The sequence below is a fragment of the Cryptomeria japonica genome, chromosome 5, assembly GCF_030272615.1.
Source record: "Cryptomeria japonica chromosome 5, Sugi_1.0, whole genome shotgun sequence".
NCBI lineage: Eukaryota > Viridiplantae > Streptophyta > Pinopsida > Cupressales > Cupressaceae > Cryptomeria > Cryptomeria japonica.
The window spans coordinates 118,812,209-118,956,387 of NC_081409.1; positions in this window are offsets into that span (position 1 = coordinate 118,812,209).

Here is a 144,179-nt window from a genome sequence, read left to right on the forward strand (position 1 = left end):
TCGGTATAGACATAGTCACATCCATAGGGATGGGTTGGGAATCTTCTTGAGGAAAGACATTAGTTTTATCTTTCAAAGGAAGAACTTCCTTCTCAAGAACGATAGGAATATCAAGTTTGGGTGTTCTAGGTTCACTTAAAGATAGGATCATATCTGTTTTCCACTTTTGATAAGATTTGAAAAGATGATCACTTCACGGAGGAAGAGATTGGAATTGTTTAGGCCAAAAATAATCAATAGGAACACTAGAAGTTCTTTCAGCTGGTTTAAAGAGACTATGATTAACAGTAACAACTTCACCATTATGGGGAAATTTTAAACACTTATGAATAGGAGAAGCAATGGCTTTCATGGAAGATAGCCAAGGATAGCCAAGCTTCACACGAAATTGTTCGGACGAAGGAATAATAGCAAAGTTCACATCAAGGGATTTGTTATGGACCTCAATAGGTAATGTAATAGAACCAATTGCAGGAGAAGAAAATGCATCAAATAATTTCACAATCACATCTGTTTTGTCATATATCACTTGATTCAATTGCAAAGTAAAAAGAAATTCTTCAGTAATAACATTAACCATGCACGGAGGATCAATAAGCACTCCACGGCACGGTGTATTCTTGACTTTTGCAACTATGTATAAAGGACCATCAGGTGCCCTGATAGTTTCACTAGAATCAAATGTGATGGAAGGTTCTTTAGGGTTTTCTTGCTGCTCTAAAAAGTTAATCACATTCAGAGTCATAGACACAAGACCATCAGATGAGAGAGAGGAATCATTAGTCTCAATCACATTAGAGGTATGAGAAGTATGAGAAGGTAATGGATCAGTAAAAATCTGAAGATTTTGGTTAGGAGGAGCTACAGATGTGTTGCCTTTATCAGTCACTCTGGAAACAGAGATAGTATTATTATCAATCAAATCTTGAATTTTACCCTTTAAAGAAAAACATTTTTTAGTATCATGCCCAGGCTGACGATGAAAGTGACAAAAAGATTTGTTATCAAAATAAGGTGAAGTAATCTTTGCAGGATCTATTTGCCTTATAGGAGGAAGAGTAAGCACATTTTGTTCCAATAACTTATTCATAATACTATGCAATGATTCATTCAAATGAGTATACTTTCTTTCTTTCTTGAAAAAATTAGAAATAGGAGGCACACCTGATGCTGCATTCACATTATTGTTGATGATGTTTTCAATGAACTTAATGGAATCTCTGTTCGGTTTAAACTTCCCAAATGGTTGTTGACTGCTATCACCCTTATCACTCGGAGCCATAGGATGTGATTGTTCCATTTGACTCACAGTCAGTTGATAATTGTGAAGAGTTGCACACAACTAGTGGAAAGAAGTAAACTCAGAAAATAGAAGTTTGTCTCGAATATCTTTTTATAAATTAGAAATAAAGATTCTTTGAATATCATTGTCAGGCACTGGAAAAGAAATTTGAGCATACAAATGCTTATATCTACCAATGCAATCAGTCACTTTTTCTTTAACACCTTGTTTACAATGCATTAAATCAATCAAAGTAACTTTAGGACTTATATTGTTTTGAAATTGTTGAATGAAAGCATTTGCAAGTTGTTCAAAAGAAGTAATAGAATGAGAAGGAAACGAGCAATACCATTGTAGGGCTTTGTCTCTTAATGTTCTAGTAAATAGTTTTGCAAGCAACCTTTGGTCATAAGCAAAATCAGTACATATGGTTTGAAAAGTCTTAACATGTGTTAGAGGATCTCCTTTACCATTATAAAGCTCCAAATGCGGGATTTCAACATGCTTAGGAGGGATAGCTCGAACAATGTCAAGAGAAAGCGGGCTCGCAACATCAAATGTGGGCACACTAAACTTAGATTGATTCATAGAGGCAATTTGTTGTTGTAAAGAAGAGACAGTTTGTGCAAGATTGTTAATGGTTGCTTCAGTCGAAGAATTCATATTAGATGTGTTAGATTGAGATGGAGGTTTTATGTTATTGAAAGAAGGTAAAGAATAAGGTGGTGGGACTCTATGATAATTAGTCATAGGAGATGATTGGACAGGAGGAACACTACAAGGAGGAATGGAATGGTTAAACGAATTGCCCCCTTGCGTGATGTTCATTTGTGGAGATGTAATAGGAACACTCATTGAAGGAATGAATGAAGAAGTTGGATTAAATGAAGGAAGAGGGTTAATTGAAGAGGAAGGATTTCCCCCATGACTGGTAATCATAGGGGGAATGTCTTGTATAGAAGTAACCATTATGTTTGATGTAAAAGTAGGTATGCTAGCAATAGAAGTTGTCAAAGGAATAGAATGATTAACTTGTGTAGGAGGTTGTGTATAACCTAAAGTTTCAGCACAACTCTTCATAGGCATCACATTCGAATCCACAATGTGTGCAATACCATGCAAAATATCAATTCCATTCTTATCACTTTGAAGCATATGTTTTAGACCCTCAATTAAAGGAAGAGCTTGACTATCGGGGTATTCTTGAGACATCCATTGTCGAAAATCATCAAATTGATTATCCAATTTCGCAAGTTGTTCTACAGAAACCTCATGGAGAGATTCTTCATCATTAGGAGGATTAGAGGAATTACCCATGTCCTCGTTAAAAAGGCTATTCAAATTAGGTTCCATCTCCTCGGTAATTAAACCTCAGAAAGACTTAATTCTACGGCTTCGTCTAACGGGAATAGTGTAAGTAGGGCTTATTGTTGTAAAACTCATGCACTAGAGAGGGAGAGAAAATTTTGAATTTAGAGGTAGCAAATTTCAGTAAAATCAGCCAATCTTCTAGATTTAAGCTGTTAAATACAATCAAGACAATCTCCCGAAATTTCAAAAAAAATGTCAGGGACCGTGGCGCTCGGAGTGCACACGGTCCTGGCAACTTTTTTCAAAATTTGCAGGGATGAAAGTTATGATGATTTTAAAGCTAACCTGAAAAAATTGAGTGATTTTACGATCTATAGATAGGCCAAATTAAAGTTGCAATCTCGAAATTGAACCCTACTAAGATTTGTCGAAAAATGCAAAATTTGAATTTTGAAAAAGAGAGGGAAACTGAAATTTTGAATTTTATGACTTTAGAGGGAATACCAAAAGCAATGCAAGTTTCGAAATTTAAAAATTGACTCAATTTCACGCAAAATTCAATTTTGAAAGCGGAAATCAAAGTTGTTGTAATTAAGCACTTAATTTCAAAAGTCACAAATTGCAAGAATTTGAATAAAGCACTGAAATTTCGAATGAATGCAAACACACTTTTCAGATTTAGGATAGTAAGAACACAATTTTGACAAAAATTTCAATTTCAACAATTTTTGAATGATTAGGAGCCTTAAACCAAGCAATCACAAGACCAACTTTGACTGTAATTTTGAAAGTGTTAGATTTGATAAAATCAGCAAAAATTCTGGATTTTAGTAGGAAAATAGAGTAAGATCTAGCTCCTGAAATTTCAGAAAAAATGTCAGGGACGATGGCGCTCGGAGTGCACACGGTCCTCGCAACTTTTTTCCAAATTTTCAAGGATGAAAGATATTGTAATTTTATTGCGGAATCCAAAGTTATAGCTGATTTGGAGATGTTTTGATCAGTGAAATTGTCGGACAAAGGTTGAATCAAGAGGGTTTCAAAAATTAGGGTTTTGACACTTAACCACTTAATTTTCAAATTTAAAGCACAAATATGAATTGATAATTTGTAATAGAAAGGCAGATCTGAAATAACCATTAACAATTAAATATTTCACAAGTTCAATTACTAAAAAGAAATTTTAGGGTTTTTATGCAATCAACCTCTAAAATTTGCAAAAGATCAAACATGGAAATGTAATCAAGGAATCCAATTTTCAAATCTAACCATGAATAATCAGAAAGGATGTTCACGTCGGGTTCACCAAAATGTAAAGCGGAAAATCGATCGAACCCTAGTTGCTCTCCCCTCTTCCAACTCCGAGGAGAGAGAAGGGAGGTTGCTAGGGTTGATGGTTTTCACTTAGGGAGACTTTACATTCAAAAGAGGGGTTGAAACCCACAAGATCCAATCCCACACAATGCAAGATTGGATGCTAAATGAGTTTCAAGGGTTAAGATAGCAAGGCAACCCTCTTTTGTAAAGAATGTTGATAAGAGAATTAAGCTAGGAATGCATAGAAAGTGAGAAAGATTCGCTTATAAACTGAGATAGGGATATAGGATGAAGCTGCGGACCTAGAATTAGCAGTAAAATGTCAATACGGCGCTGTCATGCAATTTTGAGTAAAAGTTGACAGGACGATGGCGCCCGGCGTGCACATGGTCCTCCGAAAAATCCACGAAACGAAGGGGGATCTGTTCGTCTCTGCACAAGGATTCCAAATCTTCAATTTCAGCTGCGTACCTACAACCTACACACAGAAAAGCGAAGACAATTGGGGGGTTAGGGATTAGGGGTTTGCCTTTAGGTCAAACCCCGGTTTTGGAATTAACCAAGAAATGAGAAATTGCTGTAAATGTAAATGATTGTAATGTAAAACAAGTACTAATACCTTGTTGTAAGGATGTTTGTATCCTTATGTGCGAAGGTATAGATGTTGTTGTTTGTTGTATGTTGTATGTTGTAGTATGTGATCTCCTTTTCAATGGTTGAATCCTTGTCTTGAATGCAACACTTAGCCTTGAATGGAGACTTAGAATGATCAATTACTTGAAAGAATGCTTGAATGCTTGAATGCCTGATGCTTGAATATCGTTTTCCCATATGTTCATCCTCTACCCAAAATGAGAGAGAAAATGTAGTTTATATACTTGTCAATTAGGGCTGATAGACTGATTTTCCCAACCTTAGGCCGAGCAGGAAAGATAATTTCCAATTTGCAAACAAAAAGACCCGTAGTCCCATAGGAGACTGGGCCCAAAATAGGGCCAGGGACCAGGGCACTGGGCGCCATGGTCCTGGGGGACCAGGGCGCTGGGCGCCATGGTCCTAGGGGACCAGGGCGCTGGGCGCTCTAGTCCCACCTCTCGGGACAGCAGGGTGCAAAGGAGGTTTAGGCCAGGGTGCTTGAAAAATGTAGTTTTTGGTGTCGTGGACAAGTTTCGGGGTCTCCATTCAGGTTCCGTGTTGCATCGCCATCGTGAAGACTCAAATGCAGTCGAAATTGCAAGTGTCACAATTTTAGGATGCTACATTTAGCCCCCACTTTAGCGGGAGTATGTATGCTCATACTTTCGGTAAAGTACAAGGAAACGTCATTGAAAGACTTTCACCACATCAAGGAGGCAAGACACACCAAGCCCCCAGTGGACTAAGGATCTTACAACTTCGATTGACAAAGTAAAAGGGAAGATCACGAGGGAGAACCATGACTGTCAGTAGTAAGGTTCCCTCACTATGAGTCATGCAAAAGAAATACCAAAAATTTTCAAGCCAAAGCTAAGTTCGCCAAGAAATTTTCAAGTATCTTGAAAGGATAGACAGGGTGTATGCCCCCCTACGTTAAAGTGATCGCACACGCTTCAACGGGGGTGATTGTTTTAACATAGTGATACACATAAGAAATGAGAAAGGAAAGGAGCACGTTATCACAAAGATTTAGCCCCCAAGTGTGAGATAAACCCAAGGATAATAGACACAAAACACAAAGCATGAGGTGACTTCGCTTTCCTCGGGGTTAGTATGCTGTATGATAAGTCATGTATATATATCATATGTATGTATGCATAATTGTTCTTCATTCCCCAATCAAGGAAGGTCACCTAGAAGAAGGGAACACATGTGTCTTTTGAGTCAACATGAGAGAGACCAAAAGAGATCTCAATGCTTTGCATCATCCTCAAGTAGACAACACTAAGGACAACAAATAGAAGAATGAGGATAAAATATAGAAGGAGTAACACAAGAGAGGAGGAGAGAATCTGCTATGCTAATGTAACTAGTCTAGCATGTCATCTACCCCCCGATCTTGCTGATCAATGTTTCGGGAAGGCAGGGAACACGCTAGAGGAGGAACATCCAACACAGCAGATGGAGCTATCACAAGATCCAAACAAGGGCTATGTTCATGTTCCGAGCCACGTTGTTCTTGTCTAGGAGCTAGGATAAGTGCTTTCGAAAATTCATTAGATAAATGGTTATCAATATCAACAAGTTCATATTCACTATCAGAAGCAAGAGGAGTAACATGTTCATCATGAATAACATCTTCATCTATAGCATCATCAAGATTTATAAAAATAGGAGCTTTAACTCGGACAGTATGAAGACCATCATGCATCTTATGTTTAGGAGATTTTGGCTCAATTTCTGGCTGAGGAGAAAATGGAATAATGCTTGTTGAAGGTGTTTTTGGAGATTGTAAAGTTTGAGAAGCAGCTGCTTGAGCTCTAAGACGATGCTTTCGTCGGTGTTCACGTGCAGAATGATTTCGTCTAGTCTTAGTAGGAAGTGGAAAAGATTGAGGAGGAGGAATGTTCTCATCCTTATCACTTGGGTGTTTAGGTTGTGGTCTCTTAGGCTGAATAATAGGAGAAGAGGAAGGTCTCTTCTCTCTATAAAAAGAAGCAGGAGGAACTGCTCCATATAGAGGACGAATTTTTGGTTTAGGAAGAAGACCAAGTCCATCATGACGAGGAGGTATAGGTCTGCTTTTAGAAGGTTTATTCGGTATAGACATAGTCACATCCATAGGGATGGGTTGGGAATCTTCTTGAGGAAAGACATTAGTTTTATCTTTCAAAGGAAGAACTTCCTTCTCAAGAACGATAGGAATATCAAGTTTGGGTGTTCTAGGTTCACTTAAAGATAGGATCATATCTATTTTCCACTTTTGATAAGATTTGAAAAGATGATCACTTCACGGAGGAAGAGATTGGAATTGTTTAGGCCAAAAATAATCAATAGGAACACTAGAAGTTCTTTCAGCTGGTTTAAAGAGACTATGATTGACAGTAACAACTTCACCATTATGGGGAAATTTTAAACACTTATGAATAGGAGAAGCAATGTCTTTCATGGAAGATAGCCAAGGATAGCCAAGCTTCACACGAAATTGTTCGGACGAAGGAATAATAGAAAAGTTCACATCAAGGGATTTGTTATGGACCTCAATAGGTAATGTAATAGAACCAATTGTAGGAGAAGAAAATGCATCAAATAATTTCACAATCACATCTATTTTGTCATATATCACTTGATTCAATTGCAAAGTAAAAATAAATTCTTCAATAATAACATTAACCATGCACGAAGGATCAATAAGCACTCCACGGCACAGTGTATTCTTGACTTTTGCAACTATGTATAAAGGACCATCAGGTGCCCTGATAGTTTCACTAGAATCAAATGTGATGGAAGGTTCTTTAGGGTTTTCTTGCTGCTCTACAAAGTTAATCACATTTGGAGTCATAGACACAAGACCATCAGATGAGAGAGAGGAATCATTAGTCTCAATCACATTAGAGGTATGAGAAGTATGAGAAGGTAATGGATCAGTAAAAATCTGAAGATTTTGGTTAGGAGGAGCTATAGATGTGTTGCCTTTATCATTCACTCCGGAAATAGAGATAGTATTATTATCAATCAAATCTTGAATTTTACCCTTTAAAGAAAATCATTTTTCAGTATCATGCCTAGGCTGACGATGAAAGTGACAAAAAGATTTGTTATCAAAATAAGGTGAAGTAATCTTTGCAGGATCTATTTGCCTTATAGGAGGAAGAGTAAGCACATTTTGTTCCAATAACTTATTCATAATACTATGCAATGATTCATTCAAAGGAGTATACTTTCTTTCTTTCTTGAAAAAATTAGAAATAGGAGGCACACCTGATGCTGCATTCACATTGTTGTTGATGATGTTTTCATTGAACTTAATGGAATCTCTATTCGGTTTAAACTTCCCAAATAGTTGTTGACTGCTATCACCCTTATCACTCGGAGCCATAGGATGTGATTGTTCCATTTGACTCACAGTCAGTTGAAAATTGTGAAGAGTTGCACACAACTGGTGGAAAGAAGTAAACTCAGAAAACATAAGTTTGTCTCAAATATCTTTTTGTAAATTAGAAATAAAGATTCTTTGAATATCATTGTCAGGCATTGGAAAAGAAATTTGAGCATACAAATGCTTATATCTACCAATGAAATCAGTCACTTTTTCTTTAACACCTTGTTTACAATGCATTAAATCAATCAAAGTAACTTTAGGACTTATATTGTTTTGAAATTGTTGAATGAAAGCATTTGCAGGTTGTTCGAAAGAAGTAATAGAATAAGAAGGCAACGAGCAATACCATTGTACGGCTTTGTCTCTTAATGTTCTAGTAAACAGTTTTGCAAGCAACCTTTGGTGATAAGCAAAATCAGTACATATGGTTTGAAAAGTCTTAACATGTGTTAGAGGATCTCCTTTACCATTATAAAGCTCCAAATGCGGGATTTCAACATGCTTAGGAGGGATAGCTCAAACAATGTCAAGAGAAAGTGGGCTCGCAACATCAAATGTGGGCACACTAAACTTAGATTGATTCATAGAGGCAATTTGTTGCTGTAAAGAAGAGACAGTTTGTGCAAGATTGTTAATGGTCGCTTCAGTCGAAGAATTCATATTAGATGTGTTAGATTGAGATGGAGGTGTTATGTTATTGAAAGAAGGTAAAGAGTAAGGTGGTGGGACTCTATGATAATTAGTCATAGGAGATGATTGGACAGGAGGAACACTACAAGGAGGAATGGAATGGTTAAACGAATTGCCCCCTTGCGTGATGTTCATTTGTGGAGATGTAATAGGAACACTCATTGAAGGAATGAATGAAGAAGTTGTATTAAATGAAGGAAGAGGGTTAATTGAAGAGGAAGGATTGCCCCCATGACTGGTAATCATAGGGGGAATGTCTTGTATAGAAGTAACCATTATGTTTGATGTAAAAGTAGGTATGCTAGCAATAGAAGTTGTCAAAGGAATAGAATGATTAACTTGTGTAGGAGGTTGTGTATAACCTAAAGTTTCAGCACAACTCTTCATAGGCATCACATTCGAATCCACAATGTGTGCAATACCACGCAAAATATCAATTCCATTCTTATCACTTTGAAGCATATGTTTTAGACCCTCAATTAAAGGAAGAGCTTGACTATCGGGGTATTCTTGAGACATCCATTGTCGAAAATCATCAAATTGATTATCCAATTTCGCAAGTTGTTCTACAGAAACCTCATGGAGAGCTTCTTCATCATTAGGAGGATTAGAGGAATTACCCATGTCCTCGTTAAAAAGGCTATTCAAATTAGGTTCCATCTCTTCGGTAATTAAACCTCGGAAATACTTAATTCTATGGCTTCGTCTAACGGGAATAGTGTTAGTAGGGCTTATTGTTGTAAAACTCATGCACTAGAGAGGGAGAGAAAATTTTGAATTTAGAGGTAGCAAATTTCAGTAAAATCAGCCAATCTTCTAGATTTAAGCTGTTAAATACAATCAAGACAATCTCCCGAAATTTCAAAAAAAATGTCAGGGACCGTGGCGCTCGGAGTGCACACGGTCCCGACAACTTTTTTCAAAATTTGTAGGGATGAAAGTTATGATGATTTTAAAGCTAACCTGAAAAAATTGAGTGATTTTACGATCTGTAGATAGGCCAAATTAAAGTTGCAATCTTGAAATTGAACCCTACCAAGATTTGTCGAAAAATGCAAAATTTGAATTTTGAAAAAGAGAGGGAAACTGAAATTTTGAATTTTATGATTTTAGAGGGAATACCAAAAGCAATGCAAGTTTCGAAATTTAAAAATTGACTCAATTTCACGCAAAATTCAATTTTGAAAGCGGAAATCAAAGTTGTTGTAATTAAGCACTTAATTTCAAAAGTCACAAATTGCAAGAATTTGAATAAAGCACTGAAATTTCGAATGAATGCAAACACACTTTTCAGATTTAGGACAGTAAGAACACAATTTTGACAAAAATTTCAATTTCAACAATTTTTGAATGATTAGGAGCCTTAAACGAAGCAATCACAAGACCAACTTTGACTGTAATTTTGAAAGTGTTAGATTTGATAAAATCAGCAAAAATTCTGGATTTTAGCAGGAAAATACAGTAAGATCTAGCTCCTGAAATTTTGGAAAAAATGTCGGGGACGATGGCGCTCGGAGTGCACACGGTCCTCGCAACTTTTTTCCAAATTTTCAGGGATGAAAGATATTGTAATTTTATTGCAGAATCCAAAGTTACAGCTGATTTGGAGATGTTTTGATCAGTGAAATTGTCGGACAAAGGTTGAATCAAGAGGGTTTCAAAAATTAGGGTTTTGACACTTAACCACTTAATTTTCAAATTTAAAGCACACATATGAATTGATAATTTGTAATAGAAAGGCAGATCTGAAATAAGCATTAACAATTAAATATTTCATAAGTTCAATTACTAAAAAGAAATTTTAGGGTTTTTATGTAATCAACCTCTAAAATTTGCAAAAGATCAAACATGGAAATGTAATCAAGGAATCCAATTTTCAAATCTAACCATGAATAATCAGAAAGGATGTTCATGTCGGGTTCACCAAAATGTAAAGCGGAAAATCGATCGAACCCTAGTTGCTCTCCCCTCTTCCAACTCCGAGGAGAGAGAAGGGAGGTTGCTAGGGTTGATGGTTTTCACTTAGGGAGACTTTACATTCAAAAGAGGGGTTGAAACCCACAAGATCCAATCCCACACAATGCAAGATTGGATGCTAAATGAGTTTCAATGGTTAAGATAGCAAGGCAACCCTCTTTTGTAAAGAATGTTGATAAGAGAATTAAGCTAGGAATGCATAGAAAGTGAGAAAGATTCGCTTATAAACTGAGATAGGGATATAGGATGAAGCTGCGGACCTGGAATTAGCAGTAAAATGTCGATACGGCACTATCCTGCAATTTTGAGTAAAAGTTGACAGGACAATGGCGCCCGGCGTGCACACGGTCCTCCGAAAAATCCACGAAACGAAGGGGGATCTGTTCGTCTCTGCACAAGGATTCCAGATCTTCAATTTCAGCCGCGTACCTGCAACCTACACATAGAAAAGCGAAGACGATTGGGGGGTTAGGGATTAGGGGTTTGCCTTTAGGTCAAACCCCGATTTTGGAATTAACCAAGAAATGAGAAATTGCTGTAAATGTAAATGATTGTAATGTAAAAAAAGTACTAATACCTTGTTGTAAGGATGTTTGTATCCTTATGTGCGAAGGTATAGATGTTGTTGTTTGTTGTATGTTGTATGTTGTAGTATGTGATCTCCTCTTCAATGGTTGAATCCTTGTCTTGAATGCAACACTTAGCCTTGAATGGAGACTTAGAATGATCAATTACTTGAAAGAATGCTTGAATGCTTGAATGCCTGAATGCTTGAATATCATTTTCCCATATGTTCATCCTCTACCCAAAATGAGAGAGAAAATGTAGTTTATATACTTGTCAATTAGGGCTGATAGACTGATTTTCCCGACCTTAGGCCGACCAGGAAAGATAATTTCCAATTTGCAAACAAAAAGACCCGAAGTCCCATAGGAGACTGGGCCCAAAATAGGGCCAGGGACCAGGGCACTGGGCGCCATGGTCTTGGGGGACCAGGGCGCTGGGTGCCCTGGTCCTGAAGGACCAGCTCACTGGGCGCTCTGGTCCCACCTCCCGAGACAGCAGGGTGCAAAGGAGGTTCAGGCCAGGGTGCTTGAAAAATGCAGTTTTTGGTGTCGTGGACAAGTTTCGGGGTCTCCATTCAGGTTCCGTGTTGCATCGCCATCGCGAAGACCCAAATGCAGTCGAAATTGCAAGTGTCGCAATTTTAGGATGCTACAAGACCCACAGACAGGGTTGTCTGGGTTAGGCTTATTCAAGGTTGAATTCGGTATGAGACACTCCCCAACCCCATTGAACGGTATTTGGGAATTGGATGTAGGTAAATTGGTTGTTCGAGGAGTGTTCATGGATGTGGATCTCCTAACTGAAATTGCACACAACTATGACCCCATTAAAAAGAGTGTTAGGGACATAAATGGAAAAAACCTCATTGAAATAAATGATGAGGAGTTTAGAAATGCATTTGGGCTTAGTGTATTTTACAATTATTTGGAACCTATCAATTTTAAATCATTGGCTCAGGTTTACAATGCACAGAGGAATCACCTTAGGAATGGGCCTCTTAAATAATTCTTTGTTATGATAGGTGGATTAACTGTTGTATGACCCAATACTATGGAACCTTTCTCCTTAAATCTTTTCACTCTTAGAGCCAAGGGATTATACTGGTCACTTTGCCAAATTTTTGGAGAGGATGCTAAAGCAAACATGCCAACTCATTACATGTTAATGATTGCTCAAGTTTTGAATCCTTCTCTAGCAGTGATATTTGATTATGCTCCCTATATTACTGATGCCATCCATGAGGGCTTGATAGGGATAAGGAATGGAAAAGTGGATAGGCCTTTTGGATGGTACTCCCTCCTCATGCACCTATTTCTATTCAAGGGTGGTGATTACTTTGCAAATGGAACGAATCTTGTGAAAGAAAAGGATGGAGAGAAGATGCCAATTCAGTTATGAAGTATAATGCTCTCATGGGACAAAGAATATGCTAGCTACTTGAGGTTTGATAAGTGCTTTGCATCGAAGATTAGGACTCTTTTATGTTCAAAGAATCCAAGAATCCCTAAGGTTCTTTTGGAGTTTCTTAGGCCAAAGGAATTTGTTGAAGGTATCAAAATTGTCCACAATTGGGGTGATATGTACTTATACCCTGTTTCCATAGTCTTCAGAGTGTATGGTTTCAGGGGCACTCCTTTTTTGTTGCCATATTAGGTCCCACTTAAAATGGGAATTGTAGAAGTCCTCAGGCAGATTGGTAGTGTGCAAGAGGCAGAGTTAACAAGTAGAGGTAAAGGGACCATTTTTCGTACCATAACTATAGCACACTAGTTTGTAATAACCAAAGGGGGTTGGAAGTGCTTTGAAGATTTCCTTCAACCCAACCATTTATCAACTACAGTATCAAGGTGTGCCAACCTTGAAGATTTCTTCAATAACATGTTCAGAAAAAGGGCAGTATGTAGAGGTAGACCTCACCAATTCCAATTTCCTGAAGACCTCATCAGGAATGAGTTTGATTTGGATGAGCAAGAGTTAAGAAAATAAAAGTGGGTGGCTTACAAGAAGGCCCTAGACTTTGTGCACTAATTTGATACCAGCTTTGACCCTTTTTCTAGTTTCCACCCTTTTGAAGAACAGGCAAAATTATCGATTCTTTGTTTCGAAGATGTAATGTAGACATTGAAAGAGAAGAGGGAGGATGTGATTAAGAATAACCTTGAGAAGGCAAGACTAGTTTTAACTAGGTATACATCTGCCAAAGCAATCCCTCCAGGTGATTATATGCTACATAAAAAGACCAACTATAGTGTGTTAGTGCCAACAACAGGGGAGCCTTCTACCTCATGAGGGAAGAGGAAGATACAGGATGTCATTGACATTCAGGAGAGCCCAAAGAGGAAAAGAATGGGAAAGGAAGTGCAATTTGATGAACCATTGTATTCCCCATCTCAATCCCCTATTCACATAGGAGATGAATAGGCAACAGCTGAGCAACTATTACAATTAGGCAGTCTTGGGGAGATAGCTTACACCTATGATGAAGTAGAAGAGGGAATACCAGAAGAGCCCCTTAGTGCTGAGATGAACATAACCACTAATGAGTTCAAGGGCCGGGAGTTAGATCCTGATATTAAACAAGCCAGTGAGGATTTCTTGGTTGATAGTAACTTTGTCACATTAGGAGCTTTCATGCAATTTGTGTGGAAGTATAATATTGATCAGTTTAATACTAGACATGAGAAGAGGAAGAGTGAGAAACCCCATAAGGATCCAGCTGTGGTGGAGGAAGAAGTAAAACAAGAAATGGTCAATGAGTTCAAGACCATCACTCTTAAGCAAGGAAGAGACATGGTAGCAAAGGCTGGCATACTCATTCTCCCTGAATGGGATATAGTGGATGCCTTGGTTGTAGAGGCAGTAAGGAAGGAGACTAAGCCTATGGAAGGAGTCAATTTCAACAAGGGTAATGCTGCCTTGGTTATGTGGTCTCTAAAAAGAGATGAAAATAAGAAGAAAAAGGACACCTCAGGGTCAAGCTACCTTGGAGGATTGATAGTGAAAAGAGTGCAGAGCACTAGGGTAGTGGAGGCTACTAGCATAGTCCTAGAGAATGCAAAGTTTAGTGTTGCAGTGACAGAGAAAGAAGCCAAGGAAAAGGCAGATCTCCAAGCTAAGTTGGAGACAGTTTTAAAAGCTTACAACAATGCCAAGGAAGAGGTAAGGGGTAAAGATAGCATCATTGCCAAGTTGACAAGTCAGTTGGCAGGACAATATCATCAAGGTGAGTCTTCAACATTGATGATCTCTTCTTCTCCTCCAAGGACTCCACCTACTAGCCCCATCATTAAATTCCCACCATCTCCAGCACCTTCTAGTTCCCAACCAGTTGAGATCACTCCCCATGAATTGGAGAAGCTAAAATAGGCCCAAGCTCTATTTGCAAAGAAATATGAAGAGAGAGTGAGGGCTACAATTTTGAGTTTTGCTGACACCAGAGGGTCTTCATTAATGTACAATAACATGAGAAAATTTTTGGACATGTGGAATGAGCTAAATGGAGACAAGGTTTTTCTAATGCCTATTTTTGACAAGTGGAAGCCTAGAGAGCAAGATTTGGAACTTATTTGTGTATCTTATGATGAGGCAGGGGATGACCCCATTATTAAATCCACTTGTGATATGATGAAGGATCTAGCAAAGTTAGCAGAAGTAGTAGATAATGCAGATATAAAGATCGACTTGTACAAGAAAGAGTACACTGATCAAGTATTTGAATTACACCCAGGGGTTTTTGCCAGTCCAACTCAATTGAAGGACAAACAAATATGGCTTAATGAATTAGAAGCCAATTTATCATTAAGAATAAAAGGAATCATCAATACAGATGATACTTCCTTATTTGTCAAAACAATTGAGGAGATAGAGAAAATCAAATCACACTATGGTTTTCTAAATTCAGAGGTCAACCAAATGAGGAACTCTTGGAAAAGATTAGCCAAGATGAAGGGAAGAGTGATTAGCTTCTCGTGGCAAGCTGACAATGTATATCAGGAATGGACAAGAAAATATGGGGTGCTGGATGTAGAGCAGTTGGAAGAAGTTGCAACAGAACAACAAGCATAGGAAGCCACATATGTTGAAAAGGATTTGTAACTACTTTTTGGAAAAGACTGTTGTTTGTAAAAAACTTTCTTTGGAAAGTCTAGAGCTTGTATGCATCCATGTTATTATAAATTGATACCAAGACTAGTAAAAAGGGATCACAAGTAATTCTAAGGAAACAATGCAGAAATTTATCTGAGCTTTTTTTGAGTCTTATGGAGAACATTCAAGTGTTTTGTAATATTTTCTTAAATAATATCAATACACAGACCATCGATTTTGAGCCTGGAATTTGTATTGTCTTCAAGTGTGCTTGCAAATATTTATTTGTGTGGGGGAAAAAGTGACACTAAGCAAACATGCCCTAATCTCACTTTCAATCACACACTTGTGGAATACAAAAGAGCCTAGAGGTATCACACAATTGGCTACTTATTTTTGTGAAAGAGAGAGCCACGGGCTACCTATTAGGATTTCTATTCCTTTGTTGCAAATGATAGATAGAATGATGCAAGTTCAACTATTAACCCTAAAGTGTAAGTATGAACTAGTAACTTTGAGCACAAGATTGTAGAATTCTGATTTAACAATGGAAAGCTGTAAACACAAGGACAAGACAAGAATGCAAATGCGTACCCGGAGTTAAAATCTAAGTGAAAATGTTCAAGATGGGGGCATGGGTGCCACTATCCTGATTCTACCCCTGAAATTGTTGTTTTACAACCTGAAAAGCCGTCAGAAAATGCTAAAATTTGCTGTCTGACAGAAGGACCAAGGCACCTAGCGCCCCTATCCTGGGAGGACCAGGGTGCCCCATGCCCCTGTCCTAGCTTTCTAGGCTAGAATTTGGTGTGAAGTTCAGTCTCCGTCTGCTTTCGTTGGATCTGCAACTTGCAGCATTGTCTGAATCCCGAAACCTGCACTTATATCTGAAAAGGTATGGTGGGTGGCTATATAGGGTTTTGCCTTAGTCAAACCCCCACTTTGGTGATTTCCACCTCCACGAATAGCCAAGTGGTATTGTAACAGTAATGTGTGTGCAGACCTTGTGTGTGTGCAAGATCCTAAAATGCAAGTAAGCAAACTAGAGCAACCTAGAAAGTAAACCCTAATTGCTTGTAAATGATAATGTAAATGCTCCAAATCAAGATGCAAAGTGATCTAAAGCATGAATACAAATGATATAATGAGGCTTATGCAAAGACATGAAAACAACATGAAATCATACCCAACCCCAAGGGAGGGGTACAAGCCAATCTTCAGTCGGTGATCCCTTAATGCTCTTCAATGTCTTCAAAGCCCTAAATGGATGAATGAAATTGATGAATGCTTGATGGATGGATGTTGAATGTTGTTGAAGTCTTCAAAGATCTGCTCTTTCGCTGCATATAAGGTCCTTTGAAACCAAAATTCGGATCCTTTCCAATGAAGAAAGAGAGCTCTTATATATGAAACCCTGGGTCTTAATTTCAACTTTAGGCCGACCTAGAGATTGAATCTCCCGCCAATTTCTTGGGGTTAAGCTTTATTTTATGATTGGATCGCGCTCCTAAAATGTTAGGAAAAATGTCCGGGACCATGTTCACTCCAGGCACCATGGTCCCGACAACTTTTCACCAAATTTTCAGGGCCGTCGGATATGATGATTTTAGAGAGAATCCCGAAGTTACAGGTGATTTCAAGATGTTTTGACCCCAGAAATCAAGCCCCCAAGTTCAAAATAGGACCTAATTAGGGTTTTTGATTAAATGATGTATTGGAGGAATAAAATGAAAGGGGCACACTTTAATGAAAAGGGCCCAACTTTATGATATGGGAGATGATAAAATAGAACCTTAGACCTAATTAATTTAATTAATTAAGTGCTAAAGGGGAAATGCAATGCAAAATGCAAAATGCGCCAAGGCGGGTGCTAAACTAGGTGTGAAATTGTACCACCCTAGCAAGTACGTACAATTTATGACGCTACATTATTGTTTTCAACTTGAGTAATCTAGGGTTATTCGTTTGAATATGGGTTGTAAGGAAATCTTAAATAGATGTGTTTCTTAGCTTTTCTCTTCAGGAGGGGAATTAAATATGCAGGAATCACTTCTACCATTAAATTATTTGTGGCATATGTAGGGTTTTATAGAAGCCGAGGTGATGGGATGTGTGGAGAGGTTTGATTGTGGGAGTATTGTTTAAACTTAGAGGACTCTGTGGCTTGGATAAGGCACTGGTATCTATTGTGGTTATCTTTTACATATTCTTGTAGGTCAATATTGAACATGAATATAAGCTTTATTTCTTTGTTTCAGTCAGTTTCAAGGTGATAAGATCCACTAGTTTTTGGGACAATGGTTACTGTGGATTTTGTTTAAAAGTGTGAAAGAATTCACCTAGGGTATACCTGCCTGAAATTTGGATAAGTTCAAAGTGTAGAAGGTTATAAAACCTTGTCATATGTTGCTCTAAAGTTTTCCTTGTCTTTGATTTCACTTTTGTAGATAGAGTTTATTATTTTATTATAAGGGATTTTAGGGGGAATTAGAATTTGAGAACAACAGGTGCTTTCTTTCAAATACCAAAAGGAGTTGTTTATGCTAAAGACCCCAGAATTTACATTCACTATAACATAGAGGAATTGGGAGATGAAGAGATCAAAACAATGTATAAATCTATCATATGTGATAATTTCAGAAATGTGAAACCGGAACATAAAATCATTGAAACCCTAGGATTTACTGAAATCCTCTACATTCCCAAATTTCCCAAGGATGTGATTAGGATAGTCTTAGGTAGGGTACATGGTGAATTTTTCTAGTTAGATGCAATTCACAAAATTACCAAGGAAGCTGTAAAATCTGTCATAGGGTTACCATCCACTAGTAAAAGACCAGACAAGACTAAAAAGGTCTCCAATGACCTAGTAACTAAACTAACTGGTGCAACATCCGACAGAAGGTCCTTAAGGGTAAATGATGTAACAGATATAAATGTGAGATTTGTTAGCATGATTTTAGGGTATAAAGCTACTCATGCAAATAGACTCAACTTAGTTTCGAGTTAATGCATTAAGCGTGCTTATGACATGATTACAGACAATGTGAAAATTGACATATGTGAATGGTTAAAAGATGAATTAATTGACAACTTAGGAAAGATAAAGAAAGATAAGAAAGGCACTTTTAGATTTGGTAATCTGCTTGTATGCTTGATGCTACACATAACCAAATAGGTTCCCAGTATAGGCTATAAAGTACTTGGATTTGATATACTAGTAGGAAAACAGTTAACAAAACTATTCAACAACATGGGTGAAGACAAGGAAAAGAATATCCATGAATACTTTCAAGCACTTAAGGACAAAATGAAGAAGATAATCAGATTATCACAAAATATTGTTGACAAGTACAAGGATGATATATGTTTTGTAATAAAAAAGGATGAGATTTGGATGGAAGCAATCATCCCAAGAACAATCTGGGTAACAAAGATGGGTTATGAGACAGATGATCATATAATTGAGACTTATGCTATAGCACTTCTGGAAGCACCAAACAAACCAAAGGAAGAAGTATTTGGTAGTGCTAAGAAAATAGAAAGTCAAATACAATATAAGAAGAGAGTGAAAAAGGTTGAGGCAGTTGTGGGAAGAGGTTCTAGATAGGAAAAGGCTATTAAAGAAGATGTATTAAAGCAAACCGGTATCACTGAGGATGAGTTAGGAACTCTATAGCCTGAGACTCATCTATCACTGGTAGGCACTTCTTCAAAGAGTGACATGCTTGCAACTTTCAAAAGAGTTGTAAGGAAAAGAGATCCTTCACTGGCAACCACGCCCTCACCTAGGAGAACTAGACAGAAACAACAAGCAGTAAGATCTCCGGTTAAAAAGACTACACCAAAGAAGAAACTGACACCCAAGAAGAAGAAGAGAACAAAACAAAACTTGGCCCCTATTGACATATTGCTAAATGAAATTATAGAGGAAGGGAAACTCAAAAACATAGGAAAGATCTATGACACTTTGACAACAGATGAAAAAGAACAAGTGGAAAACAGTGTTATTTTGCACATGGACATGTATAATAAATTTTTTATGGAAGTTGTAGATGAAGTACCAGATGAACTATTCAAAAGACTGGAAGCAAGAAGACAAGCTGTTATTGATCTTGATAAGAAAATCAAAATTGAAAATTTACTAGTTGTTTATCCAGTAAACTCACCTAAGGAGATAGATGACTTAATTGTTGAAGCCAAACGGTCAGTATTCTCTACTGCACACCAACATATTGCTTTAATGGTTGGAAGAGTTAATGAGGTAACTGAAGAAACATAAAATGCATGGGACATATTTTTTGTTGAGAAAGAAAAATAGGAAGAATATAGGAACCCCAAACCAATAAAGGTATATCAGAAGGAGAGAGACAAAGGAAAAGGAAAGGTTGGTGGACCTCCGAGTATCAAAGTTAAAGATAACTTATCCCCACCACCTCAAATTACATCACTGATAAAAACTACTGAAGATCAACTGGCAGATGAGAGTATGAACATAAAGGATACTAATCCTAATCCTGAGGTACTGCACATAGTAGATGTTTATACACAAAAGATCAACATTATGATAGATAAAGATACAATTGGTAAGATAAACATGGCTAGTGAGCCACCAGTAACTAAGCAAACTGATCAAACACAAGAGAAACTGACAGATGTTAACACAGGAGAATAGACAGAGAAACAAGAAGAGAAAAAGGTTCAGGAACAGGAATAGGTATAGGAACAGAGTCATGAGGAAATAGTACAATCAACAACAAGAGAAGTACACAAACCATTGCTTAAGGAAATGCAAACACAAATAGACCTACTAGAGGTCACAACAAGCTTGGTTACTTCCTCCACCAATGGAATTTAGAATGTTGGTTCCTCCTCAGTAGGCCACAAATCAACAAATGTAACTAAAGTACTCTTAGATTCAATCAAAAGGATAACAGATTGTAATTCACGGGCTTATAAAGCTATAGATGACACAATCCCAATTTTGAAGGTAATTGCTCCTAACTGTAACATAGACAATAAATATTCTTTAAAACAACTTGATACTTTGTGTAAATACATCACTGAGAACACAGTGACTGTTGAGCAAATAAAGGAAAAGACTTTGAAGAATAAGGTAGAAATTGAAAAGCAAAAATTCTTTGAAGATTAGATAAAGAAGTGTACTAGGGAATTTGACATACTTCTACCAGAACTATGTAACTTATTGAAAGAATACAAAACTCTGTACAAAGACACCCACAAGACAAACTTTTTTCCAGTAGACATAGAAAAGAAAATGAGCAAGGTACATGATGAAATCAATAAACTTGCTGATAATTTTGTTAACTCACCTGATACATTATCAGTTTTTGAGCAAAGGATAACAAATTTTGAGGAGGAATTACTTAAGTTAGAAAGAGAAAAGGAGAGAATAGTAAATAAGGCAAAGAATTTGAGATTAAAACTGAGTCCAAGATTGGACTATCTAGCGTCATTACGGAAGGAAATATCTAAGGCACTTGCACAGGGACATAAAACACTGACAAAGCATATGCAACACCTCACTGGTATAGTTAAAAGAACAGAGACAACAATCAGAGATAGTAAGAAGTGTATGGAGAGTATAAACTTGATTTTGATGGATCTATTTCAAATTGTAACTACCCAGTTACAAGGTTGAGACTACAACTCTACTGACATCTTGACAACCTTTGTCATTGATGCCAAAGGGGGAGTAGTGGTATGAGAATATAACTAGCAAAATACTTATCTACTCAAGGGGAGTTCTTATATTTTTGGAAACATTTTTGGATTAAAGTTTTGGATACACTTTTGAATTTTCTCATGAGTGTTGCCATCAATGCCAAAGGGGGAGATTGTTGGAATATGCACACTCCAATGAGACATTGTAGGTGATTGAAGGTTTTGTCATTGATGGCAACCTTACAATCCTATGGCACCGACAAGGCATTACACTGGCAAGATAGTTCACTAGCATCAACAGATCACACTCTACACCAACACTCAGACCACCGACACCACAGAGAAAGGAAGCATACCAGCATAGAGGCCGACAGGATTTTTGATATATTATATTTTGTTTATTATTGTAAAAACTTTGTAAGCCGACTTGGAAAGTTATAAAATGACTCTTATATATAAGAGAGATCATTGTAGACATTTGAAAAGCGACAAGAAAAAGATATTAGGTAGACCTATTATGTGAAATATAGGTTAAAGGTTTAATGTAAAGAATAGAGCAGAAAACAGTACTAGATCTGGCATTATAGATGCTATTATAAAGCAGTACAAGATATTGGATTTGTATAATCCACATTGTAAGTCAGTGAGACTTCCCATTGAGTAGTGAGCTTTAGGCAGTTGGCCTTCCTGCATGTGCAGGCCCCTCTTATAAGTAATATTCTGTTATTGGCTAGTAAGTGAATATTGTGAGTCACAAATCACACCGAGGTTTTTCCCACACCAGGTTTCATCATTAAATCCTTGTGTCATGGTGTGCTTTTCATGTGGATGATTTTAATTCTATTTATTGCATTATTTCTTGCATACCAGTATTTTGTTATAATATGTTCTACATATTTTAAGTTAAGAAATTCAATTCATCGGTTAGATACTGATTCACCCCCCCCTCTCAGTATCTATGGGAATCCTAACACAGACACCCCAGCAAAATGGAGTTGTGGAAAGGAAGAACATAACTATTTTAGATGCAGCTAGAAGCATGATATCAGAAGAAAACCTACCTCATGTGTATTGGACAGAAGCAGTCAATACAATTGTTTATACATTCAACAAAGTTCACATAAAAGGTGAAACCGGTAAGACCCCTCATGAACTATGGTTTGGTAATACGCCTACTCTTAAATATTTCAAAATATTTGGAAGCAAATGTTATATTAGGAGAGATGATTCTATTGGCAAATTTGATCCTAGAAGTGATGAAGGAATATTTCTTGGTTATTCATCTAAGAGCAAGGCATATAGATGTTTTAATAAGAGATTGTAGAAAATCATTGAAAGAGCAAATGTGAAGATTGATGAACAATTTATAAGGTCTATAGACTCTAAACCGGCAATTGAGATAATCACAAAGGAACCTACTATGAGTACACCGGTACAAAATGTTGATCCAGTCACACCGACATCATCTAAAAATTCCATAGTGACTAAAGAAAAGTAGCAAGTGAACACACCCAGGTGTGTAAGATTGAATCACTCTGAAAGTCAGATAATTGGGAATAAGTATCAAGGAGTTATGACTATAGGAAGACTAGCAAATGAAGAGGTATGTCTAATTTATCAATATGAACCAGCAACTATTAATGAGGCATGTGAAGATAAACATTTGATTAAGGCTATAGAAGATGAATTGGAACAAATTGAAATGAATAACACATGGACATTAGTTCCCTGACCTAAAAACAAAAATGTAATTGGAACTAAATGGGTGTTTAGAAATAAACTTAATGAAGATGGTAAGGTAATCAGAAAAAAAGCAAGATTAGTGTGTAAGGGATATTCATAGAAAGAAGGAATTGATTATAATGAAACCTTTGCACCGGTAGCTAGAATTGAGGCAGTCAAATTATTCTTAGCTTTTGCAGCACACAACAACTATAAAATACATCAAATGGATGCTAAATGTGCATTTTTGAATGGTCATCTAGAAGAGGAAGTTTACATTGAACAACCTGATGGATTTTCTTTGACAGATGACAAAGATATGGTTTGTAGGTTAAGGAAAGCTTTATATGGATTGAAGCAAGCTCCTAGAGCTTGGTATGCTAGATTGGACAAATATCTTTTGAAGCTTGGTTACACTAAACGTAATGCTGACAACAACTTATATTACAAAGTGACTAATGATGACATCTTGGCTATTGAAGTTTTTGTTGATGATATAAGTTTTGGAGGAGAAGATGGATTGTGTAAAGACTTTTCTAATAAGATGCAGGAAGAATTTGAAATGTCTATGATTGGAGAGATAAATTTCTTTTTAGGATTGCAGATTTCACAGATTGATAAAGGTATATTCATAAATCAATCAAAGTACTTGAAGGAATTACTAAAGAAATTTGGCATGGAAAATTCTAAACTAGTAAGCACACCTATGACTACAATTGATAAACTATCTTTGAAGGATGAATCAACACCTGTTAATCCAACAAGATACAAGTATATGATAGGAGGTTTACTATATTTGACACAAACAAGACTTGATATAATGAATGCAATATGTATTGTTTCAAGATTTTAGAGTAATCCTAGGGAAAATAAAAAATCAGTAGTAAAAAGGATTTTCTGGTATCTACAAGGCACAACAGATCTTGGTTTATGGTATCCTAAAGATGAAAATCTTGATTTATGTGCATACACAGATGCAAATTGGGAAGGAGATGTAGATGACAGAAAAAGCACCACCGATGGGGCTTTTTTTCTTGGCAGTAGACTAATTTTATGGTTGAGAAAGAAAAAAATTGTACATCACTATCAATAGCAGGACCAGAATATGTTGCAACAACAACTAATTGTACACAGGTATTATGGATTAAGAAAATGTTGAAGGATATAAAGGTAAAATGCAAGGAACCTATAACAATTTATTGTGATAATATGGGAGCAATTGATATATCAAAGAATCTGGTATTTTACTCAAAAACTAAACATGTTTCTATCAAATTCAATTTTTTGAAAGAGAATGTTGAAGCAAAAGAAGTGAGATTGGTTTATGTGAATACTAAAGAGTAGATTGCAAATATCTTTACTAAACCTTTGCCTAAGGAAACTTTTGAATATCTAAGAGAGTATCTTGGAGTTATACCCTCACCAGTAGAAACTTAGATAGTTGGAGCATGGCATCAGACCGACAAAATTAACAAAGAAAACTTTTTTTGCCACTTTGATGAAGGAGAGTTGCTTCTCTAGGGGAGTAGATTGAATAAATGTGGTTATAACAATTGGTTTTGTAACAAATTCTTTGCACTAATTGTATTTGGTTTTGTATTGCTTTGGCATTTGATGTCAAAGGGGGAGAGATATCTATGGAAAAACACATTATCTTTTGGGGAGAGATTATTCATTGGGGGAGAGATTGTTACTCTCTGTATCTGTATTTTGATGATCTCTTTGGGAGATTGTTGGTTTTTGGTTTTTGGCATTTCTGCTTTGGCACTTGGATGGTTTTTCCATCTTGTGTTGCCATCAATGCCAAAGGGGGTGATTGTTGGTATTATGGATGTGTTAAATTGGTTTTGTCATTGATGTCAACACTTGTCAACACTTAGAACACTTGGAGATCTTTGGTTATGTTCACCAGCATGTTCAGTGACTTATGCATAGTCACCAGTATCTGGTTCACCAGAAGGTTATATTGTTCACCGCCACTAAGGATGATCTGTTATCATCTGGAGATTACTTGGTTATGTCAAAGACATTTTTTGATCACTTGGTTTTGGTGATTTGGTAATCGATCCAATCGGGTTTGCATATTTGCTATTACTGACAAATAGGTCTAGGTTATGGACTGGCAAGCATTATCTATTCTAGATCAACATGAAATGTTATGGAGATAATTTGTTATTGTTGTAAATTCATTGAGCCGACATCATGCATCACATATTGATTCATTTGTAATTGATTTAATTGTAATATCTCAGTAAGCTGACCTACATATTTGGTCTTAGGCCTTGGTATATATGTAAGATCTCATTTGTGAGATTAAGGAGAAGTAGAGGAGTGTGAAAAAGGATTGTAATAAGGTATATGCAAATATAAGCAGAGCTATACACGTAGACATCATTTGAAGATTCAAGGAGGCTTTTGGAGAAGGCAAATCAGAGCTTAACCAGTACTGAATCCAACATATGAAGATGCTATTTTGAGCAGTAAATTATCATTGGATTTAACCATCCAATTGTAGTCAGTGTGACTCCCATTTTGTCATTGAGCAGTAAGCTCTAGGCAGTTGGCCTTTCTGCACGTGTAGACCCCATTTGTACACACATACTATCTGCAGTAGTATCATCTGATTATGGGTAAGGTTTCCCACTGTTGTTTTTCCCCTTACAAGGTTTCCACATGCAAATAACTATGTTATGTGTTGTGTATGTTATTTGTCTTTCTATTTCATGCATTAACATTTACCAGTATTGAAATTAACTGTTAAACTATCTACCGACATTAAATTGTGGTTTACCGGTATTATGCACTAAGTTTGGTTAAGTTAGTTTTGGTTTGAAATTCATAGACAACTGATTCACCCCCCCCTCTCAGTTGTCTCCGGGACCTAACAAAGAGACTATGGGTTATAGTACCAAAAGATGATGATTTCAGACTATGTGCATATACAAACTCCAATTGGGAAGGAGATGTGGATGATTGGAAGAGAAATACAAGCGGTGCATTATTTCTTGGAAAGAAGTTAGTTTCATGGCCTAGCAAGAAACCATCATGTGTACTTGATTATCTATTGCTGAAGAAGAATATATAGTTGCTGCAACTAACCATACTCAGATAATATGGATGAAACAAATGTTGAAATATATAAGGGTAAGTTATGACGAGCCTAGTGTTATTCACTATGATAATACTATTGCTATTGATATGTAAAAAAATTTGATATTTCATTCCAAATAAGAACACATTTCTATAAGGTATAATTTATTGAAAGAAAAGGTTGAAGCAAAGGAACTCAGATTGGTTTATGTGCCTACTAAGGAACAAATTGTAGATATTATAACATAACCATTGCCTAAAGATAATTTTGAATATCTCAGAGATTAGTTGGGGGTTACCACCCCTCTGGAATAGACTTAGAGATGGAGGAATGCATCAATCCGGTGAGCCTAAACAAACATACTTTCTAATTCAGGGTGATGAGATGATGTTGTTACTCAGGGGGAGTAGTTAGCCATTTGGTTCAGTTTTTCTTTTTGGTTTGGTATCCATCCTTTGTCATTGATGTCAAAGGGGGAGATGGTGCTAATGTTAAAAAAAGGTAATCTGTGGAAGAGATGGTATTCATATTTATCTTAGGGGGAGATATACTTCTTTGGGAGATTGTTGGCATTCCTTAGCACTTGGATGTTTTTCATATTCTGTGTTGCCATCAATCCCAAAGGGGGAGATTGTTGGCAATATGTTGGATTTGGCTAATTGTTGTCATTGATGTCAATATTATATCCCGATTGGATATCATTCTACTATCTCGGTTAGTCTTGGTGTTTATCTTGGTTTTGGCTGCAATACTGATCCGGTATGATCAGATCCCTAGTTTTGGTTTTTAGATGCTTATTCAAGATGGTTATATGCTTGCCATATTCTATTGGTTCATGATTTGGTGGTCTAGTAGCTATCGCTTATGTTCCCAGTTGGTATTTCCCAGTACCAGTTAGCTTTACTAGTTAGCAATATTTGATGATTTGGTTAGATGATTTTGGTTCAGCTTATGGAAATGGTTTCAAGCATGCTAAAGATGCTTCTTGATCATTTAGTAATTGTTTGGTGACTTTGCATTGGTTAGCGTGTTGTTATGGTGGTCCTATTTGGATCCGGTTAGACTTTATGTGTTATTGCATTGAGGGTTTCCACCAGTTGGTGAAACGTTTTAGTGATTGGTCTTAGCATGATTTCCGATAAATATAATTATTTGGGAATTTGTTTTAGGTCCACGCTATGTAATGTAAATCATAATATTGGCCCGGTGATATCGTGTGATAAATTTTTTGTAATTATGGATTTTTGGGTTTAGGTTTTAGCTGACCTTATCAATAAGGTTGATGATCTGTATTTATAAGTGACTTATTCATGTAATTGGATATGCTTTTTAGGATCGATGGTTATGTCTACATTATCAGAGGAAGGTTTATGTGCAAACATTGTTATATCATTCAGCAAAAGGTTTTGGTGTTGCAGGGCAGACATTTGTGCTTAACCAGAACTATATCGAGCATTAGGAGATGCTACTTTCATAGTTCATTCTTTCTGGATTATAGTCCGGTGCTTTTGTAAATCAGTGAGACTTCTCTTTTGTGATGAGTAGTGAGCTCTAGGTTGTTGCCCTGATTGCAAGTGCAATCCCCATTGTAATTATTTCACATACTGCTAGAGAAGTATTATGTGATTATTGGTAGGGTTTCCCACCATAGTTTTTCCCTTAATCGGGTTTTCCACGTCAAAATATTGGTGTTGTGTGTACTGTGCTTTCATATTTTATATTTCATTGTATTGGTTTCTTTGTGCTCCGATATAAAGGTTATAATCTCCAATAGTTACGATCATTGATAGAAAAATTGATTCACCCCCCCCACCTTAGTTTTCTCCTAGTATGAGATATGTCTAACAATTCTTACTCATTATTATGGGACTATATCAGTTTAATCTTCAGCAAGTCATTCTCATGATTCAATCTGCAACATTTATCATTCTATCCTTCAAAGACTAAGTTAGACTTTCTTCATTCTTCTTTGTGTCTTCAATCTCCTTTGTCAGCTTCCTGACAATGGATTGCATCTCACTCTTCAGGACTGCATTATCTCTAGCAATTTTCTCAAATTCATCTATCTTATCTTTCAGAACTTGATCATCAATGCATTGCTATTCTTTCTCCTTAAGTTTGTCCATCAACTACTTTCTCTTATGTTTGGATGTCTTCACTTGTTCTTTCAATGTTTAGGAGATGCTCATAGATTTGGGAGTCATAAGATCAGAAAAAATAATAGAGGAAGAGGAAAGGAGAAGAAATGAAGAAGAGGAAAGAGGAAAATGAGAGAGAAAGAAAAGTAGAGTTTGAACAAAAAATTAGAGAAATGAAGCATTAATTGGAACAAATAAGACTAGAGATGCAAAAATGACACTTACCAATTAAGAAAAAGATCAAGTGCCCCATCAGGAGGATCATTCAAAAGAGGAAAAGGAAAACAAGGATAACAACAATAAAAGAGGAAAAAAAGAGGAGATTAGCACACCTATGATTTTTTTGGTATCATCAAGTATTGAATAATTTCAAAATGAAAATATAGATCCAGATCTAGATGAATCCCCATGTCATTTTATCCCCATGTCATTTTCAGTTGTTTGAGTCTAATAATCAAATTCAAAAACTTGAAGGTTATACTACTATTGAGGTTAATGATAAGGATATTGATATTTACGATAATGTTAATATTAGTGACGAAATAGTAGAGGGGAATGATAGTGTTGAACTAGATTATAAGGTTGAGAATAAAGGTGTTGTTGTAAATGAGTGGAAAGAGTCTCCAAGGAAATTCGAGAGACAAGACCAAGATTTCATGAACAATATTGATACTAATCAATTTGTTTTGTCAAGGAATTTGTTATTATGTTTATTCTGGGGTAGGAATCAAGAAAATCATATTGGAAGAGGCAACACATTTCCTTTGACAGGTCCAAGTATCCAAGTAGGAGGATAGGAAGGCCAAGGGTGAAAATGAAGCATAGTGATGGTGCAAGCTCAAGAGATGTTGCATGTTTCCAGTACCTAGTGCATTGGAAAGGCATACCAAATGAGAGGAGAATTTTAAAATCAAATAAGAAGGAGATCAGTCAGATTTTTGTTGTAGGTTCTCATTGAAGGGACTTGAGTTTCATTTCCATGGGGAGTCTGGTGCAGGAGCACCCTAGTGCAAGAGCACCCTCAGGACCTAATATGCCTCCAAGAGGAAAAGTTTATATTTTTTCTTTGTTTTGTGTTTTTTAATATTTTTAAGGTCATTTGTGATCATTCATGATCATTTTGGATGATTATGTCAAGTTTTAAGTAATTTGGATAAAAATTTTAAAAGTTGTCAAAATTGTCATGACAACTTTTGCAACTTGATGACAACTTTTTAAAAGTCTATTAAAAGTTGTTTATGGGTAGTTGTAGGTTAGTTGAGTAGTTGAATGTGATGCAAGTTGTATAAATTTTGATCACAAACTCTAATTTTGTAGCATCCATAGATTGCTTTTTGAAGATTTTAGAATTTGCAGTCTGAAACATACCATTTTACGACTCTTTGATGGCCTCATATGGATGAATCTAATATATTTATGGAAATATATTTGTTTCTAGTTTCCAAATATTTTTTTCTCATTAAATTTGATTGAGTTGTGTATAAGATATGGCAATTTTGATGAAGATTGTCTAGTTTGATAGTTTTTTGTGAAGATAACAGTCTGCAAAAATATGTGGCATGGAAATTGATGGTACATTAAAGCCCTAAAACCAATTGGAAAATTTTAATAAATGAATCTAGTTTTAATCTAAAAGTGGTTTGGTACAATTTAATTGAGTCTTTCAAAAGTTATAAGCAATTTGGTGCTGGTTGTTTTCAATGACTGATTTTTCCTATAATAGTCTGAAAGAAACGCATGGTACATATTGGTATGAAACATTAATAGTGTGAAGCCAGTGGTAAAAGGTGGATAAATGATTCTAGTTTCATTTCCTTTTTATTTGATCCAATTTCATTAAGTTTTGAATTGGTTATGACATTTTTTGGTGAGAGTCTTCTTTACATTGCTTCACAAGGCTCCTAAAAAGTAATTTGGGTTATTTGATCATTTGGGAAATATATGGATGTGTTTGTGTGTCTTTTCATAGTAAATTTTGTCATGCGGGTTCAACAAAATAATACATTGTTGAGTTGTTTGATGTAATGATGACTTGTAAGCCATGAAAATCCATATTGAGAGGCCATGATCAAACCAATATTGTATTTCCTTGCTGAATTTTAGATGACATGCATGAGATGGACCAAAGAAGCAATGTATCCAAGAGGTGTAATTGGAATGCACCTTGAATTTATTTAAGTATATCTTGTATGTTGATTGATGTTACTCCCACCTCTACATCAAAGTGGTATCAGAGGTTAGAAGGTCTGGGCAAGAAAGTTTGGTATTTGTGTGTTTGTGTTTGTGTAGGTTGAAGAGAGAACCTAGTTGCCAAAAGACCAGGTAGAGTAAAAGGGAAGAGACCTAGGTGAGGAAAAGGAAAAGTGGAAGCAAAGTTAAAGGGACTTGTTTGAAGAGATGCATATGATTAGGAGATGCTTGTAGGTTTGGGAGTCACAAGAGCAAAAGAAACAAGAAGAGAGGAAGAGGAAAGAAGTAATGAAGAAGAGGAAAGAGGAAAAAGAGACAACAAGAAAAATAGAGTTTGAACAAAATATTAGAGAAATGAAGTAAGAATTTGAACAAATAAGACTAGAGATGCAAAAATGGCACTTACCAATCAAGAAGAAGATCAAGTGGCCCATCAAGAGGAACATTCAAAAGAGGTAAAAAATGAGTAGGTAAGCACACCTATTATTGTTTTGATATCATCAAGTATTGAAGAAGTTAAAAAGGAAAATATAGATGTAGATGTGGATGAATCCCCATGTCATTTTTCAGTTGTTTGAGTCTAATAATCAAATTGAAAAACTTCAAGGGTATACTACTAGTGAGGTTGATGATAAGGATGTTGATATTTCTGATAAGGTTAACATTAATGATGAACTAGTAGAGGGGAATGATATTATTGAACTAGATGATAAGGTTGAGAATCAAGGTGTTGTTGTAAATGAGTGCAAAGAGTCTCCAAGGCAATTTGAGAGATAGGACCAAGATTTCATGAACAATATTGATACTAATCAGTTTTGTTTTGTTAAGGAATTTGTTATTATGTTTATTCTAGGGCAGGAATCAAGAAAATGAGAATGGAAGAGGTACCACATTCCCTTTGACAGGTCCAAGTATCCAACCAGGAGGATAGGAAGGCCAATGGTGAAAATGAAGCATAGTGATGGTGGAAGTTCAAGAGATGATGCATGTTTTCAATACCTAGTGCATTGGAAAGGCATACCAAATGAGAGGAGAATTTCAAAATAAAGTAACAAGGAGATAAATCATAATTTTGTTACAAGTCCTCATTCAAGGGACTTGAGTTTCATTTCCATGGGGAGTATGGTACAGGAGCACCCTCAAGACCTAATATGCCTTGCCTACAAGAGAAGTTTACATTTTTTCTTTGTTTTGTGTTTTTTAATGTTTGTAAGGTCATTGGTGACCATTCATGATCATTTTGGATCATTATGTGAAGTTTTGAGTCATTTGGATAAAAAATTTAAAAGCTGCTCAAAAGCTGTTAAAATTATCAGGACAACTTTTGCAACTTGATGATAAGTTTTTAAAAGTTTATTAAAAATTGTTTATGGGTAGTTCTAGGTTAGTTGTTTAGTTTAATATGATGCAAATTGTATAAATTTTATTCACAAACTCAAATTTGGAGGTTGGAGAGGGTTGGAGAAGGATGGAATAAAGAAGGAACTTATTTTTCTATGACCTTTTGATGGTCTCATATTGAGTAATGTAATATATTTATGGAAATAATTTTGTTTCTATTTTCCAAATATTTTTTTCTCATTAAATTTTATTGAGCTTTGTGTAAGATATGACCATTTTGTTGAAGGCTGTCTAGTTTGACATTTTTTGTGAAGATAATTGTTTGCAAAAATATGTGGCATGGAGATTGATGGTACGTTACAGCCTTAAAACCATTTGGAAAAGTGTAATAAATTATTATAATTTAATTCAAAAGTGGTTTGGTACAATTTTATTGAGTCTTTCAAAAGTTCTAAGTAATTTGGTGCAGATTATCTTGAATGACTAATTTTTTTTGTAACAGTCAGAAATAAATGTATGGTACATATTGGTACAATACAATAAACATGTGAAACCAATGGAAAAAGGTGGATAAATGATTCTAGTTTCATTTCCTTTTGATATGATCCAATTTCATTAAATTTTGAGTGAGTTATGACATTTTTGGTGAGAGAAGGTCTATGATAAAACTAGGGTTTCCAACAAGCATTACAAAAACTATATCTTTTTATTGCACCATCCCAAAGGGATAAAACTTGGTGAGAGACTTCTTTAAATTTCTTCACAAGTCTCCTACAAGGTAATTTGGGTTATTTGATCATTTGGGAAATATATGGATGTTTTTGTGTGTCTTTTCATAGTAAATGTTGTCATGAGGGTTCAACAAAATAATACATTGTTGAGTTGTTTGATGTAATGATGACTTGTAAGCCATCAAAATCCATATTGGCAGGCCATGATTAGGCCAATATTGTATTTCCTTGCTGAATTTTAGATGACATGTGTGAGATAGACCAAATAAGAAATGTATGGAAGTGGTGTAATTGGAATGCACCTTGAATTTATTTAAGTATATCTTTTATGCTGTTTGGTGTTACTCCCACCTTTGCATCACTTCTCAAATCACTTTCTTCTTTCCTTGCTGCATCTATGTCTTCAAGTGCCACAATAAGTTGTCTCTACAAACTAGAGTCCATTGATTCAATCTCTTGGATCTTCCTCGAGCTGTTAGGCTTCCTCAAAGGAACTATGCTCTGATCCCAATTGTTGGAATCAATGAAAATTGAGAAGGGGGTGGTGAATCAGTGTTATGGAATTAACAAATTACTTAACTTGATTCTTTAACCATCAAATACAAATGAATGAAAGTAAAGTGTGGAAGCTAAAAGAAAATAAGCTCAAAACCATAACACTGGAATTTTTACGTGGAAACCTGGCAAGGGAAAAACCATAGTGGGATTGGAATCCACATTATTATAATACTGTGATCAAGAATAATAATATTACAAGAGGGGAATGCACATGTATTCAAGCATAGTGCTCAATTACAAAGAGGGCTACAACCCAGAGGAAGGCTCTCTACCTTACAGAGATTAAAAATAAGAACAAGAATGTCTGGACTGAATAGTAGCATCTACATATGCCAAAATGTAGTTTAGGTTAATCTCAATAAGTCATCTGCCATTGTTATGTCTCTGTGATCTCTTATGCTACTCTATCATATACTAGAGTACTAAAACCTTCAATCACACTCACAAAACTTCGCACAATCACTCATACAATATTTGCACACTCATACCATCTTTGAAAATGCTCAAATGAATCAGTCCTATATATCTACATCAACAAAATAAATTGATTTCCATGTCAGCTTCCAAAAACTGCATAACACACAACATGAAACGTGTAACCATAAGTCAGCTCAATCAGATTATCAATCCATATAAAGACCCAAATAAATTGATAACAAGATTCACACATGTTATCTCAATCACCTGGAACTTGAAAACAATCACTGAAATCATCCCAAAGATTCTACATAACACGTTACACCAAAATAACCTTGCTCTTCTTGAATTACCAGTTACCAGAACTTCTATCTTGCACGAGAATCAATAGTGGAGGCTAGGATTGTGAATTAAGTTGTCTCAAACATCTGATAAACTAATCCTCTCACTATAACCAAAACTATGCAACCAAAATGAAGGTTTGCAGAATGTATCCATACTCTGTATTCCACCTTCCAGACTTAAGCATAAATGAATATCAAGCTTCTCAAATTTTTGGTAGATCCATTCTACATATACCAGATATGATATTTGATATGTGTTGCCATGAATGACAACCTCAAAACAATATTCAATCATAAACCTTCACTAGTACAGTGTCTTCTTTCCAACACGACATTCATGATGTGGTACCATGTTGTAGATGATCAAGGCATATTCTTTGATGTGTTTCATATTTGCAGTGGTTGTTTAGATATAGAACATGTCTTAGCAAATATTATTTTGGTTCGTGTGTATTGGTGAAGCGTGTGAGGTTATTATTATTTTATTTGTGTTGAGGGTTGAGCCGACCTATATTTCATGGGTTGATGACTTGTATAAATAAATGTAATGATCATTGAGAGATATCATGCTATGTGCAAATATTGTATCAAGTATTCAGTAGCAGGGAAGTTGTGCAAAGTTATGTGAAGAAGTGTGAAGATCTGATAGTGAGCTTAACTGGAACTATACCCAAGAATACGGAGATGCTATTTTAATAGTTAATGTAATCTTGATTATTGTTCGAATGGTTTTTTATGTCAATGAGACTTCCTATAAGGCAGTGAGCCTTCCCTAAGGCTTGTATCCCTTCTATGTTTCTTGCTTGAGCAATGAGCTCTAGGGACTGTGCCTGAATGCATGTGTATTCCCCATTGTAATATTGATTTACTTCTAACAGGGTATTATCTCATTTTGTGTAGGTTCCCCGCATGGGTTTTCCCTTAATCGAGTTTTCCACCTTAAAAATCTTCATGCTATGTGTGTTATTGATGTGGTGTTGATTCATGGTTTAAATCATTAAATATTAGATTTGATTTGTGGTTTAAGTTGTAGTAATTTTTGAGAAAGCTGATTCACTCCCCCTCTCAGTTTTCTTCGTTATTGCCAACAAGATGATCCAGTTATAGGTCTGCAACATGTCATTGTTAAGCATTCTTTATTTTCAGATCTGGTGGAGATTGGTTATTATGCCTACAATGTATATTTTCTTTCAACGGGATTATGTGTTCCAAAAGGGTCAACAAAATGATAGAAGATGTTGCAGATGCGTAGGCACAAAAGATGAGTGTGACATGTGTTTCCAACTGAATCAAGAAGGTCAAAGGAGGAGAAAATGAGAGGTTGGTAGTCGGTTTCCCCGCCCTTTGCCATTTTTATCAAAGGGGAAGTAATTGAGTGATGTTGTCATGAATGCCAAATGGAGAGATTGTTTGCATTAGATTGTCATTGATGTCAATAGTTGAGAAAATGCATTGGAGATAGATGCAAAGTCATCCATTGGACATAGATATAGAGATGCAACATGACAAATACTCTAGATGAGGATCAAGTTTGGTTGGGATGTTGTGGTCTCAAGTAAGCAACATTATGAAATGATGAGTGCTCCAAAGTGGAGATAGATTAGAAAAAGATGTTTGGATGATGCATGTCCCAAAGGTAGTTCAGATTGGCTAAAGTGGTGTTATTGTGGTGTTGATGAAGAGCGGATTAGTTTAGGTTGGTAGAGTTGATCTAGTTGTGTATACAAGGGGAAATAAGTTCATTCGGGTTTAATATCAATGTTGGGAGCCGTTTCATGTGAACTTTACAGTGTATTTGTTGCCACTCCTTGTGTGCCTAAGTTTATCACTAAGAGATGACACTTTGACAGGATGTCTTGACTGCCTTGGAATTCATCCGAGCCTTGTCGACCAAGCATCAAAGCATTGTAGAAAATCCATAGTAATAAAGCATTTTGGTGTGAGATCCTTGAAGTATCATTGACTCCCTTTCATTTTGGAATGATTCTGTCTTTTGGTGAGACTTCTATCGACCTTTACAGTCACCCAATATTATGTTGACATCCCTATTATGTCTTGTTTGGTGTGACTTTGCTTGTCAGTGAGACTCCTTTGTCACTAACTCATTTGACTACAAAATCCAACAAAAAATCCTGATGAAAGATGGATAATTAGATGTTTCATCGGATAATTAAAATTTATTTCCAACTTTCATCAAAATTTCGATGAAAATTTCCAATGAAAGTTCCTTTGAATTTGTATGAATGTTTTTTTAATAGATAAAAGTGAGCTTGATGATTATAAATGACTAATTTGATCATCAGATAAAATACACATCTAAACATTAGTTTTATGCTTGGACAACAGTTATATGTATGTATGTATGTACACATATATATGTATATGTATATGTATACGTATATAGGTGTATATATAAATATATACACATTGTGTATATATAAATATATAAATATATATCTTATATATATGTGTGTGTATATAAATATATAAATATATATTTTTATATATATTTATATTTTTTAATATAAATAAATATATATTATATTTATATATTTATTTATATGTGTATATATATGTATATGTGTGTATATATAAATATATATCTTTAATATAATATATATTTAAGTTACACCAAGTTATGGGTACCTAACATCATAGTCCCACACCATGATGCTAGTCATAATTAATTATTTTAATTTCCATAAGAAACTTCCAGCTACAATCCTAATGGGTTGTGCAAAGAATCTCATCCATTAGATTGTTTTAATCTCTACCATTGGATCTTAGGGCTTGAACGGAAAACCCTAACATCTATTATGATGGAAAGTAACCCTATTCTCTCATTTGAATATTTTCTCAAGCTTTATAACCCTATCCTCATCCATGGAAGACATTGTTGAAGGTTTCTCAAAAGTGCTTTGTCTTCATCAAATAAGCTATGGAAATCAAATATTTCACCCAATCAATTTGTATAGTATTTTTAGAACCCTAGATTTGATGGAATGTTTCTCTTATATTGTTTGCATATTTCCAAGTTGGGAAGGAGTTGTGGCCATAGGCATTTGTGGGAGATCAAAATCTCCATTTTTTTTGTTTCGGGTTCGCACCAATTTTATTTTGAGATTTTTTTTTTTCTTTCCCTTTTGTTTTCTTAGTGAAATCCTAGATCTAATTTTTTGCATCTTTTGTTTGTTTTTGCAGATATCTCATAGGTGTGGACTGGAAAGAGTGGTGGCCATGAAAACATTATAGGTTTTTTGTTTCCTTTCAATTTGTAGGATTTATATTTTTTTTATTATTTTTTTTACGGGAAGGGGTTTGAAATTCCCCTCCCTTTAAACCTTGCCATTGAGACATTTAAAGAGACATTGTACAATGTTTTGTGATTATTTTGGACAATTTTTTTGTCGATTTACCCATGAAAATCAGTTCAATGACCGTGCCATTTTTTGATGATAATCGTTGGAATTTTAATGTATATAAATTTCATTGAAAAAGCGACAAAAATTGTATGGGTGTTGCGTCGGTAATCCAACAAAAGTTTCTCGATATATTGATAAACATTTGTCAAAATTTGGAGTCAAATATAGTAGTGTGTCGATGTGACCTTGCATTTTGGTAACACCTAGTTCGGTCATTGTAGATTCCCTTTGTCTTGCCAAGTTTGATGTGACCTTTGATGTGTCTTATTGATATATTTCTCTTTCGATGAGACTTTTCCTTTTGGAAAATCTTTTTTCTTTTTGCCGACCCTTTTGAGCTATGCTAACATGGTCCCTTTGGTTGTGATGTATTAGGTTTCTTGTTGATGATAGTTTTTTTTTCATATGACCTTTCTTTATCAGTAAATCCCTCTTTGATGGAAATGTAGCCAGTAGTTTTTGTAAGCTATCGAGTCTTGTTCCACTCGATCACCAATCTCCAATAGTGGACTTGACCCTTGGAGCTATAGAAATATGAATCTTTTCAAAGTGACATTGAATGTGTCTTGCTAATAATGTTGCATTTTTTATATGACTTGGTGTTTCAGCAAAACAATTTATGTCTCTTGTCGGCCTCTTCGTGCTATAGCGATATGATCTTTTTTGTTGTGACCTTGAGGAGTCCTAGTGATAAGGTTTCTTTTTCTGTGTAACTTAGATTTTTGGTAGAACTCTAATTTCTTTTTTTTATCTCTTTGGGACTCTAAAGACATGGTCTTATTTCACTATGATGCATGCAGTGTCTTGGCGAAATACCTCTAACGATAGGGAGAGATCAAATGTCATGTTCTCCACCTCAACAGAGTATGTTGATATATAAGTGGTCCACATGGACTATTGACTGAGTTTGACCCGATGGCACAAAGGGAGAGGTTGAGGACATGGAGTATATGGGATGAATCAATTTCCATTTGGATGAAGGGAGAGGTACTAGTGACAAAGATTGGTTATTTCGACACACCAAATATGGTAGTTTGCAGTCCAAACTGAATTGATCGCAAGTAGAGATGAAAGAAGGTTGCATTTAATGGAGGACAAGTTGCAGACTATTATGTGGCTACAAAAGATTTGAAGATATTGAGTTAGTAAGATATAATCAACAATGAGAATATTAGAAAATCTCCAGTCCACAAGACATCAAGACATAGGGCAGGTGAAGATTATTAAATGTAGTAATCAAAACTCAAAGATCAATCTAAAAATAGAAGAAGACATAATGAATGATGGTATCTAAGTAGGTTGTAGGACAGATTTCTCAAGGGCTTGAGAAAATCATTTTTGAATTCCCTATTGTAGGGAATATCCTAAGGTTACGATGATGACCATTAAGTGGAATTACTTTGTTAAAAAAAAAAGATAGGTTGATGATCTTAGTTGATGTGTGGGGGATAGAAGGGTTAGTGTGTGTGAATCAGGGTGGAGTATATAGAAGAAGAGTAGAGGAGAAGGTGTTGAACTCGAGTATAGGACAAAAATAGAAGAGAATACCTGAAGACACAAAGGAGTGATAGCTACTCGGAGAGTGCGATAAATAGAGTAGGTAATTTGTGCCAAGTGAAGGAGAGATAGAGGAGAGAATATGCAGGTTTTAGAGTAGTGAGCTAATAGCAAAGAGAAAAATATGAAGAGCACAGAGGTGAGAGTAGAGATAAAATACCAGAAAGTAGACAACAGTGGTAGAAAAAATAAAACTTTATCTAGATAGAGTGGGGGTAGAAAAAGAAGTTTGATCAGAGCAGAGATCAGATAGCTGGTAAAGAAGTAAGAAGAGACTAGAAGACAAAGAGAAGGGATTTCCAACTGATATAAGAGAGCAAAGTATAGAAATAGTGACAAGAGTCAAGTCAATCTCAAGTGTGGAATACAAATGTGAGTTACAAAATTTTATTTGTAACAAGGTGTCTAACTGTAATAAAATTTTATTTTATTGTAATAATCTAAGTGGGTGTTTAGATTAGGGGTTGGTGATCCTTTATATTGGTGCCCATAAATGTGTAATTAACTTTTCATTGTGAGGCTAGATTAGAGCAATAGACTCTAGCAACATTTCTCACCAAGGTTTTTACCCACCATGGGATTTCCTCATATATATAGTGTTATGGGTTTTCTTTTTGTGTGTATGTGCATACTAGTTTAATGTCATTTCTCATGGTTTCTTGTCCTCAGTTATTTGTATTGAACACAAGCTGCCACTAAGAGGGGGCATGAATCAGTGATTTCTAAATTCTTAACCCTTTTAACTCCAAGAGAGATTACCAGTTACCAACGTAAGGATAAAGAAAGCCTACCAATAAGATAAATCTAGACAACACAAATCAACCACATGAAGGGCACATCACATCACACCAGTATATACGAGGAAAACCCAAGATGGGAAAAACCTCGGTGAGAAGTGTTGTTGGAGTCTACTGCTCCAATCCAGCCTCACCATGAAAACCTTTGGTTATAACATTTAGGGCACCAACCCAAGGAGTACCACTCCTGCTTTAGGGAACCAACCCAAGGAACACCAACCCCTAATTTAGGGAACCAACCCAAGGAGCACCAACCCTTGCACCGAGCTTCAACTCAGTGATTACAATATCATATTTCAAAGACAAAAGTTAATACTTGATTACAAATGTGTTCTGAAACCTCTACAATCTTTCTTCTAGTTCTACTCTTCTCAATTGGTCTTCCTTTGCTCTACTCTCTTCCAGTTCTCTTCTCACTCAGATCCTCCTCTCCTTCTCTCTTTGTTGCAACCTTACTGGTTCAACCTCCACCTCTTCTCCACCTGTTCTATGTTTTGTCAGATGCATCATTTCTTGACACTATCAATACTCTTTACCTTGATCTCTGTCGGTTTCCTCCTTATTGGTCAAGCTCTACTCGGATCTTGCCTTGTTGGATCTTCACTAACACTCCCACTACACTGCAACACCTTCTCTGCTTTTCTACAAGTTCTAGCACCACTAGTTTACACCAGTGCAACTCAATTTACAGTTTGCCAATCACTTTGACCTGGTCAGTTAATCCTCTGCTAAAACCTCTCACTGGTTGCACCTTCAAGACTTAGTCTCTATGATCTTCACTTAAGTCTCTGACTGGTTGGCTCTCTACTAATTTTTCATACTACAGTCTTCAACATACGATCCTTAATCTTTTGGAAGCACTAATCAAATCTGGTCTTCTACCTCTATTCTTATAGCTGCGCATTCCTGCCAAAATGCAGCTTTAAACTCTTGGCACGCTAGGGTTTCTTCCACTGATCATGAGGACTATCATATCCAATCAAATCTTTCTTTGCACGATGATAAATAATCCTACAATAAATCAGGTACCACCTACCATATATTCCTTTTTTCAAGGCACGTTTGTGAAAATTAGCAAACACGGACAGTCAATCTTCAAGGCACAAGATCAATCACTATAACTGGTTCTGCATATTGCAACACCAACTTCATTATGCACCTGGTCACTCTGCATCAATCGATGCATCCCATCGATCACCTTTGTTCAACCTTCCTCAAGCCACACACCTTTGCAATGCCTCTGCAACACCTCCCATGATTTATGGGGTCTACAATTAATATCGACAAACTCTGTAACAACCTCATCGGTGAACATTGCATCTACCGTTGCAGGCATGTCTACCATGTTGACTCCACATGGCATCTTTGTCAGCATCCAACTTAGGTCACCAAGTTGGTCCGACTTTCTCATTGACAAATTACACACAATCGGTGTGTGCATCATACCACTAGTCCCTCTTTGCCTACAAGTTAACCTTCTTTCCTTCTCCTTCCTTGTGCTGGTGGATCTTGTCAGCATGGTCATCAACCATGTTGGTCCTCAGCAACAATCTAGGATGACTCACTATGTGCATCTTTAGCAGATTGAGAGCACTTCACTTTTGTCTCTCTATTCACTCAGTTGTATGCTGATATCCACCTTTTTTACTGATGACATGTTTATATTTTCATACGGGTAATGTGCATTATATCTTCATTCCACCCATCTCCAACTGTTGTGCATCTATGGCAACACCGCTTTCCATCTGCATAACAATAAATCCATGTGTGCAATGGGAGAGCCTTATCTTAATTTGACTGGTTCTCTTCTCAACCAGTTTTCCAAGGAGGCAAACTCACCATCTTAACTCTTCCTTCTATGCCTTGGTAGCACATCATGTCTTCTCATGTTGATCTAGTGCACATCTCTGATCTCAAACTCTAAAGGCTTCCTCATCTTCCACTTTGGTCATTCAGTCTATGCATCCAATCACCTGCCTTTGCCTAGTCTAACTAACTTATCCCAGAGAGTCATGATGAATGTAATGTATGTTGTGGGATAGGAAAAGTATTACCATTTACTGGAGAGGAGGAATAGACAAGTACACTTTAACTACTAAACACTGGTGGAGGAAGATCTATGTCACCTACTGGTAATGATGCGACTTCACTAATGAGAGGATACATCTCCAACTTGACATATGTCCCAGTACCTTTTCCATATGTCACCTTTCCTCACAGAAGAATCACACACTGTCAACCTTCTCTTTCTTGGTGAGAATCTTTCTAGTTGACACCATACTAGAATACTAGTTGCACTGCTAACCCTTCATTAGATCATACTATAGTGAGCTCTACCAGTCACCCTCTTTCCGGTTCTCATCACTCACTAGTCACTTCATTATCATGCTTGTTCAATATCAACATGCATACTCACAAACCAGTTCCTTCTTCCTAGTATTGATATGTAGACTAGTTACTACAAAATTCTTACCTAGTGGCTTCACTGTCCACACTATCTGTTGATAAAACTAACAACATATCAACTATTCACCCATATTGGATGTCCTACTTTATGCTATACTGGTTGACATCAATGACAACACAATTCCAACAATCTGCCCCTTTGGCATTGATGTCAACACATGTAGTATCTGGTATACTATAGATCCTTTCTCCCCCTTTGACAACAATGGCAAAGGGTCTTGACAGCGAGTATACTGCAAGGTCTCTCTTCCCTTTTTGTACTGGTTCCTTGTTCCGTCTTTACCACTATTCTCTACAACATCTCAACTAGCAGTACTTGAACCAGAGAATAGACACCAATTAGTTTGACTTATTCTCCCCCTATGCAGGTAACACACATCTCTCTGTATACTGGTCCATGGTGTGGTAGTAATGACACTTGTTTTCCTCCCGTGTCAAGTGTATTAGGCACCAACCATAAAATATGACTGTGAACTCCCCCTGAATCACAACCCCTTGGTCTTCATTTTCTATCATGTCCTAAATTGGTACCTTAAACTGCACTTTGTACTGGTGGAAGTGAGCATCTATACATGTTGATTGTCTTTCACTTCCATGACATCCATCCCATCTTTGTGACATAAATATACCTGACCACAATGCCAAGTGACATTGACTCCATGTCAACTCTCACACTTGTTGACATCATGATGTCTCATACACATGGGATCGGCTACTAGTCCAACACACTATCATTTAGGACAACTTTTGATATCATCAAAGACACAAATTCATCTGTCCAGGCCACCAAAGCCACTACAACACAACTAGAACATATTTCCCCACATATACTTCAATCCCAATAACTATCCCTACCAATAACATACTCCACCTGTCAGTTTACTGTACCAATTCAATATCTCTACTAGTATACTTTGTCCACTAGCTCTCCTTCTAGTGTCACATCCCACTTTGACACTTGTAGTAGTGACCCATCTTGCCCATGTGAATGTGAAGCCAAGATATCAATTCAACACATTCTTTCATCTCATCTTCTTCATCATGCCAGTGATTGCCAGTCCTTTCCTTTGTCCTTCTTAACATTTGGGGGTGAATGATCTCATCTATTGGCATATGATGAACTGATATGTTGATATGATGATAATGTATGTTGTCATTGATGTCAAACCAATGCTAAAGGGGGAGATTGTTGGCATATGGACACTCCAATGAGACATTGTGTGTGATTGGAGGTTTTGTCATTGATGGCAACCTTGCAATCCTATGGCACCGGCAAGACATCATACCGGCAAAGCATTATTCAAGCAAGATAGTGCACCGACATCAACAAGATCACTCAACACTGGCACCGACATCGGCACAAAAGAAAAGATGTATACTGGCATAGAGGCCAACAGGATTTTTGATATGTAATATTTTGATTATTATTGCAAGCCGACTTGGCAAATTGTAAAATGACACTTGTATATAAAAGAGATCATTGTAGACATTTGTAGGGTAAGAAAGTGAACAAAAAGGAAAATTATTAGACAAACCTAATGTGCGAATTATAGGTCAAGGGTATATGTAAAGAGCAAAATTAGAACCGGTATTAAATCTAGCATTGGAGATGCTATTATAAAGTAGTACAAATCATTGGATTAGTATAATCCTCATTTTAAGTCAGTGTGACTTCTCATTAAGTAGTGAGCTCTAGGCAATTGGCCTTCCTGCATGTGCAGGCCCCTATTGTAAGTAATATTCTCTTATTGGCCAGTAAGAGAATATTGTGGGTCACAAATCCCACTGAGGTTTTTCCCACACTGGGTTTCCTCATTAAACATCTTGTGTTATGGTGTTCTTTTCTTCATTTTTGTCTTTAGTGCTTGGAAAAAGTCATGAATGTTGTTTTCATTATTCTCACCCATGGTATTGAATAGTTTTGTCAGTTGCTTTCCTACAGGTATGTCATAACCAAATTCTTTATATCCTATACTGGGAAGTTGTTTTGTTATATGAAGCATTAGACACACTAACAGATTTCCAAATCCGAAGGTTCCTTTCTTATCCTTCTTTATCTTTCCAAGGTTGTCTATCAGTTCATCCTTTAACCATTCACAGTTGTCAATTTTTGCATTGTATGTTATCATGTCATAAGCACTCTTAATGCATAAACTTGAAACTGAGTTAAGTCTATTGGCATGAGTGGCTTTGTAACCTAATATCATGCTTATGAATCTTACATTTGTATCCTTTACGTCATTAACCCTTAAAGATCTTTTATCAAATATTGCACCTGTAAGGTTTATGACTAAATCATTTGAAAGTTTCTTGTTTTTGTTTGGTCTTTTATCGGTGGCCGGTAACCCTGTGACAACCTTTACCGCTTGCTTGGTGATCTTATGAATTGCATCTAACCAAAAAAATTCTCTATGAACTCTACTTAACACTATCCTAATCACATCCTTAGGAAATTCAGGAATGCTAAGGATTTCTGTGAATCCTAGGGTTTCAATGATTTTGTGTTCAGCTTTGACATTGCCGGTATCATCACATATCTCGGTTTTGTACATGGTTTTGATTTCCTTGTCTCCTAACTCTTCAATATTGCGGTGAATATACATTCTAGGGTCTTCAACATATACAAAACCTTTAGGGATTTGAGAGAATTCACCTAAGGTATCATCCTTCTTTGCTATTTCGGGGACCAACTGAAATACGGGCCTAGGTCTTTTAATTACTTCCACAATAGTAGGGTTCGCTATGTATTCAATTGTAGAGGTGGATGCCATGATAAAATACCTTTTTCTATCTTGGATGGATGATTTCTTGGAGTGTGCTTGCTTCTTGCTCGAAATGCCTTAGCTCGGAAATCTTCACGGTCTCTAAAAGTTTGAAATCACGGTGAAATAAAATGGAGCCAAAACCTTATTTTATAAAGTCTTTTTTGCTACCTACCACATTAATTGCATGTTGATTATGTATTCACTTAACTTAATTTGCCAGTAATAAGTGATTTTCAACTTCTTTTCTCTAACTGAGGGAATAATAGCACATGTGTCATTAGATTGCCAAACCCTTAAGACAATTTTCTTCAATTAGATGAAGAACTTCTTGCCGGTGGAGCATTGCTCTATCTTGCTGGTGGAGCATCACTTTGTCCTGCCAGTGGAGCATTTGTTGGTTCTACTGATGGAGGAGTATTCCCAATATTTAGATCAGCTTTTCTAATCCATTGCTTTGAGAATTCTTTCTTAACCTCTTCAACTTTTTCTTTACCTTTCAAGCTAGCACTTTTGTTGTCTACCGGTGTACCTTTACTTCTACAAAATTTAGCAATATGCCCAATCTTGTTAGATGCATAACAAGTTACATTATTTTTCTGAATACCTTTCCCATAACCTATGCCAGTTTGTGTTCTACATTGATTTGATAGATGTCCAAATCTTCCACAAACATAACATCTTACATTCATTCTGTAGTTTTTAGAGTTATGACCAACTTTGTTGCATTTGGAGCATTGACCGGTGGGTGGATTGATATTCTGATAATTCCTAGATCTACATTCATTTGCCCTATGACCATATTTATTATAGTTAAAGCATTTTCCATTGAATTTATAAGTATTAGGTGGTCTTACCTGTTTGCTGTGATCTTGAGTATTTGCAGTACCAGAGCTTTCTCCAACTTCAAATCCAATTCCAGAAGTGTCACCTTTGGGTTTTTGATTCTTCAATAAGGTACCAAGTTCTTCTGAGCTTTTCTTGAATTTTTCTTTATGTTGATTTGTAGTTTCCAATTCCCTTTCCAAGATTTCTTTTTGTCTCATTAGTTCATTTGAGTCATTCTAAGTATATATCAGATCTATCTTCAACATGTCATTTTCATAGCTAAGTCTTGTGTTCTCATTTGCTGCATCACTTAGTCTTCTGGTCAATTCTTCTTCATTCTTCTTTCTGTCCTCAATCTCTTTGCAAAATCTCATAGTCATATCCTGTATTTTATTTTTTGTTATCATGATCTCTTGTTTCAACTTGCTTATCATATCATTAAGTGATTCCTTTTCATCATTCTCATTTTGCAATTTTTCACAAAGTTCTCTTCTCTTATTTCTTGTAACAGTAAGATTTTCTTGAAGTGACTGAATGATATCTTGAGCTGCTCTTAAATAATCTTCTAATTTGATATTTTTCAACTTCTCTACATCATAGTCAGTAAGAGCTCCTTCAAGTTGCTTCATTAGATTTTCCATCTTTACTGGTGTCAAGATCTTCCTCAAGCTGTTAAGCTTCTGATTAACACCGAGAAGCAAAACACCAGCAGAACAATTGCAGCATCTCACCGGTACTGTGAAGAGGACTGAAACAACAATAAAAGATAGAAAAAAGTTTATGGATAGTATAAACTTAATTTTGGGCGATCTTTTTCAGATAATAACTACCCAACTACAAGGTTGAGGATATGGACCGGTATAACCACAAACTCTACTAACATCTTGACAACCTTTGTCATTGATGCCAAAGGGGGAGTAGTAGGATGAGAAAGTTCAAAGGTAGGAATCATATGCTCAAGGGGAGCCCTTCATACTTTTGGTAAATTTTTTGCTCTACACATTTTGGACACCTTTTTGAAATTTCTCATGAGTGTTGCCATCAATGCCAAAGGGGGAGATTGTTGGCATATGGACACTCGAATGAGACATTGTGTGTGATTTAAGGTTTTTTCATTGATGGCAACCTTGCAATCCTATGGCACTGGCAAGACATCATACCAGCAAAGCATTATTCAAGAAAGACAGTGCACCGACATCAACAAGATCACTCTACACTGGCACTGAAGAAAAGATGTATACCAGCACAGAGGCCGACAGGATTTTTGATATGTAATATTTTGATTATTATTGCAAGCCAACTTGGAAAATTGTAAAATGACTCTTGTATATAAAAGAGATCATTGTAGACATTTGTAGGGTAAGAAAGTTAACAAAAAGGAAAATTATTAGACAGACCTAATGTGCGAATTATAGGTCAAGGGTATATGTAAAGAGCAAAATTAGAACCGGTATTAAATCTAGCATTGGAGATGCTATTATAAAGTAGTACAAATCATTGGATTAGTATAATCCTCATTTTAAGTCAGTGTGACTTCTCATTAAGTAGTGAGCTCTAGGCAATTGGCCTTCCTGCATGTGTAGGCCCCTATTGTAAGTAATATTCTCTTATTGGCCAGTAAGAGAATATTGTGGGTCACAAATCCCACTAAGGTTTTTCCCACACTGGGTTTCCTCATTAAACATCTTGTGTTATGGTGTTCTTTTCATGTGGATGTTTTTGATTCTGTTTATTACATTAATTCTTGCATACAAGTACACTCCTACTTTATGTTTTGCATGTTTTAACTTTTGAAAATTTGAATACCAGTTAGATACTGATTCACCCCCCCCTCTCAGTATCTGTGGGAACCCTAACATATGCAGATTGGAAGAAGTTGGTGAATTGGTATGAAGAGGTATGAAGAGATGTAGTGAACTGGTGTCGGGATTTCACTGAGTCTGACTATCGGTTGGTAGTCTTAGCTCTAGGGTTTCCATTTTGGAAATCCATCTTATGTGATGCAACTGATGACATTTTGTGATGAGTTAGCTAATAGATGAGGATGAGATCGAGGTGCCACATTAGCTTTGTGCATGTGATGGATTTCCTTGAGGATCTTGCATGAGAAGATCCTCTGCATTAAAAGTCTACCCCAGGAATGAACATTCTTCTTGGCAGTATGAGAAGAAAGCATGATGAGTTACTGATTCCCATGTGCGGTGAAGAATGGATTATGTAGATTGTCTTGTGATCTGTTTGAGATTATATTTCTCTATGTAAAGTGTCTGGATGGTGAGGATTGGACTGCTTGTATTGTAAACCTAAGATGCTTAGGGTTTAGGGTTTATGCTACCGACCTAATTGTTGTCTATAAGGTCAATGATGTTTGTTATTGTAAGTTGTTGGGAAATGTTGTGTGTGTATCCGAGTGATGAGATACTTGCCAGACCAGTAAGAGAAAACTACAGAGTGTGATTGCAGAAGTAGAGGAACTGAAAAGGATTTGCCTTGGCATGTAGTTTTGTTATCAGATCAGAGTTTTTACATGTTGTCTTCTAACCATTTCAATAGTTGGAAAATCCCTTTACTGGGTAGCTTTAACAAGCTTACTGTAAATCCTCTAGCCAAGTGACTCAAGATCATTAAGTTCTTCAAATCCTCTAGCGGGGTAACCTTTAATAGGGTATATAGCCATCCCTTAACTGGGTGATCTTTAACAGGATCGGTTCCTATCATAACCTTTTTGTAAAGTCTTTAGCTGGACTAGGCTCCGAACAAAGTGAGCTTTAAAAGAGTTCAAAAACAAGCTTGTGGGTATTCATCCCCACCGTGGTTTTTCCCATTTGGGTTTCCATGTGAAAAATCTATGTGTCATGTGTTGTGCATTTTACATGTGATGATTAAGGGTTCTTTGTTTGAGTGATTATGCATGCAAAGCTAATAGGTTATGGTATTACTGGTGTACCACATACATATGTTTATGGGTGAACTTGCTATCAAGTATTGAATGTATTTAAGTGTTCATAGTTATCATTTTATGTTGTCTAAAGTCTTACTATGTTTAATCGGTATTGCCATGGTTAAGTTCATTGATGAAGACAACCAGTTGGTATTCCTTTAACTTGATAAGATTGTGAGAAAGTTTTTGTCTGTACTGATTCACCTCCCCTCTTAGTAACAGTTAGGGTGTCTTTTTTTCATCATTAATCATCATGATCAACATATAGCTCCGCCTAAGGATCTGCATCTCCTTTAAACTTTAGGAGATATCACCTTTGCATTAGGTGCACAGTGTCAGTCCATGGTCATGTCATCTTCCTTCTTCCGACATACCTACTTGGAGTCCCTCTTCTTCTCATTTATGCCCTTTGCAGAAGGTCTCATCTTCTTCTGCTGATAGGTCTTTTATTTACCAAGTTCTACTGTATGACTAGATATATTACCATAGATGCATACTGCATTCAGCCCAACTAGATGATTGAAGGATCTTCTATCAGACTGGTTTGATCTTCTTCTCAGGATCATGCCATTGTATTTTGCTATCAGTTTCAATAGATATCTTGATCTTGCACTCATTACTTCTATGGCCAAATCCTTTGTAGTTATAACATATATAACTTACATTTCTTGGGGAAATGAATGGACTCTGGTTAGCATAACCATGAGTGGGCTTATGCATGTTTCTACATTCTGATGTTTTATGCCCAAATGCATTACATTTTTTACAAACTGAATTGCTATTCTTAGGAAAAACACTTTTTCTATTCCTAGAAATAATTTTGCATTCCTCTTCCTTATGGCCATATCCCTTAAAAGAAAAATAGTAACTGGATAATGGAGTCTTATTACTTACAAATTCATTCTTCCAAACATGAGGTGATCTAACCGGTTTGGCTTCTCCACTTCTACTTCTCTGGAGTGCTGCATCTCTTTGTTTTTCATCGGTGGGGAGTCTCTTAGGCTGCCTTCTTGCATTCTTTTTTATGATTAACCTATATTCTCTCAGTTTTGTTTTTCCTTTTGGATCTACATTATTTCTTCTTGCTGCATCAGTCTTCATTTTTAGCCTCAATTCCTCACCGGATGTAGCTAGGTGAACCTTCTTTCTTGGTGTACTTTAGACTATGAAGATTTGACCCTTGTTATCTCCATTAGAGGAGACAAACTAAATGCCCTTGTGAGAGACATCCTCATTTGTAGAGAATTCATTGACAACATATCCTAATCCTCCCATATCCCTGGTGTGTTTTTGTTTACTCAACATTTTGTCCAAGGCCTCAGTGCTGCCATCATACCGAATCTTTACCTTGAGCTCATTTTAACACTTCTCAAGGTCTTTGCCGATGTTCTCCATTTCTCCTTTTAGGTCCTGACATTATTTGTCCTTTGTCTCCACATCTAGGTAGAGTTCCTCACATCTTCTCTCCTTAGCATCAAAGATTGATTTTAATTCACCAGTCAGTCCTTTTTCCTCTTCTAGTTGATATGTCAATATTCAGATATTATTATTTGATTCTTCAAGGCATATTCTCAACCAACTGCATTCTTGATGAACTGAATCTTGGTACCTCTTAAATTTCTTTCTAACATTTTGCAACTCTTCTAGTGCACTTGTGAAATCACATTCAAGATTAACTTCGACTTCATCTTCATCATCACTCCCAAACACATATTGCCGATAAGAATGATCAACATGATTACTATCTGATGTGTGCCTCTTATCTTCTAATTCTTGAGCCATAAAGAGGTGAGTTTCCTCTTCATCATTTCTACTACTGCTAACAGATCTACCTTCATCATTTCCAAACACATGTGCTTCATTTCTTTTTTGGTTTCCACAAACCGGTTCTGCAGTACAAGGTTCATTACCATTAAGTTTGTTCAATCTTTCCCATAGGCTTTTAGCAGATTTGCATCTGTCAACCTATGAGGAGACATCACTAGATAGCCCACTAAGTATGATCTCCATAGCTTCATCATTACATTTGTTTCTCCTTTCTTCTTTAGGATTGGTGGGAGGAATTACTTTACTAGGGCATCCATTTACTACTAACATCCATACATCAAACCCAAGGGAGGATAGGTAGACTTCCATCCTATGACTCCGAATAGAAAAGTTTAAACCATCAAACACTGAAGTAGGGGGTGACACTAAACAAACCATTGTGTTCAAATACCAAAATCTACCCAAGCTGGAGAAATATTATCAACTGGGATCCTATGATCTGATACCAATTGTTGAACACAAGCTACCACTGAGAGGGGGGGTGAATCAGTGATTTTTAAATTCCTAACACTTTTAACTCTAAGAGAGATTACCAGCTACCAACCTAAGGACCAAGCAAACCTATCGATAAGATAAAGCTAGACAACACAAATCAACCATACAAATGACACGTTACATAACACTAGTATATACGAGGAAAACCCAACATGCGAAAAACCTTGGTGAGAAGTGTTGCTGGAGTCTACTGCTCCAATCTAGTCTCACAGTGAAAACCTTCGGTTACAAAATTTAGGGAACCAACCCAAGGAGTACCACTCCTACTTTAGGGTGCCAACGTAAGGAGAACCAACCCTTGATTTAGGGCATCAACCCAAGGAGAACCAACCCTTGCACTGAGATCCAACTCAGTAATTATCATATCATATTTAAAACACAAATGTTAATACCCAGTTACAAATGTGTTATGTAACCTCGGAAATATTTATTCTGGTTCTACTCTTCCCAACCAATCTTCCTCTGCTCTTTTCTCTGCCAGTTCTCTTCTCACTTGGGTCCTCCTCTCCTTCACTCTCTATTACAACATTACCAGTTTAACCCCTACCTCTTCTATGTCAGTGCTCTTTTCTATCAGATGCACATCTTCTTGCCACCACCGGTACTCTTCACTCTGATCTCTACTAGTTTTCTCCTTACTGGTCAAGCTCTGCTTGGATCTTTCCTTGCTCAATCTTCACCAATACTCCCACTACACTACAACACATTCTCTACTTTTTTTCACGTTCTAGCACCATCGATTTACACCAGTGTAACTCACTTTGTATTTTGTCAATCACTTTGACCTTGTTAGTTAAGCCTTTGCTAAACCCTCTCACCTATTTCACTTGCAACACTCAGTCTCTATGATCTTCATGTTAGGTCTTGGAGACAACTGAGAGGGGGGGGTGAATCAATTGTCAAATAAATTCAAACCAAAAACAACTTAACCAACTTAATGCTTAATATCGATAAACCAGTTAAGTATGTCGGTAGACAGTTTTAACAATTAATTGCTATACTGGTAAAGATTAATGCATGAAACATAAACAAAAAGTCATCCACAACACATAACACCAATATTTGTATGTGGAAACCCTGTAAGGGGAAAAACCATGGTGGGAAACCCTACCCACAATCAGATGATACTACTGCAGATAGTAAGTGTACATTAATGGGGTCTGCACATCCAAAAAGGCCAACAGCCTAGAGCTCAGTGCTCAATCACAAAATGGGAGTCACACTGACTACAATTGGATGGTTAAATCCAATAAGAATGTACTGCACAAAATAGCATCTTCATATGCTGGATTCAGTACCGGTGTAATCCTGATATGCTTTCATAAAAACCTAGCTTCACCTTCAAATGATGTCTGCATGTATTGCACTACTTAATCTCGCATATACCTACACACAATTCCATTTCGCATTCCACACTTGATCTTATAAATAAGATCTTACATTTATACCATAATCTAAGACCAATTATAGTAGGTCAGGTCTACAAGATATTACATAAAAAACATTTTACAAACAATATAATATCCGATGCAATAAATGATTGAACATGTTGGCTTAATGCATTTACAACAATAATTAATCATCTCCATAGCGTGCCATGCTGATCTGGAAAAGATAAACCTATCGGTGTAACCCTAGATAACCCTGGACCTATTTGCCAATAAAAGCAAATATGCAAATATGAATATACCAATGATTAATTCATTAAGATAAGGAGTCCACATGATGTCTTCGATATTACCAAGTGTCTTCCATGTCATTCTAAGTGTCGGTGATCATTATATCCTACCGGTGAACCATATGCCAGTAACTGTGCAATAGTTACTCTCTTACTAGTGAATGTTGCTGTATCTCCAAAGTGCTAGTGTTTTAGTAGGCATTGACATCAATGACAAAACCATACCAAAATACCAACAATATCCCCCTTTGGCATTGATGGTAAGACAAGATGGAAAAACCATCAAAGTGCCAAAACAGAAATGCGAAATACCAAAAACCAACAATCTCCAAAAAGATCATAACTAGAAATCAAAATACATACAGAGAGTAATAGTCTCTCCCAAACAACAATTTCTCCCCCTAGGAGCAACATGTGTTATCCAAAGTTTTTTAATGCCAATCTCTCTTCAAAAGATAATGAGTTTTTCCATAGATATCTCTCCCCCTTTGACATCAAATGCCAAAGTTACAACAATACCAAGTTCATATACAAAATACCAATCAATTCAATATACCAACTACTCCCCCTGAGAAGTATCTTCCTCATCAAAGACCGGAGTAAAAGATTTTTCTATTAATTCTACTGATTGATGACAATTATCAACTGTCTAAGTCTCTACCGGTGGTGGTATGACTCGAAGCCGATCTCTGAGATATTCAAAAGTCTCCTTGGGAAAAGGTTTTGTAAAGATATCTGCAAGCTATTTTTTAGTATTCACATAAACAAGTTTTATCTCATTTTCTTCAACTTTTTCCCTTAGAAAATTTAGTTTCATAGAATCATGTTTTGTTTTAGAATTTAGTACTGGATTCTTAGATATATCAATTGCTGCAGTGTTATCACAATATATAGTAATAGGTTCCTTGCATTTTACCTATATGTCTTTCAACATTTTCTTAAGCCATAGTACCTATGTACAGTTAGTTGCTGCTGCAACATATTCTGATTCTGCTGTTGATAAAGATGTACAACTCTATTTCTTACTCAACTAAGAAACTAGTATGTTTCCAAGAAAGAATGCTCTGCTGGTGGTGCTTTTTCTATCATCCACATCTCCTGCGCAATTTGCATCTTTGTATGCACATAATTCAAAGTTTTCATCTCTAGGATACCATAATCCAAGATTAATAGTGCCTTGTAAATAAAGAAAAATCCTTTTTACTGTCGATTCATGATTTTCTTTAGGATTACTTTGAAATCTTGAAACAATACATACTGCATTCATAATATCAGGTCTGGTTTGCATTAAGTACAGTAAACCTCCTATCATAGATTTGTATCTAGTTGGATTAACAGGTGTAGATTCATCCCTTTGAGATAATTTGTCATTTGTAGTAATAGGTATACTTACCAGTTTAGAGTTCTCCATCCCAAATTTCTTTAGTAACTCGTTCAAGTATTTGGATTGATTCAAGAATATACCTTTGTCAGTCTATGAAATCTACAATCCTAAAAAGAATTTTATTTCTCCAATCATAGACATTTCAAATTCTTGCTGCATTTTAATAGAAAATTCTTTACATAATCCATCTTCTCCTCCAAAGATTATATCATCAACAAATACTTCTATAATCAAGATGTCATCATTAGTTATTTTGTAATATAAATTGTTGTCTGCATTTCCTTTAGTAAAACCAATCTTTAAAAGATACTTATCCAATTTTGCATACCAAGCTCTTGGAGCTTGTTTTAATCCATACAGAGCTTTTCTTAACCTGTAAACCATATCATTGTCATCTGTCAAAGAAAATCCATCAGGTTGTTCAATATATACCTCCTCTCAAAGATCTCCATTCAAAAATGCACATTTAATATCTATTTTATAAACTTTGTAGTTCTTGTGTGCTGCAAAAGCCAAGAATAATCTGACTGCCTCAATTCTAGCTACCAGTGCAAAGGTTTCATTGTAATCGACTACTTCTTTATGAGAATATCCCTTACACACTAGTCTTGCTTAATTTTGAAAACCTTACCATCTTCACTAACTTTATTTCTGAATACCCATTTGGTTCCAATTATATTTTTATCTTTAGGCCGGGGAACTAATGTCCAAGTGTTATTTTTCTCAATTTGTTCTAATTCTTCTTCCATAGCTTTAATCCAAAATTTATCTTCACATGCCTCATTAACAGATGATGGTTCAATTTGAGAAATAAGACATACCTCTTCATTTGCCAATCTACCTCTTGTCATAACTCCTTTAAATTTGTTTCCAATTATCTGATCTTCTTAATGATTCAATCTTACATACCAGGGTGTCTTTGTTTGTTGTTGTTCTTCAATTACTGTGGAATCCTTAAATGGTACCGGGGTAACTGGATCTTCATTTTGTACCGGTGGATTTAGAGTAGGTTCATTTGTCAAAATTTTTGTTACCGGTTCAGAGTCTATATACCTTGAAGTTCCTCTGAATTGTTCATTAATATTTACATTTGTACTCTCAACAATTTTCTGCAATCTCTTGTTAAAACATCTATATGCCTTTCTCTTAGATGAATAACCAAGAAATATTCATTCATCACTTCTAGGATCAAATTTGCTAATATACTCATCTCTTCTGATATAACAATTACTTCAAAAAATTATGAAATACTTAAGAGTAGGAGTATTACCAAACCATAGTTCATGAGAGGTCTTATTGGTTTCACCTTTGATGTGAACTTTGTTGAATGTATAGACCACTGTATTGACTACTTCTCTCCAATACACATGTGGTAAATTTGCTTCTCATAACATACTTATTGTTGCATCCAAGATAGTTATGTTTTCCCTTTCAACAACTCCATTTTGCTGTGGTGTCCGAGGTGCTGATAGCTGTCTTATGATTCCATTCACTTCACAGAATGTATTAAAGTCCTTAGATGTGAATTCTCCTCCTTGATCCGATCTTAAGCATTTGATTTTCTTACTAGTTTCTTTTTTAACCATTGCTTTGAACAGTTTGAACTTTCCAAGTGCTTCTGATTTTTCTCTGAGAAAAGTAACCCAACACATTCTAGAATAGTCATCAATGATTAGCATGAAATATCTATCACCTTGTAAGCTTTTAGTTCTAGCTAGACCACATAAATTAGTGTGAATCAAATCAAGAGCATTATTGGATTTTTCTAGAATACTGCTAAAACTAGCTCTAACTTGTTTTCCAAATTGACATTCCTTACACATTGTATTCTAAGGTTTGACAATTTTAGGTAAGTCTCTAACTACCTTAGTAGTACTGATCTTTACCATGCAATCAAAGTTTACATGACAGAGTCTCTTATGCCATAACCAACTTTCATCTATATGTGCAATTAAGCATGTCTTTTCACTGTTATTCAAATGAAAGATATTACCTCTAGTCTGATTACTAGTTGCAATTTCCAAACCAGTTCTATTCATGATTTTGCATTTTCCATTTTTAAATTATAACTTAAATCATTTCTCAACTAATTGATGAACACTTAAAAGATTATTCTTTAATCCTTCAACATAGTAAACATTATCAGTGTTATGCTTACCATCAAGAGATATTGTACCCTTACCTTTGATTGAACAAGCTTTGTCATCTCCAAATCTTACTAAACCTCCATTGTATTCTTGAAAGTTCAAAAATTTACCTTTGTCTCTTGTCATATGATGTGAGCATCCTGAGTCAATGATCCATTCATCCTTTACTTCAACTTTAGCTATTAGGGCTTGTTCTACAGGTTGAGCTGTAGGTGCCGGTTGATCTTCTGTTATAGAAACAAAAACCCATCCATTGTCTGTTGGATCCTCATCAGAATCATCAGTCACACCTTCATCAGCAATGTAACAAGATTTGTCTTTATTCTTCTTAAATCTATATCTCTGATATTGAGGAATAGGCTTGTATGTTCTTCTAGCTTCTTCTCTTAGTCTAGCATGTCTATCAGGGCATCTCGAAGCCATATGACCAATCTTATTGTAGTTAAAACATTTAAAGGGTGCTTTACCTTCATACTTACTTCCAACTAGACCTTTAGGCATTTTCCTTGCAAACAATGCTTCAAGTTCTTCAAGTTTTTCATTTTCTTTCCTTATTTCTTTAAAGGCTTTCCAATCAGATTTTTTAAATGATGGAGCAGATGATGTTGATGCTTTAAAGGCTAAATATGTCTTTATAGTAGCAACAGGACCAAATTCTTCAATTTGAAAAGCTGAAAGTTTCCCAATCAATGTATTCCTAGTAACTGATGTGTTAGGCATTGTTCTCAACACATTTATAGCAGTAAACTTCATTTTATATGCTGGTGGCAATCATCTTAAAACTTTTGAAATAATTTCATCCTCAGTTAAGGTTCCTCCATAACATTTAATACCCAAAACAATTTCATTTACTCTTTCCATAAAAGAAGAAATCCTTTCATCTTCTTCCATTTTCAGATGTTCATGCCTGACCCGGAAGCTTTCAAGTTTTGCAATTTTGACTATGGAATCTCCTTCATTCAGTGTTTCCAAATGATCCCAAATAGCTTTAGCAGTAGACCTATCTGATAGTCCCATGATTTGTTGATCTGATAATGTGCTCAAAAGTGCTTCTCTTGCTTTGCAATCATTTTCTTCATATTTTGTCAAGTTAGCTGGACTGGGCTGACCTGGTACAGCAACAATATAACCATTCTTTGTAACTTCCCAGATGTCTTTTCCAATGCAATTCAGATGTGTCTCCATTTTGGTCTTCCATATGCCATAGTTGGTTCCATCAAGTTTAGGACTGTCCTTCCATAAATAGTTAGTAGACATTGGATCTCCTCAAGCTATTAAACTTCTGCAAAAGAGGACTAAGTTCTGATACCAATTGTTAGATCTCAGAGACAACTAAGAGGGGGGGTGAATTAGTTGTCAAATAAATTCAAACCAAAAACAACTTAACCAACTTAATGCTTAATACTGGTAAACCAGTTAAGTATGTCGGTAGACAGTTTTAACAATTAATTGCTATATCAGTAAAGATTAATGCATGAAACATAAACACAAAGTCATCCACAACACATAACACCAATATTTGTATGTGGAAACCCTGTAAGGGGAAAAACCACATTGGCAAACCTTACCCACAATCAGATGATACTACTGCAGATAGTAAGTATACATAAATGGGGTCTGCACATGCAGAAAGGCCACATCCTAGAGCTCACTACTCAATCACAAAATGGGAGTCACACTTACTACAATTGGATGGTTAAATCCCATAAGAATGTACTACACAAAATAACATCTTCATATGCTGGATTCAATACTGGTGTAATGCTGATATGCTTTCATAAAAACCTAGCTTCACCTTCAAATCATGTCTGCGTGTATTGCACTGCTTAATCTCGAATATACCTTCACACAATTTCTTTTCATATTCCACACTTGATCTTATAAATAAGATCTTACATTTATACCATAACCTAAGACCAATTTTAGTAGGTCGGCTCTACAAGATATTACAAAATTTTTTTTTACAAACAATATAATATCCGATGCAATTACTGATTGAACATGTCAGCTTAATGCATTTACAACAATAATTAATCATCTCCATAGCGTGCCATGCTGATCTGGAAAAGATAAACCTGTCTGTGTAACCCTAGATAACCCTAGACCTATTTACTGCTAAAATCAAATATGCAAATACGAATATACCAATGATTAGTTAATTAAGATAAGATGTCCACACGATGTCTTCGATATTACCAAGTGTCTTCCATTCCATTCCAAGTGTCAGTGATCATTATATCCTACTGGTGAACCATATACCAGTAACTATGCAATAGTTACTTGCTTGCCGGTGAATGCTGCTGGATCTCCAAAGTGCTAGTGTTTTAGTAGGTGTTGACATCAATGACAAAACCATACCAAAATACCAACACTTCACTGAATTCTTTGACTGGTTGGCTCTTTGTTGCTTTTTTACATTGTACTCTTCAATATCTAGCCCCTAATCTTCTCGCAGCATCAATCAAATCCGGTCTTTTACCTCTATTCTTATACCTGAGCATTCCCACAAAAATCCAGCTTCAAGCACTTGGCATGCTAAGGTTTCTTCCACTGATCATGTGGACTATTAGACATAATCAGATCTTGTTCTGCATGAAGATAATTGTTAGGTCTAGCAATGAAAGCTAATGTACTGCGAGGGGAGGGGTGAATTAGTACTTCAAAACTTTTCTTTAAAAACAATCTTATTGATAAACATAAACTGTATATAGTTCATCTCATAATATATAAAGCCAAAAGACAATTATAGAAATTACATCCATAAACATTTCACTCCATAACACAAAGATTTTGGTTACGTAGAAACTCTTGGTTAAAGAGAAAAATTGTGGTGGAGATGACACCCACAACTTCACTACTACAATAATAAAGGTTGCTCGGTTAGAGCTACATGTTTAGCTATTTCTGATAGCTTACCCTGTTAGGAGTATCAAGATCTTTAGATATACCTTGCTAAAGGATTTTTACAAACACTTTTACAAAATGCTATACTTGGTTAGAGGGTTTACAATTTATAGACCTTGTTAGAGTCTTTTACCCTGTTAAAGGTTTCTAACACAACTCAAAATAATTCAATCAAAATCTTTTACAAAATATTTGAAACTTTACATCTGAAATGTTATAGCAGACTCTATGTGCTCAATATGAAATTACCATGCTCATAGCATACCTCGGTAATTGATAGATCAACTCCGTGACCTCTTCTGTATTCTCTGTCCCTTAAACTATTTTTTGAAAATGTTCTTGGTGACCTTTGAATACCTCTGTTCAGTCATCACATCTTATCTTTTCACAAGATTTTATCTTCAACTCCCCATCTTTTTCTCTTCATACTCTTCGATACTCAAATCACTCTTTATATAGATCTCTAAGGTAGTGATCTTGTTCATACATTGATTATACAAACATGTTTTATTGAATGAATAAACATAGAAATTATTTCATTGGATAAACTTCCTCAAAATCATACAAAATCTTTAAGTGCAATTCCTTATGAAATAACGGTTCCCTGTTCTCAAATCTTGTAACACGTTTCCACATATGTGTCTAGGTTCATTGAATCTAGTAACACATTTCCACTCAGTTCATATTAACTTGGTGTACCTTCTTTGCTACTCGGTGGACATAGGAAATTTACTCGGTAGACAGCTCGGTATATATCATCTCAGTGACTAGCTTTTCTTCTGTAACAAACACCCTTAGTGCTTACTGACTGAATCTTTTTGTAGTACTAACCGACTAGGGTATATAGGATGACTTTGAACATAAAACTAATGACAACCTAGTAAATAGTAACAATCTCCCCTTTTGACATTAGTTTGGTATGTTTGACAAAACTCCTTTCAAAGTCATAACACAAAATCTATATACTTACAAAATGTAACTGAAATGACAGTATATACATTCGTTCAAATACATACTTCGAATACATACTCCCCTTATCAATATGCTAAACAAAATTTCATTTGCATGCCCCTGATGTTCCATGCTCCCCTAGATAATTTCATCTATACACTCAGATACTCTGTATCTATATATACTCGGTACACTCCCCCTTTTTGACAAACATCAAAACTAGTTACCATTCGGTGGGGACAACTAATCAAAAAAACATTTATACTTATTATGAGCATCATTGAGAGCATTGGTAAGTGCACCCTTAACACTTTCCATTAAATAATTCAGAGCATTAATATCAGCTAACAATGAAGTCGAACCATCTAAAGTGCTTCCCTTTGCTTGTGTGGATAGTTGGGTAGCTTGGTTGATCTGCTCTTGTACTGATGACAGATGGGGAATAAATAATGTCTAAAGAGTCATAATATCCATCCTGATTTTGTGCTCTTCATTCCTAAGTTCTAACTATTGAGCCATAAAAGTTTGTAGCTTGGTATAAAAATTCTGAGTAGAATTTGGCTCGGTAGTCAGTTTATTTGAGAGATCGGTAAACTCTTTTTCAATGGCTTCAATCTTTTGCTTGATATCTTTAATAAAGAATGAAAATATACATAATTTCTGGAATAAATAAATAATGTGCTTGAGTTGAGGGGACAACTCAGCAATGAATCCAACAAGCTTGATTTTACCTATAGCAATGGCTTTCTGCACTTTTTCAATCATTTTGGCAGTTAGCTCTTTGTCTTTTAATTTGCTAAGGTATTCTGATGCCTCTACTCTTGATTTTTCCAATTGAGTGAGTAGTTCATCCAATTGCATATGGATGGCTACATCTTTACTTATGGTAGCTTCAGGTAGCATGTCTGTCAATAATGCTTTTACCTTCTGAAGTACTCGGTTCTTCTTTTGAATGGCTATCTATTTTTCTTGTTCATCTTTGGCTTTGCACAGCTCACCAAATTCAATAAGTGCTTGCCCTTTGAGTTTGGAAATGTCAACGTTCGGCAACACAATAGGCTTTGACAGATCTATCTTGAAACTATGCTTCTTTTCTTTCTTCTCCTTTGATAATGATGCCTTCACCGGTTGAATGAGTACAATGGCTTTGGAGGCTTGATCTTCCTTGGTATGTTGCTCGGTGGGAGAAACACTTTTGTCAGTTTCTATAGCCTCTGTTGTAGCCTTCGGTGATTCCTTTCTTGGGGTCTTAGTGGCAGTAGTTTCAGTGCTTGCAGGAGCTTGAGAAGTTTGCTCGCCTGTGGCCTAAGGGGTAGATTCACCTTGTGTAGCCTTATGATCCTCCGTGCCTTGTTCTGTGTCTTGAGGTATCTTGGTTGTCACTTGTTGAGTTACTGGAGGATAGGACTTAACCTGTTCCAAGACTGACTCACTGGTTGCCAGTTTGGCATAGGAATTTCCTTCTATCATTTCTTCTTTCTGTGCCTTAGTGTCCATGACATCCTCATCTTGTTGAATAGTTGAAGCAGGATCTTGCTCAATAATGTCAACTATTTCTACTTCACCTTGGTGTTCTTTAGTCTGAATTCTAAAGATTTCTTGCCATTTTGCTTTGGTTTCCTTTTTGACTTTAAGATAAAGTCCATTCATCATTTTCAAGGATCTATGCTTCACTTGAAAATTTGTCTGGTAGTTTTTCAAATGATTTCTAATATCATCTACCGACATGTCTGGAAAGAGATGTATTAAAACTCTTTCTCTTATCTGCTTCTCCGAGTCCATAGCATATTTCTGTCTATTGTCAATGTGAGAGTATAATGCATTTGGAAGAAAGTTACTTCCAATGGAACCACTCAAAATTTGAGAAGTGTACATACAACAGACTCTTCTATTTGTCTCTTTTCTTCTTCTGTCCGAGAGTCATATTTAACATACCTGAATGACCTGAATCCTCCATATTGTTTCAATTTGGCACAGAAGTTGTCAACACTGTGTACATCTTCCTTTGTACTTTTAACAATCTAAAATTTATTTTTGTCTTCAGATTATGTGTCACTTGACTCCTTATTCAAAATGAGTCTCCCGGCCAACTTTCTATAAGTCTTTGTAACTTTAGGCAATACAACATTTTTTGGCCTTTTACTGGGTGACACTGCAGATGATCTAGTGTTAGGTCGTTTCACTGGTGGAGTCGGTGATACCTTAGGTGTATCTTGTTTCTTCCTTTTCAATATTTTTCCCTTTGGCAACTTGGTGCTCAGAGTGATGGCTACTTCCTGAGCTTCAGAATCTTCCTCAACTAAAAGTTGATCATCTTTCCTACTTGTTGGCTTAGTAGGTGTGGAGGTAGAACCTTCTCCAAATTTCTCAGTTAAGTCTTTTATCATTTTAGTGGCTTATTTGGTAGCCTTTGGTACAACTATGCTCATTTTTACCTTCTCTTTTACCTCTTCATAGGTACCATATTTGATCTTGGTCGAGTGCCTTGGAAATGTCAAAAAGGCATCTATTTGTTGTTGAGTGATCTCAATATCAATCTCATAACCCATAGGCAATAAAGATTGAACTCTGGGTTCTACTGCATTGACATAACAGTAGTCGGTGTCCACTTCAAAACATATAGTATCCTTATATTTCTCCACTAGCTAAGGTGGGATCCTGTACCTGTTATGCATCTTTTCCTGAAATTTATTAAATTAGTCATCCATTATCTCATTGAAGTTATCACCTAGCTAATTGATAAAATCATTTATCTGATGGGTGATCGGTCGGTGTAGTTCCCAAACAATGTTACCCACTGAGGGAAAGAACTTCTAAAAATAGAAGAACATGCACACTAAGAGTGACCCAAACTTTAGTGTGTTAGCAGAGTTATTCTTCTTAAGTTTCCTTATTGTGTTGAGACTCTCAAAAAGATTCTTCAACAATACTTCACATAGATCAATTTTCATACCCTTTTTCACAATTTTATAGGCCAAATCCACAGGTGCACATGGTACACTGTTCTCTCTCACCGATTGAAAGAAATAATAATCGAGGACTCTAATTGAAAACTTTAGTTCTGCATCTATTACATTATTCAACTTAAGACCTCTGCAATCAGACTCAACTCCAGTTAAGGTTATCAGTTCCTTCTATGAAATCATCCTTTGTGCTCGGGCATGGTCGTATATAGGGTATCTGGTGATTATGTGAATAATCTCCTTGGTTATCTTGAATGGTTGGTCTTCTAATCACATAAAGTCATCATGCACTCTACTCAAAACAAATTTTACCCATTGGGGTTTGAAAACTCGAGGATAGGTTTGGGCTTCTCAATAGTCTCAACTACAACTAGTTTCTGCATCTTGGGAGCCATTTCAAACTTTGGATTTCTACTAATAAAATAGCTTAGGGTTTCAACTAATCAAAAAACTCTTTCGACGTAGTAAATATAAAGCAAATATTCACAATTGATATTGATCGGTTAACTTGCTTGAAAATGCGTTTAAGATTGTGTGAAAATACCTTGAATTCGCTCTAAAATGTTTGATCACCTTTGATTCGCTTAGCTCTGCTCTTTTGAAAATTGGTAAGTGTAAAATGACCGCACAAAGAACTTTAAATACACCGTTTACCTTATCGGGCTTCATGCAGTTAGGTAAGATAAGCATTAAATGCACTTGTTTACACTTTACCGACTAACTTCCTTAAATGCTTTTACCGACTAGACAGGTTTACTGTATTTATCGACTTCACTGGTAAATCGTAAGACTAGATACAATTTCAGAAATGTTAATACATCTTAGCTATGCAGATTTTGGAGTTATTTGCATGATTAAAATAGGAATTGTTAAGATCTAACCTTGTGAAGATGCAGTCCCTTCATACCTTTATTGGTTAATTAGAAGTAGATGCACCTAACTCGGTAGGTAAGGTGCTTTCTTCATTATTTGATCCATTTTCCTTCTTTTTCCAGATTTTCTATAATTTGATTCTTATCTCTTCAGTATCTCCTTTGGGTTGATCTCTATAATCTTTAGCCAAGTGTCCAACTTTATGACAATGAAAGCATGCCATTCTAGAATTTCTCCATGATCTCTGATTGTTCATTCCAAACCTTATCATACAGTTCACACTTATATGTCCATACCTTCCACAGCATTCACACCATATTCTTGTATTGTAATCCCATGGTACTGCAGTGTATTGTCAATTGAGATTTGTGTGAGTTTGGTATCTTCTATCATTTGCTCGGTGTGGAGACCACATGTAGTTTTTCTTCTTAAACCAACACTTCTTGGTATTGTGTCCATATTTATTGTGGCTTTTGCAAAATCCCTTGAATTTTGCCTTTTGATAATTGCTAACAGACTTTGTCCTACATTGATTAGATGTGTGACCATACTTATTGCAATTGTAGTAATAACTATCAGACCTAGTGACATTCGGTAGCTTACCTCTTCTGATTCAGCACATGTTGGCAGTATGTCCTTGTTTTCCATAATAGTTGCAAATAGGCTTGTTATTTTTCAACTTATCTTTGTTTCCAGCCTTCCTTGATGATTCTCCTTTCTCGATCGTGTTGATTCCTTTGTTGGAGTTGTTTCTTTTGTAACTAAGTCTGATAGATTTGTTGGGTGATCTTGTGTTTAGTTGCTCATCAAACATTCTTGATGCTTCATAACTTTTCTTCAGCATTTCTTTTGACTTCTTTTTTGTTTCAAGTTCATCAGTCAATCTTAATAATTCAAGTTTCAATGGTTGGTTGTCATTTTCTTTTAGAGTTGCTTCATGATGTGCATGACCCAATTGATCAGATATATTGTGTTGAATTCCAGTCATACTTGTGATTTCATCATTCTTTTCAGATACCAATGCTTCCAGCTGTTGTTGTTCTCTTTCTATACTTTTTATGTTATCTTCAGTTGTTCTCAATGCATCAAGATTTTCAGTCATCTGTGTGCTGACATACTCATGTTCCCTTCTCATTGCTTTAAGTTGATCATTTAGTGCTTTGTTCTTTTCTTTCAATTCTATAATCATTTCTTCAAACTCTTCTGATATGCTGTTCTCTGATGATGTCTCAATTTGTTCCACCAACTCTTGTCAGTCCTGTAAATCATTAGACATTCTTCTTCTTACTTTTAGTGATTTTTGCATTTGTCTCTACATGTCTGCAATCACTTGATTAGCATGATCCAATTCTTCTTGGAGATTCACAATTCTGTGTGATTGTTTATAGCTTTCCATTGATGGGATCTTTCTCTTTAGGCCGTAAAACCCTTTTCCAAGAGGATAGCTCTGATATCAATTGTTAGGTCCAATAATGAAAGCTAATGTACTAAGAGGGGAGGGGTGAATCAATACTTCAAAACTTTTCTTTAAAAATAATCTTACTGATAAACATAAACTGTATATAGTTGATCTCATAATATATAAAGCCAAAACACAATTATAGAAATTACATCCATACACATTTCACTCCATAACACAAAGATTTTGGTTACGCAGAAACTCTTGGTTAGAGAGAAAAATTATGGTGGGGATGGCACCCACAACTTCACTACTGCAATAATAAAGGTTGCTCGGTTAGAGCTACATGTTTAGCTATTTCTGATAGCTTACCCTATTAGGAGTATCAAGAACTTTAGATCTACCTTGCTAAAGGATTTTTACAAACACTTTTACAAAATGCTGTACTTGGTTAGAGGCTTTACAATTTATAGACCTTGTTAGAGTTTTTTACCCTTTTAAAGGTTTCTAACACAACTCAATATAATTCAATCAAAATCTTTTACAAAATATCTACAACTTTACATCTGAAATGTTATAGCAAACTCTATGTGCTCAATATGAAATTACCATGCTCATAGCATACCTCAGTAATTGATGGATCAACTCGGTGACCTCTTCTGTATTCTTTGTCGCTTAAACTATTATCTGAAAATCTTCTCGGTGACCTCTGAATACCTCTGTTCAATCATCACATCTTATCTTTTCACAAGATTTTATCTTCAACTCACCATCTTTTCTCTTCATACTCTTAGATACTCAAATCACTCTTTATATAGATCTCTAAGGCGGTGATCTTGTTCATACATCGATTATACAAACATGTTTTATCAAATGAATAAACATAGAAATTTTTTCATTGGATAAACTTCCTCAAAATCATATAAAATCTTTAAGTGCAATTCCCTATGAAATAACGGTTCCCTATTCTTGAATCTTGTAACACGTTTCCACATATGTGTCTAGGTTCATTGAATCTGGTAACACATTTCCGCTCGGTTCAGATTAACTCGGTATACCTTCTTTTCTACTTGGTGGACATAGGAAATTTACTCGATAGACAGCTCGGTATATATCATCTCGGTGACTAGCCTTTCTTCTATAACTAAGACCCTTAGTGCTTACCGTCTGATCTTTCTATAGTATTAACCGACTAGGGTATATAGGATGACATTGAACATAAAACTAATGAAAACTTAGTAAATAGTAACAAAACAATCCTACAAGCAATTAGGTATCACTTACCATATCTTCTTTCTTTCAAGGCACGTTTGCTAAACTTAGTGAACATAGACAGTTAGTCGGCAAGGCACAAGATCAATCAACATAAATGGTTCTATAGATTGCATCACCAATGTCATTCTACACCTAGTCACTCTGCATCGATCGGTGCATCCCATTGATCACCTCTATTCGACCTTCCTCAAGCCACAAACCTCTTCAATGCCTCTACAACACCTCCCATTCCTTACGGGGTCTACAATTAATGTCAACCAACTCTATAACAACCTCATCGGTGAACACTCTATCTACTGCTGCAAGCATGTCTACCACCTTGACTCCACATGTCATCTTTGTCGACATCCACCTTAGCTCACCAAGTAGGTACAACTTTGTCACTGACAAATTACACACAACTATTGTGTGCATCATACCACTAGTCCCTCGTTGCCTACCGGTTAACCTTCTTTCCTTCTCCTTCCTTGTGCCGGTGGATCTTGTGAGCCTGGTCATCAACCATGCCCGTCCTCAATAGCAATCTAGGACGACTCACTATGTGCATCTTCAACAGATTGATAACACTTCAATTTTGTCTCTCTGTTTGCTCGGTTGTATGTTGGTATCCACCTTGTTTACCGATGACTTTTTCTTGTCTTCATACCGATAATATGCATGATACCTTCATGCCATCCATCTCCAACTATTATGTATTTGTGGCAACACCACTTTCCATCTATATACCAATAACTCCATATGTTCAACAACAGAGCCTTATCTTCATTTGACCAGTTCTCTTCTCAACCATTTTGCCAAGGAGGCAAACTCACCATCTTAACTCTTTCTTCTCTGCATTGGTAGCACATCATGTCTTCTCATATTGATCCGGTGCACATCTCTGATCTCAAACTCTCAAGGCTTCCTCCTCTTGCACTTTGGTCATTTGGTCTATGCATCCAATCATGTGCCTTTTCTTACTCTGACTAACTTATCTCAGAGAGTCATGATGAATTTCATGTATGTTGTAGGATATGCAAGGTATTACCATTTACCGGAGAGGAGGAATAGACAAATGTAACTCAACTGCTAAACACTAGTGGAGGAAGATCTATGTCACCTGTTGGTAATGATATGACTTCACTAAAGAGAGGATACATCTCCAACTTGACATATGTACTAGTACCTTTTCCATATGTCACCTTTTCTCACTGAAGCAACACACACTATCAACCTTCTCTTTCTTGGTGGGAGTCTTGCTAGTTGACACCATACTAGCATACTAGTTACACTGCTAACCCTTCATTAGATCATATTGTAGTGAGCTCTATCAGTCACACTCTTTCCGATTTTCATCACTCATTGGTCACTTCTCTATCATGCTTTTTCAACATCAACATGCATACTCACAAACCATTTCCTTCTTCCTTATACTGATATGTAGACCTATTACTCCAACATGCTTACCTAGTGGCTTCACTATCCACAATATTGATTGATATAGCTAATAGCATATCAACTATTCTCCCATACCAGTTGTCCTTCTTTATGCTATACCGGTTGACATCAATGACAATACAATGCCAACAATTAGAGCTTTAATCTTGTAGAAAGTTTAAGTCTTTTCTTACCAGTGATCTTACATTCCATCCACCTTCCCAAAATAGTGATGAGAAAGATGGGGATGCAAATGATTTGCATGATTAGCTTCATTCATGTCATAGATTCTCTCTCTTTCCTCTTTGGCTTGTTTGTGATCTTCATCTATTTATCTCTCAATTATGGTATTTTTTGTCCCTAATTTTGTCTACTTGAGGACAATGCAAAGAATTGAGATCTCTTTTGGTCTCTCCCATGTTGACTCAAAAGGCACATGTGCCCTTCTTCAATATTGGTTTTGCTATATATCTCTCTCTATATATATATCAGGACAAATTCCTATACTAACCTTGAGAGGAGGGTAATGCAAATTTTTTGCAGATCATTATAACAATTACAAAAACTTAACATAAATAAACATAATAACATGAATGCCACAACATAGTGATTTACATGGGGAAAACCCTTTCGGGAGAAAAACCCCATAGTCCAAAAGAAGCTCAATATATTATTTAGAAATCAATAAAAAAATACAATATACTTGCAGAGCAATCTTTTCACAGGAGTACCACTAATTAGAGATTCAAAGGTAACACAATAGCCATAAGGCTCTTACACACAACCTCTACCTCACACACCTCATATATAGGAGATATAATACAAGAAACCATCAGTTGGCATTACAAAACCATGGGCTAAAACCACCCAATAAAGTGAAGTTGAACTTATCCCTATTCTAGATGCCCTATGGTGTGTCAGAACACACATCGACATGTGTTCCTCTCTTTCACAACTCATTTATGTGTCCGATGCATTTTATATTTCTTATTTTAGGAGTCCAAACTTCTAGAGGCCATAACTTGTGAACTGTGTCTAATTGATGAACCGTTTGAAGCACCAAAAAGTGCATGAAGTACTCTATCACCGTGTAATTGGCTATGGAAATTACACCATCTTTCAAGGAATTTGAAAGGGTCTAAATTTATCCAAATTAAATTTAAACTTTTCATCGCGCACTCCAAAACAAGCTATGATCTTGTGACAAAAAATTAGAGGCATGCTTATCTAGCCAACCAGAAGCTTTGTGGAGAATTTCACCCCATTTCGTGCTAAGACAAAAACTTACTACAAATACAAACTTCATGTAAACGCAAGGTTGAGACACCATTTTCCCAACAATCTCCTACTTGTCAAGCACCTTGCAAGAGAAAAGGGAGTATCTTGATAGAATCAATTAATTTCTAGGGGCTATGAAGCCCACAGACTTCAAACACCATCTACACTTACCTGTGCTCACAACCTTAATTAAATAATCTATAACATTCATCATAGTTTCTACCTTAACCGTCTTCACCCTGCCATCTTCGACCATATCTTTGACAAAATGATACTAAACATCAATATATGTTTTCTCTATGCATGAAGTGTCAGGTTCTTAGCTAGGTAGATCATACTTTGACTATTACAGTTAATTGTCAATGCACCTTGTTTTATTCTAGTATTCGAACACAGTCTCTTAATATAAATGGCTTCTTTACAAGCATGAGTAGCCACCATATACTCTGCTTCCATAGTGGACAAAGAAATTACAACCTATTGCTTACTCATCCAACTAATTGCACCACCAAATTAAATTAACACATAAGCACTAGTAGATCTTCTGCTATCAATATCACCTACCCAGTCTAAATCCACATAACCATGAATATAAAGGTAAATCACATCTCCAAACAAATTACCATGTGTAACGTCCTAAAATTGTGACACTTGCAATTTCGACTGCATTTGGGTCTTCACGATGGCAACACAACACTGAACTTGAATGGAGACCCCGAAACTTGTTCATGACATCAAAAACTGCATTTTTCAGCACCCTGGCCTGATCCTCCTTGCACCCTGCTATCCCTAGAGGTGGGACCATGGCGCCCAGTGCCCTGGTCCCTGGCCCTATTTTGGGCCCGGTCTCTTATGGGGCTTCGAGTCTTTAAGTTTGCAAATTGGAAAATAAGGTTGCTATGTCGGCCCAAGGTCGGAAAAATCAGTCTTTCAACCCTAATTGACAAGTATATAAACTACATTTCCCCTCCCATTTGAGGAGGTAAGAAAAAAGGAAGGACATATGTGTACAAGACGCGGAAACGATATTCAAACATTCAAGCATTCAAGCATTCAAGCATTCCTTCAAGCAATTGAGCATTCTAAGTCTCCATTCAAGGCTAAGTGTTGCATTGAAGACAAGGATTCAACCATTGAAGATGAGATCACATAGAACATACAACATACAACAACATTTACACCTTTGCATGTAAGAATACAAACATTCTTACAACAAGGTATTGGTACTTTATTACATTACAATCATTTACATTTACAGCATTTCTCATTTCTTGGTTAATTCCAAAACTGGGGTTTGACCTAAGGGCAAATCCCTAATCCCTAACCCCCCAATCATCCTCTCTTTTCTATGTGTAGGTTGCAGGTACGCGGTTGTAATTGAAGATCTGGAATCCTTGTGCAGAGACGAACAGATCCCCCTTCATTTCGCGGATTTTTCGGAGGACTGTGTGCACGCCGGGCACCATCGTCCCGTCAAATTTCGCTCAAATTTGTAGGACAGTGCCGTCTCGACATTTTACTGCTAATTCTAGGTCCGCAGCTTCATCCCATATTCCTATCTCTATTTATAAGTGAATCTTTCTCACTTTTCATGCATTCCTAGCTCAATCCTTCTATCTACATTCTTTACAAAAGAGGGTAGCCTTGCTATCTTAACCCTTGAAACTCATTTGGAATCTAGTCTTGCATTATGTGGGATTGGATCTCTTGCGTTTCAACCCCTCTTTTGAATGTACAGTCCCTCCTAAGTGAAAACCGTCAACCCTAGTGACCTCCTTTCTTTCTCCTTGGAGTGGTGGGGGGAACACTTAGGGTTCGATCACGATTTTCCGCTTTACATTTTGGTGAACCCGACGTGAACATCCTTTCTGATTATTCATGGTTAGATCTAAAAATTGGATGCCTTGATTACATTTCCATGTTTGATCTTTTGCAAATTTTAGAGGTTAATTGCATAAAAACCCTAAAATTTTCTTTTTAGTAATTGAGCTTGTGAAGTGTTTAATTATTAATGCTTGTTTCAGATCTACCCTTCTATTGCAAATTGTCAATTCATATTTATGCTTTAATTCTAAAAATTAAGTGGTTAAGTGTCAAAACCCTAATTTTTAAAACCTTCTTGATTCAACCTTTGACTGATAATTTCACTGATCAAAACATCTCCAAATCAGCTGTAACTTTGGATTCCGCAAAAAAATCATAAAATCTTTCATCCCTGAAAATTTGGAAAAAAGTTGCGAGGACCGTGTGCACCCCGAGCACCATCGTCCCCAACATTTTTTTCCAAAATTTCAGGATCTAGATCTTACTGTATTTTTCTGCTAAAATCCAGAATTCTGGCTGATTTCATCAATTCTAACACTTTCAAAATTAAAGTCAAAGTTGGTCTAGTGATTGCTTGGATTAAGGCTTCTAATCATTCAAAAATTATTGAAATTGAAATTTTGTGTCAAAATTGTGTTCTTACTGTCCTAAATCTGAAAAGTGTGTTAGCGTTCATTCGAAATTTCAGTGCTTTATTCAAATTCTTGCAATTTGTGACTTTTGAAATTAAGGGTTTAATTGCAACAACTTTGATTTCTGCTTTCAAAATTGAATTTTGCGTGAAATTGAGTCAACTTTTAAAATTTCAAAGCTTGCATTGCTCTTAGTATTCCCTCTAAAATCATAAAATTCAAAATTTTAGTTTCCCTCTCTTTTTCAAAATTCAAATTTCGCATTTTTCAACAATCTTGGTAGGGTTCAATTTTGAGATTGCAACTTTAATTTGGCCTATCTACAGATCATAAAATCACTCAATTTTTTCAGATTAGCTTTAAAATCATCATAACTTTCATCTCTGAAAATTTCGAAAAAAGTTGCGAGGACCGTGTGCACTCCGTTCGCCACAATCCCGGACATTTTTTTCGAAATTTCGGGAGATTGTCCTGATTGTATTTAACAGCTTAAATCTAGGAGATTGGCTGATTTTACTGAAATTTGCTACCTCTAAATTCAAAATCTTCTCTCCCTCTCTAGTGCATGAGTTTTACAACAATAAGCCCTACTTACACTATTCCCGTTAGACGAAGCCTTAGAATTAAGTCTTTCCAAGGTTTAATTACTAAGGAGATGGAACCTAATTTGAATGGCCTTTTTAACGAGGACACGGGTAATTCTTCTAATCCTCCTAATGATGAAGAAGCTCTCCATGAGGTTTCTGTAGAACAACTTTCAAAATTGGATAACCAATTTGATGATTTTCAGCAATGGATGTCTCAAGAGTATCCCGATAGTCAAGCTCTTTCATTAATTGAGGGTCTAAAACGTATGGTTCAAAGTGATAAGAATGGAATTGATATTTTGCGTGGTATTGCACACATTGTGGATTTGAATGTGATGCCTATGAAGAGTTGTGCCGAAACTTTAGGTTATACACAACCTCCCACTCAAGTCAATCATTCTATTCCGTTGACAACTTCTATTGCTAGTATACCTACTTTTACATCAAACATAATGACTACTTCTATACAAGACATTCCGCCTATGATCACCAGTCATGGGGGCAATCCTTCCTCTTCAATTAATCCTCTTCCTTCATTTAATCCAACTTCTTCATTCATTCCTTCAATAAGTGTTCCTATTATATCTCCACAAATGAACATGACGCAAGGGGGAAATTCATTCAACCATTCCATTCCTCCTTGTAGTGTTCCTCCTTTCCAATCATCTCCTATGACTAACTATCATAGTGTCCCGCCACCTTACTCTCAATCAATACCTTCTTTCAATAACATAATACCTCCATCACAATCTAACACGTCTAATATGAACTCTTTGACTGAAGCGACCATTAATAATCTTGCACAAACTGTCTCCTCTTTACAGCAACAAATTGCCTCTATGAATCAATCTAAGTTTAGTGTGCCCACATTTGATGTTGCGAGCCCACTGTCTCTTGACATTGTTCGAGCTATCCCTCCTAAACATGTTGAAATCCTGCATTTGGAGCTTTATAATGGTAAAGGTGATCCTCTAACACATGTTAAGACTTTTCAAACAATATGTACTGATTTTGCTTATGACCAAAGGTTGCTTGCAAAGCTGTTTACTAGGACATTAAGAGATAAAGCCCTACAATGGTATTGCTCATTGCCTTCTTATTCTATTACTTCTTTCGAACAACTCGCAAATGCTTTTATTCAACAATTTCAAAACAATATAAGTCCTAAAGTTACTTTGATTGATTTAATGCATTGTAAACAAGGTGTTAAAGAAAAAGTGATTGATTTCATTGGTAGATATAAGCATTTGTGTGCTCAAATTTCTTTTCCAGTGCCTGACAAAGATATTCAAAGAATCTTTATTTCTAATTTACAAAAAGATATTAGAGAAAAACTTTTGTTTTCTGAGTTTACTTCTTTCCAACAGTTGTGTGCAACTCTTCACAATTATCAACTAACTGTGAGTCAAATGGAACAAGCAAATCCTATGGCTCCGAGTGATAAGGGTGATAGTAGTCAACAACCATTTGGGAAGTTTAAACCAAACAGAGAGTCTGTTAAATTCAATGAAAACATCATCAACAACAATGTGAATGCAGCATCAGGTGTGCCTCCTATTTCTAAGTTTTTCAAGAAAGAAAGAAAGTCTACTCCTTTGAATGAATCATTGCATAGTATTATGAATAAGTTATTGGAACAAAATGTGCTTACTCTCCCTCCTGTAAAGCAAATCGATCCTACAAAGATTAATTCACCCTATTTTGATAACAAATCTTTTTATCAATTTCATCGTCAACCTGGGCATGATACTGAAAAATGTTTTGCTTTAAAGGGTAAAATTCAAGATTTGATTGATAATAATACTATCTCTATTTCAGGAGTGAATGATAAAGGCAACACATCTGTAGCTCCTCCTAACCAAAATATTAAGATTTTTACTGATCCATTACCTTCTCATACCTCTAATGCAATTGAGGCTAATGATTCCTCTTTATCATCTGATGGTCTTGTGTCTATGACTCCGAATGTGATTAACTTTGTAGAGCAGCAAGAAAACCCTAAAGAACCTTCCATCACATTTGATTCTAGTGAAACTATCAGGGCACCTGATGGTCCTTTATACATAGTTGCAAAAGTCAAGAATACACCTTGTCGTGGAGTGCTTATTGATCTTGCTTGCATGGTTAATGTTATTACTGAGGAATTTCTTTTTACTTTGCAATTGAATCAAGTGATCTATAACAAAATAGATGTGATTGTGAAATTATTTGATGCATTTTCTTCTCCTGCAATTGGTTCTATTACATTACCTATTGAGGTCCATAACAAATCCCTTGATGTGAACTTTGCTATTATTCCTTCATTTGAACAATTTCGTGTGAAGCTAGGCTATCCTTGGCTGTCTTCCATGAAAGCTATTGCTTCTCCTATTCATAAATGTTTGAAATTTCCCCATAATGGGGAAGTTGTTACTGTCAATCATAGTCTCTTTAAACTAGCTGAAATAACTTCTAGTGTTCCTATTGATTATTTTTGGCCTAAACAATTCCAATCTCTTCCTCTGCAAAGTGATAATCTTTTCAAATCTTATCAAAAGTGGAAAACAGATATGATCCTATCTCTAAGTGAACCTAGAACACCCAAACCTGATATTCCTATCATTCTTGAGAAGGAAGTTCTTCCTTTGAAAGATAAAACTAATGTCTTTCCTCAAGAAGATTCCCAACCCATTCCTATGGATGTGACTATGTCTATGTCTGATAAACTTTCTAAAAGCAGGCCTATACCTCCTCATCATGATGGACTTGGTCTCCTTCCTAAACCAAATATTCCTCCTTTATATGGAGCAGTTCCTCCTCCTTCCTTTTATAAAGAGAAGAGACCTTCCTCTTCTCCTATCATCCAACCTAAGAGACCACAACCTAAACACCCAAGTGATAAGGATGAGAACATTCCTCCTCCTCAATCTTCTCCACTTCCTACTAAGACTAGATGAAATCGTTCTGCACGTGAACGCCGACGAAAGCGTCGTCTTAGAGCTCAAGCAGCTGCTTCTCAAACTTTGCAATCCCCAAAAGCATCTTCAACAAGCATTATTCCATTTTCTCCAAAATCTCCTAAACATAAGATGCATGATGGTCTTGATCCTGTGCAAGTTAAAGATCCTATTTTTATAAATCTTGATGATGATATAGATGAAAATGTTATTCATGATGAAAATGTTACTTCTCTTGCTTCTGATAGTGAATATGAATATGTTGATGTTGATAACCATCTATCTAACGAATTTTCTAAGGCACTTATCCTAGCTCCTAGACAAGAACAACGTGGCTTGAAACATGAACATAGCCCTTGTTTGGGTCTTGTGATAGCTCCATCTGCTGTGTTGGATGTTCCTCCTCTAACGTGTTCCCTGCCTTCCCGAAATATTGATCAGCAAGATCGGGGGGTAGATGACGTGCTAGACTAGTTTCATTAGCATAGCAGATTCTCTCCTCCTCTCTTTCTTTTATTAGGTCTTCTATGTGTTATTCTCATTCATCTATTTGTTGTCCTTAGTGTTGTCTACTTGAGGACGATGCAAAGCATTGAGATCTCTTTTGGTCTCTCTCATGTTGACTCAAAAGACACATGTGTTCCCTTCTTCTAGGTGACCTTCCTTGATTGGGGAATGAAGAACAATTATGCATACATACATATGATATACATGAATTATCATACAGCATACTGACCCTGAGGAAAGCGAAGTCACCTCGTGCTTTGTGTTTTGTGTCTATTATCCTTGGGTTTATCTCACACTTGGGGGCTAAATCTTTGTGATAACGTGCTCCTTTCCCTTCTCATTTCTTATGTGTATCACTACCTTAAAGCAATCACCCCCATTGAGGCGTGTGTGATTGCTTTAACGTAGGGGGGCATACACCCCGTCTATCCCTTCAGGATACTTGAAAATTTCTTGGCGAACTTAGCTTTGCCTTGAAAATTTTTGGTATTTCTCTTGCATGACTCATAGTGAGGGAACCTTACTACTGATAGTCATGGTTCTCCCTCATGATCTTCCCTTTTACTTTGTCAATTGAAGTCGTAAGATTCTTAGTCCACTGGGGGCTTGGTGTGTCCTGCCTCCTTGACGTGGTGAAAGTCTTTCAATGTTGTTTCCTTGTACTTTACTGGAAGTATGAGTGTACCCTTATACTCCCACTAAAGTGGGGGCTACATGTAACGTCCTAAAATTGTGACACTTGCAATTTCGACTGCATTTGGGTCTTCACGATGGCGATGCAACACTGAACCTAAATGGAGACCCCAAAACTTGTTCATGAAATCAAAAACTGCATTTTTCAGCACCCTGGTCTGATTCTCCTTGCACCCTACTGTCCCTGGAGGTGGGACCATGGCGCCCTGGTCCCTGGCCCTATTTTGGGCCCGGTCTCTTATGGGGCTTCGGGTCTTTAAGTTTGCAAATTGGAAAATAAGGTTGCTATGTCGGCCCAAGGTCGGAAAAATCAGTCTTTCAACCCTAATTGACAAGTATATAAACTACATTTCCCCTCCCATTTGAGGAGGTAAGAAAAAAGGAAGGACATATGTGTACAAGACGCGGAAACGATATTCAAATATTCAAGCATTCAAGCATTCCTTCAAGCAATTGAGCATTCTAAGTCTCCATTCAAGGCTAAGTGTTGCATTCAAGACAAGGATTCAACCATTGAAGAGGAGATCACATACAACATACAACATACAACAACATTTACACCTTCGCATGTAAGAATACAAACATTCTTACAACAAGGTATTGGTACTTTATTACATTACAATCATTTACATTTACAACATTTCTCATTTCTTGGTTAATTCCAAAACCGGGGTTTGACCTAAGGGCAAACCCCTAATCCCTAACCCCCCAATCGTCCTCTCTTTTCTGTGTGTAGGTTGCAGGTACGCGGCTATAATTGAAGATCTGGAATCCTTGTGCAGATATGAACAAATCCCCCTTCGTTTTACGGATTTTTCGGAGGACCCTGTGCACGCCGGGCACCATCGTCCCGTCAACTTTCACTCAAATTTGCAGGACAGCGCCATCTCCACATTTTACTGCTAATTCCAGGTCCGCAGCTTCATCCCATATTCCTATCTCTGTTTATAAGTGAATCTTTCTCACTTTTCATGCATTCCTAGCTCAATCCTTCTATCTACATTCTTTACAAAAGAGGGTAGCCTTGCTGTCTTAACCCTTGAAACTCATTTGGAATCTAGTCTTTCATTATGTGGGATTGGATCTTGTGGGTTTCAACCCCTCTTTTGAATATAAAGTCCCTCCTAAGTGAAAACCGTCAACCCTAGTGACCTCCTTTCTTTCTCCTTGGAGTGGTGGGGGGAACACTTAGGGTTCGATCATGATTTTCTGCTTTACACCATGATAACACAAAGAATACTGTAAGGTACCCTTCAAATATCTAAAGACTCTTTTCACTGCATCCCAATGAAGTCTATAAGGATTAGACATACATCTAGAAAGAACTCCCACTTCTTAGGCAATGTTTGGTCTAGTACAGATGATACCATACATAAAAATTCCAACTACACTCTGCTAAGACGCTTTTCTCATATCTTCCATCTTTGATGAAGATGCAGGATAATCTGAAATAGATAATTTTGTTCCAATTGTAAAGGGAACACATAATGGTCTACAATCTTGCATGTTGAACCTCTGTAATACTGAATTCACATACTTACACGCCAAATTACTTTCACCTTTTACCACATAGTGCTCTAGTTGTGTCATAGAAATATCCTCCTCCAAATCATCATGAAGGAAAGCAATTTTCACATCCATTTGCTCAAACTCTAAATCATAAGCAATATCAATAGAAAGGAAAAATCAAATGGAATGACTACCAAGAGGCATTGTGATCATTTAGGTTATATATAAGTTATATTTTAAATAAGCATATGATATTGTGTTAACTAAATTTTTATTTTTTTGCTCAAATACCATAGATATCACGATTAAGCTTTTGATATTTTAAAAGTCAATTTTAAGATACTTGCCACTAGATGTGCTGATCTGACATGTTGTGTGATGAATCACAACTAGAAATCTTAATAATAGTTAGATAACAGACAGATTTATATTTCAAAAAATAAGATACTATAATATTCCATGTTACCAATACATGCTCTCAAATTTAACCTCTACAACTACTGATTCCTCTCGCTATTTAATTAACATAAATTATAATAAAAATTACAATGTTATACAAAACATGACCATAATCTTTTTTCAAAAGGGAGGAAAAGTCCACAAACAATTGCAAATTTCGCTTGGATTGTTGTGTAGTCAGTTGTCACATACGAAGTCGACTAATTGTCCACCTTAGCATACAGCCTTTTAAAAAAAATATCAATCACAAGATTAGCACCGACGTTATCTCTTCAATATCACACTTAAATTTTTTGGTGGAGGAATCTTGACTATCATGCATAACGCTAAGAGCAGTCAACAACACATTTTTAGTGGTGATCCCAAAAAACAAACTAGAATTTTGACTGGTTTAGCTCATGCATGCCTACCTTACCTCCCTAGACAATACGGTCAGGTTCATACTAGGGAAAGCATAGTATTCTAGGGAGGTTGAAGGTCGTATTCTGTATACATCAACATGATCAGGTTTGTAGATGCAATTACGCAAGTTCTTATTGCTATATAAAGAAAAATTAGTGTAAATTGTATGCTAGTACTATTGTATATAACATGAATTTTTAAATATATCTTTAAACTATTGATAAAGTGTATCATATGAAACAAAAAGTTTCAGTTAAATTATTAAAAATTACATAAGATAGTAATATAGTATATAATCTATGTACTTTTCAAAAAGCAAAGTAGGTTTCTTTATTTGAAAGATAATTTTCATAAATGATTATCACTAGAAATTGGCTTGACAAGTCAAGTTGATTGTCACAAATTTAGGCATTGATGTTAATGGTGGCATATACAGGTAGTTATGGTATTTGATTTTACATTGAAGAGTTTCCAAATCTCAAAAGAGACATCTAAAGGAAAGTGATGGTTGTTGGACTTTCATTGCAACTTCTAACATTTCTATTTAAGTTATAATCTAGATGTTTAATTTTAGTTGAATACATGTGGTTTCTACCTCCAAATGTCTAGCTGGCTGCCCAATTGTGTCATCACCTCTTAGTGTGTTGTTGACTTCCCTAAGAACTAGAGTTTCATTAGATTCCAAAAACTATCTCAAAATTGAGAGGAAAACGGCCCCAATCTAACCTCTAGTGGTATGGGAGATACAATAAATATAATTTTACCAAGAAACATTGAATAGATAATCAACATCAATTATTCCCTTGATAACCAAGATCAACCATTAAATTTAGGCTCTTATTTGATTGGAGTTGTGTTTTACTAATCATGGTATTGCATTTTACTATGGAGATTTAAGTTCAAACCTCCAAAGAGACATCTAAAGATGAGGGACAACTCTTTAATTTTCATTATAACTTATAATGTGTGTGTCTATAAATATATATATGATTAATTTTAAACAATTAATGAGCAATTTATTGATATGAATAAATTCGAATTAATTAGTAGAAATTATATAGAAAAACTAAATTCTTCAATAAATCTATAAATGCAATAAGTTAAATTAGTACCTAATTTTATTTTAATGCACATGTTACTGTTTCAAAGTATTATTGACTAAAGTGAGGGGAGAAGGGGAGAGAGATAACACATGATTCAAGGCACCATGATGTGCTACAATAGAAACAAATATTTTATTATTGGGAAACTAAAATTGAAGCAAACCTAAATAATAAAAAGTAAAAAATGAAAGTAAGGCCATATAAATTCTAAGATACATATACGAATCAAAATGAATGAATTTAAAAGACAGAGAATTATGATTATAAAATACGATATATAGAGATATACACACACATATACAGACATATATATTGTTGACCATTTGGTTGAATTGATTATGTGTTGCATTGATGTTTTGTCATTGATGCCAACACTAGCTGTTTGGATGCTTTATCGACACCCTTCTGGTCCCTGTAGCTTGAGTGGTTTCTAGTTGATTTGGATCCGGTGTAATCTGGTAGGCTCCGGTATAGTTTGGTGATAGAATTGGCTTGTTCATGATACTCATGCTCATATTCAGTCAGTTGGTTTTGTTCTGGTGATAAGATGCTATACTGTTTGATTAGAAGCTTAGATTATGGTTCCGGCGAGGGTTTCACCGATAGAGCTTTTGATGAAGATCTTTGATGAATTGTGTAAGTGGTGTTGATGAAGCTTCTAGTGAAGTTTTAGGATGTTGTTGGTGATCATGTTCAAGACTTGGTGGATGGAGATCATTGTTGTAGCATGTGGACCTATACTGGGTCCCATTTAATCTAGGTTATGGATCGACTATAATGTAACATGTGGATTGCACCTCTCAATGTATTTTCGAGATGTATTATGTGTTGGATATTATTTGTTCGGTCTAAGGCCAACATGGTTTGTAATTATGTAATTGGTTTATTATCTGGTGGCCGACCTAATTGTTTATGGTCAAGGGTTTGTATATATACATGTAAGATCTCATTGTAGATCATCATGGTTATGTTAGAGGTTATGGTCAAGGAATGTAATGTGTGAATAATGTAATATCATTCAAGTAGAAGATTTGGTCGACCATTGGAGATCGAATTGGGTTTATGTAAGAGGCTTTAGTCCTCCAGTATTGAGCTTACCTAGAACTATACTCAAGCATAGGAGATGCTATCTATTGCAGTTCAACACTTCTCCGGATTATAGTCTGGATTTATATGTAGTCAATGAGGCTCCTTTTGTGATGAGTAGTGCGCTTTAGGCTCTTGGCCTTCTTGCAAGTGCAGGCCCCTCAATTGTAATTTGCAGAAGTATTATCTGACAGTGGGTAGGCTTCCCAGTGTGGTTTTTCCCTTTACCGGGTTTTCCATGTACAAATCTTGGTGTCATGTGGATGGTATTTATTCTGTGATTATCATTTATGCTTAATTGGTTTAACTTCTATTTTGGTATTAATGTTTTGGGATCTAGTATTAAAGTTATAAATTACTAATAGTTCTGGTAATCTGTGACAACGGCTTCAACCCCCCCACTTAGTTGTCTTCTGGTTATTTAAACTATTTAACATATACAAGATTATTTAAATCTATCTTATGAAAGTTCACATAATTATTGTTAGGAAGCTCTAATAACTAGAGGACAACAGAGAGTAGGGGGGGATGAATCAGTTTTCAACGAATTATAGAACTTTAAGCATTCGAATCCTTATTATCGGAACACATAAACTTAATATCAGAATGCATAAACCAAATATTAGAATAACTCATATAGAAATTAAATATAAACATAAATCACAGAACAATTACCATCCATCCAGAACACATGACACCAAGATTTGTACGTGGAAAACTTGGTAAAGGGAAAAACTATGGTAGGAATCCTAACCAAAGTCAGATAATACTTTTGCAGCAAGTATGTAGTTACAAAATTAGGGACTTGCACATGCAGGAAGGCCAACAACCTAGAGCGCACTTCTCGTCGCAAAAGGAGCCTCACTAACTACAAAATAAATCCAGACTAGAATCTAGAAAGAAAAGTGAATGGCAAAGCTAACATCTCCTATGCTTGAGTACAATTCTAGTTAAGCTCAGTACCTAAGGTCTTAAACCTCTTCCAGAAACCTAGTTCGATCACCTACGATCGACCAAAACCTCTACATTGATTATAACATTATTCGCACACAGATAATCCTATAACCATAATCTCATATGTCGATGATCTACAAAGATATCTTACATCATATTTATACCAACCTAGGACCTAAACAATTAGGTCGGCCACCTAAAAGATAATACAATGATTCATAACATAAACCCACAATCCAATGATCAAACAAGTCAGCTTAGGTTGAAAAGACTATAAACCAATCATTAAATCCCATCGGTAACGCATCACAAACATCCTCCAACATGTTACATAAACTGGTCCATAACCTAGATAATGTAATACCTTAAAAATGGTCATCTAAACCATGAGCCCCTAATCTCGACAACATCACCAAGGTCCTAACCAAAGGCAATTAAATAAATCTTAAGCACACAATTAATTTCTTAAATCATCAAATGTCACATGGCAAATTAATCACTCAATATTAATTAAATATTTATTTAATTAATTGATCATTCCAAGTAAATCATTTTAAACAATTATCTTAATTCAATATTAATTTGAATTAATTAATTAAAGGCGTGAAATGAACCTATTTAATAAATCCTTAGATTTATTAGTAAGTAGATGAAAGGGGAGATTTAATCAAATTGCTTAGTGAATTTAATTAAATTGGGTAGGAGGATTAATGAAATAATTGCTTATTCAATTAATTATCTTCAGACCATTTTTAGGTGTATACACCACTGGTCCCTCTTTGCCTACCAGTTAACCTTCTTGCCTTCTCCTTCCTTGTGCTAGTGGATCTTGTCAGTCTAGTCATCAACCATGCTAGTCCTCAGTAGCAATCTAGGATGACTCACTATGTGCATCTTCAGCAGATTGAGAGCACTTCACTTTTGTCTCTTTGTTCGCTCGGTTGTATTTCGATATCCACCTTGTTTACCGATGACATGTTCTTGTCTTCATACCGATAATGTGCATGATATCTTCATGCCATCCATCTCCAACTATTATGCATTTGTGGCAACACCACTTTTCTTCTACATACCAATAACACCATGTGTGCAATGGCAAAGCCTTATCTTCATTTGACCGGTTCTCTTCTCAATGATTTTTCCAAGGAGGCAAACTCACCATCTTAACTCTTCCTTCTCTGCCTTGGTAGCACATCATGAATTCTCATGTTGATCTGGTGCATATCTCTGATCTCAAACTTTCGAGTCTTCCTCCTCTTCCACTTTGGTCATTCAGTCTGTGCATCCAATCACGTGCCTTTGTGTACTCTGACTAACTTATCTCAGAGAGTCATGATGAATTTCATGTATGTTGTAGGATAGGAAAGGTATTACAATTTACCAGATAGGAGGAATAGACAACTGTAATTCAACTACTAAACATCGGTGGAGAAAGATCTATGTCACCTATCGATAATGATATGACTTCACGGAAGAGAGGATACATCTCCAACTTGACATATGTACTAGTACCTTTTCCATATGTCACCTTTTCTCATTGAAGGAACACACACTATCAACCTTCTCTTTCTTAGTGGGAGTCCTGTTTGTTGACACCATACTAGCATACTGGTTACACTGCTAACCCTTCATTAAATAGTATTGTAGTGAGCTCTATCGGTCACACTCTTTCTGATTTTCATCACTCATTGGTCACTTCTCTATGATTCTTTTTCAACATCAACATGCATACTCACAAACCGATTCCTTCTTCCTTATATTGATATGTAGACCTATTACTCCAACATGCTTACCTGGTGGCTTCACTGTTCACACTATCGGTTGATTGAACTAATAGCATATCAACTATTTTTCCATATCAGTTGTCCTTCTTTATGCTATACTGGTTGACATCAATGACAACACAATGCAAACAATTAGATCTTTAATCTTGTAGAAAGATTAAGTTTTTTCTTACCACTGATTCACCCCCCTTGCCCCCTTGGTCTCAATGGTCCATTTCTGTTCCTTCAAGTTCTATTCCTATTAGAGCTCCTCTTTTTGTTAATTTTGATGAAGAAATAGATGAGAATGTTATTCATGATGAAAATTTTGATGATAATAATTCAAATGATGAATATGAATATATTAATGTTGACAATGATTTATCAAAACAATTTTCAAAAGCATTAATCCTAGCTCCTACTAATAGACAAAGCGATTCATCATTAGAGCATGGTCCTTGTTTGGAACTTGTAATAGCTTCATCTACTATTTTCGAGGTGAATCCTCTTACATGCCATCCACCTTCCCAAAATAGTGATGAGAAAGATGGGGATGCAAATGATTTGCATGATTAGCTTCATTCATGTCATATATTCTCTTTCTTTCCTCTCTTGCTTGTTTGTGATCTTCATCTATTTATCTCTCAATTCTTGTATTTTATGTCCCTAATTTTGTCTACTTGAGGACGATGCAAAGAATTGAGATCTCTTTTGGTCTCTCCCATGTTGACTCAAAAGGAACATGTGCCCTTCTTCAATGTTGGCTTTTCTATATATCTATATATATACCAAAACAAATTCCTATACAAACCTTGAGAGGAGAGTAATGCAAATTTTTTACAGATCATTATAACAATTACAAAAACTTAAAATAAATAAACATAATAACATGAATGCCACAACATAGTGATTTACATGGGGAAAACCCTTTCGGGAGAAAAACCCCATAGTCCAAAAGAAACTAAATATATTATTTAGAAATCAATAAAAAATTACAATATACTTGCAGAGAAAGACTTTCACAGGAGTACCACTAATTACAGATTCAGAGGTAACACAATAGCCATAAGGCTCTTACACACAACCTCTACCTCACACACCTCATATATAGGAGATACAATACAAGAAACCATAAAATGGCATTACAAAACCATGGGCTAAAACCACCCAATAAAGTGAAGTTGAACTTATCCCTATTCCAAATACCCTATGGTATGTCAAAACACACATCAACACGTGTTCCTCCCTTTCACAACTCATTTATTTGTCCAATGCATTTTATATTTCCTATTTTAGGAGTCCAAACTTCTAGAGACCATAACTTGTGAACCATGTCTAATTGATCAACCGTTTGAAGCACCAAAAAGCGCATGAAGTACTCTATCACCATGTAATTGGCTATGGAAATTACACTACCTTTCAAGGAATTCAAAAGGGTCTAAAGTTATCCAAATTAAATTTAAACTTTTCATCGCACACTCCAAAACTAGCTATGATCTTGTGACAAAAATTTAGAGGCATGCTTATCTAGCCAACCAGAAGCTTTGCAGAGAATTTCACACCATTTCGCACTTAGACAAAAACTTACTACAAATACTAACTTCATGTAAACGCAAGGTTGAGACACCATTTTCACAACAATCTCCTACTTGTTGAGCACCTTGCAGGAGAAAAGGGAGTATCTTGACACAATCAATTAATTTCTAGGGGCTATGAGGCCCACAGACTCCAAACACCATCTACACTTTCGTGTGCTCACAACCTTAGTTAAAGAATCCGCAACATTCATCATAGTTTCTACCTTAACCATCTTCACCCTACTATCTTCGACCATATCTTTGACAAAATGATACTGAACATCAATATATGTTTTCTCTATGCATGAAGTGTCAGGTTCTTAGCTAGGCATATCACACTCTGACTGTTACAATAAATTATCAATGCACCTTGTTTTAATCTAATATTCGAACATAGTCTCTTAATCTAATTGGATTCTTTACAAGCATGAGTAGCCACCATGTACTCTGCTTTCATAGTGGACAAAGAAACTACAACCTATTGCTTACTCATCCAACTAATTGCACCACCAAATTAAATAAACACATAAGCACTAGTAGATCTTCTACTATCAATATCACCTACCCAGTCTGAATCCACATAACCATGAATATAAAGGGAAATCACGTCTCCATCCAAATTACCATGATAACACAAAGAATACTCTAAGGTACCCTTCAAATATCTAAAGACTCTTTTCATTGCATCCCAATGAAATCTATCAGAATTAGACATACATCTAGAAAGAACTCCCACTTCTTAGGCAATGTTTGGTCTAGTATAGACCATACCATACATAAAACTTCCAACTACACTCTGGTAAGACACTTTTCTCATGTCTTCCATCTTTGATGAAGATGTAGGATAATCTGAAATAGACAATTTCGTTCCAACTGTAAAGGGAACACATAATGGTCTACAATCTTGCATGTTGAACCTCTGTAATACTAAATTCACATACTTACAGACCAAATTGCTTTTACGTTTTACAACATAATGCTCTAGTTGTGTCATAGAAATATCCTCCTCCAAATCATCATGAAGGAAAGCAATTTTCACATCCATTTGCTCAACCTCTAAATCATAAGCAATATCAATAGAAACCAAAAATCAAATGGAATGACTACCAAGAGGCATTGTGATCATTTAGGTTATATATAAGTTATATTTTAAAAAAGCATATGATATTGTGTTAACTAAATTTTTATTTTTTTTGCTCAAATATGATAGATATCATAATTAAGCTTTTGATATTTTAAAAGTCAATTTTAGGATACTTCTCACTAGATGTGCTGATCTGACATGTTGTGTGATGAATCACAACTTGAAACCTTAATTATAATTAGATAAAAGACCGATTAATATTTCAAAAAATGAAATACTATAATATTCCATGTAACCACTACATACTCTCAAATTTAACCTGTACAACTACTCATTCCTCTTCCTATTCAATTAACATACTTAAAATATAATAAAAATTACAATGCTGTACATGACCATAATCTTTTTTAAAAAGGGAGGAAAACTCCACAAACAATTGAAAATTTCGCTTTGATTGTTGTGTAGTCAGTTTTCACATACGAAGTGGACTCCTCGGTCGATATATGACAGAAATATTCTGTACCAGTGATACGAAAATGTCCAAATGTTCAAGCATTCTAGTAATTATTATATTGAACGGGCGTTTCTAACAGTAGATTCAATGCGCATGAATTGAAGTACGGGCTTTTCATCTTCATCTTTCATTACATCACCATAGTTAATCTGAATTTCTGAGCATGACAGATGGAAAATAATTAAAGAACATCGGTGGGGGATTTGATAGGAAATAGAGATGTCCTATGTCCTCTTTTCATAGCCAACAGGCACACTCCGACAATTTTGACTAATTGTCCACCTTATACAGCCTTTTCAAAAAAAATATCAATCACAAGATTAGCACCGACGTTATCTCTTCAATATCACACTTAAATTTTTTGGTGGAGGAAGCTTGACTATCATGCATAACATTTTTAGTGTTGATCACAAAAAACAAACTAGAATTTTGACTGGTTTATAGCTCATGCATGCCTACCTCCCTAGGCAATACGGTCAGGTTTATACTAGGGAAAGCATAGTATTCTAGGGAGGTTGAAGGTCGTATTCTGTATACATCAACATGATGAGGTTTGTAGATGCAATTACGCAAGTTCTTATTGCTATATAAAGAAAAATTAGTGTAAATTGTATGCTAGTACGATTGTATATAACATGAATTTTTAAATATATCTTTAAACTATTGATAAAGTGTATCATATGGAACAAAAAGTTTCAGTTAAATTATTAAAAATTGCATAAGATAGTAATATAGTATATAATCTATGTACTTTTCAAAAAGCAAAGTAGGTTTCCCTATTTGAAAGATAATTTTCATAAATGATTATCACTAGAAATTGGCTTGATAGGTCAAGTTGATTGTCACAAATTTAGGCATTGATGTTAATGGTGGCGTATACTCGGAGTTAAGGTATTTGATTTTACATTGAAGAGTTTCCAAATCTCGAAAGAGACATCTAAAGGTAAGTGATGGTTGTTGGACTTTCATTGCAACTTCTAACATTTCTATTTAAGTTATAATCTAGATGTTTAATTTAATTTGAATACATGTGGTTTATGCCTCCAAATGTCTAGCTGGCTGCCTAGTTGTGTCATCACCTCTTAGTGTGTTGTTGACTTCCCTAAGAACTAGAGTTTCGTTAGTTTCCAAGTGTTGCTCAAAACTATCTTGAAATTGAGAGGAAAATGGCCCCAATCTAGCCTCTAGTGGTATGGGAGATACAATCAATATAATTTTACCAAGAAACATTGAATAGATAATCAACATCAATTATTCCCTTGATAACCAAGATCAACCATTAAATTTAGGCTCTTATTTGATTGGAGTTGTGTTTTACTAATCATGGTATTGCATTTTACTCTGGAGATTTAAGTTCAAACCTCCAAAGAGACATCTAAAGATGAGGGACAACTCTTTAATTTTCATTATAACTTATAATGTGTGTGTGTTTGTCTATAAATATATATATGATTAATTTTAAACAATTAATGAGCAATTTATTGATATGAATAAATTCGAATTAATTAGTAGAAATTATATAGAAAAACTAAACTCTTCAATAAATTTATAAATGCAATAAGTTAAATTAGTACCTAATTTTATTTTAATGCACATGTTACTGTTTCAAAGTATTATTGACTAAAATGAGGGGAGAAGGGGAGAGAGATAACACATGATTCAAGGCACCATGATGTGCTACGATAGACACAAATATTTTATTATTGCGAAACTAAAATTGAAGCAAACCTAAATAATAAAAAGTAAAGAATGAAAGTAAGGCAATATAAATTCTAAGATACATATAAGAATCAAAATGAATGAATTTAAAAGATAGAGAATTATGATTATAAAATACGATATATAGAGATATGCACACACATACACACACATATATATTGTTGGCCATTTGGTTGAATTTATTATGTGTTGCATTGATGTTTTGTCATTGATGCCAACACTAGTTGTTTGGATGCTTTATCGGCACCCTTCTGGGCCCTATAGCTTGAGTGGTTTCTGGTTGATTTGGATCCGGCCTAATTTGGTAGGCTCCGGTATAGTTTGGTGATAGAATTGACTTGTTCATGATACTCATGCTCATATTCGGTCAGTTCGTTTTGTTCTGGTGATCAGATGCTATACTGTTTGCTTAGAAGCTTAGATTCTAGTTCCAACGAGGGTTTCACTGGTAGAGCTTTTGATGAAGATCTTTGATGAATTGTGTAAGTGGTGTTGATGAAGCTTCTAGTGAAGTTTCAGGATGCTGTTGGTGATCATGTTCGAGACTTGGTGGATGGAGATCATTGTTGTAGCGTGTGGACCTATACTAGGTCCCGTTTGATCTAGGTTATGGACCGACTGTAATGTAACATGTGGATTGCACCTCTCAATGTATTTTCAGGATGTATTATGTGTTGGATATTATTTGTTCATTCTAAGGCTGACATGGTTTGTAATTATGTAATTTGTTTATTATCTGGTGGTCGACCTAATTGTTTATGGTCGAGAGTTTGTATATATTGATGTAAGATCTCATTGTAGATCATCATGGGTATGTTAGAGGTCATGGTAAAGGAATGTAATGTGTGAATAATGTAACATCATTCAGGTAGAGGATTTGGTCGACCATTGGAGATCGAATTGGGTTTATGTAAGAGGATTTAGTCCTCCGGTATTGAGCTTACCTGGAACTATACTCAAGCATAGGAGATGCTATCTATTGCAGTTCGACACTTCTTCGGATTATAGTCTGGATTTATATGTACTCAGTGAGGCTCATTTTGTGATGAGTAGTGCGCTCTAGGTTGTTGGCCTTCCTGCAAGTGCAGGCCCCTCAATTGTAATTTGCAAAAGTATTATCTAACTATGGGTAGGCTTCCCACCGCAGTTTTTCCCTTTACCAGGTTTTCCATGTACAAATCTTGGTGTCATGTGGATGGTATTTATTCTGTGATTATCATTTATGATTAATTGGTTTAACTTCTATTCTGGTATTAATGTTTTGGGTTCTGGTATTAAAGTTATAAATTGCTAATAGTTCTGGTAATCTGTGACAACGGATTCAACCCCCCTCTTACTTGTCTTCCGGTTATTTAAACTATTTAACATGTACAATATTATTTAAATCTATCTTATGAAAGTTCACATAATTATTGTTAGGAAGCTTTAATAACCAAAGGACAATAGAGAGGGGGGGGGATGATTCAGTTGTCAGCGAATTATAGAACTTTAAGCATTTGAATCCTTATTACCGAAACACATAAACTTAATACCAGAATGCATAAACCAAATACTAGAATAACTAATATAGAAATTAAATATAAATACAAATCATAGAACAATTACCATCCATCCAGAACACATGACACCAAGATTTGTACGTGGAAAACCCGGTAAAGGGAAAAACTATGGTAGGAATCCTTACCAAAGTTGGATAATACTTCTGCAGTAAGTATGTAATTACAAAATTAGGGACCTGCACATGCAGCAAGGCCAACAACCTAGAGCGCACTTCTCATCGCAAAAGGAGCCTCACTAACTACAAAATAAATCCAAACTACAATCTAGAAAGAAAAGTGAATCGCAAAGCTAACATCTCCTATGCCTAAGTACAATTTTGGTTAAGCTCAGTACCTAAGGTCTTAAACCTCTTCCACAAACCCAGTTCGATCACCTATGATCGACCAAAACCTCTGCATTGATTATAACATTATTCGCACACAGATAATCCTATAACCATAATCCCATATGTCCATGATCTAAAAGATATCTTACATCATATTTCTACCAACCCAGGACCTAAACAATTAGGTTAGTCACCTAAAAGATAATACAATGATTCATAACATAAACCCACAATCCAATGATCAAACAAGTCAACTTAGGCTGAAAAGAATATAAACCAATCATTAAATCCCATCGGTAACGCATCACGAACATCCTCCAACATGTTACATAAACTAGTCCATAACCTAGATAAAGAAATACCCTAAAAATGGTCATCTAAACCATGAGCCCCTGATCTCGACAACATCACCAAGGTCCTAACAAAAGGTAATTAAATAAATCTTGAGCACACAATTAATTTCTTAAATTATCAAATGTCACATGGCAAATTAATCACTCAATAGTAATTAAATATTTATTTAATTAATTTATCATTCCAAGTAAATCATTTTAAACAATTATCTTATTTATTTTATTAAATATCCTAGCATATTTAATTAAATAAATCAATTTTCCATTAAATCATCAAAAAGAGGAATTGATTTGAAAAATAAATAAAAATTGCCATAAATCTTCAAAAAAGGAAACAAATCAAGAAAGAGGAATAGGAAATTATGAGCATAAATCTTAAAAAAAGGAAACAAATAAAAAAGGGAATTAATTGACCAAAAAAAATTAAAAATTGAGAAAAGAAATCAATTGCAGATAATCTTGAAAAAATAATAAAAAATTGATAGATAATCTCAAAGAAAGCAATTAAAACAATTAAATATTAAAATTGAATGAAATAGAGAATAAATCAGTTTTTTTTACTGATTTTATCTTAATTTAAGTTCAATTTCCTTTAAAATTGAAAAAAGAATCCAATCACATCAATTCACCTCAATTGTGCTTCCTCTTGGAAAATCTTGACCACTCATCATCATTTGATGTTAGCCGTTGGTTTCTTTCTAAATTTTCTATAAATTCAGGCTCTCATCTCCTAAACAAAAATCCTGGAGAATATATTGTTATTATGTTGTTTTTGCTCTAGGTTCATTGAGAATTTGCATTGAGATATTGCATATTAGTTATTTCATATTGCTTAAATATTCATATCTTGCTTAAATCATGTTAGATTAATCTTGCATATTTAGCTTAAATCTTTCATCCATTTAGCTCATATTCATGCTCATATAGATTTAAAAATATTTCATTTAGGTTTTGTCTAGTCATTGGATAGCTTAGCAATTTGAGAGCAATCTAAACTCGCATCTACTAGAAGGCAATGGGTCGCTTTGTAATGGTTTATTATTCATTGATTATTGATTTACTAACCATGCATCTAATGACTTAATTGAAGTGTTGTGTCTTACAACTTGCAGATATAGGTCCCCTTTTCACACACATTTTTGGCACCCACCATGGGGCTCAAAACAATGACTATAATATTTCTAATGTTTCTTAAACAAATTTAATGTTTGGTTTTTATAACTAATAAACATGTGTTAAATTTACAAATAAAAATATTTCTTTTTGCTTGTTCTTCTGTGACAGTCAAAAATGATCTCTGTTTGGAAAGCATAATGTTTTATTGAACCGTTGGATCACAGCTGATTTTTTATATGTTGTTGAAAACCAAGTTTTCTACAGTTTCACCGAAGTGATTTTCCTAAGAATTGCTGGTTTGAAAGTTAGGAATGATAGAGTGTAGCACTATCATTTTACTTATTCTTCTATGACAGTCAAAAATGGTCTTTGTTCAGAGGGCATAACATTTTTTTGAACTGTGGGATCTAAACAAAATTTTAATATGTTATGTAAAACCAAGTTTTCCACATTTTCACTGAAGCTATTTTTCAAATTAGCTCTAGTTGAGAAGTTATAAATGACAAAGTGTAGTACTATCAAAACTGTCATAACCAAGATAGTCATTAAAAATGGAAATTCTTGTTAGATTAGTTTAATTTACAGTTTGCATGCTAGAATTTTCTTTTGATGATTTTTTTATGTTATTTTGGCAACTAATTTTGGGCTTTTAATGTTTGCAGGTCTGCTTGACAAAGAATTTATCAATCAAGCATACATCTATCAAAGAATAGAAAAACAACATGACTATTAATGCGTTGGTTTTGCAGGTTGCCTATAGAGAATCGACCAAATATCGTGTATTCTTTAAATTAATTTTTAGGCACTTAAATTGCTATCTGGTTAAAGAACAAATATGTCTTTGGTGTTTTTAGAAAAACCTGAGAGGTAGTAGAGTATGCTCTTGTCTTTTACAGACAATCATAAATCTAGACCCTCGAAGATTTTTTCTAAGTTTTGAGATTTGTGTACCTTTAGTGGGCTTGACATAGTGGGAAAAAGTAATCACCCTATGAGAACAACCCAAGTGAGTACAACTGGACTTGAGCATTCCAACTCACTATAATAAATAGGCCTCTGGTGATTAAAGTCTCAGAGGATGGGATTATTTGATTTTTCTCTTTGAGATCTCTCATACCGATCATTTTGTAGGGTCTCGCAGTCTCAATCATGTTTACGTGACTACAGCTTGTTTTGGTACCTTGTTGGGCTATAGGCCTCAATCATGCTTGCATGACTTCAAGGGGTAATTTCAAACATAATTCCTGACTAAGAACTATAAGATAGAAGCTACCTGGTTCACCTCTGAAAGAGGGATAATCTTTGTGCAAGGGAGATAGTAACTCTCCCAAGATAATTGTCATTTCGTGCCCCCATTAGCATTCAGAGTCGGCTAGTACGGTGTTGAGAATCCATTGCATGAGTCTCAGCGGCCATATTTTGATTAGCTATTGGGTGTGTACCTAAGTTAACAAACAAAGATTTTCTTCTCTAAGCCAACTTCTGCAGGGTTAGCGTGCTGTGATTAAATTATTATACATCTTGCGTGTTTTATGTGTTTTCACCCCTGAAACTAAAACTGGAGAAAAAAAATCAACAACTCAGTGATAAAATTTGTCGTACAAATTCTTTTTCTTGTCAGTCAAAACATTCATACCTGTCTAGATCAGTCTACAATGAGCATAAAACTAGACATCATCCTCCTAAGCATAAACAATCTTGATAGTGTACCCCTGTCATTGTGTTGCACAATTTTGTCAATCACCTCTCAGCTAGTTCAAACAACATCTTATCAAACCTAAATTAACTTAGGTAACATCTTACACAAGATAGAGAATTCCCGAAACCAAACCAGATCTTAGTTACTTCACTCAATCACTACGTTAAACGAACAACTAGCTACAATTTGATCTTGACTTCTGCAACACATCTAGCTCTTGGTCCTGTCAATTGTAAATGCATGTTCAAAATAGAAGCTCTTCTAGAAATTCCAACAAAAGTAAGAAGCCCATGGCTACCTTGGCTCAAATGCTTCAAGATATCAAGAAAGAAATATATAACATGAAAATCCAACAAAATAAATCAATGACTCCATTTGAAAAACAAAAGCATGATATCAAGAGTGAGAAACTTCAAGGAATTGTAAAATGATTATATGATTTGACAATCAAAAGCCAAATCTCAAACAAGCTCACAAGACACCTTCACTAAGACCTAAAGACATTTCCTCCAAATATCGTCTAGATAGACAATTTACACCTTTGGGACAATCTATTGAGTCGGATTTGAAAGAGCTTCTTGAGCATAATCTTATCATATTGCCTAAAAAGACCACATGGGGATGTGAATTTTTGAGTAATTATTGTGCATATCATAGACAAAATGAACATAAGACTTCAAAATGCATGGAATTAAAATATAAGATTCAAGATCTCATTGATAATGGTGTCATTGAAATTGAAGATCCTAATGACTCACCTCAAGAAAAAATAAGGAACTACTTCTAAGCATGATCAGAATCATGAACCTATGTCTAGCAAGGCTCCACACATAGCTTCCATCTCTTCCATGATGCCTCCATCTCCTAAAACTTCTCAGCAACAATCCATACCATCTCCTTCAAACAATGAAACTTCTCATGTTTACGTTCAAGGGCTATCTCCTATGGAAATCCAAGTTAATGCTAATATTGATACAAAGTCCTTTAAAGATTTAAAAATCCTAGATCCTATGCCATCATGCACTTTAATTCCAAACGTACCCACTCTAGAGAGTCCCACTCAAAATGCTTCCCCATCATGCCAAAATATGGAGATCTTCCAAGAATCCCCTATGCCTATGCAAAATCCTATCCCTTCCTTAGAAGTGACTCCATGTCAAGAGGATAATCTAAAAAATGAAGAAACAAGTCCTATCATAAATCAAGATCAAGACACCAAAACTCTCCAATCCCATCTAATGATTGAAAAAGATCCTATTTCACTAGAATCCCATGATGATCCCCTTATACCTTTCCATTTCTTCCAAGATGACTCACTTCCATCTCAAGAGCAAAGAATCGTTCCAAATCCCATTCCTAATCCACTTCTTAAGCAATATCATGATGCCTCTACCATATTTTCAAATGATCCTATTCAAAATGAAGAGTTAAACACCCTTCCTACTCTATCCAATGGTCGTCTATCATGTCAAGATCAAAGTATCACTTTATTCCCTTGTCATAATCCTCCATGTTCACCTCAAGGATCCATCATGCCTACAAGTCCCTTTCATGATCCTATCATTCCCTACATTCCACTTCCACCTTGTAATGGACTTGTGCCTTCTTTCCAAAGCAAAGTGTATCCTACAAGTCAAAATATTTATAAAGGCAAAGGGGTAAATCTCTACAAGCAAAAAACCCTCCATATTAAAGAAAATGTTAAAGGTCATGGCCTTAGGGACATTTCTCAAGATGTTGGTGTCTCTCATAAATCCTACATTTCTCCAGTTAAATCCAAATATACACTTTCCCCATCATTGCTTCCATCCATTGTAGGTCTCTATATCCCTCCATCCCTTATGTAGGATCAACAAAGGCACACATCTTCGAGTACCTTCCATCCATCTAAAAGACCTCCATATCATTCCTATCTATCCACATATCTCCCTCCAATCAATTTGGATGCCAAGCATAAAAGTCATAAGTCAAGTAATCCACATGTATTCAAGGATCAACATGTCCCATCTAATCGACATGTCAAAACAAAGAAAAATACGATCCAAAAAGAAAAAGAAAAATACAAAACACCACAAAGGCCCACAAAGAAAGAAGAAAAGTAAAAAGTTATATGGGTTCTTAAGGCACTTGTATAGGCAATGCGCTCTAAAGAACTACAAAACCATGAAAAATCAAAAACCATGTGGATCCCTAAGCAGTTGCTTGAAGCACAAAAGTCTAAAGAAAAATCAAAATTGGCATCCAAAATTGTTGTTCCTCCATCCAGACCTTCTGAGTGTATTTTTCCATCATCTCCTTCATCCATTTTGGGTTCTTATGCCCCAAAATTTGTAACCTTTCCTCCATCCAAATCTCAAAATCTGAGATTCACTTCTCTTCCATATATCTACCATCCCTCAAGGCATGTGCCAATGTTGATATTTCCAGCATTTCCATCTATCCACACACAATTCTTCCAATATTCTATCCATTATCCAACACCTCTTTTTCACCCTTCCATTCCTCTTATCCAATCCTTTGCATAAATCCTTACCCTAGTTTCATTTCATTATCCTGCCAACATCTTTGAGCATACCTTCATAGCCATGGTCTATTGAAACTCATATTCTAAGGGTACCATCCAAAGCAGCGAGATGTTGGGGTCCTTCTTCCATCCCCTACCATGCCTCCATTATTTCCAAAAGAAAAAAAAATGATGAAAAAGTGAACAAAAAAAAAAGAAAAAAAGTAAAGAGAAATAATTTCGTTCACGAGTGAAAACCACTTCTTATGGCTCCTTGGGCAAGTACCATGATGAAAACCTGGAAAATAGGTGTCATACATAATCCATTATCCTTTTTCACTTTACACTGGGGGCAAGTTCCGTCCATGTACATCCATCTATTATCCTTCTTCCTCCATTATCCTTCATCCTCCATTATCCCTCATCCGCTCTATCTACGTTCATATCCCTTTTCCACCTTTGATCTTGACAAGGTTAAGGATATTTTTAGGCTTCATGTGTCCTATCCATTACACTTGATCTAGACCCTTTAGCTCCTCTCCATTGCTTGCTTACATTTTCATTACTCCCTTTTAATCTTTCTTATCATATCTACCTCCTATCCAAATCTATCCCTTGATCTTGATCAACACTATGGACAAAATGCAAAAACATGCTTTCCACAAACCTCTTGACATGGCCACTTCTTTGGACCATATGGCTTCATTACGCTAAAATCCTTTGTTTACATCACTAAAATCCTTGCTTTACATCACTATATCTAGACCCTGTGCTTGGACTAACGTTGTGAGATAGTCCTTGAATGCATCCACCATCATTCGCTTATCCATTCATGTACTCAAAATCCCTTTTTCCTTGCTAGACACTAGGGGCAAACATCAAAATCATAAAAATCATAAAATATCTTGAACAAAATCCTAAAAATCATAAAATGTCTTGAAAAAAATCCTAAAAATCCTAAAATGTCATGAACAAAATCCTAAAAAATAAAAAAATAAAAAATAAAACTGAAAAACAAAGCAAGAAAGCATAGACTATCCATCAAACTAAATCAACATCAGACAAACTTTCAAAGTTTGCAATCAAACTTATCGCATATCTTGTTAATCAATCTATCAAACTCTATCCAACATCAACATGTCTTATACAAGGAAGGGTGCACTCAAAACTAGACAAATCGGTCTTAAATGGGGTACTTACTCTTTGAAACTAGACATTCCTATCATTGATCACACAAATCAAAATAATCATATAGATCAGTATGGCTGTTGGATTTTCTCTAGGGTAGTCTTATCTCTTGTACTGAAATGCTGCATCTTTGCTTTCACTTGTACATATCTTTTAGTTGCTTTTGTGACATCCCAGTACTTTTAGAACCCTCATGGCTTGAAACCAATCAATTCCTAGTCATAGGGTAATTGACTGAGAAATTTACATATCCTAAGCAATATCAACCAAGTCATCTTTTAGTCTGTGGTACTTGGTCATCCACTTTGAGTCAGTCACTTGTCTCCTTACTATTGTAGAGTTTTATCACTGAATAAACAAGCAAAACAAGACTATTGAAAACAATCACTAAACTGTTTGAGATATGCATGAAATTTTCTTTGTGTGCTATCTTTTACATTGGCTTTCCCTTATTATTCCCTCTGAGTAACTCGAGGAAGTCTATCTTGACTAAGAGGAGCAAGGATTGGGGACATAATACATTTCTTTGTTTTATGCTTGTAGGAATCATTCTGATGATCTGAAAACAACTAATTAGCTAGGTGTCTATGATAAGTGCCTTTACATTAAGGTGAAATCACCACACATACCTTGACTTTGCTTATTTGAATGGTACAGGGAGGTTCCCATCATTTCTTTGTCTATTTTGAGGGAGTTTCTTTATCATGTAATCTAGGTCCCTGCAAAATCTGTCCAAGGATATGAACGAAAAATGCTCATTGCGGACAAGATAATCAAATTGCATATGCAAAGAAATAAACTCTATTCTACTTGATGTGTTTGTAAAATGCTCAGTGATGAAACTTAAGCATTTCAAATCTAGTGACTAGGTTTAGGTTGCAATTCATTTTGCATTTTGTGAATTTAGAGTGATTTTGATATTATAACAATGCTCTCTTTATCTTCTGAATGAGAGTTGGAAGCTTCATCATTTCTCAGCTAAGTGGTCTCTTTTTCATGATTGTTTCTCCGATCAAGTACTTGTGTATTGAGATATTAGCTGCATACATGAGCATCTTCTATAGACCCATACATTTAATTTTATACTTATTTGCATTCAAATTATTACATGAAGAAAAATAAACATTGGCATTACTAGTTACCCAAATTCTCCTCATTCATTTGCATCATCATTTATTTGCATAAAAAGAAACAAAAGCAAACATCCATATTCCATTTGCATTCATTCATCTATACTAAATAGATATGCATACATATAGAATAAAGCATATAGAACAACGTATCATAATCAATCAACACAAGTATGATGAAATCGAATCAAGAGCTCATAAATCGGCTGTCCTGAGTCCATTTTTGGGATCAAAATAGAAATCTAATGTCAATTCTCTCATCAAAATTTCACGACGTTCACCACTTAGTGCTTTCATCAAATTCTCATTCTCTTCTTCAATTTTCTCTCAATTTCTCGTTAATCAACACTAAATCTCAATGGAATTCTCACATTAACTCTGATTTTAATCATCAACATTAATCTTTGTGCTCAAATAACTTATCAATGCTATAAAAAAAAAATTGCCTATAATCACTGTGCAACCCTCACTATCTTTCAATTTCGCTCCCGAGGGGGCATACTCATGAGCTCAAAGTTGAGAATTTCTTTCAAAAATATTCATTGCAAGTCGAGCAACTAATCTTTTCTAAACATCAAACAAGACCTCATTTCTAGGGGCATCTCAACTTCATCGCTTTATATCAAGTTGAGATTTCTCGATCATCTGAATCGAATCAATCTCTAGGGGCATATCAATTTCATCACTTCAAATCAAGATGGTATTGTCTTTTTCTGAATCAGTCTCTTAACATTAATCAGTTTCATTGCTTTTCATCAAGCTGATTATTTGTTTAAAATCAATAAAGGGTTTAAAGAGTATCTTTGATCACACTCAATCTAAGCAGGTGTTCAGTTTCATCACATCGAATCAAGTTGGACAGTTTATCTTCGCTCATCGTGTCTTGATCAATCAAGTTCAAGATCGATTTTATCCTCACTCACTGTGTCTAGTTCAATCAAGTTATAGATTAGTAAGATCCTCTTCTTGATCAATCGAGTTCAATTTCGGTATCTTTTCTCTCTATCGCTCCTAGTTCAATCAAGTTCAGGATCGATATTTCTTTAATCAACTCTGTTTAGTTTCATCGCTTCAAAACAAATTGAATACCTTGCTCTTCATTTGGTTCGTGATCAATCAAGTTCAGAATTGGTATCTCCTAGACATCAAATTTTCTTTGAACCAACATGTTGCTTGCACATTAATTCAAAGAGGCACAAATGTAATACCCTAAAAATGGTCATCTAAACCATGAGCCCCTAATCTCGACAATGTCACCAAGGTCCTAACCAAAGGAAATTAAATAAATCTTGAGCACAAAATTAATTTCTTAAATCATCAAATCTCACATGGCAAATTAATCACTCAATATTAATTAAATATTTATTTAATTAATTGATCATTCCAATTAAATCATTTTAAATAATTATCTTATTTGTTTTATTAAATAGCCTAGCATATTTAATTAAATAAATCAATTTTCCACTAAATCATCGAAAAGAGGAATTAATTTGAAAAATAAATAAAAATTGCCATAAATCTTCAAAAAAGGAAACAAATCAAGAAAGAGGAATTGAAAATTATGAGCACAAATCTTTAAAAAAGGAAACAAATAAAAAAAGGAATAATTGACAAAAAAAGAATTAAAAATTGAGAAAAGAAATCAATTGGAGATAATCTTGAAAAAACAAATTAAAAATTGATAGATAATCTCAAAGAAAACAATTAAAACAATTAAATATTAAAATTGAATGAAATAGAGAATAAATCTTTTTTTTTCTGATTTTATCTTAATTTTAGTTCAATTTCCTTTAAAACTGAGAAAAGCATCCAATCACATCAATTCACCTAGATTGTGCTTCCTCTTGGAAAATCTTGACCGCTCATCATCATTTGATCTCAGGCATTGGTTTCTTTCTGAATTTTTTATAAATTCAGGCTCTCATCTCCTAATCAAAAATCTTGGAGAATATATTGTTATTATGTTGTTTTTGCTATAGGTTCATTGAGAATTTACATTGAGATATTGCATATTAGTTATTTCATATTTCTTAAATCATTTAGCTTAAATATTCATATATTTCTTAAATCATGTTAGATTAATCTTGCATATTTAGCTTAAATCTTGCATCCATTTAGCTCATATTCATGCTCATATAGATTTAAAAATCTTTCATTTAGGTGTTGCTTAGTCACTTGATAGCTTAGCAATATAAGAGCAATCTAAACTTGCATCTACTAGAAGGCAATGGGTCGCTTTGTAATGTTTTATTATTCATTGATTATTGATTTTCTAACCATGCATCTAATGAATTAATTGAAGTGTTGTGTATTACAGCTTGCAGATACAGGTCCACTTTTCATATACACATAGATAACACCGCACCCAAAATAGGTCGCCATAAACCAAATCCAATACCATCGATCAGTAGGAATACAAAGAAGATAACCATCAGCATCCTGAGAACCATCTTAAAGACACACCAACACCACTTATCACGTGCATCAAAAGATCTTCAGCAAAACTCTATAGGTAAAACCCTTACTGGTGACCAAAAGGCTTACTAGAACAAATGATAGTATCTAAGTCATCAAATACTGAACCAACTAATCATGATACACATCAGAATAACATGAATGACAGATCCAAATCAATAACACAAACCAAAGCATACAAGATCAATATCATAAACGAACCACTCTACCGAAACCAACTAGAAACTGATAAACAACAAAAACATCCAGTGTTGCCATCAATGATAAAAAATCAATGCAACACATAATCAACTCCAAATTACCAATAATATCCCCCTTTAGCATTGATGACAACACTAGATGTGAAAAAAATCCTAATGCCAAGAAATTCCAAACAAGTCTCCCCCTATGGAAGGCAACCAACAATCTCCCACAAAATTATATAGCAATGAAGCTCTAAACCAAACTTACCTAATGAATATATCTCTCCCTTATGTTTTTCACAAGAATAACTCTCTCCCTTTGACATCAATGCCAAAGATCTCACATAAATATAAAAAAACTCATAAATCCTATTATTCTTACACCTAACTACTCCCCCTTAGTAGCACTACCACCACATCAATCTGGAATGAGTAATAGCTCTGATAATACATACCAGACTTATGCCAATCAGCATCACTCAGGTCTCTACTGGAGGGGCATAAACCCCCAATCTATCTTTGAGGTACTCAAATGATTCTTTAGGCAACAGTTTAGTGAAGATGTCTGCAATCTACTCTTTAGTGCTCACATAAACTAGTCTGAATTCATTTGCTTCCACTTTTCCTTCAAAAAGTTATACTTGATAGATATGTCCTTTGTCTTAGAATGAAATACTAGATTCTTTGATATATGAATAGCACGAGAGTTATCACAGTGAATAACTACTAGTTCATTACAATCCACCTTTAGTTCCTTCAACATTTGCTTCATCCATAGAGCTTGAGTATAGTTAGTAGCAGCAACAACATACTCAGCTTCAGCAGTAGATAAGAAGGTACATGACTTCTTTTTGTTGATCCAAGAAACAAGATTCTTTCCAAGAAAGAAAGCTCCACCAGATGTGATCTTTTGATCATCAACATTTCCAGCCCAATCTGTATTGTATATGATCATAATGTAAATTCATCATTTTTAGGATACACAAACCATATTTAGTTGTTCCCTACAAATACCTAAAAATTCTTTTCAACGCACTCTCATGATTTTTTCTACGATCACTCTGATATCCTGATACCATACAAACTGCATTTATTATATCCAATCTAGTCTAAGTTAAGTATAGCAAACCTCCAATCATAGACATGTACCTTCTAGGATTTACCGGTACAAATGCATCTTTCTCTATCAATTTCCCAGTTGTAACCATAGGTGCACCAACCGGTTTAGAATTTTCCAACCCAAATTTCTTCAATAACACTCTAGCATACTTAGTTTGATAGATGAAAATACATTTATCAGTTTGAGTAATCTGCAAACCTAAGAAAAATTTCATCTCCCCAATCATAGAGATCTCTGATAGTTTTGATACTTAATGTAAGTATAGATCCAATAGCCAACAAGATGAGAGGGAGGGGGGGGGTGAATCATACAAACTTAATCTTCCATAAAAACATCAAATTCAACCTCGGTAACATGAACTTCAGTAATATAACCAAAACTATTAAACATGCAAACTCAAAAGCATATGAACATCATAAACCTCACAACACCATATTTAACATGGAAACCCAAATAGGGAAAAACCACAGTTGGATTTCAGACCCACAAAGAAATATACTCTTCTAGAGTATGCTTGGTTAAAAGAAAATCCTATTAAAGATTACAAACACATTGCTAGATGTGACCCAGTTAAGGGATTTCCCTTAGATCTGTCAGGATCTTCACCTTGTTAGAAGTGACCTTGTTAAAGGATTTCAAACACTCAATCAGAATGTCACCTTGCTAGAGGGTTTTACAAATAAGACTGTTAAGTCCACTCGGTTAAGAGATTTTTGGTCACTTTCACAAAATAACAGTAATAAAAATCTATCTGCAACTTCACATCTAAAATGCTAAAGCAGATTCTTATTTTCTCAATACAATATAGACATAGAACTAATCTTGTCCATCTACTGGGCTTCTATACTCTATTATTCAAACAAGTCTTCAAGCTTCTGTGCTCGGTAATCACTATGTAGCAACCCTATGCATACACTTGCCCACATGCATTGTTTATCAACAGTTTCCTATTTATAAACAATTAGCTAACCACTTAATCTCATTGATCACATTTCCCATTATTAATCATAGCCATCAGATCTTAATTCTTGTCTACGTTCAATGCATCTTTCGATCTGAAAATGTTTTGCCCCATCTTGGAACTTGCATACATTTATTGGAACTTGTGCCAGGGTATTGCGGTTCAATCTATGCTATAGATCTTCATGCCAACTTTCCATTGCCTTAGATTCATTAACAAACTTCATGCATGGCATACCAATCATTTAATCAGTTCCAGCTCATCAGCTTCCTTCATTAAATAATGCATGTAAACATTTAATGCATTCTATTATAGCTCGATTACAACTCGGTTGCAACTCGGTAAATACTAAACTTCACTTAGTAGACATTCCACCTTCATTAACTAATAGCGATAACCTTAGGGTTTACCGACTACGATCCTTAGGGTTTACCGACTAGGTTCTTTGCTTGATAACATAGTATAGTATTAACCTTACAAAATAATAATATCAAGACAGTAGACATCCTTAATCAGTTATATCCATAATCATCAACAACCTTCTCAATATCCTTATTGAAATGCCAACAATCTTCCATTATCTGTTATAATGCTATATTGCCAACAATCTCCCCCTTTGGAATTGATGGCAAAACCAATTGATTTGACCTTAAAAGATTTGGATTACTATGATTCTGAAATGCTGAAAAGTTGAAATGCTCTCCCCCATACATTAGACTTCTCCTCTTTTCTTTAGTCTTCTTTCCAATCTGTAGTCTTCTCAATTTTCTTTTAATCTTCTCCCCCGATATTAGTCTTCTCCCCCTTTGACAACAATGCCAAAAAGTAAATAACTAAAACATAATTTCTTTCTGTATGAAGTGATTTCCTACTATTGTGTATCAATTCAGTCTTGGTCAGAGCATTTTGTCTTCAATTCATGTTCCTTGTATTGTTTCCTGTAATAATTCCTGTGATATTTCCTATACACCTTTAGAAAACATCCTAAAGGGTGTAATGCAACATCAACTCCTGAAAGATATTTGATAGAGTTATCGGATTGATTCTTTCACCGAACTCGGTTAGAGAGTAGAAGATAGGGGTAGGACCCCTAACTTACTTCTAAGATATTCAAAAGTGTCCCTTGGTAGCGGCTTGGTGAAGATATCTTCTATTTGTTCTTTTGTGCTAACATATTCCAACACCACTTTCTTCTCTTGAGATTATTCTCTAAGATAATGATATTCGATAGAGATGTTCTTTGTCTTAGAGTGCATAATAGGATTCTTTGAAATATTGATGGCACTAGTATTGTCATAGAATATAGTTACTGGCTCAGTAACTTTCTCATTTATACCTTCCAACAGTTGTTTGATCCATGCAATGTTGGTACAATTCAATGCTACAGCAACGTATTCAGCTTCTACTGTTGACTGTGAAACACATCCTTGTTTCTTGCTAAGCCAACTCACTAGTCTTTCTCCTAAAAAGAAAGCTCCTCCACTTATGCTTTTTTTGTCATCAATGTTGCCTACCCAATCAGCATCAGTATAAACTTTTAAATCAAAATCATTTCCTTTTTGATATAATAACCCATAATCCTCTGTCCCTTTCAAGTATCTAAAAATTCTTTTGATTGCAGTCATGTGTGTTTCCTTATGATCTGCAGAGAATCTTGCAACAATACCTACTACATGTACTATGTCTGGTCTGCTGTGAACAACATATTGTAGCTTTCCAATCATAGATCGGTAAAGTGTCTCATCAACAAATACAAATTCATCATTCTTTGATAATTTACAGTTGGTAGTTATAGGAGTACTTACTCGTTTTGAATCCTCCATTCCAAATTTCTTCAAGATTTCCTTTATGTACTTGGTTTGAGTAATGAAAAACTCATTTTTCATTTGCAGTATCTATAAACCTATAAAATACTTTATCTCACCAATTAATGACATCTCAAATTATTTTCTCATTTCATTTCCAAAGTTCTTACATAAAGAGTCATTACCACAAAATATAATATCATCAACAAATATGGCTGAGATCAGTATTCTATTTTCATCATTCTTCATGTACATATTCCTATTCTCACTTGTCCTTATAATACCAATCTTAATCAAATAAGAGTGCAATCTTTCATACCATGCTCTAGGTGCTCATTTCAAACCATATAAAGCTTTGTTCAATTTACATACCTGATCTTTATTCTTGTCTTCAACAAATCCTTTAGGTTGTTCAATAAAAACTTCTTCTTCTAATATTCCATTTAGAAAAGCAGATTAGACATCCATTTGATATACCTTGAAGTTTTTGAAAGCAGCATAGGCCAACAATGTTCTTACTCCTTCAAGTCTAGCAATAGGTGCAAAAGTTTCACCATAATCAATTCCTTCTTCTTGAGCATAACCTTTGCAAACTAGTCTTGCTTTGTTTCGAATGACCTCTCCTTTTTCATTTAGCTTGTTTTTCAAAATCCACTTTGTACCAATTACATTTTTTCCCTTTGGTCTTGGGATTAGTGTCCATGTGTCATTCTTCTTGATTTGATCAATCTCTTCTGTCATAGCATTTATCCAATATTCACTGTTAAATGCCTCTTTCACTACTCTCGGTTCAAATTCAGATATCAAACATGTGTTCTATCTTAGTTTGTTCCTTGTCATCACTGGACCGTCCTTATCTCCTATAATCTAACTTGGTGCATGATGTCTTCTGACATACTTGGCTAATACAAGCTCGGTAGGCTTTGTATGATCTTCTTCATCACTCAGTAAATGGATATTCTCTTCATTTTCTTCAACAATTTTCTCGGTAAGACTTGTCAATTGAACATAGACAAATTCATCATAGTCTTTTGGTTCCTTGGAATTTCCTTCATCATTTCTTTCTGCAAATTCATCAATTTTCACATTTGCACTTTCTACTATTTTGTTAGATGATTTGATCAGACATTAAATGCTTTGCTTCTAGAAGAATAACCTAGAAATGTTCCTTCTTCACTTTTCTGATCAAACTTGCCATTTCTATCATCTTTGTGAACATAGCATCTACTTACAAAGATTTTAAAATAACTAACATTAGGTTTATTATCATACCAAATTTCATATGTTGTCTTCAAAGTACCTTTCTTCAATTGTACTTGATTCAAGGTGTAAACTGCTGTGCTTATTGCTTCTCTCCAAAATGTTTGTGGCACCTTCTTTTCAATCATCAGTGTTCTAGCAAAATCCACAATAGTTTTGTTTCTTCTCTTATCTATTCCATTCTGCTGTGGAGTTCTTAGTACAAAGACTTGCCTTTTAATACCATGATCATTGCAAAATAAGTTGAACTCATCAGATGTGAACTCTCCTCCTCTATCTGATCCAAGACATTTCAATTGTCTTCCTGTTTCATTTTCAACTCTTGCCTTGTACCATTTAAACATTTGAAAAGCTTCTAATTTTTCTTTTAAAAACATTACTGACATCATCCTTGAATAGTCATCCACAAATAATATGAAATATTTATCACCATAATAGCTTTGAACTTTCATAGGACCACAAAGATCAGTGTGCACTAGATCTAAAATTCCCTTAGAAGTGTAAGTCTTACTTGTAAAGCTTGATCTTGTCATCTTACCCATCTGGCATCCTCGACACATAAAATTCTTAGGTTTTTCAAGACTCAGTAGACCTCTTACTCGGTGCTTCTTACTTATTTTGATCAGATTATCAAAATTTACATGACAAGACCTTTTATTCCATAACCGGGTATCATCTATCTTTGCATACAAACACTTATTATGATTTGATTCAAGGTGAAATGTGTTACCTTTTGTTTGTGTCCCGGCAGTAGCTAACTTTCCATTCTTGTCATGAACTTTGACAATTCCTTTTTGAAATTCTATTCGGTAACCTGTGTTGTTTAGCAATGCTACACTCAACAAATTGTATTTCAAACATTCAACCCAATAAACATCATTGCATCTTGCATTATCAAGAAGTGTTATAGATCATTTACCTTTCACCGGACATGGTGCATCATTACCAAATCTAACATAGCCTCCATCATAATCTTCTAACATAACAAACTTTTGCTTATCACCTATCATATGATGTGAGAATCCACTATCTATGATCCAAGAATCATTAGTGTTTATGTGAGATATTAGGGATTTTTCTTCATACCTTTCTTCATCGGATCCATCTTTGATAGCCACATAAACTACTTCCTTTGTATCAGTCTCATCTGATTTATCATCATTGGATTCCTCATCGGCTATTAAGCATGTCTTTCTATCTCTTCTTCTGAGGTCTCGGTGTCCTTTGTAATGATTGTCTTTCTATCTGTCATCTCAGTAATCTCTCTTTTCAGTAAAATCTTTATCAGGACATTTAGAAGCCATATGTCCTATCTTATCACAATTGAAACATTTCAAAGGTAGTTTTCCTTTATACTTACCTTTGCCTCTCGATAACCTTTTGGCTAATAGTGCTTCAAACTCTTCTTGCTTTCTGATTTCCTCATACAGTTTGTGTACTTCTTCCATGTTCTTACAAAATCTTTCACTTGCTCCACTGTGATCTCCTTCAAAGTACTTATACTTTCTTTCATTGTAATCATTAGATTCATCAAGATGAAAAGAACTAAATGCAGATTCAACTTTATTTACCAAAGATCCACTATTATCAAAGTTACTTAACTCAAATGCATGTAGCTTACCAATAGTAGCATCTAAAGAAACTAGCATATTAGGTACAAACCGTAATTCATTGATTGCAAAGACTCGGATTGCATAAGTTGGTAGAAGGGTTCTTAACAACTTACTTGTTATATCCTTTTCTTCAATAGTTCCACCTGCTCCTTTGATTTGATTGACAATCTCCTTCAGTCTTGTACTGTACTAAGTTATGTTCTCACCTTCATTCATCCTCATGGATTCAATTTGTCCTCTTAGACTATCTTCTTTTGCTCTTTGAACATGTTCATCTCCTCCATACACTGATATGAGCTTATCCCACATTGCCTTTGCATCATTGCAGCCTTCTAGATCATTAAACTCTGAATTGGTCAATGTAAATGTTATTTCAATCATTGCTTGAATATATTCTTGCTTTGCCTTTATCTCTTCCATAGTCAATGGATAGTTGCTCAGTGTAACAAAATCATTCTCTAGATAGTATAAAACATATTCTCTGACTCCTGATAGGTGCAACTTCATCCTTTTCTACCATGTAGAGGAACTTGACTTGTTCAGCTTTGGCGCATCCCTCTTATACATCTTTGGATCTTTGCCTCAAGTGCCTTTAAAATTTTCTTCCGGAGTCCAAAGCTCTGATACCAATTGATAGTTCTAATACTTAATGTAAGTATAGATCCAATAGACAACAAGATGAGAGGTGGGGGTGAATCATACAAACTTAATCTTCCATAAAAACATCATATTCAACCTCGGTAACATGTACTTCAGTAATATAACCAAAACTGTTAAACATGATAACTCAAAAGCATATAAACATCATAAACATCATAACACCAAATTTAACATGGAATCCCAAATAGGGAAAAAACACTATGGGATTTTGGACCCACTAAGAAATATACTCTTCTAGAGTATGCTCAGTTAAAAGCAAATCCTATTAAAGATTACAAACACGTTGCTAGATGTGACCCAGTTAAGGGATTTCCCTCAAATCTGTTAGGATCTTCACCTTGTTAGAAGTGACCTTGTTAAAGGATTTCAAACACTCAGTTAGAATGTCACCTTGCTAGAGGGTTTTATAAATAAGACTATTAAGTCCACTCAGTTAAGAGATTTCCTGTCAGTTTCACAAAATAATAGTAATAAAAATCTATCTACAACTTCACATCTAAAATGCTAAAGCAAATTCTTATTTGCTCAATACAATATAGACATAGAACTAATCTTGTTCATTTGTTGGGCTTCTATACTCTGTTATTCAAATAGATCTTCAAGCTTCTATGCTTGGTAATCACTATGTAGCATCCTTGTGCATACACTTGCTTGCATGCATTGTTTGTCAACAGTTTCCTATTTATAAACAATTAGCTAACCGCTTAATCTCCTTGATCACATTTCACATGATCAATCATACCCATCAGATCTTCAATCTTGTCCAGGTTCAATGCATCTTTCGATCTGAAAATGTTTTACCCCATCGTGGAACTTTCATACATTTCTTGGAACTTGTGCTAGGGTATTGTAGTTCAATCTGCGTTGTAGATCTTCATGCCGACTTTCCTTTACCTTAGATTCAATAACAAACTTCATGCATGGCATACCAATCATTTAATCAGTTCTAGCTCATCAGCTTCCTTCATTAAATAACACATGTAAACATTTAATGCATTCTATTATAGCTCGGTTACAACTCGGTTGCAACTCGGTAAATACTAAACTTCACTCGGTAGACATTCTGCCTTCATTAACTGATAGCAATAACCTTAGGGTTTACCGACTAGGTTCTTTGCTTGATAACATAGTATAGTATTAACCTTACAATTTACAACATATGTATGATGTTAGAACAATCTAAACATCATGATCTCATGATTATCTGACTCGATAAGAGTTTCCCATTGAATACCTTATTCATCATAATCTTTCCTATGTCTTTTACTGACAACTTTATATTCTTCAAATCATACTTCTCAAGATATGGCAACATCATACTCAATTAGAAAATCAATTTCTTGACATCAATGACCAAATAATAATATCAAGACAGTAGACATCCTTAATCAATTATATCCATAATCATCAACAACCTTCTCAATATCCTTATTGAAATGCCAACAATCTTCTATTATCTGTTATAATGCTATATTGCCAACAATCTCAAATTAATTCTTCATATTGTTAGAGAATTCCATACAAAATTTATCTTCACCTCCAAAAATGATATCATCAACAAAGACTTCAATAATCAATATGTCATCATCAGTGATCTTATAATATAAATTACTGCCAGGATTACCTTTAGTGAAATCAAGCTTCAAAAGATATTTATCCAGTCTTGCATACCAAGCTCTAAGGGCTTGTTTCAATCCATATAAAGCTTTCTTTAACCTGCAAACCATGTTTTTGTCATCTGAAAGTGAAAATCCATCAGGTTCCTCAATATAAACTTCTTCTTCAAGATCTCCATTTAGAAATGCACACTTAACATCCATCTAATAAACCTTGTAGTTCTTATGTGTAGCATAATAAAGAAATAATCTCACAACTTCAATCCTAGCTACTGCTACAAAGTTTCACCATAATCAACTCCTTCCTTCTAATAATATCGTTTACAAACCAATCTAGCTTTATTCCTCACAACTTGTCCATCTTCATTCAATTTATTCCTAAAAACCCATTATGTTCCAATAGCATTCATATTTTTAGGTTGGGGAACTAAAGTCCATGTGTTACTCTTTTCCATCTGATCTAATTCTTCTTCCATAGCTTTCATCCAACAATCATCTTTAAAAGCTTCAATTACTGATGTTGGTTCAACTTAGTAAATTAAACATACCTCATCAACTGGCAACCTTCTTGTCATCAGTCCTTTGTTTTTGTCTCCAATGATCTGATCTTTTGAATGATTCAACCTTACATACCTATGAGACTTCTGATTTCTCATTCCTCTACCCTAAGATTTCGTTACTGTTGAATTTTCTGATATTGTCGAAGTAACTATTTCAACATTTTATTTCGGTTTAGGTGCTACCGGTTCAGTTATGATCATTTCCACTGTCAGTTCTCTCTCATAAGTTCTGATTTGACTTCTATTCTGCTCATCCACCTTGAGATTTTTGATCTCCACAATTCTGTGCAACCTTTTTTTATAACATCTATATGCTTTTCTTTCATTGGAATAACCAAGAAATATTTCTTCATCAAATCTAGGATCAAACTTTCTAATGGAATCATCTCTTTTGATATAGAATTTACTACCAAATTTTTTGAAATACTTAACAATTGGTGTATGACCAAATGATGACTCATAAGGTGTCTTACCGCTATCTCCTTTGATATGAGCTCTATTGAATGTGTATACCGTCATGTTTACAACTTCTCTATAGTAGACATAAGGCAGATTAGCTTCCATCATCATAGTTCTAGCTACATCCAAGATAGTTATATTCTTCCTTTCCACAACTCCATTCTGTTGAGGTGTCTAGGGTGTAGACAACTATCTCCTTATCCCATTGTTCTCACAATACTTGTTAAATTCATCAGATCTAAATTATCCACCTTGATCTGACTTTAAGCATTTAATCTTGAATCCTATCTCTGTCTCAACTTTATCTTTAAAGATTTTAAACTTTTCAAATGCTTTAGAATTCTCCCTTAGAAAAGTAACCCACATCATTCTTGAATAGTCATCAATGATTAGCATGAAATATCTATCATCCTGAAAACATTTGATTCTAGTAGGGCCACACAAATCAATATGAATAAGATCAATAATATTATTAGATTTGTCTTGTATACTCTTAAAATAAATTCTAACTTGCTTTCCCATTTTACATTCCTTACATACCATATTATAAGGCTTTACAATCTTAGGTATATCTCTAACTTCCTTAGTAGAACTGATCTTCACAATGCAATCAAAACTCACATGACACAACCTCTTATGCCATAGACAACTCTCATCAATTTGTGCAATCAAACATGTCTTCTCACCGGAGTTCAAATGAAAGATATTATTACCTTTAGTCTGTGTACCGGTTGCAATCTCCAATCTAGATTTGTTAATAATCTTACATTTTCCATCCTTGCACTATAACTAAAGTCCCTTATCCACCAACTATCCCACACTCAAAATATTATGCCTTAAACCTTCAACATAATAAACATTATCAGTGTTATGCTTACTATCCAATGATATTGTTCCTCTTCCCTTGATCATGCATGCTTTGTCATCTCCAAATCTAACCAGACCACCATAAAATTCATGCAAAGATAAGAACTTCCTTCTATCTCTACTCATATGATGTGAACATCCACTATCAATTACCCATTCATCCTTGTCTTCAATTTTAGCAGCAAGGGCCTTCTCTTTAGGTATCAGATCATCTTCCTTGATAGTCAAAAATACACATTCCCTTCCATTTCCGGATCCACTAGCTTAATCTTGTGTTGGTTAATCATCATAATCAGTCACACCTTCCTCATCAGCAAAGAAGCATGGTTTGTCTTTGTTTCTCTTGTACTTATGCTTTTTCTGATAATCATGGTTATGCCTAAAAGATCTTCTCATTATTTCTTCAAATCTTGAATTCCTTTCAAGACATTCAGATGCAAAATGACCTATCTTATTACATGCAAATCATTTAAAAGGTGATTTTCCTTCATACTTACTTCCTATCGGTCCTTTAGGTTCTCTTCTAGAAAATAAGGCTTCAAGTTTCTCAAACTCTTCATCTTCTTTCTTCATATCCTCTAGTTACTTCACATATAAATCTTTCCAATCACTCTTGCCAGTAGATGATGTAGATGCATGAAAAATAGGTTCAGATTTTATAGCTCTAGAAAGTACAAATTCCTCAAGGTCAAAAGTAGATAACTTCCCAACCAAGGTATCCCTATTAACAAAGGTATTTGCCATAGTAATCAACTCATTAATTGTAGTAGCCTTCATCTTATAATTTGGTGGCAAAGCTCTCAGTATTTTAGAAACTATTTCATCTTTTCTCAGAGATCCACCACAACATTGAATTCCCATAACAATCTCATTAACTCTCTCCAAAAGCAGTAATCCTTTCATCTTCTTCCATCTTCAAGTTCTCATACCTCACCTAGTAACCATCAAGTTTAGCAATTTTAACAGTAGGGTCACCTTCATTTATAGTCTCCAATTTGTCCCTTATAGCCTTTGAAGTTGATTTATCAGTTAGTCCCATTATTTGCTAATCAAAAAGTGCACACAAAAGGGCTTCTCTATCTCTATAATCATTCTCAAGCTCCTTATCCAAGCTTGTCGGAGGAGCATTGCCAGATGCCAAATTAAAAGGGGTTACACCTTTCTCAGTAATATCCTGAATTTCCTTTCCAAAACATCTCAGATGAGTCTCCATCTGAATCTTCCATACCTTGTAATTTGTTCCATCTAGCCTAGGAATTTCTCTTCAGAAACTAGCTGCTAATTTATTTAATGAAATTTAACTTGTAGATGCCATAGGATCTTCCTAAAGTGGTTAAGATTCTACAGAGATGACCAAGATATGATACCAATTGCTAGACACCTTAGATAACCAGAGGACAACTGAGAGTGGGGGGTGAATCAGTTGTCACCAGATTATAGAACTTTAAGCATTCAAATCCTTATTACCGAAATACATAAACTTAATACTAGATTGCATAAACCAAATACCAGAATAACTGTTATAGAATTTAAACACAAACTTAATACTAGATTGCATAAACCAAATACCAGAATAACTGTTATAGAATTTAAACACAAACATAAATCATAGAATAATTACCATCCATCCAGAACATATGACGCCAAGATTTGTATGTGGAAAACCTGGTGAAGGGAAAAACCACAGTGGGAAGCCTACCCATAGTCAGATAATACTTTTATAGTAAGTATGTGATTAAAAAATGAGGGGAATGCATATGCAGAAAGGCCAATAGCCTAGAGCTCACTGACTACAAAATAAATCTAGACTACAATCTGAAAAGAAGAGTGAACTACAAAGATAGTATCTCCTATGCCTGAGTACAGTTCCAGTTAATCTTAGTACCATAGGCCTTAAACCTCTTCCATAGACCCAATTCGATCACCTATGATCGACCAAAAAATTTGCATATTATTACAACATTATTCACACACAGATGATCCTATAATAATAATCCCATATGCCCATGATCAACAAAGTGATCTTACATCATATTTATACCAACCTGAGACCTAAACAATTAGGTCGACCACCTAAAAGCTAATATAATGAATTCATAATATAAACCCGCAATCCAATGATCAACCAAGTTGGCTTAGGATGAAAAAAATATAAAACCAATCATTAAATCCCACTAGTAATGCATCAGGAATATCATCCAACATGTTACATAAACTAGTCCATAACATAGATAACATCGGACCCAAAATAGGTCATCATAAACCAAATCCAACACCACCGATCAATAGGAACACAAACAAGATAACTATCAGCATCCTGAGAGCCATCTATAAGCTGCACCAACACCACTTATCATGCGCATCAAAACATTTTCAACAAAGCTCTACCGGTAAAACCCTTATCGGTGACCAAAAGGCTTACTAGAATAAATGATAGTATCTGAGTCATCAAATCTCAAACCAATGGATCATGATGCACATCTGAATAGCATGATTGATAGATCCAAATCAATTCCACAAACCAAAGCATACCAGAGCATACCAGATCAATATCATAAACCAACCACTCTACCAAAACCAACTAGAAACTGGTAAACAACCAAAACAACTGTTGTTTCCATCAATAACAAAACATCAATGCAAGACATAATCAATTCCTCCAAATTGCCAACAATTATAACTATTAAAAAAATATTTATTATAAAAAATTATGATTAAGGATATCATATATATGGATATATGCAAAGTGAGAAATAAACATCTTTTGTGGGCCTTTATTAAATTCTAAATGTTAGATATTTATGAACCCTATAGAAATGGACATTAAAATTAAAGTAGTTTGAATTAAGCATCTTTATGTTTCCCTCCTACTCACCTAATTTTTGGGAAGAAATTGTATTTAAAAGAAATAGTTGGAATATCAAATGAAACTACTATGAGATTGTTGGCATTCTGTTATCATTGATGTCAACCGGTATAGAAGAATGCAACCAGTATGATAGATTGTTGGTACTACTATCATTGATGTCAACTGGTATAGCAAGATAATCATTATACGAGACGAGTTGATGTGTTGTCATTGGTGATCATCCATACATAGAAGGATGTACCAGTATGTAATGGTATGCTAGTAGTGCAGGTAAGAGACCGGTGAGTAAGATGTTATTGACAAAGTGATACATACAACTGGCATGAAGCATAAGGCATAGTGGGAGTCTAATTGTGATGAAGAGGCGGAATGATATTTGAATCACATCAACATTGGAGGTGATTTGTGTAGGCCAATGGATTGCTAGTATGATGTTAACTAGTAGAACTCCAACCAGATGAAGAAGCTATCGCATGGTATGTGAATATATTGATAGTGTAAGATGCTTCAATGAGCAAGTTGACATATGGAAAGATACTGGGAGATATGTCAAGATGAAGATGTATCCTCCCTTCGGTGAAGTCAAACTTTTACCAGCAGAATAATCCCTGAGATAGTTAGGTGATTGAATGAAGAGACCTAATGAACAAGTGGAAGATGAGGAAGCCTCCAGAGCATGAGATCAGAAATGCACACTGAATAAGCAAGTGAAAACAAGGTGTGCTATCGGGACATTGACGGAAGAATAAGGAGTTGAGATGGTGTGTTTTTCATCTTGACAAACAAGTTGAGAGGAGAACCAGTTAGATGAAGAAGGACTCTGGTGAGTCTACAGCAACATACGTGGTGATACTAGGATGCTGATGAAGGTTGGTGTAGAATAGTTGGAATTTGATAACTTGGTGCCATCAATGTGTCTCACCAGCAAGAAGGAAACACCCGCAGACACATCTATCAGAATTTGCATTGGTGATAGTTGACATGACATATCTGATCTCATGCTCTGGAGGCTTCCTCATCTTCCACTTGTTCATCCGGTCTCTTCATACAATCACCTGCCTATCTTAGGGATCATTCTACCAGTAAAAGTGTGACTTCACCAAAGGGAGGATACATCTTCATCTTGACATATCTCCTAGTATCTTTCCATATGTCAAATTTATCATAGAAGCATCTTACACTATCAACATATTCACATACCATGTGATAGATTCTTCATCTGGTTGGAGTTCTGCTAGTTAACATCATACTAGCAATCCAGTGGCCTACACAAATCCCCTCCAACGTTGATGTGATTCAAATATTATTTCATCTCTTCATCACAATTAGACTCCCACTATGCCTTATGCTTCATGCCAGTTGTATGTATCACTATGTCAACAACATCTTACTCATCAGTCTCTTAACTGCACTACTAGCATATCGTTACATACCGATACATCCTTATATGTATGGATGATATGTCAACTAGTGAAACATCAAAGAAGAGACAAGGAAGATAAGGTTCTCACCTAAAAAAGAGGATTGTAGAAAACTAAATGTTAAGGAGACTTGTCAGAGTATCTATGTTGCCGGCAAGTGAACATATTCACAGAGGTGTTTCACTGACAAAGAAAAGAAGTGCAGATATAAGGGTTTCATCGACATGAAGAAAAGGATATGTTGTCGATTAGGAGAAGATGTGCATGATGTTTATACAAAAATGAACAAAGGTATACACCAAAAAGATAGAAAAGGTGATGGCATGAAGGTCAGCTGATAAAGTATGATATACCAGTAGGGTTGTTATACTGACGGATTTGGTGAACCACTAGATGTGCACCGGTAGTGCATGATGGTTAGTGACATTTTCTGAACCATTGCAAATAACTCACCCAAGGTGGATACCGATAGTGATACCACATGGAGGTGAAGTGGCAAACCTGTACAAGCCAGTGTAGAGTCATGATGAGGTAGTTGGAAGTTGGTCTAGCATTAATGGTGACTGCGAAGCTCGAGGGATGATTACAAAGGAGTTGCAGCTCAAGGCAGGATGGATCTGACCATATCCATGGTGCACACTGATCGATGTAGATTGTTTGGATGTATATAAAAGTTGTGAAGCAATCCATCGAGCCATTAATGATGATTGACTAGGTGGTGAGCCGATAGATTTATTGCTGTTTGCTGAAAAAGGAAAGTGTGTTCTAGAAGGCACGAAAATGGCTGATATGTGCAAGAAGACATCTCTAAGTTGTGATCTGATCAGCTTTGATTGGATTTGATTGCCTCATGATCAGTGGAGAAAACTATGAGGCTCAAAGTTTGAATGTGGCATTTGGCGTGAAGACTGGGCTATAAGTATGCAAACCAAAGATATTATTAAGGGCTTCTAGATGGGAGAGGATATAACTACTACGAAGTGATTGAGTGATGAATGGGAAAAGTTAGACCAGTCAGAGTAAAAATAGTAGAAAAATATAGTGACTGAGTGAGTGAAGGTTAAACAAGTGAAAGGGTTTAACAGAGGGTTTAATCGGTAAGGTTGAAACAACTGATTAACAGCAATAGTGCATCAAAGAAGATAATTGGTAGGTGATAATATTGACAGCAGGACAACAAAGAGTGATGAAGTGTAGAGAAGTGTAGGAGAGATATAGAAAGGCAGAAGCATAGAAAGGTAAGTGATAGAGTTTACTAACAAGGTAGTAGTAGATGAGAGTAGTAGATAAAAGTGAATTGGTGTAGCAGAAAGGGTATCTCACTAGTAGAGAGAAGTGTATGAAATGGTTACAAGATTCACTTGTAATAGGATAATTACTTTTTCAATTGATGTTATCATTAAGATCATTGAGTTGTAGCTCGGTGGAGGGGTTGTCGCTCCTTTGGGTTGTAGCCCATAAATCAATTAGGGGTTGGTGGTCCTTGGGTTGGTGCCATAAACTATCAGGGGTTGGTGCCCTAAATATTTTAAATTAGATTCATTGTGAGGCTGGATTGGAGTAGTAGACTCCAACAACACTGCTCACTGAGGTTTTTCCCATCTTGGGTTTTCCTCATACATACTGGTGTTATGTGGTGAGCCCTTTTTGTGTGATTGTATTGTGTTGCTTTGTTTTATCTTATCGGTAAGATTTCTTAGTGTTTTTTTTGCTAACTGGTATTCTCATTTGGGATTAGAAGGGTAAAGTTTGGATACCTCTAATTCACCCCCCTCTTAGTGGCATATTGTGTCCAACAATTGGTATCAGAGCCTGGTTCCTTGTTTATTAAGCTTCCTCTCACTTGGGTAGATCTTGTCTAGGACACAATGGTTAAGTGTGATTCAATCCCTACTTATGTGTTTAATGGATCAAACTATGCCATTTGAAGTTGTAGAATGGAAGTCTACATGTCCTCCCTAGGTTATGATATTTGGATAGTGGTTGTTCATGGTCTACCTAGGAATGTCAGTCCTCCCACCGGTCCTAAAGAAAAAAAAAGATCCTTGTGCAATGATGAAGCCATGAAGGCTATTTTTAGTGGACTAACTAGTGATGTTTCCTCACAAGTGGACAAGTGAATATCAGAAAAAAGTCTATGGGATAGACTAAAAAATCTCTATGGACATGAGCCTACCACTATTGGATGAGTTTGTGAGAGTGAGAAAAGAAATGCAGCTGACACATCTACAAATGACAGAGGTAGATCCGATTGTTGTAGTAGCAATGGTGATGAAGAGACACATCTCTTCATGGCCCATGAGAAAGATACTAAGTATCAAACATCAAAAGGGGCTAATGCTGATATATCCCACTGGTATGATGTGTTTGGCAGTGATAATGAAGAAGATGATGAAGAAGAAAATGCGGAATTTGACCTTGAAGCAAAACTTGTAGGTGCACTTGAGGAGCTTAGCAGAGTTAGAAAAGAATATAATTTATTCAAGAATGTTGTGGCTATTGAGAAAAATCAATTGATCAAATGTCTTGAAGATTCTAATAAATGTATCTCAGAGCTGAAGATTCAACAGGAAGACATCATGAAGTGTAGGTGCAAAGATCTAGAGGCTAAACTAGAAGCAAAGGATAAATAGCATCAATAGATGGTAGGTGAAATGGAGTCTCTCAGAAAAGACCTTGAGAAATGTTAGGAAGAGCTCAAGCTAAGAATCTAGTATGATAGTGGTACAGATGCCTTGGATAAGATGCTAAGTCAACAGAAACACTACAAGGATGTCGGAGGATTGGGATGTGGTACTGGTGAATGTTCAACAAGCAAGGATATCCCCCAAAAGAATAATGAGTCTGTCTCCTTAAATGGAAAAGGAAAGGGACAAACTTTCACTGTTAGATATGCTCCAAAGAAAAAGATAGATCTGAACACAACCAGTGAGGACATGAGGCTTGAGAATGAATAGTGGTGTTGCATGGAGGAACAATGCAGATCTGAAAGGAAAAAGGAAAATAGGTGAAGATAGCTTCACTGGAAGCAAGAACATGAGAAGGCATCTTAGAAGGCCTTCCACCAATAGAAGACAAGGAGTTGTTGTTTCCCACATATCAAATCAAGTGTGGAGGAAGAAGGGGTCTATTAGAAGACTTGCAGAGAATGGACAACCCTGGATCTATTCTTGGAGAAGCAGAAATGGAGATGCCAAATAGGTAAGACCACCTCATGTTTGACAAAACAAATTTGTAAGTAATAAGTCTCCTCTCTCTAGTTATTGCTTTGCATGTAATGGCTATGGCCATAGAGTAGAATAATGTAGAAAGGGATCTAGAAGAAACTATCTAAGATCTCATAAAAATCATACATATGAGCATAAAGAATCTAGGGGTAGGAGCATGCATATCCCCTCCCTGAGTTATGCTAGTAAGAATCCATTTGTTGTTCCTGATAACTCAATGATGAACTGATAGTACTAACCTGGTACTGAGAGGGAGGGTGAATCGGTCCACACAAAAATACAGTCCTAAACCGATCTGATAGTAGACACTTCAAATGACTGGCAAACAGTGACACCGGTTTGAGACAGAGTGCAACCAATAAAGCTAAGAATGACTCAGACAAGCATTAACCGGTTACTCACTTAGCTATTCACTCAACTCAAGATTACACTACCATTTCACCCTTATGCATAAATAGGTAATCTATCATCAGATCATAATAACATCTAGTTCAACATGTTTTATTGGAAGGCATAAAACACAGAACCATCATATGCTTGACAGACAATAGCAAAGCATCACAAGATAAAATCATCACACATGAAACACATATTTTTCACGTGGAAACCCAACTGGGAAAAACTATGGTGGGGATGAATACCCACAAGCTATTTTTGAACTCTTTAGAAGCCCACTCTGTTAGAAGCCTTGTCTAGTTAGAGATATTACAATAGGTTATGCTAGGAACTGATCCTATTAGAGATCACCCGGTTAAAGGATGGCTACAATACCCGGTTAAGGGTTAAACCCTGTTAAAGGTTACCTTGTTAGAGGATTTCAAGAACTCAATAGCTAAAGGATTTCAAACTCAATAGCTTTGAATTACCCTGTTAAAGGATTTATATCAAGTCGGTTAAGGCTACCCTGTTAAGGGATTTTCCAACTGTTGAGGTGGTTAGAGATCAATAGGTATTACAATGATCTGGTAATAGCACTCAATGCCAATGCAGATCTATTTAAGCTCCTCTTCACCTTCTGCACTTACACTCTGTAGGTATCACTTCTCTCCTTTTGCTTTGGTAAGAATCATGTATCCCTTCTCTTGGATACACACACACAACTTTTGCTAACAACCCTAGAAAGAGTCACAACATCAACCTTATAGGAAAAATAGTTAGGTCAGTAGCATAAACCCTAAACCCTAAACCTATTAGGTTAAGGAATTCAAATGGTTCAATCCTGACCATTGAGCACACTGCATTAATCTCCATGGTTCATTTTCCATCGATTTCATGGCGGCTGATAACCCATCACATGTTATCACTATTTTATAGACTTCGCACAATCCCAAGGTAGATAGGAACAATCTTCTTCATGCAAGATCCTTCACGCACACAAGGATTAAGTGGAAACATGATCTGTTCTTTGTTATCATGCTAACTCATCACACAAAGTCACTGGTTGAGCCACACAGGCTTGAAGCTTTTCAACCAGAAACCCTAAAGTTGAGACTACCAACTAGTAGTCATACAACGCTTCATGTGCCAGTTCCCATAACCATATGCCAGTTCACCTTTGAACAAGCACACCACTTCACTGTGGCACACATGCTAGTTCACAGTGTTATACCAGTTCTCTCATATGCCAGTTCTCACCTCTTTAGCATATTGACATCAATGACAACATACAATGTCATTATGTCCTCATACTAGTTCACATAATGCCAACAATCTCCTCCTTTGGCATTGATAGCAATATATAAAGATATCTCTCTGCTTCACATCTTCTCCCCCAATTTCTGTAGATATCTTCTTCGCTTCACATCTTCTCCCCCTTTGACAACAATGCCAAAGTGGAGGCACAAGCTTCCCTATTCGATTATGCTGCTCCCCTTGAGGAGTAGCATCCTTCAACACATCAATCCAAAATAAATTTGACTATGCAATACCTGACTGATGTGGAGCATATGCTTTTAGTTTATCTCCTAAAGAGGCAACACCCCTAGTTCACCTCTTAAGTACATAAATGTAGTCTTTGGGAGAGGCTTGGTGAATATGTCTGCTAACTACTCCTTACTGGAAACATGTTCTAGTGCAATCTCTTTGTTCTAAACCTTTTCCCTCAAGAAATGATACTTAAGCTCAAAGTGCTTGGTTCTAGAATGTAAAACTAGATTCTTGGAGATATTAATTGCACTAGTATTGTCACAAAATATACTTATCGGTTCAGATATAGGAACTTTGAAGCCATTTAATACATGCTTCATCCAAATTGTCTGAGGGAAGTTCATGAAAGCTGCAACATACTCTACTTCCATTATAGACTGAAAGATACTACTCTGCTTCTTACTCATCCATGAGACTAGTCTACCACTGAGGAAGAATGCACCACCAGTTGTGCTCTTCTGGTCATCTACATTACTAGCCCAATCAGCATTTGTGAACACTTTCAAGTTGAGATCCTTGCTATATGGATACCACAATCCATAGTCAATAGTTCCCTTCAGATACCTAAGAATTCGCTTGACTACAACCAAGTGGGATTCTCTTGGACTTTTCTTGAACCTTGCAATAATGCCAACAACATGTGCAATATCCGGTCTGCTATGCACTACATAATGAAATTTACCAATCATTGATCGATATTCCTTCTCATCAACCAATGCTGACTCATCCTCTTTGGATAGTTTACAACTGGTCACCATTGGTGTACCAACCAGTTTTCTATCTTCCATGCCAAAGGTCTTCAACACCTCTTTGACATACCTAGACTGAGTGATAAAGATTCCATCTCTCATCTACTGAATCTGTAGTCCAATGTAGAACTTAATCTCCCCTATGAGTGACATCTCAAACTCTTTCTTCATCTCATCTACAAACTCATGACTCATCTTGTCATCTCCACCAAAGATAATGTCATCAACAAATACCTCATAGATCAGGATCTGATCTCCTTCAAACTTCAAGTAGATATTGCTATCTTCACTTGTTCTCTCAAATCCAATCTTCACAAGATGGGAATGCAGACATTCATACCATGCTCTAGGTGCTTTCTTTAGACCATATAAGGCTTTATGTAGCCTACACACCATGTCACTGTCTTCAGATAGGGAAAACCCATCTGGTTGCTCTATATACACCTCCTCTTCAAGTACACCATTTAGGAATGTAGATTTTATATCCATTTGATATACTTTGAAGCCTTTAAAAGTTGCATATGCAAGAAGCATACAAACTCCTTCCAATCTAGCTACAGGAGCAAAGGTTTCTCCATAGTCTTCTCCTTCTTCTTGGGCATATCCTTTGCACACTAGTCTGACTTTGTTTCTAATCACTATGCCATCCTCATTCAGGTTATTTATGAAGACCCATTTTGTACCAATGACATTTTTGTGCTCTGATCTGGGTACCAAGGACCATGTACCATTTTTATCTATCAGGTCAAGTTCCTCTTCCATTGCCTTGATCGAGTCTTCATCTTTATGTGCCTCTTTGAATGTTTTAGGCTCAAATTCAGAGATCATACATTAGTTTTCTCTAACTTTTCTTCTTGTAAGGATTCCTGCATCCTTATCTTCTATGATCTACTTAGGATCATGATTCGGCTTGACATACCAAGGAATGGTCTTGATAGATTCCTCTTTCTTTTCTTCTTCATCCTCATCTCCATCAATATCAACATCTACATCTGCTAGTGTAGGAACACTGTTACTGGTACTTGGTTGACTGACAACTGGTTCCTAGAAGGTTGCAACTGGTTTGTTTACCACTTGCTCACTATCGGTTTCCTCATTTTTCTCAGAGGTTTCATCAACTCTTGCATTGATGCTTTCCATAATTCATTGAGTCCTATTGTTGAAACACTTGAGAGATTTGCTCTTGGTGGAATATCCTAGGAATATTCCCTCATCACATTTCGCATCAAATTTTCTCTGGTGTTCACTCCTCTTGATGTAACATTTGCTACCAAACACTCTAAAGTACCTAACCATAGGTGTCTTACCGGTCCAATACTCACAAGGAGTTTTATCCTTACCTTTCTTGATGAGTACCCGGTTCATTGTGTAGACTGCAGTGCTCACCGCTTCTCTCCAAAAGGTGTGAGCTAGCTTTCCTTGAATCAACATGGTTCTAGCTGCTTCAACCATAGTTCTATTATTCCTCTCTACTAGGCCATTTTGCTATGGAGTCTGAGGGGCAGACAATTCCCTCTTGATGCCATGTTCTTCACAGTACTTGTTGAATTCACTGGAAGTGAATTCCCCTCCTTGATCAGTTCTCAGACACTTGATTCTTTTACCGCTTTCCTTCTCCACTAATTCTCTGAAAGCTTTGAACTTTACAAAGGCTTCAGACTTGTCTTTCAAGAATGTGACCCACATCATTCTTGAGTAGTCATCAATGAGAATCATGAAGTAGCTATCACCCTGCACGCTTCTAGTTTTCATAGGACCACACAAATCAGTATGCACAAGATCAAGCAAATTGTCAGCAGTGAAAGATTTACCTTTAAAGGTTGAGAAAGACATTTTCCCCAATTGACAATCTCTACACAGGGTATTATCTAGTTTGATTAACATCCGCAACCCTCTAACTACCTTAATCTTACTAGCCTTCACTATGTTATCAAAGTTTACATGGTAGAGTCTCCTATGCCATATCCAACTATCATCAAATTTAGCCATAAGACATGTACTCATATTTGCGTTCAGATGAAATAGGCTACCTTTGGTTTGCATGCTGGTGACAACCAATTCACCATTCTTTCCTTTGATTCTGCAAACTCCATTCTTGAATTCCAGAGTGAGGCCACTGTCATTCAGCTGGGCAACACTCAGAAGGTTGTGTTTGAGACCATCAACCCAGTACACATTGTTAGCACTACTCTTTCCATTCAGAGAGATGGACCCTCTGCCCTTGACCATGCATGGTACATCATTTCCAAAGTGAACCACACCACCATCATACTCCTCCAAGGATAGAAACTTGCTCCGGTCACCAGTCATATGGTGAGAACAACCACTGTCAATGATCCAATCATTGGAATTATCAAACTGGGAGATAAGAGCCTTCTTGTCTGACACATCTTCTGATTCCTCATCTGTGACACCTTCATCAACTGCCATAAAACAGTTTCTCTAGTTTCCTCCTTTGAACTTCTTGAACCTTTCTGGTTTGTCCTTGTTGTCACCATTAGGAAAATTTATAGCAATATGTGCTATCCGGTTATAAGAAAATCATTTCAAAGGTAGCTTACCTCTATATTTACTGGTTCCTTTAGGAAGTTCCCTAGAAAGGAGAGCTTCAAATGCCATCAGAATCTCCTCATCATCCATTTCTCTGCCCTGTCTTGGTTCACCACTAGTTCTAGCTTCTTTTCCTTTTTTGGATGGTACAACAAAAGCTTTGAAAGCTGATTTAGTCTTTTGAACACTGCCATTAGAACTATTTAGCTCATAGGCTATCAACTTTGCTATGATGGAGTCCAGGGATACCTTAGTCTTGTCTATTGATCTTAGCTCCTGAATAGCAGCAACCCTTATTGCATAGACCGGCAATAGGGATCTCGGGACTTTGGTTACCACAGTGGAATCTTCTATTTTACCGCCTGCACTCTTGATATCTTCAACAACGGTTTTGATTCTTATTCCATACTATTGAATGGTCTCACCTTCAACCATCCACATATCTTCAAACTTCCCTCTAAGGCTTTCTTCCTTAGCCTGTTTTACATGCTCATCATTGCCATAGATATTTTCAAGAGTATCCCATATCTCTTTGGGATTTTCCTTATCTTGGACATCAATAAACTCAATGTTAGATAAACTACTAATTAGGGCTTCCATGACTTGCCCATTCTCCTATATCTCTCTCTTTCAGTCATCAGTGAGAGTACCGGTAGGAGCAACATAGGCATTCTCAACATAGCTCCAATGTTGAGCACCTATGCTTCTGATGAATATCTTCATTATGTCTTCCATATACTGAAATTTTCTCTATTAAACTTTGGACCTTCCCTCTTCATCATTAGACTGGGATCTTTACCTCAAGTGGTTAAGATTATAACACAGAGGACCTAGAGGATGCTTTGATACCAATTGATAACTCAATGATGAACTGAAAGTACTAACCCGGTATTGAGAGGGGGGAGTGAATCAGTCCAAACAAAAATACAATCCTAAATTGATCTAACAATAGACATTTCAAATGATTGGCAAACAGTGACACTGGTTTGAGACAGTGTGCAACCGGTAAAGCTAAGAATGACAGAGACAAGCATTAACCGGTTACTCACTTAGCTTTTCACTCAACTCAAGATTACACTACCTTTTCACCCTTATGCATAAATAGGTAATCTATCATCAGATCATAATAACAACTAGTTCAACATGTTTTATTGACAGGCATAAAACACAGAACCATCATATGCTTGACAGACAATAGCAAAGCATCACACATGACACACATATTTTTCACGTGGAAACCCAACTGGGAAAAAACACGGTGGGGATGAATACCCACAAGCTATTTTTGAACTCTTTAAAAATCCCCTCTGTTAGAAGCCTTGTCTAGTTAGAGATATTACAATAGGTTCTGCTAGGAACCGATCCTATTAGAGATCACCCAGTTAAGGGATGGCTACAATACCTGGTTAAGGGTTAAACCCTGTTAAAGGTTACCTTGTTAGAGGATTTAAAGAACTCAATAGCTAAATGATTTTGAACTCAATAGCTTTGAATTACCGTGTTAAAGGATTTACAGCAAGCCGGTTAAGGCTACCCTATTAAGGGATTTTCCAATGGTTGAGGTGGTTAGAGATCAACAGGTATTACAATGATCTGGTAACAGCACTCAATTCCAATGTAGATCTTCTTAAGCTCCTCTTCACCTTCTACACTTACACTCTGTAGGTATCACTTCTCTCCTTTTGGTCTGGCAAGAATCACGTATCCCTTCTCTTGGATACACACACACAACTTTTCCAACAACCCTAGAAAGAGTCACAACATTGACCTTATAGGAAAAATAGTTAGGTCGGTAGCATAAATGCTAAACCCTAAACCTATTAGGTTAAGGAATTCAAATGGTTCAATCCTAACCATTGAGCACACTGCATTAATCTCCATCATTCATTTTCCACCGATTTCATGGCGGCTAATAACCCATCACACGTTATCACTATTTTACAGACTTCGCACATTCTTGAGGTAGATAGGAACAATATTCTTCATGCAATATCCTTCACGCACACAAGGCTTACGTGGCAACACGATCTATTCTTTGTTATCATTCTAACTCATCACACAAAGTCACCGATTGAGCCACACAAGCTTGAAGCACTTCAACTAGAAACCCTAAAGTTGAGACTACCAATCGGTAGTCATACAACACTTCCATGTGCCAGTTCCCATAACCATATGTCGGTTCACCTTTGAACAAGCACACTGCTTCACTTTGGCACACATACTGGTAGTGTTATACTGGTTCTCTCATATGCCAGTTCTCACCTCTTCAGTATAATGACATCAATGACAACATACAATGTCATTATGTCCTCATACCAGTTCACATAATGCCAACAGTTCCTAATAATGGAAATATTGTGTTTTATAACTATAATGGATTAGGTCATGGAAGTTATGATTATAGGAGGAAGAACTTTTAGTCCTACAACAACTGGTAGAATAGTCATGATCAATGTGGAAGCAATTATAGAAGATATAAGCAACAAAGACCTACATGGACCAAAATGAGTGGTGTTCCTACGCAAGAAAGGTATCCAAGGAGACTAGTAGATGGCCATAATGATATGATAGGAAAAGAAAGAGAAAACCAATACAGTGGAAGGTTCCCAAATCATGAGATTGGAATGGACGTTGTAGACACCTAAAATTTATATTTAATTAATTTAAGCCTGCCAACATAATTAATTGACTTAACTGTGTTATCCTTATTCTTCTTAGTGATAATTAAATCTAATTTAATTAATTCTATCACTATTGTCCAATAACTAATTTATCAAATAAATAAATTATACCCCTATTCTTCTAAAGTCCCCTCCAATAATTATTTCCTCTAAACCCACTTAGTTAATTAATTTTAATTAATTAACCTATTCATGTGATTCCTACAAATCACTTTTACTCATCCCACTCAACCTAATTAATGCTTCTAGAATCTCTTATAATCATGCTTATCATTATCCCTCAATTTTTAATTCCCACTCATGTCACATCAACATTGATCCTCTTAAAGAAATTCAAATTTATTTGAATCCCTCAATGCATCCTTATTTTGGAATTTTTAATTCCTCATATTTGAAATTCAAATTTCTCCCCCCTTTTCCCAAGGAATTTTATATTCTTGTTTATTTCCCAAGGCACCCTTGATCCATGCCTTCTATCTCAAATAAATCTCAACCCTTCATGGTAAAATCAATCTTGACCCTCCATTGGCCTTCTCCAGTCTATAAATTGGAGCTTATTCTCCTCACAAATCATCCATTTTTCATGCATTGTCATGCTGCTCTTTTCTCCTCTCTCTTCTTTCTTCAATATTTCAATTCAAATCCATCCACAATCAATCCAATAATCCTATCAAGTCCATTATTCTTGTTGAGTAAATGAGATCAATCCATATACAAATCAAGCAAGAAGCACATCAAGTGGTGCATCAAGGACGCATCCTCATCATCCACTTCATCAAGGTCAATCCGAGGGAGAGGTAAAATCAAGGAAGGTATAAATGGTTATTCTTTGTGTTTTATGTGTTTGAATGCTTCATTTGAATACTAACCATCTGATCTTCCCTTTCTATGTTTTATCCTCTTCATTCTAGCATGCCTGGTGGGAGTCACATCCCAAATTTAACTTAAAAATTGATTTTTTTTTAAGGTTTCTCATAGGTTCATGCTTCAGCACAAGCGCATGCACATTGGCACAAATGCTCGCTAGATTAGCATGAATGTCTCAGCTTCGGTGTGACTGCATCAAATTTCAAAAAAAAATTGGCACCTCATTGTGCTTCAGCACGACCACCACACAAATTCATCTATCTCCTCTTCTTCATTCTTTCCATTTTTCTCACTTCTATCTCTGTTTTATAAAATCTAATTGAAAAAATCTAAAAAATATAGAAGATTACTTTTGTTTTTGTTTTTAGTTGTCGCTTCAGCGTGACCACTCTACGATTAGCGCAAGCATTTTGTTAAAAAATTGAATTTGAATTTTCAAGCACTAACTCTAGTTGTTAAAAAATCAGTAAATACACCTACTCTAATTCCTTTCTAGGCTTGTTACAAGGTTTTTAACACATTTTCAATATAATGCCATTTTTGGCTTACAAGGCACTATGGGCCCAAACTAGAAAGAAAACTTGAGAAAAACAATCTAAACAACTCTAAGATAAACCTACAAGACAAGATGAGTTCGAGCACTTATGTCATGCCCAAACTTTTGGGCAAAAACACAAATAACAAATTATTTTATTTTATTTTTTTAACACTTAATTACATGCAACCTATGCTTAAATAGTTGAGTCAACTTAAGAAGTTGTTCCAACAAATTCTTAATTGATATAAAAATGGTTTTCTAAAGTGAGCGATGAAGTTAAACTTAACTAGGAGGCTTGGATTTCGATAAAACTCTTAGACGATAAAATAAGAATCTTACTTACATAACTATTACGATAACTCCTAAGCTCAAATGGAAAAAAATAATTTTATAAGGAAAATAATAAACTCGCTCAAATGACCCTTCCATGTCAAATGCAAAAGGATAATACTTTAATTAGATCAATCTCTATTACATAGACATTAACATAACTACTCGATTCAATAATCATTCATCTAGGTAAAGGTATACCAAAATCTACCAATACATTGGTATTGTAACCTCTTCATTTATAACTTAATTAAATTCTTAAATCTATTAATTCAATAGTAACATGATTTGCAAAGTACTAATATTAATTATTAGAACAAATAAATTTAAAGTGCCAAACGTTAATATGTTAATTAATTTATATAATATAAGGTTCCATCGGGGTCAAATAAGTTCGCAAGGTCAAGATCATTGACAAAAAAATTATTATACTACACCACTACAAGATCTTCATAAGATACATATTTATTAACCTGTATTAAATTAATCCATATAATTTAAAATATTATTGAAATTTCTAAAAGGTTTTTATACAACTTTAATCAAGTAGCAATATATTAAACCTCCAATCATTAGATATTAAATATTTAATACTCAACATTTAAACCTCCTCTTGATTTAATTTTAATCATTTAAACATTATAGAAAAAATATCCATCAATAAACTTTCTTAAATAAATTTACTCAAAAGAGTATATTATATTCTCTATAAATAATCAGTTCCCAAATTTAAATAATTATTGACTTTAAAAAATACTTCTTGAACTTAATTTAAAAATTGCCTAAGCTAAACCTCTTATAGGCTAAAAGTCTTCCACAGTCTTTTAGTTGTTCTTATTAAAATTCCCACAAAGAAATTAATTCCGACCTTGAAAATATATATATATTTATTTCCAAATAATATATATATATATAGCGTAGAACTTAATTTAAAGAAGGAATATATATGAACTAAATTATATGATAAAATTAACGTAAACAAGCTTCTTAAAATTAAAAACAAAAACTCATTTCTAAAATTCCCATTTATTCTAGGAATGAATGGGGTTACCCTATTCAACTTTTGAATAGGGTTTTCCCCCATTCTAAATTTACTAAGATATAATAAAAGATAAACTAACCTAAAAAGAAAATCTATAAAACTAAACCACACTATACTTTCTAACTATCTTAACTCTAACCGTATTAGGGTTAGCGCTTCCCTTATTATCAAACCTATATTTTTTTATTTTCTTTTTGCTTGAAAAGCTTGTGCGTGCAGGTGTGAAGAAGGGGCGGCCATGGTTTAACGCATAGGGCTAAGGATTCGACACAGAGGCCAAAGTTCATTCTATCCACGAACTTATTTGAAAAACGGTGGGGGGGACTGCGGTGCCATCAGTGGGACACCCCACTGAGTGGGTCACGGCCCACACAGTGGCATGGCCAACTGTGGGGGTTGCGGTCTCCTTAGTGGCCATGGCACCCACTACAGGGGTCGCAGTTCCCTTGGAGGCCGCGGTGCCCACAAACACCAAAACCGTCGTAATTTTTTTTAACAGGTTTTTATTTTTATTTTTTTTTTTATTTTATTTAAAACTTTAAATATGAATATATATATATATATACATATACATATATATATATGTATATATACATATATATATATGTATATATACATATATATGTATATATACATATATATGTATATATGTATATATGTATGTATGTATATATATATATATGTATTTATATAATATCATTTTAACAACAGGCTGAATAAGAATATTAAATAACAGAGTACTAAGGTAAAATGTATTTTCCTTTTAAATCTAATTTTTTAGCTTATTAACATTAAAGTATATATATATATATATATATATATATATATAGCAACCTTGTTTCCTTAAATTAGATTTCACATTATCATCAGATTTATGTATTTATATGTAGGCTTTTATATCTCTTAGAGATATTTTTTAAATGAAAACATAATAGTTTAAATTTATTTTATGTTTATTACATCTAGATTCTTTTGATTTAAAAGTAACAATATTATGCTTTATTTACTTTCCACTAACATGCTTTGTAATGGAAAAGAAAACATGGTAAAATTATTTCTATTCATAGCTACAAATAACATTTTCTAAGGTTCATTTAAACATTAAATAGATATAATGTATATTTCAATAATAACCCCTAAAATATCTATTTATGCTTTCTTTGAGTTCAAAAGATAAATGTAGATCAAAGTTTCTCTATTTTTTTTAATTTCAAAAGAGGCTACTTTATTATCATTTAGATTTACACTATATATTTTTTGCACTACACTACTAGCTTCTAACAATTTTCATTTCTTTTCAAAAGTTTAATAAAACATAAACAAATTTATGTCCTAATATAATGCAACCAGTAGACATAAACTTTATCTCAATAGCTATAAGGAAATAACTCTATTTCTTTATTTCTTTCTTTACAAGAATATGCTCAAGTAAATTTACATTTTTATTTCATAATTCAAAACTAAGACAAGTACATTTAATACATTTGATATCCTTTACAATAGATAGATCTCATACTTAGCCTCTCATTTCTATTAAATGAGGGCTTCACAAATATATACATTTTGCTACTAAAATACAAATAATTTTATGATCTGGACTCAAAGCCTTCTTCTTTCTTTCTCTTCCAAGCAACTTGCAATATAAAATTTATGGCTATGACCATGGAGAGCTCACCTCCCAGCCTAGGCTTACTAGAAGCCAGCCCTCGAGCTTGGAGAACCAAGCACTAGATGGATTACACACATACAACCACAACAAGCAAGGGATAAACACACAACAAACAATTTTCTCAACCAAGGCTACACTTCACCACAACTTGTGATGATTTTTCAAGGGTGGAAGTGGACCAAATACCGTTGGGGAGACTGGAAGCATGGAACATCTCAAGCCACCTCATGGCAACCAAATACAAGATAAATACATCCCCACATCCTTATGCCCCCCAAAGGCATATAAGCCATATCATCTCTCCTTATGACCCCCAAATGCATAAACAAGGCTATGCAGCAAGGGTCACAAAAGAACACCCTTGAGATCACTCTCCCTAAAGGAGAGCCTCTCACCCAAGGCTGTCAAACTTCTTCCACCCCAAGACCATCCTACTCTCCCAAGAGTAGAAGGCCATGGATACTCCAAATACAAGAAAATTCATAAAATAAATGAAGGGGAAAATCACATATTCTTTCACAAAGTAAAATACAAATAAAACACACTTTCATACAAGCATTTTTTATTAAAAACATACATATGCAACATAACAAAAGAGAGTAAGAACCAACCTTAATCTACCCAAAGGTTTTGATAGATCTAGTTGGGGATGAGTAGCCCAAATCCACATAATCTTTTCACCAACACTTAGTCAAAATTATACCCTACAACTATTCTTCCAAATTGCATAATCTCCAACAATGGAGAGTGGGTGATTAACTCACTAAGTCCCTAATCCTTGCCTAAGAAGGCCTCTCTCACTCTTCCCAACCCCTTGGATAGAGTGGGAGTTCCCATTGGTTGGTCTTCCCAACCTCTTACATGTTGCTAAAACTAGAAAGAGAAAAGGTAAGAGAGGATGGGGAAGAGAGTCTAACACCAAAAAGGAAGGTTGTCTATCCTAGGAGGAACCTTCTAAGTTGAATTTTCGCTCACCTTGGAAAAACCACTTTTTGAGGTGATTAAATAGTCACATGGGAGTAGTCACATGTTTAAAAATACTCCTAACCCATAGGTATACCCTTTGGACCTTTGGAAAATCCCTAAAACTAACCCTAGGGGTCCATTTGAGCCTTTAGAAACCCAGCTGAAGTTAACCTACGGGTCAAACCTGAGTTGACTACTCCCAAGACTCCCTACCCAAGGGAAATTTGGGACCACACTCAAATGTTTGGGATGGGCTTTGGTAGAAACAAATTCCCTCCAAGAGATAAGTCAAAATCAATGACACTAATCAGCACATGTGTCAAGTGACACAATAAAATACATTATAAAAATTACACATGGAATTTGTCTCTTGTTGGGTTTACACAAATTAATAAAATCAATTTAACACACATGCATCATTTACTTTCACAAATAAAATACGATACAAACGGGGTGTTGTCTCTCCAAATAGACAACTGCTAGCCTTACAAATGTACATAGGTCTAGGTTTGGTTCTCCATAATATTTCCATGGTCACATGGATAATTTTCCTGTGCATCTCAATTTACACATTAGTAATTCTCAAATAATCATATATAAATTAAATCATATAAGGAGGGATACAAATCAATCACTCTGCATACAATTGCCATCACACAAATCAATTTACCATATATCCAATGCAATCCACATAAAGCAATTTATTGAATGACATTATCATGATCCTCATAAATTTAACCATTCATAAGACATGCATTCATTTTTTCTAACTTCATAATAAAGTTATGCAAATTCAAATATAGCTGACATACGTCAAATCAAGATTACCCAATCAGTGGATCATTTAGGGTTTCAAATTCATAACCCATCAAAATGTACACCATAAGGTGAAATGATTCTATAACTTGGTTCAATTGCTTTTCTCACCAATATATCTGTCTAACATAGCCCATCCCATTGAATTATAGCATTTATTAATAGGGTCAACCATGGTCAACTAAGTTAATCAAAGCTTCATTGGGGAGGGGCCCTACATCCTCCTCCCCTAGAGTTTGACTTACTCCTGGAAGTCGCATGACTAGAATTACGAAGTAGGGACATATCATTTCCTACAATTTCAATAAGTTACTCAAAATCTTATCTTGCCTACTAGAATGATGAAATACAAAAACCAACTTATTATTGTAATTATCTTATTATAAGGTTAAATTCTGAGTATTTTTATTACATTTCCCTTCGATCTTAGGTAGGTATTTACAAAATCTATCTTTCAACAATTTCCACATCCTTAGGAATGGGGAATACTCAAATTTAAGTCCTTCATAACCCCCCCTATATAGGGTAGTTTTCTACCACTAGGGGTTACAATGTTTATATTTCTAGGCACCAAGGTTTTATGTTTCATAGGGTACATTATTCGCAAAACCCAAACATTAAGGTATATAACCAATCCCATTTTAAAGGTGTGATGAGTTCAAGTAATATTACTTAATTTAGATATCATCCACACAATATCTCCATACACATGCCAAATTAGCGAGTCTGTAATCATCATCATTGTCACAATTTAATTATGCCTAGATCACACATCTTTTGTTATAAATTTTCTCTCTTAGATTACTCGCAAATAATTTTATTTAGGAGGATATTCCTTTCTTAATCTTATTTCGAAATAACATTCTTTGTTTATTCTGTGTGCCTAATCTTGCTCCTTGTGGTATTCTCCCTGGACACACTATCAGTGGTTCAATGAACATGATAGACATTACACAAATCATATCACTAGGGCTAGCTATATCAACCATCAAAATGACCAATTGACACTTAAAAAGATCAAAATAAAAAATTACTTTTACAAAGTCCAATCAAAGCAGAAAAATCTCGGCAATTGAAAAATATTAAAACTAGCAACATGGCAAGTGCCATAGCTCCAATATAAGAAAACATAAATTTAGTGGTCTCTTCATCATAAAAGAAAATATATATAAAAGAAAGTACTAGCCCCTAGATCACAATGTACCATTTAGAGAAAGTCAAAAATACTGTCGAAACAAAACTTGAAACAAGATGACCATACTTGCTATGCTATAGGGAGTAACCGCAGCACATCACCCAAGATCACATGTCCTGAGTGTGTTAGGAAGTGATTATTAGACTCTTGAGGTTCTTAGATCATCTATATTCCTTTATTATTTACGAAGTATCTTATACACAAAAGATTGCAATCATTCTATAGATCATGTTCCATTTTAACCTTCACGTGATTGCCATTATAAGCAACAATTTTCGTAATAATCTGCTAACTTTTTAGGGTTATTAACATCCAGAATTATAATATAACAGGTGATTGCACTAACTCTACCATTCTCCATCCATTCCCCTTGGACTTCCATTACTTATCTTAATATGCTAAACCTTGGTTCAATGTTACATGGTAGCTCAAGCATCAACACTTTCATGTCTTACACTCATGGTTGATAGTTCAGTACAAAATTGACACTTGTTTACTTAGAAGCACTTAGTCTTTGCATAATGTAATCATATAATTTTACTAGGGACATCATTTGTTTTCTTAGCACCTTATGCTAGCTCCTTATATTTTCACATCTAACATTCACCTGCCTTCATTAGGTAGGATCTTGTTGCCAAATTACTAACACTTAGGGTTAAGAATCCATTTGGGGTGGAATAATTATCGAGTAAAATCAATAATGGTTGACAACTAATTCCTTCCCACACATTTCATGACCTATGTCAAACAACGCGAAGAGTTGACTTATTCCCTCCTACTTCACTTATGCATCTTACGAATACAAGGGGGGGTGTGCACTTGTGTCATGACCAACACCCACCCTTTTAATTAAAATTGGGTAAAAGAAGTTATCTCTTTCCATATTACTTATTTATATTTACTTACTAGCCCAAATCCAACATATCACAACTTACGATTTCCTTCAATCCACAAAAACCACCTTATCATCATAATATCTTGTTACCTAATTACGGTACAACTTAAAGGTGTCCAATAATTACCAATGTCTTAAGACTCCCCTAATTTCCAAGTTCTCCCTTGGCTAACCACATAATTCGGCTCCTTATCAACGTTCTCATAAAATATTTTATACTGCCACTAATTCTCATTAAAATCTTGGTATTATATTACTGCTATACTATAAGCCATTTCCATCTGCATGTTGCTTCATCTATACTTAATGTCTTTGCATACTTTCACACTTGAGTGCCATAATTTACAAACATACTTCGGTTGTTGCAAGTAGTTAAATTGTGTTCCATACTGTCTTGCACCTAGCTACTAGTCCTGATTGGGTTGCACTTTTCTCCTTAGGCTCTGATCGGATATAAGCTAATCATTCCTAGGTTATTAGACCATGATTCTTCTACACTCCTTGTACTTCAATAGGGATTTTTGTACGGTTCCCAAATTGACTCTACTCTATTTTCCATTATTTAATTTCTTCAAGATTATCTTCCCATAAAGGAACTAGTTGAGGTTTTACTTGCTTGTTTCTCCAATTATATAACCATGGATGAACTTAGGGTTTATTGTATTTACATGTTTTGAGCCAAGAAGTTCATGCCTCCTATCTCCTTATTTAACTCATCTAAAGAATTGCTAGGGTTCTCCGATCAAGGATATTGCCATTCATCATTTAGTTCTTATCCTCAAGGTTATCCAACCCTAGCTTCTTTGCATTGCTATGAGGATTGTCTAACAATTGCTCTTAATAAGCAACATAGCATGACCACACGCTTAAGGTACCTATTCATTAGGATAAGTTGATGTTTCTTTCTAAAATTCACAAGAGTACCTCTTAACTCTTCTTCATTTATGTCTCCAATGGCGATCTTGATCCCCGAACCACCAAAATTTTTGCATAGCTCAAAAGTTAACTTGAGTTGTCACTTTCTCAATTATCTTGTTTATTGCGCCTTCATCTTATGTCTAACTAGCTTGCTTGACTTTCCATGTCAAGAACATACCTCAATGGATGGCATTCTCTTAGCTACCATCAAAAGTATTTTATTGAAGAATTAACTCCTCATACTTGATTTGACTAGGGCAATTATTACGTTTAGGTTCCAATTGAACGGTAACCTCATAAGTACTAATGAACTAAATTCCATTATTAAACATCAAAAATACTTCATATCAATAAATACTTAAAAATTTTGCAGCCTTTGGGGTCTTATTACAACATAAACATTATGACTAATAAGTTTCAAATTTTTGGGCTTTTAGTGACCCTTGGAACCCCTTGAATTGATATATGATGATCTGTTGGTTTAAAAGAATTTTCACTTTGTTATTTTCACAAGTTTCCAAATTGGTGTTATACTTCGAAACCACAGTTCAATTCAACTAAGTTATGAATGTAGCCCATGTTTACCAGTGTATGAACCTAGGGCTCTGATACCAAAATGTCATGCCCAAACTTTTGGGCAAAAACACAAATAACATTTTTTTTTTTTTTTTTTGAACACTTAATTACATGCAACCTATGCTTCAATAGTTGAGTCAACTTAACAAGTTGTTCCAACAAATTCTTAATTGATATAAAAATGGTTTTCTAAAGTGAGCAATGAAGTTAAACTTAACTAGGAGGCTTGGGTTTCGATAAAACTCTTAGACGATAAAATAAGAATCTTACTTACATAACTATTACGATAACTCCTAAGCTCAAATGGAACAAATTAATTTTATAAGGAAAATAATAAACTCACTCAAATGACCCTTCCATGTCAGATGCAAAAGGATAATACTTTAATTAGATCAATCTCTATTACATAGACATTAACATAACTACTCGATTCAATAATCATTCATCTAGGTAAAGGTATATCAAAATCTACCAATACGTTGGTATTGTAACCTCTTCATTTATAACTTAATTAAATTCTTAAATCTATTAATTCAATAGTAACACGATTTGCAAAGTACTAATATTAATTATTAGAACAAATAAATTTAAAGTGCCAAATGTTAATACGTTAATTAATTTATATAATATAAGGTTCCATCGGGGTCAAATAAATTCGCAAGGTCAAGATCATTGACAAAAACATTATTATATTACACCACTACAAGATCTTCATAAGATGCATATTTATTAACCTGTATTAAATTAATCCATATAATTTTAAATATTATTGAAATTTCTAAAAGGTTTTTATACAACTTAAATCAAGTAGCAATATATTAAACCTCCAATCATTAGATATTAAATATTTAATACTCAACATTTAAACCTCCTCTTGATTTAATTTTAATCATTTAAACCTTATAGAAAAAATATCCATCAATAAACTTCTTTAAATAAATTTACTCAAAAGAGTATATTATATTCTCTATAAATAATCAATTCCCAAATTTAAATAATTATTGACATTAAAAAATACTTCTTGAACTTAATTTTAAAATTGCCTAAGGTAAACTTCTTATAGGCTAAAAGTCTTCCACGGTCTTTTAGTTGATCTTATTAAAATTCCCACAAAGAAATTAATTCCGAGCTTGTAAATATATATATATTTATTTCCAAGTAATATATATATATATAGCGTAGAACTTAATTTAAAGAAGGAATATATATGAACTAAATTATATGATAAAATTAACTTAAACAACCTTCTTAAAATTAAAAACAAAAACTCATTTCTAAAATTCCCATTTACTCTAGGAATGAATGGGGTTACCCTATTCAACTTTTGAATAGGGTTTCCCCCCCCACTCTAAATTTAATAAGATATAATAAAAGATAAACCAACCTAAAAAGAAAATCTATAAAACTAAACCACACTATACTTTCTAACTATGTTAACCCTAACCGTATTAGGGTTAGGGCTTCCCTTATTATCAAACATATATTTTTTTATTTTCTTTTTGTTTGACAAGCTTGTGTGTGCAGGTGTGAAGAAGGGGTGGCCATGGTTTAATGCATATGGTGAAGGAATCGACACAGAAACCGAATTTCATTCTATCCACGAACTTATTTGAAAAACGGGGGGGGGGGGGGGGGGAGGGCGTGGCGCCATCAGTGGGATGCCCCACTGGGTGGGTCACGACCCACATAGTGGCGCGACCCATTGTGGGGGTCGCGGTCCCCTTGGTGGCCGTGGCGCCCACTGCAGGGGTCGCAATTCCCTTGGAGGCCGCAGCGCCCACAAACCCCAAAATCATCGTAATTTTTTTTTAACAGGTTTTTTTTCTTTTATTTTTTCTTTTATTTAAAACTTTAAATATGAAGATATATATATATATATATATATATATATATATATATATATATATATATATATATAATATCATTTTAACAATAGGCTGAATAAGAATATTAAATAACAGAGTCGTGAGGTAAAATGTATTTTCCTTTTAAATCTAAATTTTTAGCTTATTAACATTAAAGTATGTTTATATATATATATTTCAACAGCAACCTTGTTTCCTGAAATTAGATTACACATTATCATCAGATTTATGTATTTATATGTAGGCATTTATATCTCTTAGAGATAGTTTTTAAATGAAAACAGAATAGTTTAAATTTATTTTCTCTTTATTACATCTAGATTCTTTTGATTTAAAAGTAACAATATTATGCTTTATTTACGTTCCACTAACATGCTTTGTAATGGAAAAGAAAACATGATAAAATTATTTCTATTCATAGCTACAAATAACATTTTCTAAGGTTCATTTAAACATTAAACAGATATAATGTATATTTCAATAATAACCCCTAAAATATCTATTTATGCTTTCTTTGAGTTCAAAAGATAAATGTAGATCAAAGTTTCTATTTTTTTTTTAATTTCAAAAGAGGCTACTTTATTATGATTTAGATTTACACTATATTTTTTTTGCACTACACTACTAGCTTCTAACAATTTTCATTTCTTTTCAAAAGTTTAATATAACATAAACAAATTTTTGTCCTAATATAATGCAACAAGTAGACATAAAGTTTATCTCAATATCTATAGGGAAATAACTCTATTTCTTTATTTCATTCTTTACAAGAATATGCTCAAGTAAATTTACATTTTTATTTCATAACTCAAAACTAAGACAAGTAAGTACATTTAATACATTTGATATCCTTTACAATAGATAGATCTCATAATTAACCTCTCATTTCTATTAAATGAGGGCTTCACAAATATATACATTTTTCTACCAAAATACAAATAACTTTATAATCCACTCAAAGCCTTCTTCTTTCTTTCTCTTCCAAGCAACCTGCAATATAAAATTTATGGCTATGACCATGGAGAGCTCACCTCCTAGCCTAGGCTTACTAGAAGCCATCCCCGAGCTTGGAGAACCGAGCACTAGACGGGTTACACACATACAACCACAACAAGCAAGGGATAAACACACAACAAACAATTTTCCTAACCAAGGCTACACTTCACCACAACTTGTGATGATTTTCCAAGGGTGGAAGTGGACCAAATATCGTTGGGGAGACTGCAAGCATGGAACATCTCAAGCCACCTCATGGCAACCAAATACAACACAAATACATCCCCACATCCTTATGCCCCCCAAAGGCATATAAGCCATATCATCTCTCCTTATGACCCCAAAATGCATAAACAAGGCTATGCAGCAAGGGTCATAAAAGAACAGCCTTGAGATCACTCTCCTTAAAGGAGAGCCTCTCACCCAAGGCTATCAAACTTCTTCCACCCCAAGAACATCCTAATCTCCCAAGAGTAGAAGGCCTTGGATACTCGCAATACAAGAAAATGCATAAAAGAAATGAAGGGGAAAATCACATATTCCTTCACAAAGTAAAATACAAATAAACCACACTTTCATACAAGAATTTGTTTTTAAAAACATACATATGCAACATAACAAAAGAGAGTAAGAACCAAACTTAATCTACCCATAGGTTTTGATAGTTCAGTTTGGGATGAGCAACCCAAATCCACACAATCTTTTCACCAACACTTATCCAAAATTCTACCATACAACTATTCTTCCAAATTGCATAATCTCCAACAATGGAGAGTAGGTGATTAACTCACTAAGTCCCCGATCCTTGCCTAAGAAGGCCTCTCTCACTCTTCCCGTCCCCTTGGATATAGTGGGAGTTCCCATCGGTTGGTCTTCCCAACCTCTTACATGTTGCTAAAACTGGAAAGAGAAAAGGTAAGAGAGGATGGGGAAGAGAGTCTAACACCAAAAAGGAAGGTTGTGTATCCTAGGAGGAACCTTCTAAGTTGAATTTTTGCTCACCTTGGAAAAACCACTTTTTGAGGTGACTAAACAGTCACATGGAAGTAATCACATGCTTAAAAATACCCCTAACCCATAGGTATACCCTTTGGACCTTTGGAAAATCCCTAAAACTAACCCTAGGAGTCTATTTGACCCTAGAAACCCAGCTGAAGTTAGCCTACGGGTCAAACCTGAGTTGACCACTCCCAAGATTCCCTACCCAAGGAAAATTTGGGACCACACTCAAATGTTTGGGATGGGCTTTGGTAGAAACAAACTCCCTCCAACAGACAAGTCGAAATCAATGACACTAATTAGCACGTGTCAAGTGACACAATAAAATACATTATAAAAATTACACATGGAATTTGTCTCTTGTTGGGTTTACACAAATTAATAAAATCAATTTAACACACATGCATCATTTACTTTCACAAATAAAATACGATACAAATGGGGTGTTGTCTCTCCAAATAGACAACCCTTGGCCTTACAAACGTACATAGGTCTAGGTTTGGTTCTCCATAATATTTCCATGGTCACATGGATAATTTTCCTGTGCATCTCAATTTACACATCAGTAATTTCCAAATAATCATATATAAATTAAATCATATAAGGAGGGATACAAATCAATCACTCTGCATAAAATTGCCATCACACAAATTAGTTTACCATATATCCAATGCAATCCACATAAAGAAATTTATCGAATGACATTATCATGATCCTCATAAATTCAACCATTCATAAGACACGCTTTCATTTTTTCTAACTTCATAATAAAGTTCTGCAAATTCAGATATAGCTGACATACGTCAGATCAAAATTACCCAATTAGTGGATCATTTAGGGTTTCAAATTCATAACCCATCAAAATGTACACCACAAGGTGAAATGATTCTATAACTTGGTTCAATTACTTTTCTTACCAATCTATTAGTCTAGCATATCCCATCCCATTGAATTATAGCATTTATTAATAGGGTCAACCATGGTCAACTAAGTTATTCAAAGCTTGATTGGGGAGGGGCCCTACAACTTATTAGGCAAGTTGTCTAACTTGGCCAGTATTCTTCCTTTATGCTCAAAATTTGGGTTCTAAGCACTAAATATTGAAACAAGACATGGCCAGAGGTCTGCACCTATCCCATGAAGCATTTTGAAGGGATTGGAGCACCAAAATTTATCCATTTTACATTGTAAAGTGTCACTGTTTGGTATAGGACAATGAACTCCTTGTTTTGAAAATTAATTGGGTTTTTGCTTCAAAACTTGCTCAAAAGTTACCTTTTTATATTGGTAGACTACCTTTAATGTTGGGGTAGAGTAAACACTCATTTGGTGGTAAATATGTGTAATGATGATTTTATATTTGTTCCCCTAACCTACTGGCTTGCAGAAATAACAGTAAAAACTCAGAAAAATAGTGATTTTGACAGTGTTTTTCTTCTTTTTCAGTTTGTTTGCCAAGTGTTTGGCATAATGCTTGGTTGTTAGTGGTAGGGCAGGCATTGGTATATTGTAGCAGAGGATTATCAGTAGTGTGGAGGCTTGAAATAAGCTTAGGAGTGAGATACTATGGTGTAAGAACTAAAACCCACCTCATAGAACCTAAGACCTGAAAACTCATTGAGTTATTGCATTGTTATAAAAATCCAAATCAACTCCCAAGGTGGTATTGGCCATCGTTGAACGAAATGATAAAAATACTCCAAATTAGGCCTACTCAGCTAGTAGCCCTCTTTAGCCCTGTTTTGCAAAAAGTTTGAACCCGATTGGTGCAAGGTTGAATGGTCTTGAAGAACCATTGGAATTCATTTGAAAACATTCAAAGAAATCTCCTAACACCTCAGTATGATCAGAGTTTCTATATTTGCGGTTTAGACCTATCATAAGGGTTTGAGTTTGAGTTGAGCAAGTGAATGAACAAATGATAGGAAGAGCTAAAGGAGGAAGTTTTGGGTTGAGTGAAGCTTGTGAAAATTGAAAGTGGGCATTATCAATAAAACCAAAACCTTTCCTCTCTCATTTGAAGGAGTGTCTTAACAAGAAGATTATACTTAGCTTTAATTGGTCCTCCTATGGGTTTCTCCCTATCAGAGTGATATCAGAGCAAGGAAGTAGATCCTTGCAGTTAGTTGTGAGTTGTGAGAGTTGAAGAAAGAAGTTCCTAACAACATGGAGAGTAGATATGATCCAAGACAACCCATTTTTAGAACCAAGTGCAAATGAAGGGTAAAGTATGTAAGGTTACAATTGACAGTGGTTCTCTTGACAACATAGTCTCGATAGAAATGGTGGAAAAGTTGAATCTACAAAGGATCCCTCATGAGTCACCTTAGAGAGCATTTGGTTTGAGTGATGATCATTGGGTTGATGTCTTAGAGATGTCTGTTGTTCATTTCAATTTTGGTCCTTACTATGAGATGGTGGAATGTGATATTATGCCCTTGAGAGATTACCATTTGATTTTGGGAAGAGCATGGCAATATGACAATTGCACTATGTATGATGCTTATAGGAATGTTTATAAATTTTCAAAGGATGGCATAAATTTTATCTTGAACCCTATGAGGGAAGAAGATGATCCTACATGGCATCTAACAAGAAGTCTAGGATTGGTTGAGAGAATAGCTTTCCTTGAGCATAAGAATCACTTGGAGGAAGGTGTTGAAGAAGCATATGGTGTAGTAGTGCATAATGGAATTTTAGTGGAAGAAGTGACCCCAAGTACCATAGAAGGTGAAGTTGAAGAGGTAGACAGTCCATTTAGTGACTTTGAGCAGCAGATGCATGATACAGAGAAGAGTGAGCAGCAAAGAGTTGAAGAGAAACCTTATATGGCAAAGGTTCTTGAGGATGAGCAAGGGATAGAGACCCATGTGGCTGAAGCACATAGTCTTTATCCTGATGATGGATTTGTTGAGCAGATTGGATAAGAAGAAGACATGGTACAAGGGTCACATGCACTTGAGAAGCCTATTGGCAAGTCAGATACAAAGATAGTTGTTATTGATCCATATGTTGCTACAGAGGTCTACATGCATGAACACTATCACATTGGTATTAGTATTTATGAAGGTGTCATGACCTTTATGGGAGGAATGCTCTATACTAGGAAAATGCATGACACCAAGCACCTATATTGGTCTCTCATATCTATTCATGGAATTGTTCTTGGACTGAGAGTTTACTGGAATGGCAGTGGATGGTGTCCTTTACACCTTGTGACCAGCTATAGCTATGGTGGATGTTGATTTTTGCAGCAAGGCCTAGAGTGAAGATGAAGGAAGGAGCTTTTCATTTGGCCATGCATGATGAAGCCAAAGACAAGTACATGCCAAAGGTCAAGATGAAGCCTATATGATTCGCAGGTATCATTTCCAAGAGAACTTGGATTTTTTTTCTATTTTGGGGAGTATGGTGCAGGAGCACATTCATAATTTTGGCTTGTTTGATCCTGATGG